At 38.1% G+C, this 118,048-nt stretch overlaps 7 protein-coding genes across 11 annotated transcripts; 4 read left to right on the top strand and 3 right to left on the bottom strand.

The window, feature by feature from the left end:
• Window positions 1-1,441: 1,441 nt before the first annotated feature.
• Window positions 1,442-21,530, bottom strand: LOC139974119 (uncharacterized). The gene is made up of 6 exons (XM_071981047.1): window positions 20,739-21,530; window positions 11,145-11,441; window positions 9,930-10,594; window positions 6,433-6,661; window positions 5,752-5,895; window positions 1,442-5,025 (listed from the first exon to the last, which is right to left on the bottom strand). The coding sequence occupies exons 1-6, from the start codon at window positions 20,914-20,916 to the stop codon at window positions 4,754-4,756; spliced, it is 1,785 nt and encodes a 594-aa protein (XP_071837148.1). The 5' UTR covers window positions 20,917-21,530; the 3' UTR covers window positions 1,442-4,753.
• A 10,945-nt stretch (window positions 21,531-32,475) lies between these two features.
• On the bottom strand, window positions 32,476-44,880 carry LOC139974118 (voltage-gated purine nucleotide uniporter SLC17A9-like). Of its 4 annotated transcripts, none has more exons than XM_071981044.1 (9): window positions 44,726-44,880; window positions 43,296-43,477; window positions 42,763-42,889; window positions 41,524-41,743; window positions 39,740-39,839; window positions 38,930-39,257; window positions 38,257-38,379; window positions 35,385-35,556; window positions 32,476-34,208 (listed from the first exon to the last, which is right to left on the bottom strand). In XM_071981044.1, exons 2-9 carry the CDS (start codon window positions 43,388-43,390, stop codon window positions 34,036-34,038), a joined length of 1,338 nt encoding a protein of 445 aa, XP_071837145.1. In that variant the 5' UTR covers window positions 43,391-43,477; window positions 44,726-44,880; the 3' UTR covers window positions 32,476-34,035. The 4 variants fall into 4 exon arrangements, with proteins under 4 accessions (XP_071837145.1, XP_071837146.1, XP_071837144.1 ...); XM_071981045.1 differs by having other exon boundaries at window positions 44,643-44,863; XM_071981043.1 differs by having other exon boundaries at window positions 44,660-44,863.
• Window positions 44,881-48,490: 3,610 nt separating this feature from the next.
• Window positions 48,491-61,445, top strand: LOC139974117 (protein LTV1 homolog). Its single transcript, XM_071981042.1, has 10 exons — window positions 48,491-48,653; window positions 49,426-49,572; window positions 50,631-50,840; window positions 52,226-52,310; window positions 53,524-53,662; window positions 54,500-54,671; window positions 55,602-55,729; window positions 56,901-57,123; window positions 57,897-58,097; window positions 59,063-61,445. Exons 1-10 carry the CDS (start codon window positions 48,651-48,653, stop codon window positions 59,174-59,176), a joined length of 1,422 nt encoding a protein of 473 aa, XP_071837143.1. The 5' UTR covers window positions 48,491-48,650; the 3' UTR covers window positions 59,177-61,445.
• Window positions 61,446-65,195: 3,750 nt separating this feature from the next.
• On the bottom strand, window positions 65,196-79,320 carry LOC139974116 (stromal membrane-associated protein 1-like). 2 transcript variants are annotated; one of them, XM_071981040.1, is made up of 10 exons: window positions 79,118-79,320; window positions 78,021-78,154; window positions 76,959-77,044; window positions 76,012-76,090; window positions 75,463-75,555; window positions 73,933-74,098; window positions 73,416-73,712; window positions 72,513-72,730; window positions 70,126-70,497; window positions 65,196-66,510 (listed from the first exon to the last, which is right to left on the bottom strand). In XM_071981040.1, exons 1-10 carry the CDS (start codon window positions 79,233-79,235, stop codon window positions 66,259-66,261), a joined length of 1,815 nt encoding a protein of 604 aa, XP_071837141.1. In that variant the 5' UTR covers window positions 79,236-79,320; the 3' UTR covers window positions 65,196-66,258. The 2 variants fall into 2 exon arrangements, with proteins under 2 accessions (XP_071837141.1, XP_071837142.1); XM_071981041.1 differs by lacking the exon at window positions 70,126-70,497 and having other exon boundaries at window positions 79,118-79,317.
• Window positions 79,321-81,746: 2,426 nt separating this feature from the next.
• LOC139973498 (eukaryotic translation initiation factor 3 subunit I-like) lies at window positions 81,747-93,496 on the top strand. Its single transcript, XM_071980230.1, has 9 exons — window positions 81,747-81,904; window positions 82,850-83,030; window positions 83,612-83,677; window positions 85,078-85,227; window positions 86,558-86,685; window positions 88,187-88,297; window positions 89,012-89,101; window positions 89,860-90,026; window positions 90,919-93,496. Exons 1-9 carry the CDS (start codon window positions 81,902-81,904, stop codon window positions 90,998-91,000), a joined length of 978 nt encoding a protein of 325 aa, XP_071836331.1. The 5' UTR covers window positions 81,747-81,901; the 3' UTR covers window positions 91,001-93,496.
• A 3,149-nt stretch (window positions 93,497-96,645) lies between these two features.
• On the top strand, window positions 96,646-103,149 carry LOC139974156 (2-hydroxyacylsphingosine 1-beta-galactosyltransferase-like). Its single transcript, XM_071981100.1, has 4 exons — window positions 96,646-97,879; window positions 99,129-99,348; window positions 99,767-99,986; window positions 100,538-103,149. The coding sequence occupies exons 1-4, from the start codon at window positions 97,001-97,003 to the stop codon at window positions 100,770-100,772; spliced, it is 1,554 nt and encodes a 517-aa protein (XP_071837201.1). The 5' UTR covers window positions 96,646-97,000; the 3' UTR covers window positions 100,773-103,149.
• A 4,041-nt stretch (window positions 103,150-107,190) lies between these two features.
• On the top strand, window positions 107,191-114,102 carry LOC139974136 (UDP-glucuronosyltransferase 1-2-like). The gene is made up of 4 exons (XM_071981072.1): window positions 107,191-108,608; window positions 109,584-109,803; window positions 110,752-110,971; window positions 113,258-114,102. The coding sequence occupies exons 1-4, from the start codon at window positions 107,745-107,747 to the stop codon at window positions 113,532-113,534; spliced, it is 1,581 nt and encodes a 526-aa protein (XP_071837173.1). The 5' UTR covers window positions 107,191-107,744; the 3' UTR covers window positions 113,535-114,102.
• Window positions 114,103-118,048: the final 3,946 nt, after the last annotated feature.

The raw sequence follows: 118,048 nt of genomic DNA, 5'->3' as shown, positions 1-118,048 counted from the left end.
CCTAAATTGATATTAAACGGTTCCAACGACTCCACGGCAGCTATTCCCTCTATTATGAAAGCTTGGTTTACGTTTAGTGAAGTATGGGGCCTTTTTTAGTTTATTATCTTTATTTGTTAGCACAATCTTCCTTTCAGAGCTGCTGCATAGACCTACATTATATATGGTAATTATGCCTTAAGAATGAACCTTTTTTTTCTCGGGTTGGAAGGGGGAACACACTACTACATGGCCTTCCCACAGACTCAAGTGATAACCTCAATCAGTAAAGGGTATGTTTGAGTTTATTATTACTATTCATTACCAAAGTCATCCGTTTATAGTGCTACTTTTATTGCCCTTTAAAGTATGGTCTTTGAGGCAGAATGAACCATTTTGTCGTCTAGGCTTTACGAAAGAAATTTGGATGAGGACCTCGAATATATCAAGTGACATTTTTCGTTTTAATTACTTGTTCGCTTTCAACCTACATATTGCTCCAGTTTACATTACAGTAACATAAAGGTGTGGATTCTTTCAATAGCTGTTTGTCTCTGTAATAGGATTCCTAATAAACGAATCATTTTCACAGGAAATTGGTTTCGTTGCTCTTGGAATTGTTGGCTACCTGTGATCCTTCATTGAATCTCAAAATAAGAATAATGGAAGAATGTCAACATATCAGTATAGCCCCATCACTTCAAGTAGGTTAAGACCGTGTTTACGAAATTTAAATTGATCGCCCTCTATTTACCCCTACTATTCTGCCCAACACGATATACCCTATTAAATGTATTATGACGTATGTAATGTGATATGTATGTATGTAATGTAAGTATGCGTGTATGTATGTATGTATGTATGCGTGTGTGCGTGTATGTATGTATGTATGTATGTATGTATGTTTGTAATGTAATATGACGTATATTATGACGTATGTAACACTTATTAAGAACCAACAGACGGAAGCGCCAGTGAAGGATTAAAAAATGGGTTTTGAGGGTTTGGGGAAGGCGGGAACGGGAGGGGATGGTGGGATGGAAATTCTAAATTTCACCGACTGATATAACCATAGTGGCAAGGAACCTTTATCGAAGGGCGTCCTGTGCCCGAACTGACATATTTAATGCAACAAATGCCCCTACAGGACGTTTTACTCCCGGCTGACAATGTATATGGCGAGCATGCGCACGGGTGGGCTGGAGCAGTGTTTTGTTCTGGTGTGTTTTATGTTAACCTTCTTATGGGTATCCGTGGACAAGTCCAATTTTATCTGCCGATACGACTGAATATACGTGTGATCACGAACGCGACTATCCACCATACCCCTGCACTACGTTCTCCCTTCCTCTCTACCCCCTCCACCAACCCATCACGGTCACACCCCACCTCACCCAACGTGGTTTGTGTATAATACTTTGAGATTGCAACGAGAAATTAATGAGACGTATAACTTTGAATATAAATATTGCCTTTTTTATTTTATTTTACTCTTGAAATTCGAAATATAAACAGTTTATAACTATATACTGGTCTTACTTGTAAATTATATCAAAACAGCAAAATGCGTCAATAACATGTAACACAGTCAACCCCAAATCTTTCAAATTGGTGTAATATATTCTCCTGCTATGATGATGCAGATGGCGTAAAACATAACAACGTTCGATTTTACATTATTATATGACATTGCGTCATCGTCATTCTTAAACATAAATGACGTTGACGCAAAACGACGTTATTTATTTTTTGCGTACCTGAAACGTGTTAACAACTAAATGTACGCACCTACCATCACTTATTCTAAAATCCGATGAAAAAAAAATCTTTCAAATTTCAGGTAATGCGATTTTGTTTTACATGTTATCATCAAGAAATATATATTTTCTCACTGTTTGTTTCTTTTTTTGGTCAGGAGGAGTTAATAATATTTATATGACCTTTATAACATATCTATTATAGCACGTAACGTTTACCATATTCATCCACTAGCATGTTATAATATTTATCAATATTTGACTGTGACAGCTGAGAATTGAAAAAGAAAAATCGAACTTTCAAACATAACGACGGTAAACAACAGAGTCAACAACAAAGTAAAAACGAAAACTGAAAAACTACATATAATTAAGCAAGACAATACAAAGATGTTTGTTCAAAGAGAAGCCAAAAAAAAAACAGAAACAGAGAAAAGACTATAATGCCGTTCGATGGCTACTCAAAATAAACTTGCATCATTCGCATGACGTCATACAATACCTAATGACGTGGTGTCTTTTAGATGAAGGGGAAATATATCTTATAAATGTACACGTAAAATATGCGATATACCCAACCGATTTTTTGACGATTTATACTGAGGCTAAAAAAAAATTCAACGGTAAATATTTTCCAGAAGGAAGAGAAAATATAATTACAACCACTGGTTCTACTTCCTCCCCTTCCGCTCCACCCCTGGCCTGAATAACTCTTTCCCACATTTCTGACAATTATGTGCATAAAGACCTTTTTATGATATCACTACATCGTTGGATATCGATAAGACTAGATGACGTCATCAGGTGTGAACTATTCATTCCTCAACTTTTGACACCATCAACTTCAAGGTATATACCAACATTCTTCTTCTTCTTCGTTGAAAATAAGTTTCGTCAGATTTCTAACCAAACAAGATAAAAAATATTTCTCAGGCAAATATTGAAAATAAGCAAAACTATTAATACTGTCCAGGTGTTCATCAAATTTCGAAAATGATTAAAATATATATAAAAAAATGTAACTACTATCTTTCTATAGTAACTGAGAAAGTGTCAAAATCAGTTTCTTACAAGAATAGCCTATCACTTAGGCTGAAGTTGATTGCTTAGCAAAACTGCTAGACATTTTTACCATGTCACCATGGATACAGAGCTGAAAATCTGTTCATGTTTTATCTTTCAAATCATTTTCATTAGAAGAAACTAATTAAAAGAAAATTACAAAGAAAAGTTGCGTTTTGATGAAATTCTAAATTAAGAGAAAAACAAGGAATGCTAAGCATTTCTAGGTATCAATCGAATTATAATAGGCAAGTAAAGCTATTGAAGAATATATATATATATATATATATATAGGCCTATATATATATATATATATAGGCCTATATATATATATGATGACGTCATATACCAACTACTATAATCCATTTTTATCAAGTTTAGAAACAACGCAGCAACACGACAATTTGATAATGAATGAACGTTAGCTTAATTCGGCAACTTGACACAAATATACACATTTGTTGTGATATCGTGTTATATATAATTATATATATATATATATATATATATATATATATATATATATATATATATATATATATATATATATTAAACACGGCAAGACTACCGCTGTGTTTTTACCCTTGCGGACCAGCATATATACTTGTGTCATTTGTTAGCTGCATGACAACTATAGTCTTTAGATATCTGGTTCATAATCTATCAAAGATAATGCTATAGGCCATCGGTATATATAGGTGACTGGTCTACTCTATAGTTTAGAATAAATAAAGAAAACAACGCAATTAGTATTGAATTTGTTTACTCTATCTTAGTAATGGATGTTTACAAATAAGTTGTATTAATCAAGACAACAACAAGTAAACAGCAATTAGAACCGTCGCTACATATAATTAATTGGTTTCAACTTATACACGTGAACTTTGGAAGTCTGTCCCGCGAAATTGATAGGATTAATTGGTTGGTCAATGTTTCATCTTATCTGAAAGAGCTCGACACGTTATCAAAGACGAATATAATATCTTTAATCACGCACGTACACACGACACGGCAAACAAGAGCTGCTATGCAGTACCCTTATGCACTCTGTATATGGTAGTGGAATAATCAACCTGAAACCAAACAGTAGTGTCTATATGTTAATATCATGTCATGTTTAAGAATGGTTTCACTCAATGTTTAAGAATGGTTTCACTCAGTGACACAATTTTGTTCTTGGCCATGTCTAAGCCAGTTAGCGGTTGATTGCAAATATGTTGAAACACCATTTTGTTTAATAACGAACGTTTCCTATTTTAACTTTAGCATTGATGCATTCTGTCAGAAGTATAGCTCGTATAGATTTAATATGTTTGGCTGTCATTCTTTTAGTATGACATATACAATGTAAACAAATAAACCAATCACTTTATGGTTAGAAAAAAAAAGAGTTCTGGTGTGGCAGTTTGGCAGATTTTTCAAGCTAAAGGAATTGTGAGCTATGGCTATTTCATTACCGAGCATGCATACTCTTCATACACTCTTATTTCCTTTTGTTCAAGTAAACTTTCTGTGAAGCTTGCTTAGTGTCATACCATCATACAAAGTATGCGACGGGGGGGGGGGGGGGTGTCGGGTGAGAGGGAGTCAAGACAGAGGATAATGTCTTTAGATTTTGAGCAGCCCGTCAAGAAATCTTACATATTTGCTTATTACATGAACTCCGCCACACACAATTCCCTCCCCCCCCCCCCCAACCCATTCCCAATGTTCTAATAAACCATGAGTAACATCCATAAGCCCTAACTGGGTTGTAAATCGTCCTGATTTCGACCCTGCCTCGCGGGACTGGACAAACTACAAAGTTGTCTTGCGTCAATTGAAGGAACGACTCGTCAAAATCATTCTCTACCAATGATGTCAAAAACAGAAAACATGAATTTCTTTCATGCGTTTCATTCCAATGGAATGTTAGTACTGTTGACGAGAAAAGAAATCAATTTTCCTGCTCAGTGTTAGACGCAACTTTCTCTTTCGACGCGAGTTTCGTTTGTCAGCGGGGAAGGTGAGAAACTTTCTCTTCGGTCAATGTTAGGGTGTGGTCCACCAACACCCCACTCATCAGCGAGCGTTATCTTCCTCTTCTTTTCTTTGGCCATGATGAATCGTTTGGTGAAACATTTCTGGTAGAAGGGTACGAGAAGGTACAACACAAAGGCCACACAGTAGATGAGTATACTCAAATAGAGGGCGTCGTCGTAGGAACCGGTTTTGTCAACACTCTCACCTGTTCAAAGAAAAGGAAGAAAGGTTTTAACTAACACATACACAATATCTGGTCTACGCAACTTTGAGCAAACTTCCATCAATTAGAAACATATTATTTGAGTTGTTTCCTCCTAGCGTATCTTACATTGTCAGTCTTTGAAATATAATGAACTTAAATGGAGATTATACTTATAGCTCGGCTTTTAGCTCCATATTTTGCAGTAACAATTAACAATTAATGTCGTAACAAATTCTCCGTAACAATTTTGTTCAATACATTAAAAGTGGATATTTTTTGAGAACCAAGGATAAGCAGCTCTCTTCCAACAGTCTATAAAACATGTAGTTTGTCCTACCGATACTTGATAAAAAATCACGAAAATATAAACTAGAAATGACTTTTTCCCCTGTGCATCAGTAGAAAAACAGAATAGCCCTTGAAGCACTTTATATTTTACTATCTCACGCCAAAATGTCGACATATTTTTACCGAGAATTAAACGTAAAATGACTTTCGCGTTCAAACGAATTCGGTTTTATCCTCATCTCATGTTAACATCGACCCTTTACATCTTTCACATCAATATATTTCAAATAAGAAATTCAAATAATGATCAGTCGTACTTAAATTTCTCAGAAGACGTGTTTCTGTCTACTTCAAAAACGTTAGCGTGCACTGGCATTTGTTGCTGCATATATATACTAATGACCGTTTAAACGGTATAAGTGGAAACGTCATACTCACCAAACAGTGATCCCAATATAAGTCCTATGCCATTCGCGCATAAGATTACAGTCCAGGCTTCCACACGCCTCTTCTTACCGAATACTTGGTTACAAATAGAGTATGGTAAAGCGTCAAATACAGTCATGACGATGCAACCGGTCACTGAAAGTACAAAAGAAGTAGAAATGACACATTAAATGGGTACCGATTAATATCTTGATATACTTAATGACATGTTTCATATTTAAATACCTTTAAACGTTTATCCGGGACTTAAACTAATTTCTTATGCTCTAAATTTTATTTCATTGACTGTTCCATGTTACATTTTATGCCGTTGTCAATATTAAATGTATTTGTTCCCTTTTCCATTGCCATCTTATTATTCACGTTTGAATTCTTATTGTTCTTATTATATTTTTATTCCACTTGATTCTGTACGCGTTCAATCGAGTTTGAAGACATAATAATAACGTTATGTACTCTCGATAATCTTTACCAGATTCATCAATTGGAATATACGCATATAAATATTCCTGTATTTACCATAACTAAAAGCAACAACAATCATTTATGTATCGACAGTAAACAATAAACATTATGTAAGATTAGATATAGGCCTACGTGCAAATGTCGACAATTGATCAAATATTGATCTAAAGAACATTTCTTGAAAAACTAATCAATCAATATATTTACCGATGGATAATAAAATCATAGATGGGAAATCTCTGACCAAGAACAGAAGACTCAGCATAATTCCGATTCCTAAGACGCTGGAGATCACGAAGAGATAGATTTTACCGAACGGAAGATGATCACCGAATAAGGACAAGAGAATTTTACCAATGATCTCCGAGACTGCAATGATACTGATAGTTAGAGATCTCTGGGTACCCGTGAAACCTAGGATCTTCATAAAATTACCCTGAAACATGAGGAGAAAAGAAAGGTATATACATTATTAAAGAGATCCATGCGGCAAGGTACCGTCATGAGTAATGAAGGTGGTAAATTGTATGTTGTGGGAGGGGGGGGGGGATAATCCCTTGACATGTAGAATATATATATATATATATATATGTGTGTGTGTGTATATATTTATACGTTGGTGAAGTTAAACTGAAGCTGTATGACCAGTTGCAGCATTGCCTACTTGTCAACGTTCTCAAAGCTAAGTTTCTATGGTAACCACATTATATATCCCATATACCATTTTTTTCATAGGCCTACTTTCGATGGCGCGTTGTTGGATTTTCAACGACACGTTATCGATGTTTCGTCGCATCACGTGAGTGAAAACGCTGAACTGATTGGTTATGTCGAGAACGCGTAGTAGATATCTGATATTGCTCCTTTGACATGTCTCACACGCTTTACCTACACGATATCTGTCATAAAATGCGTCTATTTACACACTCCTTCAATGATGGTAATTAAAATTAAAACAATCGTTCGTTATATCGTTTAGGTCACGTGCTAGGATTGTCTATAAACCCTTTACTTTATTAGGAAAACCATAGAAATGAATACATATTGTCTTTACACAAGCGATAAGCGTGCATCATACTCTGTTGTTATCGTTCGTGACTTTTCGTTTCCCAAAATAACTTTACTATTGTCTGTCAGCTCTTGAAATTGACTTTACCTATACACTAAACTGTATGTCACTGGCTCGTAATTTACCGAAACTATACAACTTGTGATATCTGAACAAGTACCAAACAATGAAGTCGTTATTGTTAAGCAAATAAGCGTATCCTATTATGTCAACACAGCAGATAATAACAGCCTAGCGTTATCTGTTGATACGTATCATCATTCTCAAAGTTACGTTAAGGTTGAAAAGAACGTTATTGTCCAACATCATTGTGTTAATGATATCTGAATTTTTGACAGTTCAACTGTAATAATAAAACTACCTTTTGTATCATTTACCAGGGACAACGACACAGGTAATAATTGACGTAAACAACGCCATAAAATGGCCTGGTGTGCATATACATATAACAAACTGTAAACATTGTTCTCTTGCAGTAAAATATGAACCTTATTTATTTATTCAGTGCAATGCGGTTCCATGGTATACCAGGTACACGAGCTACCTGGATTTCAAACTGCAACGCAGCAAGGAGGCGGAGGGCAAGATCGGAAACGGAGCAAATAACCATAGCAAAACTGTTATATCATATATATTTACATATAGTGATGAGAAGGTTACTGTATGGAACAACTCTGTACGTTGTATATTCTTTCGAATTTGGGGGGAAAACAGGAGTAATCAAGGGATGCACGCATGCATAAATATGACACTTTGCTCCACTTTCTTAAGAAAGAAGTGTACAGGGTAGCAATGAGTCTCTTCAAATTATCGACTTTCATTCATAGTTTGTGGTATCACTTATATATAGACGCGTTAAAAAGAGCATGGCCGCATGGTTTTCTCTAGTGGGTAATCACGTACGATCTTATGCTGTTCTTGTAGGCCTATGCACGATTTTAATTGTAGCCTGCTCACGATACAAGTTGCCAGTGTGTCCATTCACATACAACAGGAGATACATAGTAACTATAAGATCATTGCATCCATGCATGTGTAGACACATGTGTAACACTCATCGACCTTTATTAACATGTGAAGTATAGCTATTTCCCTAATACTCAACTTGACGGGACATACGTTTACAATCGTAATATAACTGGACTGAGATCGAGAGGAGTGGATCAATTTGTTTTCGTACCCACGCCGCTCTCTCTTCACTGGCTTTTCTTTCTTTCTTCCTTATATAGAACATGCATGGAAGTCATAGTTATACATCTCCCAAGCTCAGAATCTACGTTTTATAGTAACTAATGTTTCTAATTATTGGCATGGCTTTGTGGTTATCATTCATACTTTTGATCCAGGGAGCTGCTATCGAATCCCTCATTGTTCATAATGTACAAAGAACTAAGGATAGCGCCACTTTGACCTTCATTCTCTCGCCCTTGTACACAATACCTATTTAATCATTAATCGACAGCTGCGTGTACCTATTTTCTTGACAAGATGTTAATTCCTGTCATTGTACGGGTCTGTTACGTAATATAGCAAACAATGGTATCTAGATCTTATTAGCGTGGTTAGTAGTTATCGCTGTACGTTGGTTGAAAGTCCATAGAATGTAATAAGGGTATGCCTATTTCAGTACAGCTATATGCATAAGGTGATCACAGAAACACCCCAACCGTTATTTTGCGGTGGTTAATTTTGTTAAGGTTTGTACAATCTTTCGCTGATGTTTTAGTATCAATTAATTCATTGATGTGCTGTATTTATATACAGATGTCTTAAGACTATTAATCCCTTACTTTTCAATGAATGCTAATTGTGGAGACTTTTAGGATATATGGCTATATATGCCGTGACAGCATGACCAATCTTCATTTAACTGAAAAATTACGAAATAGGTTGTTGCTGTCAGGCGTAACATTTCTGGATTTACGGTGTCTTCATTAAATCAAGCTTATAGCTCACTGGATGCTGACCGTTCATTAATCGTTGTACGTTCAGTACGAATATTTCTTCGGCATTTGCTATATTTGTTTACTCGAAGCACACCTGTTTACATTCAAAATAACAACGCTTAATAAAGCCACACAAAAAAAGGCATATATATTGGATAAGATCAAACGAATAATAGGCTTTCGACACTTTTACAATATAATCTGGAAACTGCACTAAACAAAGAGGTGTTAGAGGGGCTCACCGTCATATTAACACTGTCACAGTAAAGTGTGATATATATATATCTGTAACCAACATGGAGTTGATTAGCATCATGTTTGATCTCTAGAGTAAGGCAAAATATGTCACCAAAAACAGAACTAGTATTGTTCGATACAGGTGACAGACGCCTACAGTGGAATTACGACCTTCCTAACCGGTTTCGAACCTCTGGACGTACAATCAGCGTCCATAGCCTAGTGGTTAGGGTGTCCGCGTACAAAGCGGGAGGCCCGGGTTCGAATCCCAGTGGAGGCTGGAAGTTTTTTCACTGTTCTTGATTTTCCAACTCATTTCGATTTCTTTTATATATATATATATATATATATACAGAGGATTAATGAAATCTTGAACCTGACATAATTATCAACAATCCCCGTGAAAACGAAGGAACACAAAGCGACTTGATCAAGTATGCAAATCAACTCACCAGACTGACGTAATAGAAGCTCATGGTCATCGCACATCCCATCAAAGCAATTGATATAAACCACAGTTCCGGTAGCTTCATGACCATCAAGATCTTCCAGATCAGAGTTCCTTTTAATTTGAAATATAATGGTTTCTTTTCTCTTAATTGCAGATCATTCATCGCGGCCTCGGTTTCCTCTTGTGACATCATAACTTCGTCATCATCTTCGTCATCATCTTCTTCATCACCTTCCTCGGGAATGGTGACGCTTTGTTGTCGTAGTAACCTTTTAGCCTCCTCGCCTGTTGTCTGCGCATTATCGGCAAAGCTGACCCGTCTCGAAGAAGTCACGCTCGTATTGGCTTGATTCTCTTTAGAATGTTCACCAGTCGTTTTGTTTAGTTCTTCTGCTTCTTCTTTTTCAGCCTCCTTGTTAATTTCGTTTGCTCTGATTACGCGTTCCTTCATTGCATTCTCTCTTTCAGATGCAGCAGAAATCATCGGTCTTCCGCCTTCGTCGAATCCTACGACCTGAGGAGTCGGTTCTTTTGCAGGCGGTTGTGAATACATACTGCATGATGGGACACCTAGTAACAAGATGGCGGCTCCCATAACTCTGAACATGTTTCTCCATCCGTAAGAGTCTATCATCATTTGAATCAATGGACTCATAATCAACATCCCTGAATTCAAATATGAAAAATAAAACGAAGAGATTTCAGTGAGTATGTCATTCTGATAATAATTTTCTTTCAATTAAAACAATGTGTGTCCGTTTATTTAAGAGATTTCAGAGTATTTTGAATATTTCATCGTAAACATATAACATTGAAAAGGCCGCACAGAAATACGACGGGCGCGTAGGAATTCCTCGTGTCCAATGTAGGTTAAAATTCGGACACAAGTTTTTTTTTTTTTTTTATCATTTTGGCTATTTTGGAATTCAGTTGATCAACAGGGATCTTGCACTAAACGTAGGCCTATAACAAGTATGAACAACCCGAAGGCAGAGGCGGCTCCAAGATTTAATAAAAAAGGAGAAGTGTGAGTTATTTGGTAATTTGTTAATACGTGAAGCGTAAGCAGAGAACCCCGGGAAACGATACATCTGACGTCATACTTCGGTGTGACGTAATAACTTTAAGTGATTAACGATCTGGTCAAAAATTGATACATTGCATGTATAGTAAATATATGTATTAAACATGTAAGAGACTGTGCAGTACTACGTACCCGCAGTGGTGCCAACCAGTGCCACGCTGGTCGCTCTGGAACAGTTTACTCCTGGAAAATATTTCAGAATTAGGTTCATAGAGGATATCAGGACGAAGTTGATGCCGAAACCATAGAGAAGGCTGAAGGTGACGAAGAGGGGTGTGATGGTGGGCATCATGGATGAGATGATAGTAGAGAAGAAGCACATAAAGAGGCCGAGGAACGCCACAGGCCTGTTGGAGAACTTGCTGATTAACGGATTTGATACGAAACTGCCTAACGTGTGTAGACCAATGGCAATGGAGCCTACCCATGCTGTGGAAGAGAACAATTGTACATAAAATCAGTCAATGATACAAATGGTATAAACAGACTTATCATATTAAAAAAAGGGAGGGATTTTAAACAGATATGATATTAGTTTATTATATTTTGTTGGTTGAGTTGAGCTTGATGGTTCTATAACAGTAGGTAAAGTACCATAGTTTTCAAGAATTATAGTCAGAGCGGGAGCTTAGGTGTATAACCAACTACTTTGTCAATAGTCACACTTGGAAGGAGAGAGGTCTGTAGCTATACCGGTAACAATTTTTTGCTAGTTGTAAATCTATTTCATTTATCACGCAAGAAAACGTAAGCTTTCATTTACGACATGACTTGAGTTCTTTTTACCCCTTGTTTAACACAGAGTTTCTCATGAAACCCTCGAACCACGCCTATAAATGGACGTATTCTATAAACTATGGTATACCCCTCCCTCACCCCCCCTTTCTCCCCTAACAACAACAACACCCCCACTGCCACCAATACACACCCACTCTAACCCATTTCTGTGACTCCAATTCCTAACTTTTAATAGAGAAAACAACAAAAGTTTGCACCAAAAAAAAAACAGTTGTCACGGAAAAAATATCTTTACAGTTCTCATGTTGTATTATTCTTGGCATATACTGGAGTTCAAAGAGACTCAATAATATTATTTTTTCATTTTTTTGTTAATACTTTTTTCTCGGAATAGTCACGCGACATGGATTTGTAATGAAATCACTGTTAAACTAAGGTCACCATTTAACAGACGATGAGGACATATTCGTCAAGGTTTGGCAACTTAAATCTTTTGTTTGTGTGTGTTAGAAGAAAAATTAAATTTGAAATATTTCCTTTTATCTTGTCTTTTCTATTCAAGTTGTGAATACCAAAGATGAATAATGATCGTGATCTATTAATCTAATCCGTTTTAGTCATTGCAATGTTGAACTGAATTGCACTTTATGGCTTAATCCATGTTTTCTCGATCATCTGAAAGGAGAAAAACATGTTTTTTTTTTCTCTCAAAGACGATGAACTTGGCAACCAAAATGCTTGGAATCGGAAATTCCACAGGAAGACAAAGATCGGAAAAACACAGAATGATCGATCTGTTTCGCAAACAATAATGGCGTGATGAGGGTCACTGTCAGGATATGTTGACATTTAGAACAATAGAGAGAAGGGAGGTCAACTAATTACAGTAGATGTTGTCAGATATTCACCCACCGATTGTTAGTAAACTCTTACAAAAGATAATAGGGCCTAAGTATAATTTTGAAACATTTCTCCACACGCGTTTCTGAGCTTTGATTGGACCAGCGGCCAGTTAGCACACTTTCCCAATACTGATACACCAGCCTGTATTATCATGTGATATCATAGTACATCAAATGCCGTACGGTATTGACAGATTGAACCATTTGCTAACATTTATCTGATGGAAACAGGATATTCTATACAGCTCATATACCGTTAAGTAAGAGTGTTTTATAACGAGACACTAATTTGAAGTACAGGGTATTATACAAATTGTCCCAACAGCGTGCGTGTCAATAGTAGACAAACATATTGGCAAGAGTGGAACGGTATAGCCATACTATTATGGACATTGGTGTTCGAGGGGCGGGGTTGGGGGTGGGAGCGGTGGGAGCGGTGGGAGCGGTGGGGCAGGGAGCAGGGCTTATAACTGTGTAGAATAAAAACTCACATACTGTACTATTTATTTCAAAGAGTACTGTATTTAACTTTATTTCATTGTTCGAGCAAGGGTGGGAATAGAGAAAAAGTGAAAGAGTCCAGTCAATTCCTGTTAATTCTGCTTATTATTATTCCTGGAAAGAGAAAACAAATGTATGGCCAGAACAGGATTTGAATCATGTGACGTCTGGGTTGTAACCCATGCACGTACAAGAAGTCACTATAGTTAAAATACCGTTCTAACCATATGTTTATTTTAGCTCTTACCCATTGTCTAAAGCTATCGTTATCAGTGTTACATTATTTCATTTACATATTTATATATTTATTCCCAGCATTTATAGTATTCGGCCAGTTTATTGGTTTAGACCAAGAACAAACCTAAATGTCAATCTGGTAGAGAATGACCGGACGTGAATCACAACGTGCCGGGAAATATAACAAGGACAACAAGCAAACAGCAACAATGGTTGATGTTGTCATGGATACTAGCAAGGTTTGGACGGTAAGTTTGGGAGCGCTTCCAAGAAAAACCTTCCCTATACACATTCAGTGTACCAAAATGCAAACTTAATTTTTCACCTCTGTGCTTGGTGATAATATTTTGACTGGGTTAAAGGCGATCTTGCTCATGCACTAGGAAGAGGGTGGGCTATATGGGTGGGGATTAGGCGGGTAAAGTGACTTAAGAAGGAACCAGAAACGACATTTCATGAAAATTTAAGATAATTTAAGATAGGTATAAACACAGCAAGAAAGGAGTGAATGTATCACGTTTTCCAGGGTGGATCCAGGATTTTATAAAAAAATAATAATAAAATTTTTTTCGAGCACTGGGATCATTAAAGACAACTCTCCTCGTAAAAAAAGTCAGTTGGACGTGAAACAGTGCATTCTGGGAATTTATAGTCTATTAATTAGGTATGTAATAAGACCTACAAGCAAGATTGTGCTAATTATTACCGATGGTACTTTCATTATTTGTGTGGTTCTAAGAGAAGGCGGGGTGGGGGAAGTGGGAGGGGGATATGTACCTTTTACTACCGTTGGTACTTTCATTATTTGTGTGGGGTTCTAAGAGAAGGCGGGGGGGGAGGATTGTGTGGGGTTCTAAGAGAAGGTGGGGGGAGGAGAGGGAGGGGGTATATACCCTACACCTCCTGGATCAGTGCCTGTTTCCCTCTCTCATGCATAATTCACAGGACAGACAAGTTGAAAGAAAGACATCTCTATTTTTATCCCATAGGGCAGCTTAGCTGTTTGATCCGAAATTGACGAGACAAAAACATTTTGCTAACGAAACGGATTGTATGTCGGTCCGCCTTACAAATTGAGTTACGATTTTCTCTGTAAGGGATAAACAGTTGGGTATCATTGTAAATACTGTTATGTAAACTAAATGTAATTATATCATGTCTCCTTTATATTACGAACTGAATTAAGCCCGTGTTACGGGTAAGCATATGCCATATATTATTAACTCGATATTCTGACATAATTTTGGAAATTAGCAAAATTTTTCTTCTATCTTCTATTGGTACTGAATTTTTGTTAACGTCTCTTTTTTAAGTTTCACCATGGGATTGGTATTTGAGCAGCATCTTGCTGTTTTTCAGTCTAACATTTTGACATCGCACCACGTGATATGAAGATACGACAGGTGTATTACGATATCACAGACAATGGTTTGGGTGTAGCTAGACTATTGTGGTTAAGGTAGAGTTCACAAAAACTGATGTGATATCAATTTAAGTAGGCTCACGTAGACGGTACATGACCGGATAAAATAACCTTATTTAATGTACAATCGTCTCAAAATTTAAGATTAGGATATTTCAAGCCAAGCTGTTGTAAATATTTTTAGATAAACGGTCACTTTGGATGATTATATTAGTATAATATATTTGAGGTATTTTGTTTTTGTAATTTATTGTGATCAATGTATAGGCCTATATCTGTAAAGCTAATTCGACATTTAGTTCACAAGTTGATTGCAATTCTGACTTAAATTTTTAGATAAGCTGCTGGCTTGTCTCATTCAAGACACAATCGTTTTCAGTGTTTCAGTGGTCATAAACAATATAGGGAAAGGGAAGGGGACGTCGATAGGGGTGTGGGGGGGGGGTGACGGATTGGGGACGGGGAGGAGACGAGAAGTTGAAGTGTAAGCTTAAGGGGATTTTAATTAAGATGAGATGAGGTACTGGGAACTAAGTATATATACATCGCCGCCGTTAAGGGTGATAGTGCTGCCAGAGTGGGGTGGGGTGGTGGTGTGGGTGTAAGGTACAAGTGTAATTGATCCATAATGATATAATAGTGCCCCTGCCTAATGCGTGTGCCATTCTTCATGACTACATATGCTGGGAGCTCAACCCCCCCCCCATTCCATATTTAACGCACTATCCCATGACGGCTGATTTAAGCCTATCTGTGTACGTTTTGACATTCGCCTCATTCACAGTATCATCAAGTTTGGACAATTTCGAAACAATGTCAGTCATTTTTCACTTTCGGCTGCCTTAAATAACGATTTTGTTTGGTTTTCAAACAATGAACAAGATTGCTCCAATGTGGGTACCGTGAATACCCCGGGGTAATCTGATCTACTGTTATAGGAAGCAAAAAGCACAAGAAATCTAATTTGTTTCTTTACTCCACCACAACCGCATCAGGAACAAATATATCAGGTTTAAAAAAAAAACACATCAAATGTTTAATAAAACATAAAATATAAGAGGAATTATGTGTGCGACATTTCAACCAACTTGCCTGTAAACGCTATTAAACAAGCACCGTGTTTATGACTCAGGTGTACAGGAATAGTCAAAATATATTATCAACACATACCTGTACCTGTTAGTTAGAATTTGAGAGGGGGGAGGGGTATAGGCCCATTCTGTTTTTCAAAGAGACCCAAATTTAGATCCCAGTGCAAAGTGCCGATGGAAAAAAACTGCACCGTCCACCGACACAGGTTTCAGATTAAGGGGTTTTGAAGGACTAGTGACACCTCACCCGCATAAAAAAAAATAATCATAAAAGTATTGTAGCCTAAGCCAATGTCGTTCTCCCACCCCCCCCCCAACCCCCTCCCGGGACCCTGTCAGACTGCTCAGCAAGTTTAAAGCGATTAACTGCTGTGATATATTAATGATTTCTGTGGCGGAAAAATGGGAAACCCCCGCCCCCCTCCGACCTCCCACCCTCTACATTTTTAAGCTCAGCTGTGTTAAACTAAACACAATAATCGGTTATTGTTCCTAATACGATTACAAAGTTAGTGTATAGCCGTGGTTTTCAACCTTGGGCTCGCGGGCCCATTTGGGCCCGCGAGGCCGATTTTGTGGGCTCGCGAGCATTGCCCCAGTAATGATTAAAAGATTAACCGTTAATTGTATTGGAAACAGAAGGATCCTACTACAGCCCTTTCCTTCGAATTATCGCAATTTTTACAAGTGTAGACAAATATGATCCACTTTTTTTCTTCGGATCTTTGACCTATTCTGCCTCGAATATGAGCAATAATTGGAATAACTTATACAGCGTGATATCTATACAGTCCGACACTTCTATCAGTTCTCCCGTTCGATTGTCAATACAAAGTATTCTTACGTTCTCTCTATTTGTTAATTTGTTTTCAATAAATAGAAATTCCCTCACCGATTCGAAATATATCTCCTTTAATACTACTGGGCCTCATATGCACACGTCAAACGGTTTTGCTGCTTTTTTATTGCATTGTTCATCTCCATCTTTCTGCATTATTCTGATAGTGATAACGGTCACACATTTCTTATGAAACCAGTGTACCATTGAGGGTTGCAAGAAATCTTTGAGATAGGCTCTAATTGGGAAGTACCTGTCATCTGATCACGGAGGAACATTCATAGCTCTGATTGAGTCCCCGGGTCACTTGTGTCAAGAATACACTAATAAACGCTGTGAAATTGATTTTATGAAGTTGATAACTTTGCAGGGTAAGGTATGGGCTCGCGAGGACGGCTCGGAGGACGAATTGGGCTCGTGATCGAAAAAAGGTTGAAAACCAAGGGTGTATAGTAACAATGCGACTGGAATTTTGTTAATTTGCATACCTGTTATAATGTGGCACAGTTTTTATCTATGACAACGACGTGCTCAATTGACCGATCCCCACCCCCCCCCCCCCGGGAAGAACACATAGAATTCTCACATGTTACGCTGTTGACTCTACGTGTTGCCATTACTGTCGCAGTGAAAAATGTTATTCTGCATAAGCTGTTGTCGAATTAAATTTAATTGCGACAAAAATGTTTGATGGCGGTGGGGAGGGGTGGGTCGTACGTGACTTGGTTAACAATATAACATTTGAAAGAGTTCTACAATGCTATTGTGTGACAAACATTTAGGATCCAGTCAAAGTTGAAAGACACATTAAACTTTTTCAAACATTCCCGGGTGAAGAAATATTGAATGTCGTATGAAAAACAGAAATGAATGAATCAGCTGATATTTTAGTCAGGGAAGCATAAATTATGCTGACGATCAGTACATTCTGCGCTTGCTCCTCCTTGTGTCGTGTACTAACAAACTATACAAGCTACACCATGATTCCAATTGGTCCAAATTTTGTGCGTGTCGGGGATTGTGGGTTGGAGGGGTGGGGTTAGAGGGAATGGGGAGAAGAGGAACGGGAAGGGAAGGGAGACAGAGGGGGGGGGTGTGGAGTATAGCAAGGGAGAGAGTGACACCCACACAAGCATAGACAAAGGCTTATAAAACGATAGTGAATCTTCATGAGTTCCAAACATGCATGGTTTACCTCATATTCTGCTGAGGTAAGATAGGGGGATTCAAAGTCACGTGTATAGGTCACGCGTATAGGTCACGTGTGTATGAAACCAAAAGAAATGTCTGCTGATACGACATTTTTCTAGTTTCCTTTTTATTATTAGTTTTTAACCTTTTTTTCAACTTTTCCATCGTTTATAATCACCACGCTGATCACGTATTTAGACATCCAATCTATACCATATATGCAGGTGAAGAACGATACGGAAGCGATTAACATAATTTTGAAAACAATATAGCTTCCTTCAGTTCATCAAAGTTCTTGAAGAAACTTAACAATAAATCAAACCTGGGAGAAGTATCGATGTGATAATAATGTCATCATGCTAAAAAAAATCCAATGCAGAAAGGGTATGGCTTTTGTTCAGTCTAGTGCGACTTCATATTATATAGCTGGGGCCTATACCTTGACAGCAGGGTACCCACATGTTTTCATGTTCCAAGGGAGTATAGGTACCATTGCAAATATATTGTCAAAGGCTTTCAAAGTAATGTCATAAGTGTTTATGTACGATTTAGTAACGCCACCGACGATCAGGACCATAATCGGAGTTTATTATTATTTTAGGGGTGCGGGTGGGTGTTATTTTAGGGGTGCGGGTGGGTATTATTTTAGGGGTGTGGGTGGGTATTTTTTTAGGGGTGTGGGTGGGAGGGGTTGTGATGAACAAATGATATGCTAGTTTCCGTCTTGAAGAGGATTTTTTAGAAGAGGGGTACCCCACACACTACCACCCGAGAGAAATAGTTCTTTAAGTAGAAGGGCTTACATGCACAATAGTGCGATTATTTCCATCATTTTAACTACATTTGTGTAGTACGAGCTTTTCTTTTTAGTACAGCCTATAGCCTCATTTAACTATACTATACTCTCCTCTGCTCGTAATTATGAGTAGCCGACAATGCTGTTTCGGGATACAAGAGACTCTTTCTATAATTCGAATTTTATCATTACACCTTTTTGCCTATTCATAATACTTTCGGATGTTCTACTTTTTTTCGCCCTCTTGAATTTTTTATATATTTCAACAGTAAGATTTAAAACTCTAAATTTTCAATTTGAGACATCACGCGATCAGACAGGGCATTATGCTGTAATATGCATATCTCGCGATTTCTTTTTGTTGAAATGATGTGTTTTCTGGTTATGGTTAATTGCACCATTATATGATTATCATTGTAATAAGGTATAAAAAACAGTCCAAACGATGTGGCGACATAACGGAATATTGTTTAACATTTCTTCAGTGTTGCTTTAATTAAATATTCTTTTGCCGAAAGTAATTAAGCTATAGTTTAACATAAGCATGACGTAATCAGTAACATTCTCAGTCACATTCATCTACCTTGTCGTGTGTGTCCTTAGTCCTTGAACCACGAGCGTTTCTGTAGCTTTGAACAGCTGATCACTTGTAAGGCTAAATATACGATTTGCATGAATTCTACCTCCAGAAAATGTCTCTAATTCCTCCTTCACAGTATACTATAGTTAATAAGTTATTCAGATATATTGCAAGTGAAACAAAAGAATTCGGTTCTTGGTGATAATGTAATTCGGGAAAGAAAAACTACCTCAATCAGCTTGTCTCAATATAGCAACGTAGGTTGTTTTTTTTTTCAACTCAATTGCGCTATGAGTATATATACCATTGAAGTTGCGCATGGATGTATTCAAAACGTGATGAAATTTTACACTGATATATATGGCCCTTATAGCATATGCCGGTTATTTCTGTATAGGTTGAAGAGGCAAGTACCATGGTCCCGGGGCCCGAAGTTCAAGGGCCTTACCGGTTATGAGCCTCTGTGAATAATTCCAGACAAGTCTGGAAAACTCTCTTTTTCGGGTTTCCGCCTTTAAAACAATGGGAAGGGTGTGGCAGACGGGAGCTAATAGGAACTGCGGGTAATGTAAACCAAATGTTGCTGGAGGTCGCGTACTCTAACCTTGCTCGTTTGTCTAACTTTTTTCATCTGTATATGACCCTTGCGAGCGCGTGCAGCAGGCAATGACATTATTTGGCAGATTTAAACATTTCCATAGAAAATCTATGATCAGAGACGATCTAACATTATACTTTGCAAGTTGGTTTTCTTATCTTTTAATAGACTTATTATTGTATACAACGATGTATGTTCATGACTAAATCAATATTAAGGTAAACGTGTATGTTAGCAAGAACTTACAGATTGAAATAAGGACATTAATTTGATAACATAAATTTAATTGCGTACTAAGTTAAATTTGGCAGAATTTATTACAATTTGACCAAATTATATACATGAGGGTATGGCGAGACTTCTGGTTGTTGGAGAGCCCAATACTTTTCTAGGCGGAGAGGGGGAGGGGGGAGGTCACAATCATGACGAAAACTTTAAACTTCTTGAGTGGGCTCGACAAAGTGGAATTAGACCCAGTCTCCTGTCATTTAAACATTAAATTGTGCTTGGATTTGCCGTTGTGGTACCGAACTCGATTCAAGGCTTACCTCAGGACCGGAGTAATAAGCATCCTCAAAGCTACATATCACATACCCAATTCCCCTGCCCCTCCCACGTACCCACCCCTTCCTAGCTCTCATCTATCCACCCCATCCCCCCACCCCCACCCGTCTTTCTTCTATACTCGAATAAATGCGAATATGTAACTTGGGAGAAATAATTTCAAATTGAACATTAGGTTATATACGAATGAGTATACACAAGTTTTGCTTCAGTACATTACATTATTAAGCTTAAATTTGTTACCAAATACATATAATTTGTACTTACATGTTAGTGTGGTACTGCTGTTAAAGTCAGCCTGTAGAGCAACGAAGATGAGACCATATGAATACAAAAGACCAAAAGTTGTGACGAAATTCCAAAAGGAACAAAAGACGACGACCCAGCCCCAGTTCTGGTGGAGAAAATTCTTAATCGATTCCATCTTGAAGATAGAAGGCGCCATAACGGTCAAATATTATCGCTTCAAATTTTGCGAATTTTCTCTCTTATTTATTGTATGTCGTCAGTGCCTCTGTTCTTCTATCTGTTAATCTGTCTGTCTGTCTCAGACTAAAACAGACTAAGAAAATATTTTATTTTCCTCTCGGGGGTTCACTAATGCTTGCAACTGTACTGCACCACGAAGATGTTTTCCTTTCTAGAGGCGACTGGAATCTTTCGGCTGAAAACCTAATTCGTCGTTTGATATTTCTATCATGTTCTTCTTCTTCTTCAAAAGTGAGGCATTTTTTGTTTCAATCCTCGAAGAGAAATGCGAACATTTCTGTTACCTCTCGGTCCATCGACAGCGACAACGTCGCTCAAATTCAGCCGCAAAAGCGCGTGCTTTGCTGTCAAGTTGATGTCTAAAATGCATTTCCAGTAGGCCTTAACTCTTCCGAACGAGTCGATTTCTTCTAACAAACTAGCCTGAACTCCACATCTATAATTTTACTTTTGTGTATAGGTCGACGATAGGTCGTAGCTCTTTGTCACTCAACTGACTTAAGGAGTCTCTATTAAGAACCTAAACTATCCCGGCATAGTAACATATAAAAGGCCGTCAAACTAACAAGTTTCAACAAAGCCCGGTCTGTGTGATTGCGCAATATCGACCAGCTGATTCGCAGCTGATCTTCAACAATGCTGTGACGTCACTTGTTAGCAAGGGGCGTGTATCGTGTTTTCTCTCGGTAGAGACAGCCGCTTTGTTAAAACATAACATGTATGGTGCTGTTTCATACCACCAAAATTCGTTTAAAATGCTAAACACGCGCTATTCAATTAATGTTATATACTACAAGTTGCTTAAAACGGTTTTTGGTGCATTTATTCGGCAAATATGAAGCTCAAAAGTCTGCAACTAAAGGGTTTATTGTACACCGTAGACATTGTTTGTCCGTACGTAAAGTTCCCATTGTAAACAAATGAGCACGACGTGGGGTTTAAATATGGGCGTGGCTTAAAGAAGCGAATAACACGGTAGTCACGAGATCATCCAATCAAAGCAATCTAGCTCGTTGACCTAGCAACGCATCTTGACTGGCATTGTTGACTCAAGCTTTAATAAAATAATATCGAAGTTTACTTTGTGATCTCCTATCCTGTCATCGTAAGCTATGTGGTATATGGTTCGTTTTTGTTGCCTAAGCAAGTACAAGGTCATATACTGGCGTGCACAAAGAAGGAGGGTCTGTCAATACTTGGTTATAAATTCATAGAACTTGCGCTCGTTATCTACATTTTTAAAACCTGGGTAGGACAATTCCTCAAGAAGGAAATAAAGTAAGCTAGTTCAATCTGGTCTACATAATGATGAATCATAGGTGAAAATGAAACCGCAAATGATTGCACAACCCATTGTATCTCCATGCGCAATCGTAGTAAACAGTGTATTTGCACGTGAGGTGATTTTAGCAACGACATTCAACATTGTGAAATAGGAGAATAAACAGGATCCTCGTGGGTGTAACAGCATTGTGAACGACCCTGAGCAATGTAGATACGAAGCCATGGACATTTTCGCGGAGGGTACGCTATATTGTGTGTGCGCGTATGTATGTGTGTCTGTGTGTGTGTGTGGAAATTGGTTGGGGTCGATGCAATTACAGGCGGGGTGGGGATGACAGGTGGGTGGATGGGCGGGTCAATGAGGAGTGTACATATACATGGTGGAATGCATTATGTGTACCGGCCTCCGTAGAAAGTTCTTGGACACGAATCATAGTTTAAATGGTACTAGGCTTACGCTGTGGTAGAGATTACCTTGTACCTATGGTGTGACTTATTTGGCCTCATGCTACTGTTTCTCGTAATTAGTTGAGACAAACGTTACTGGAACAAGAGCACCCCCCCCCCCCCCCTCTGAGCGTACCATCCCAAGATTGGACAACATGATAAAAGTGTTTAGATATGCCTATGCCCATGGAGGTACCTTCATGCTATGCCACACCTATATAGCCTATGTTCGAAATATACTAAATAAACAAAATCCAGCTACATATGTCTATAGGCCTATAGTGAGGTATGATTTAATTATTCACAAAGGCCGTTGTATGTATGTGGGACATGCGCTTGAAATATAATTTCCTATATGTACCTTAAGGCTTAAGTGTATTTTTCAAGTTTTAAATGGAGGAATAATATTGGGGATGTACACCTCCATATTATACCAGGGATCGAGGTATATGTCAAAGATAGCTATAGGCTCACTGCGGTTATACACTATCGTTATACACTATGAACGATGGATGACACCATGCTTGTAAGAAACAAGGCGCTGTAACTTATTATGTAAAACGATTGTTTTATAAGTTATAATAAGGTATAATGAGACCCTATATGATGTTAGCTTTATATTCATATTATACTATCTAAACTTTTAACTTCAATTAGGCTATATGAGACATTTGAAGTCCATTGTAAATAAATAACTTGACCCCATTAACCTGTATATGGTTCTTTAATGATTTGATTTGGCTTCTAATGGACCATTGTAGTGAGTGTGTACGTGTAGACTTAAGTAGTCCAGTCGCATTGTAACTTTAGATCGACGAAGGGGCTTCTAATATTTGGTGGGATTGTTCTTTCTTCTTTTTTTTTCATTGTTGTTGTTGTTGTTGTTGCATGAATCTATTTGTTTTGGCTATTGTGATCTAAACTAAGTTCAGTGCTTTATGACATGAGGCAGCATAGTGTAAGAGAATGACTATAGGCTGTGTTTTAAGTTTAGTTTTTAAGGATCGAATGACCCTATAAGCAACTGAGGTTTACCAAGTAAAGTGACTGAACTATATACATGTAGTAGCCGTCCAACACACTGATCATTACGTCAGTTCCTCACATGCAACAAAACTAAAGGTACAATTTGATAAAACATAAGACATTTAGTGCTGTTTTTCAAGAACAGTGCACAATGCAACAATGCTCTGTTATTAAAAATGAAATTAAAAGAAAAGTTATGAGTTATTAGAATTGATAATACAATGTAGACCATGTTATTTTTGGCCGTAAACTTAGTGTTGTTTTCCCATTGAGCTTTGTGTTGCATCTGAGAAACTGACCCAAAGGGCTGTGTGGTGTCAGAGTAAGTAATCCAGTCACCTACATTTATGAATTTCAGATTTTTTAAAGGATTAATTTCTCAAAAACTATAAGTGGTATTGAATTACAACCTGGACTGGTAGCAGTGTATTTAATGGTCTCCAACATGTCAAAATTAATTTTGTGGTTTAAGTCCTTTAACAAATGTGTGTATATAATACGGCCAGCTTGTAGGCAAAGGCAATCCTAGAGACAACAATATTTTCCGGCAAATACGCAGTATTGTAGTGTGCGTCGAGTGCTTGCAGTATTAGGGAGAACTTTTCGGTTGTTCATGGCGTAATTTTTTGGGCGGACAGCACACCAGAGAGTATAGTAATGTAGGTACCTACAAAGTGAGGGCGCTCACATGAGGCTCAGAATAATTTACCTACGCAGCTAGCCTCTGAAACTGCAAAAGTACAGGGACTATATGAAACTTTAAGTTTCAACGACCAGTCATGGAGGTATCGTTCAGTTGGCATGTGATGCCTTGACTACTGTAGCGCGCATGCGCACTACACTAACAACAGCCCTCTGTTCGTGTTGTTTGTATTGGGGTTACCCTTGGGTAGTAATGGTGGTCACACTGAAGATCTACACGTGCAGAGTTGATCACTCATATACCCGTCATTTGAACCACACTGATAGGAACGTGATATGTATATCTCACGGACGATTCAAAGGCCAGTTTGGGTTGTTTATACTCATTTATTCCCTTACTACGTTATCATTATTTTTGTTTATGCTGTTTAGTATTTACGCCTTTTCTTATCTGTTATTCAACAATTGACCTTAGAAGTTAAATGTTTACAAACTGTACTATCTCTGTCTCGGTAGGTCAGTCTATAAACTAGATTTCATTAAAGAGGCTGTTCAATTTTTCATTGGAATCATTGATGGTGTTTCATCGTCTCAAAAAGTCCCGTTTCACCAATAGCCTATGTGTCCTATGGTCAGTACAAGATCCCCTAACATATACATGCGTGGTGTCAAAGGTCATTGCAATACGCACGTTCGTTTAATTCCATGGTACATATCATGGGCTTCCGTGTTCCTTGACTTCAATAATATACGGTAGGCTACCTGTATTGTATACGTGATGCCAAAGGTCACTGCTTGAGCACATTCGCCTACTTATCTAGGTACACTGAGTTCCACAGTGCCTTTACTAAGATACTCCATACTTATCTACGTGTTGTCAAAGGTTTCTGTTTGAGAAAATTTGTGTTCGCCCCTATAGTGGATTTTGAGCAAAATGCCTCCCTACATAATGCGTCAAAGGTCAAAGCTTGAGGACATACGTGTGCGTGTCAAATTAATTCGAATTATTTCGAAATTTTTACCAATCAGAGCCTGCGAGAGTACGAGAAACCAACATATGCCAATTTATGTCGATTTCAAGACTTATGGCACTCTATGGGCGTCGATTTCATCCAATCAGAGCACGAGAAACTGATATATGTCAATTTGTAAGTATGTATTTTAGATCCTCCTGCATGCAAGCAGGAACTCGCGAAGAAGCCTCATTGGCTTAACAAAGTCGCAAGATGACCAAAGTCAGTCTCTTACATTCATATTTAACGTCCATGATTATGAATTGTCAATTGTCAACAACTCTGTAACTGGACGATATACATTAATCTTGGAGTGACTCGAACCGGGGACCTTATGATTGGAAGGCACCGGCGTTAACCACTGAGCTTTTAGTTCGACAAATGTTGATTTCATTACTTATGGCACACTAGGCGCATATCCGTGTCTTGCATATATTGAGCTTCGCAGTACCTTCACTTTACAAGATATCCCGTTATTTACACGTGTTGACAAAGGTCGCTGTTGAAGAACATCTGATCGTGTGCAACCTTCATTGATTTTGTCCTTATCATTGGCGTCACTATACACAATAACCATAACACACTATTCAAAGGGTATATATACCTACCCTCATTCCATTATTTTCTTGGAAGAATTACTCTCCCGACAAAAGTAAAGGTTTTGAAGAAATTATGCTAATTCCAGATGGAACCACGAGTACCTCTTTATATACGGTACTAGATACAGCCATGGCATATTATACGGTGTTAATACCGGTAGCAGGGCGGATCGAGGACTTTAAAAAAATGAGTGAGGCTTTTGGTCCTGGGGTCGTTGAAGACGACTCCTGTGCAATTGGATGGGGTACAACCACTCCCCCCCCTCCCCTTCCCTTTCCCCTTCCCAAATAGAACATTTCTGACACGAAATACGGTAGTGCATTATGAGGCTTATTTTAGCCATACATCAGGTATTATTGGCTAGGTTTACACCTATAAGGTTGTGCTAATAACTTCACTACTTTGTGTGTGCGTGTGTGTGTAGTATATATTGCGTTTAAAACAAAAGGAGGGGTGGACGTATGCACACCCGACATGTCTGATATGCGTTTCTTTGGTAGTATTTATGTGTCATAACTCCGCAACATCAATGGCAGACTAGTCGGGTAAGCTTAGAACGTCAGTCTAATATATTAGACTGACGGTTATAACCTGAGGTTGAGTTTTCTACGGAACAACTAACTCTCATCAAACAAGATAATTGCAGTTATTTTCTTTTTCTTTTCTTTTTTTGCAGTGCCCGAAACAATATCAGCATGTTGCCCGAATTTTCACGGAAATATCATGTTAGGGGTGGGGGGGGGGGAGGGAGGGAGGTGCAGCCCCACTCGTCCCCGACGCCTACGCCTATGATTAATACTACAATAGAAAAATGACCTGGACGCCAACATTTGATCTTGTATCGGCTAAACTAATACTTGGTGGTTTTTAATAACGTTCATAGAACGTTTGGCATCAATGCACAAGAATATGCTGTCGTAATATTACTGCTATTCCGTATGCAAAATGATACGACGAGCAATCAACTGGCTGTTAAACTTATCCCTAAGTTGATGGACCAACTCCCGTTCGTGGCCATCCACAGGGGGAGGGGGGTGGGGGGGGCAAGGGAGCCACTTGCCCCTCCTCTTCCTGGAATATCAGAGTAGTCGCAAAAAAAGAAGAAGATATATCTTCTCTCTTTAAAAGCATCCAACAGTGGCGCAGCCAGGATTTTTTTCAGTGGGGGGCGCTGGGGGGCTTGACCATTTCCTGGGAGGGCGTCTTGTTACTATCTAAGCGGAGCGCCACCATGGTTTGGCGGCGTACCAAATTTTTTAGCTAAAAGGCCTCCTAGATTGTCGGAAATGACACTTCCCAAGCCTTGTAAGCAGGGGCGTCAATCCGATTTGAAACGTGTGGGGGGGGGGGGGGACGTAATCGATTCGAGTATTCCGGCCGCAAGTACTATCTAAGCGGAGCGCCACCATCGGTTGGCGCGCAGCGTATACCAAGAAAATTTCAAATTTCAATACCTGCCAGATCGCTGGAGTTGGCACTTGCCAGCTGCAGGCTGGATAGCAGCCATCAAGTTGCGTGATTTCGGGAGAAAATTACAAATTCGTCACTCAGGAAATCTGCAATAAAAATCATGCGGCCTTAATTTTTGGTGGATTATTTCTGTTATTAGTGATTCCAATTGACATCAACATTAGAACCCAGTGCAAGTTGACAAATGATGCGGCGAACTGGAAACCCCAGCCCCATTTTGCTCTATATTTCAGGTTAGAATACCCCTCATTTGTTCAAACCCATGGCAACTAACAATCTGTGAATACATTTACTTCGAAATGGGCACATTATATTGCACCAAGTCAGTCAAGGAATGACCCCAGGGCCTCAGATATAGGCCTGTAGGAAAGATGCCCCAAAATGTCCCCGGACATACTATAGGCGAATGAAGCTATCCGCCGCGTCGGACTGCATGTAAGTTGCTCGACTTGCCGTCCTGGGAGTCATACCACAAAATTGTGAGTTTGACACCGGCATTGACATTTTTCGACAAATCTGCAAATTGTGCGTGGAAAATGAGGAAAGATTGACTGGGCTTTCAGCCAAGTACATCAATTACATCAATTCCATCTAACTACACAACCATATATACATGATATATATATATATATTACTTCTTCACATCTTACATAATATGTATACACCATATGTCACAACATTGCAAGATTTCGTTGGATAAATGCTAACCTGTCTCTGAGAAGAGTCCTGACAGAATAACAAAAATTTCGAGGGAAAACAAGGAAAAAACTAAACCTTAAATATTCCAATTCCAGCTCTCCTTCCTGCCATCTGGATAAGATTAGCATTCCTGAGCTATTACAGGAAGGTTTCGTTGTCATTCAAACAATGATAAACTAACGTATTTAAGTATTCTAACTAAACAAACACAACAATCATGTATTGAGTCGACATACGAATATTTGTAGATGCATTGTGACGTTAAACTATAACACCCATCTGGAATAAACTAAAAATATTTTGATGTGCCCAGCTTGATTAAAACAAAGTTGATTTCGAAGGTTTTAAGATTTAACATAAGTCACCAGGGTCATTTCGTGCAAGAATTGCGCTATAATTAGCTATGCCCAGCATGATGGCAAGGTTGATGTGAGGGCATGTCACTTCACCCCATGCATGTCCAACTTGACCGAATATCATCCAATATATATATATATATATATTAATATATATAAATATATATATATATATTATCATATTATATAACATATAAGAAACGGTACCATGAACTGTTGCGAAGTACAAATGCGGTTTGACCTAATATTTAACATCAGAAAACGAGGAGCTAACGTACGCGTGTTCGTGTGCGCTTTGATAGGGACGAGGTTTTTACACGGTCGCAGCATAGACCAGGTAGATTTGCTGGAGTTGGGACGGGTTGTAAAGGGATAAAGTCTTTTTTTTTGTAAAAAGCTGCTGACCGGACGATGGGCTAAGAGGATGGTATCCCAGCCAATCGACTCATCACTGACGTGCACATGATGTCAAATCCCTCCCCCACCCCATCCCCCCCCCCCCTCCGACTACGTTAGATAGGGACACACCATCCTGATAGCGATACAGTAAAGCAAACAACACATTGGAATATTTGTATACACCTAGTGGGTCCGTGGGGGTGAGGGATATCCCCCGGAAACTGAAACATTTTCAATTAGTGAGACAACTCCCCTGTGGTCGCCAGTGGATATTTGACTGCATGGGATTTGATATGTAGGACTATTTGCTATAGGTTCTGTCAGTGCAGTGTAACACAGCTCGTTCTATATGAAGATTTATAAGTAGCTATTGTTAAAGATCCCGCAGTTATCACTAGGCTATATCATTCAACCATTGGTGCACTCAAGACTGCGGTGTGAATATGCCAATCAGTTGCGAACCGCAGATAACATTTAAGTTAAAATCAAACAATATGACATACGACGGACAGGAACAAACAAAAGGCTTCTGATAACAACTGTCATTGTTTTATCCGTAGTTGGTGATAATGATTCATTTTATTAAGCTCTGTGTATTTGCATTCAGAACTGTTCATTGTTTCACGATTCCGAGGTGGCAGAGCCTTAAATCAAGTCAAACACTTCGGCGAGGCTTAGCTGCAAAATATTTATTTTGGACAATTGCTACAGCAAGTACGGGTACGTCTGACATATGACATGGCCGAAATTCAGTAGATAGCTAACTTCGACAAAATTGGATGTCAACATTAAACGTAAACACGTTGAACATAGCCGTTTAGTACGTAGTAGGCCTACATCGAAATATTACAATCTGCTTTTGGTTACGTATTTATAAACGGGAGCCTGCATATCTTAGCAAAGTACTACATAGGATATAGCCTAGCAACCAGATTTACAATGCCCGCCAACGGAAGTCTGTCTCACCCCACCCCTCCCCACCCCACTTCCCCTCCTCCTATATCCTTCTCTACTAAGCAGCTAGTTGGAAAAAGAACCTGCTTTTAACATGTCAATAATAGATTTACCTCTCTGAACCATACTTTAACTGAAACAGTCTGAAAATTTTCATACAATTGACTAAGGCCATGTCATATCACTTACCACCATTATTGCTAACGTAAACTCAGGTGATACCCACACGTTCACATCAATTTGCTTTTTAAATCACGTGTTGCTATAGTCAGCAATATACGATTATCTACATAAAGTAGGATTGGAAGAAGTAAGTACTTTGATGAAAACCAGTAGGGTCGACTATGGAGAGGGGTGAAAAGTCTGATATAATCAAATCTACTGAAGAATTGGGACCGCAGCCACCCCTGGACAGAGACCATTCTGGATAAAGCAGGGTTCACAGTTTCCTGGTGGGCTGTCAATGGAACCTTATACGCACATGGGAGCTCCTTGGCTACCGTACATCAAGGTATGCACTAACAACTCCATGATCTAACCTCTGTACTATTGACGCACCAGCTGTTGTTATTGAAGGACAACGAAATAAATTATAAAAATAAAATAAAAAAGGAACATCATTGCTGGAGTTTTGAGTTTATTGGTAGCTTATGCGGATTAGTTATAAATTGCAAGTATAGCAAAATTATGCCAATTGTCTGCATCTCAACATAATCACTACAACAACAATTTAAATTAGGCTGTGACCGGATGAAATATTCACATACAGGCTTATAGGCAGGTTATTTTTTAGAGGGGACATAACTGTTGGATGACTTACGCCCCTGGAGAGGGGTGTGATATTGTTGTTTGGATAAGGGTGCATGGATGCAATATGGTGCTGTCATTGCATTTGTTTATCACACAGTTATGTTTTTAATTAGTTGTTAATTGCACACCACTGGGCCAAAAAGGGGCTTATTTCTTCTCCTTTTTTTTGGGGGGGGGGGGGGTGAACGTACCCAATTCCCACTTGAGAGATAAATAATTTACAGTTTTTGCATGCTTATTGTATCAGGCCACATACAATGATCGACTAATACTTAACCATTACTTCCAACATTTCCCAATATTCATTCATAAACTACAATAAAATAATTACACAAATAGAAAAAGATGACTTAAGAAATGAGAGTACAAAGTATTTGTTGACATTTTAATATATTTAAAAGATATTCATTTAAAAGATATTATCAGGTAGCTTAGCACTTTGTTACTATGGAGGAAGAGGAAGCTTTTAAAATATAGTGAAAGTTGTCACTAAAGGTGTGTCAATAAAAAGCCTCTTATTACATTAGCACATTTTGAGTGCTCTTTTGTGCTCACGATATCAATCAGCATAAGACAACAGTTTTTAGATGGTGGGAGGGGGATGGGGTGGGGCTGGCTGGGGGTTGTGGTAGAGTACTGGTTCTTTTGAGTGGATATGACCAAGTAGGTTGGGGCCTCCTTCCATCAGCATGTCTCATGCCAGGGACTCTACCAGCAAACACAAAAACGTTTTTAAAGTGTTATTAAAACGTTTCATCTTTTGTTTTGATGACGTTAATTGTGGTGTAATAAATATGTCACGAAAACGTTTTCAGGCTATTATTTCAAAACATTTTATTGTTAAAACATGAATATAACATTAATATCTCATAATAACCTTACGCCGACGTTTTTATAACACCACATTTAACGATATAAAAACATATTTTAGAGGCTCTTTAAAAAATGTTATGATAACGTTTTGTGTTGGCTGGATATATAATTCGATAATACTTCTGAGCCTCTGTAAAAAAACAGTATTCAATCAGATCTTACATTAATGGTTTAATAAAGTTTAAGTTAAAATGGGCAAAATAAGCAGAGAATGTGTGAAAAGTTCATAATTGACCTCAAGATGGATTAAAATAAATTACCATATGTGAGCAGGCGAAAGCATATGAAATCTGCAATTTCTTGCAGACAATATCCCACTGTCTGTTGACAATAAACTTGGAGGTCTGTGTCACTGAACAATGAACCCTGGATTCAAGAAACAACTTTAAACTATCCCTGTCAAGGATTTGGTTCTTTCTTACTGGTTTTGACATATTTTAATACAGGCATGTGACCTAGCAAGATTGGATAAAAGCAAGTAAAAAGAATAAGTCATATTTTTTTATAATGGACATAACTTAATAAAATATGTAGATTTAATTTAGAAGTAGAAATTAAAAACTTGAAAAAGCCTTCATCTAAACCTTCATCGACTGAGGATAAGATATTTTCTGGAGTGAAGTAATTTCACGACAGAGTAAGCACCTATCAGATTTGTCACCTAAAAATGCACTTCAATATATATATATATATATATATATATATATATATATATATATATATATATATATATATATATATATATATATATATATATATATATATATATATAGCAAGGAGAACTTCAACCTGAAGTGTCAATCTTCTTTTCATACTTTTCAACACAAAATCCTGAAATAGTTAGACCTCGGTTAAAAACTCACAAAACAACTAGTGTATGAAAAATGAAACTAGATGTTCACAGTTAAAATGAGACCTTCTAATCTCAGCTGCTTTTTTAAAAAAAAAAAACAATTTTAAACTTATTATTAGCTTAAAAAACATTGGTCGTTTATATCAACTTTCATTTATATTTTCAGTTTCGTGCTTTTTAAAATTAGAAGTTGATATTTCAAGAAAAAAGAAAAAAAGGAAGCTCACTGAGAAATTATCAAACCACTATTAAAAAGAGGAAAGAAATTTGATTATTGTTCTTTTAAAAGATTTCAAAACAAAATTACTGGCATATTAAAATATGAAATGCAGCAAAGCTGCTTTGTGTATACTAAGAGGGGATGGTTGCCATTCATTTGTATGAAAGGAAATTGAGTCCATCTACCCTTATCTACCATCTCTGGTAGTCATTGGCCAAGTGGTCATTGACAATGACAACTTAGCGGGACTATACAAAAATGACCCCCAGAAGTGCTAGATTTGCTATTACTGGCCACCGCAGAGCTTTGTAAATAACAACGCACTGAACGCACTTCTCTGACACTCTTGAAATGCTTCCTTCCACGATGGATGTGTAGCTATGGCTGAACCTCATGTTCTAAATCTTGTTAAAGCATCACAAACTAAACAAGGCTCTGGCAGTCTTACAAGGAATATTGGTACCAGGAAAAGATTAAAGTACCTGTAATGCCACATTTCTATGCAGAATTTAGTCTAGTAAGGGTTTTTGTACCATAAATCTACTAAGTACATTTTTATAGGCTAAGACCAAGCCCTCTTGTATCCTTTGAAAAGTCACAACTTTTTCTCAAGGTATTGCAAAAGAACAGACAAGATTTATTTAAAAGAAAAAATTCTGTCATACTCAAGTTTAACTTGTACTAGCAACGAACAAGAATATTTTTTTCAAAAAAGAAATTTTAGCCACCAAGAACGAAAAGGTGGTCGGATGCTCCGGCAGCAATATGCTTTCAGTCACAATGGACACCCTCCCAATCCACTCCTAACGACTTCCAGTTTAAATTTAATTGCTTCCTTTATCTCTCTCTTGTTTTGCTGGAATTTAGAACAGCTGTTATCAAACTTACAGTTTCAATCATAACAACCAAGAATCATTCCACTATTAAATTCGAATTTCAGACATTTTGACAATTACAGATTATTTTTGAAGCAGCTTTTCTCTGTACCTTTTATTGTTAAATAAAAAGTTACCTTTCAGTGTGAAGTGAAAGGTAGAGGGGTACACTACCTGCTCAGGCTTTCGACAACAGTTTCTTTCTCTTTTTAATTAATGTATCAACAATGACCATGCAAGTTGTTAAATTAACTTTTTATGCCTTTTTCTCTAAATTTGATATAAAATCTGTGTCAATTTCCTCCACCAGTACCAACAATGTACTATTATCTGGGTTTGATATAACTCTATGACAACCACCAAATTGAAAGAAACTTCATTAACATTCTTCTTCTTCATCACTGTGAGAAAACTGACCAATTTTGGAAAAATTACCACGCTGGATATATTTTCCTTCCTTTCCAATAGCAATCGACAATTTTTAGTTTTGTCTCTTCCACTCTTTGTGTATCTCAACTTCTTGACTGCCCGCTACACCATGTCTGGTTCCTCCATCAATCAATGATAGAGGTACCCTGCCCATATATAACAAACACCAGCCAGGACAGTAATGTTACCCCACCGGCCATGCTGAAGACTCTGGACCAGCTTTCTGTCATGTGTAAGATGTAACCAGCCAGGTAGGTGCCTGTAAAACCCTGCACTGCGGCAACTGTATTGATGATGCCTTTGAATAATGGAAACAATTATAGTGTTATACAACGGTAGGCAGTTTAGCCTAACCCAATCCAGAAAGCAAAAAAAAAGTTTATGTTGAACTCTGTGTAATTTCAGTCAGTACTCTCTGTCACATCCCTACAGTAATAGTTACTATATTAGAAATGGTGCATTGTTTGAAAAATGGAATTTTTGTTACAACTTATTGAATAAATTAATCATGCTTTGGCAAATTTAACCTCATTTTGTAAACCACATGTGATATGACATACAAACTGATGTTAAAGCATGTTTTAGGGGGGAAAAAAATTTGCATTTTTTTAGACCATTAAAAACCACAGCTATCAGTGCAGGTTGTATTTTTATAACACTTTGGAACTTAAGCATTTTAAGAAACGCCCAAGGTGCATCAACATAAGGGGACTGGACTTTATAGTTTCAATATACAGACAAGCAGGTCAGTTCCTCAGATGCAACACAAAGCAAGATGAGAAAAATATAAAACTTTTATATGGCCTCAAATGAAATGTTCAAATTTATCAAGGGCAATTGGTGTTGAATGCCATCCAAGGGTGCTCTGTTGGTAAGTTGAAACAACAAGTTTTAGGGCCTGCACCAAGAAGATGATGTCATCATCAATTAAGTCTTAAAGAGCGTGGTGGCCAATTAATTGGCTAAGGCGTCGGACTCGTGATCCAAGGATTGCTGGTTCGATTCCAGCCTAATTCATTACGTTGTGTCCTTGGGCAAGATGCTTTATCTCACTTGCCTCTCTCCACCCAAGGGTTAAATGGGTACCTGTGAGGTAGCTTGTCATTGGGCGCAGTATATAACTGCTGCCGACTGGAAGGATTGTCTCTGGGACAGGTTATCATTGACCAGGGGTAATATAACGTCTGTAAAGCGCTTTGAGACCTATCGCTGGTGTAAAGCACTATATAAAAATCAAATATGTTATTAATATTAAAGGAGTATTCCAAAGATATAGCATTTTTTAATAGTTGAATATCTTCGAAGGGCAATTTATCGTTCTGCAGGGGAACATAATCAAATTAATAAAGCTCATATTATTTTTTGGGGATGACCATGCAGATTTGCTCTCCTAGAAAATATTTTATAAAACAAATATATACACATAGAGGGTGTCAATGTATGTTCCAGCGCAGTCCTATTAAATTAGACTCACCAAAGACCATGCCTGCATGGGATGGCGCTATATCGTTAGGGTTGACGGGGGTACCTCCGTTGCTCAAAGCCTGACCGAAGAGAGCGATCGCTGCTAAGATGAGACTAAAGGTGAAGCTTCTTGAGTATCCGATAAGAAAAAGAGGAAAAGCTAGTCCTAAACAACTTAATGTCTGGAAAAGAATTTAAAAAAAAGAAAAGAGAATTAAAAGATCTATTATTTTAATTAGTATTCTTTGCTCTTTGCTACTTAGTAGGGATTAAGTATAAACATTAGCTTACCTATCATATAACCTTCAAATAGGTAAAACTACAATATGTGCATAATTAACACAGCTCAAGAACAACAAGTCAAGTCTGTTACCTAATAACTCATGTAAAACAGCACTGCACAACAAATATCACCAACAGGGTCATATTTCTAATGGTCATCCAGTTATCTGGGATGAGCGACTTTCTGTTCGGACGACCAAAACCAGCTTTGGAGGTCATCTGGCAGTCGGTCACCTAGTTCTTTAATTTCTTCAAATTTTGGATGGCCTTGTAACCCCCCAAATAGGTAAAATGATAAAATTGGTTTCACCCTCCATTACTTTGGAGATACTGGGAGGAACAAAATAGTGGTTGGCATAAATTTGGAGATACCGGGGTGGTAGTGGTTGGCCCATGATCCACCATAATGGTCTTCCAGTTATCTGGGATGAGCGACTTTCTGTTCGGACGACCAAAACCAGCTTTGGAGGTCATCTGGCAGTCGGTCACCTAGTTCTTTAATTTCTTCAAATTTTGGATGGCCTTGTAACCCCCCAAATAGGTAAAATGATAAAATTGGTTTCACCCTCCATTACTTTGGAGATACTGGGAGGAACAAAATAGTGGTTGGCATAAATTTGGAGATACCGGGGTGGTAGTGGTTGGCCCATGATCCACCATAATGGTCTTCCAGTTATCTGGGATGAGCGACTTTCTGTTCGGACGACCAAAACCAGCTTTGGAGGTCATCTGGCAGTCGGTCACCTAGTTCTTTAATTTCTTCAAATTTTGGATGGCCTTGTAACCCCCCAAATAGGTAAAATGATAAAATTGGTTTCACCCTCCATTACTTTGGAGATACTGGGAGGAACAAAATAGTGGTTGGCATAAATTTGGAGATACCGGGGTGGTAGTGGTTGGCCCATGATCCACCATAATGGTCTTCCAGTTATCTGGGATGAGCGACTTTCTGTTCGGACGACCAAAACCAGCTTTGGAGGTCATCTGGCAGTCGGTCACCTAGTTCTTTAATTTCTTCAAATTTTGGATGGCCTTGTAACCCCCCAAATAGGTAAAATGATAAAATTGGTTTCACCCTCCATTACTTTGGAGATACTGGGAGGAACAAAATAGTGGTTGGCATAAATTTGGAGATACCGGGGTGGTAGTGGTTGGCCCATGATCCACCATAATGGTCTTCCAGTTATCTGGGATGAGCGACTTTCTGTTCGGACGACCAAAACCAGCTTTGGAGGTCATCTGGCGGTCGGTCACCTAGTTCTTTAATTTCTTCAAATTTTGGATGGCCTTGTAACCCCCCAAATAGGTAAAATGATAAAATTGGTTTCACCCTCCATTTACTTTGGAGATACTGGGAGGAACAAAATAGTGGTTGGCATAAATTTGGAGATACCGGGGTGGTAGTGGTTGGCCCATGATCCACCATAATGGTCTTCCAGTTATCTGGGATGAGCAACTTTCTGTTCGGACGACCAAAACCAGCTTTGGAGGTCATCTGGCAGTCGGTCACCTAGTTCTTTAATTTCTTCAAATTTTGGATGGCCTTGTAACCCCCCAAATAGGTAAAATGATAAAATTGGTTTCACCCTCCATTACTTTGGAGATACTGGGAGGAACAAAATAGTGGTTGGCATAAATTTGGAGATACCGGGGTGGTAGTGGTTGGCCCATGATCCACCATAATGGTCTTCCAGTTATCTGGGATGAGCGACTTTCTGTTCGGACGACCAAAACCAGCTTTGGAGGTCATCTGGCAGTCGGTCACCTAGTTCTTTAATTTCTTCAAATTTTGGATGGCCTTGTAACCCCCCAAATAGGTAAAATGATAAAATTGGTTTCACCCTCCATTACTTTGGAGATACTGGGAGGAACAAAATAGTGGTTGGCATAAATTTGGAGATACCGGGGTGGTAGTGGTTGGCCCATGATCCACCATAATGGTCTTCCAGTTATCTGGGATGAGCAACTTTCTGTTCGGACGACCAAAACCAGCTTTGGAGGTCATCTGGCAGTCGGTCACCTAGTTCTTTAATTTCTTCAAATTTTGGATGGCCTTGTAACCCCCCAAATAGGTAAAATGATAAAATTGGTTTCACCCTCCATTACTTTGGAGATACTGGGAGGAACAAAATAGTGGTTGGCATAAATTTGGAGATACCGGGGTGGTAGTGGTTGGCCCATGATCCACCATAAGGTAGATTTTTACTGGCTGGTGTTCTAGTCACCAAACCTACTTCTCTTTCCTACAGTGTACTGAATGGTCGTTCTGCTTCATTTCTCAGACAACCAAAGTAAATAGCAGTTCTAACATTGAACCAAATTATTAGAGTTTTCTGGTTGTCCAAGGGACGACCAGAAAACATCGTTAATAATTTTGACCGGATCACTCGCATGTTTAAGCTTTGCTGGTCTGAAACACATGAAAAATGAAGAAGATAAATGTTAACTTTCAAAACAGATTCCAAATAGTCTCATTTGAAAAGCAACATTAGGGTAAAGTCTCTTTGAAACTGTACATATTCCCTGTTGATGTTGCCACACAATGAAGTTAGTGCAATGGAAAGGTACAGTATAGTGCCTGGATATTGAAACACACTTACATGAATAAATTTTCTAGATGTGGCCACGGAATATTTGCGTCCTATGAGTGAATCGGCCAACCAGCCAGCTCCTATAGAACCAGGAAGAGCGACTATCCATGGAATGACGTTAAATATCCAGGACTGAATGGATAAAAACAAAGAAGTTCATTCAAAATATAATCAAAATAAAATAAAACTGTTAGCAAACTGCTTATCCACTAGAGAGCCTGTGTAAGAGAATGTGTAAAAGTAAGTTGGCCTGACGTTTCGATCCTAGCAGGATCTTCTTCAAAGGCTCAATGACAAGTAACAGAAACAGAAGGGACCAAACACGCACAGGAAAAAAGGTTACTGAGCATGGCGAACACATACCAAACATAAGGCACATGGTATGCTAGGGTCATTGTGTGATAAGTGAGTTTATGATAATCATGTTACCAGAGAGAATGCACACCCACACACAAGTGGTAGTGACCTAGCCAAGTCAGGACTGGGGAAAGTTGTGTCACCAGGGTCCTTTTTGAAGTCATATATATTTAGTTAAGTTTAATCTGAAACTGAAAATACATTATTCTATCCCATCTCTCCTCAGCCTCCTTAACGACCCCGGGCTATACCTCTCTGACTCCCCCTACCCCTCCCATCACGCCTGGCTCCACCATGTCTCCATTCCGGTATTTGTAAACCTGACCTTTGCATCTGGAAAAGACTCCGTGAAATAAGTCGGAAACCAGTTGACGAGTATGAAGAAGACAAAGACCCCGCTGCTGTGTGATACTAACAGTGCCCAGAATGCACGATGCCTCAAAAGCTGCTTCAGAGCATCTTTGCTCTGTACTTTTGATTTTTCTCTCCTGTTGCTGGAAAGTTCTCGAACATTTAATCGTTTGGTTTGCCTCTTTGCAAAATATCTTAGGATGACTGCTTGTACTATCCCCAAGCCTCCGATTGTGTAAAAGACGATACGCCAATTATATCTCTCTAATAGTATGGATCCGACGCTACCAGTAAATAAAGTTCTGTGGAAATGAAAAGATGACGACAAAAATTACTGACAAATACTTGTGGTAAAAACTTGATTTGTAGTGATCAAAATATAATCGAGGAATAAATCATGTACATCAACATAGTATTCAGTAAAGTATAGCTTACATTGTTCCGATCTTTCTTTGAGATGCTAAGCAAAATGCCATTTAACTCTTCTTCTTTTTAAGAACCTCATGTGCCCTTGAGAAGCTAGTTTCTTTTCTTTTTTCTTTCATAGACTTATTTGATCTAAAAATATGGTTCATTAACCGTTCAAGTTTCACTTGAAATATTTGATTTTATTCTCTTTCTTTACATCCCCAACCCCTTTTCCAGGATGTAGCCTGGGCTTCCATTAAAAAAAGGGTCTGCAAAAAGGAGACAGTTTTGAAAAGAAGGTAATGATTTCTAATCTGCCTAAGGTGGGAAATGGGTCTAGGGTGGTGAGATGTGGTATTTGTGCATTCAAACTTACCCACATGAGCTGGCTGAAAAAACAATGCCCACTGTAGTAGCTTTGTGACTTATCGTAACCCTCTGGCCTATGAGACTGCTAACAGATGGATAATGAACACCTGATTAGAGAAACAAAATATAATTTGAATCTTAATTTGAGTAAAACATAGTTCTGAGTTGACCTAATCAAGCAGTTGTACGTAAAGAAGCATCTTCTTCCTTGCACCAGGCAACAACAATCACAGTGAGAAAATCATAGCATAATTCACCTCAAAATGTCAAGTTTGGATAAAATATTTTTTCTAGAAATGTCACTCAAGATTGAACCTGGCTATTTACACCATGAAACTTGAACAGCTCTTAACCCTAGTCACCTATGTTCTATCTAAATTAATTAGATCAAAACCTGATACAGTAGAGTACATGTGTATGTCAAACTTGTAGTAGACGAGGACACCAGCATGAGTACCAGTACAGCAGCATGACTACCAGTACAACAGCATGGGTATGAGTACAACAGCATGGGTACCAGTACAACAGCATGAGTACGGTTACAACAGCATGAGTACGAGTACAACAGCATGAGTACGAATACAACAGCATGAGTACCAGTACAACAGCATAAGTATGAGTAAAACAGCATGAGTACGAGTACAACAGCATGAGTACCAGTACAACAGCATAAGTATGAGTAAAACAGCATGAGTACGAGTACAACAGCATGAGTACGAGTACAACAGCATGAATACCAGTACAACAGCATGACTACCAGTACAACAGCATGAGTACCAGTACAACAGCATGACTACCAGTACAACAGCATGGGTATGAGTACAACAGCATGGGTACCAGTACAACAGCATGAGTATGGTTACAACAGCATGAGTACGAGTACAACAGCATGAGTACGAATACAACAGCATGAGTACCAGTACAACAGCATAAGTATGAGTAAAACAGCATGAGTACGAGTACAACAGCATGAGTACCAGTACAACAGCATAAGTATGAGTAAAACAGCATGAGTACGAGTACAACAGCATGAGTACCAGTACAACAGCATAAGTATGAGTACGACAGCATGGGTACCAGTACAACAGCATGACAAAGAGTACACCAGCATGAGTACGAGTACAACAGCAGCATGAGTACGAGTACAACAACATGGGTACGAGTACAACAGAATGAGTAAGAGTACAACAGCATGAGTACGAGTACTCAAGCATGGGTAATAGTACAACAGCATGAGCATGAGTTCACCAGCATGAGTACCAGTACAATAGCATGTGAACGATTACACCAGCAAGAGTACGAGTACAACAGTATGAGTACGAGTACAACAGCATGAGTACGAGTACAACAGCATGAGTACGAGTACAACAGCATGAGTGCAAGTACAACAGCATGAGTACTAGTACAAGTAGAATTCACCTTAGTATGAGTAGGAGAGAACAAGGCTCCACGCCAGAGCATGCGCATTTGATGTTGCACTAGTATCTATATGTTGGTTTCCAATATGAGTGTAAGAATGACTACAAATTCATGAGGGAGAACTACAAGTACAGGGAATTTTGCTAGAATATGAGTACTCAATATATCTGGTGGTTGCTAAGTACTGTAAGCCTTGTATCTACGTAACAAAAATGTATTGAATACTAAATTACTGTACTTAATACTAATAACTTAATACTTCTTTTTTAGTTATCAATATCACCTGAGGCTAAAGCAAATTTTTAACATTGCAGACTTATTTCCTTTAACCAAAAGAAATAAAAAGAGAGACATAAAAAAAAGAAACCATACCCTGTGTTAAACCCATGAGAAACCTCATGAAAGCCATGGCTGATATTGTGCCTCTCTTGGTATGGTAGTAGTAAGGTACTTGTGGTGTAATGATGGCTATTACAGACCAGATCAGTGTAGCTCTGTACAGGACATAATCACCACCGATGCGGTCACTTACTATGCCACCGATGATTTGAAAGAACGGATAACCCCAGAAGAAAGCACCCAGCACAATGCCCTGAAATGGTGGAGAGAAAGTTTTGTGCAATATTTTGAAATGAAAACCGTAGCAAACCATGTTCTCAGACGCGAAAGTTTGTGTTGTGTAGTTACATGACACATGTCATCAATGCTAATTTAAAGACATTTGGAAAGGAACCGAAGTCATGAAGCACTTTTCAGTCTACATTGAGAACCACTCTTGGGATATTTTTAACATTCACAGAGATTCAAGGTTATGGATTTTTTTTGTTTTTATAAAATAATGATATTAAAAAAAAAAAAACTGCAACACATCTTTACAGGCAACTTGTCTGTTCCTTGTGACAGCATACAATGTGATAACAAATAATCTTCTTTCCTTAAATTATTTGTTTTTCTTCAAAATATCAACCAAAGCCCTTTAGATGTGAAACAAAGGATAATACCTTCTAATGACTACATTAAACCGAGACGTTTCCCTCTAGAGGTACAGTACGTGTTCCCATATCTACTGATAGCTGACTGCCCTCTTACCAATTTCCTCTCCCCCCCCCTTCCCCTTCCTCCTTTTCCACCCTCCATCCCTACACCTTTAAGAATTTCTGGACTGTACCACTGTAAGGTAAAGTGTACCACTGATATCGGTGATAAGCACTAAAATTACACTTCTAAATCAACAAACATTTCCTGCATGGATCTATTTCAGTTCCGGGTTTTTTGATGCATTGCAACCTATAGCTAATGGACACTTTCGCGGCATGTAGTGCTGTCTAAGAGCTACCCCTGATACCATGTTCTTTCTGGCCCTGACAACCAAGTCCCCAACTGCAACACAGAACTACTGACTGTACATAGCGTTCTTTCCATTTAAATAATATTGAATAATGTTTAAATCATTTTTCTGAAATGATACTACCTTACTTATTTCTCAGTGCAAGTTGAGAAACTGAGAGGTATAGTATGTAAACCTTTTTTCTTTTTCCACATCAAACTTAAAATTTTATTGGTCCTACATTAAAAATCTTACGAGAAAAAACGAAAAAACTTTTTTCAAACCGATTGTTCTTTGTTCCAACCGAATTCGTCTCCGACTTTTACAGCGACCAATGGCATGATGGTTCTCCCGGCAAAGGTTAGAGTGGTTGCTATGAACAACAAACCTGTCCACAACTTTCTGTCTGATCTGATTGCATACAGGTAGATGGAAAGAAAGGTACACAAGATAATTTGAGGTCAAACAAAGCAAAACTGCATGGTCCACCCACCCCCTCCGATCCCCCATTGACTACATTGGAATGGCAATTTGCAGACTGCTTTATTTGAGTACACAGCAGACACTGAGCTATATTTAGCATTGAACATGAATGATCTTATCTACTTCTAAGAACAACCGAATAACAATTCTTTAACTAGCTAATAATTCATTTCAAACAATTATGAAATTCTTCTTTGCACTTGAATAAGTGTTCATGTATGGATGTGAGAAATGTACTGTATGTGTCACAAACCACATGGAAAACTCTGATCGCTATAACAGTGAGGCTTCAAATCAATGCCTTGATTAATCAAATGAAAACTTCAAGACTTACTTGTTCCATTTTGAGCTGGTGTCTTCAGTTGGTGTGGTGACTGTTATCTGAAGATCCCGTACCATCAACGGTTCTTCCATACTGTATGAATGCATTATAGACAGCTAGCTGAATCACTGATTGGCAATGTTAACAATGACTGCTCAGCATGGTTATATCTGATACACATTTCTTTCCATGTCCTGGAAATGAGAAGGAACAGAAAAGAAAATTGCAAAATACATTTTCATTCTTTCAACCGGATGTTATCATCGTAAAATATATTTAATAAGTCAATGCATCTGTCAATTTCCATATTTTCACAACATCCATTGAGAGGAGCTGTATCGGGTGGTTACCTGGGGAAACCGTTCAATGCCTGGAACAGTCATAAACATAATATTTTGGTTAGGAAGGTCAAAATGTGCCCCATGTAGAATTTTGTTCAAAATTGTTGACTGTGGATCTATGGCTTAAGAAGAAAAGTTTCTTGAGAGTAGTCTTAGCATAATTGAGTATTAACACATCTTTTCAAAACCTGGATCTTTTTTTGCTGGAGTCTGAGTCCGAGTGGGGAAATCATTCTTTATCTTAATTATAAATGCTTTTGAAGGAGACACATAGCCTATCCATAAGGCTTAACAAGGTGCTTTTCGCAGTGGAGAAGTGGAACAATTTGACTGTGACTCAACCAGAAATATCCTTCTAAAAGATGGAGTATGCTGTACTTGTACCAGGAATGATCTCCAGCTGTACCTGAAATTATCAATATGAACTAACATTAGAATACAAAGGCCTTATTGTGCTCAATTGCTGAATACCCTGCAACTCTTGAGGCTATGAGTAGACCTACTGTAGGCATATAAACAATGTACTATTGTCATTCTCAAATGCCCTATGTATGAGTTGCTGGGTATTCTACAGTTGCTTCACTTATTGTTAGGAATGGTTGTAAACCTGAGTCTTCATCCATCTGGCCAGTTGCATTTTATGGGACTTAGGCTAAATAATTAGCATCCATACTGTACGCTAGGTCGAGACCTAGAAGAACGTTAGGGACCTAGCCTGGGCCTTCTCTACTTAGTAAGTTAGACTAAGTATACAATGTAACTAAGCCTAGGACTGAGGAGACAGGACTTCTGACCAGGTACAGCTTTACACACAGCTATATCTAAAGGAGAAAAGCCCGTTAAGTTAGGCCTTAACTTAAGTTACTCTTCTGTCAGCCAGCGTTTGATTCGCCTGCAAATAGCTGGACGTCTGAATAGCTAAGTTTATGAAAGTAATTATTATTATTATTATAAAGTTATCATAATCAAATATAAGCATATGCCTAGGCCCCTAGTGATAGTATATTTGTTGCATTACTTTTAGTCAGCCCTTACCGCCTATTTTCAGTTGATGGGTTCTACTAATACGGTAAATTTTGTCACAATTTTGATAATATTCACCAGTTACCGGTAACCTCGGTTGTTGGTTGTGTTATTGTTGACCTGTACAGTTAGGGTAAGGTAGGATTAGTACGTACTTGAAGCCTAGGTGAATATCATCGTGTACATAACAGAACATTTCCAGTGGTAAATATCACTCGTAAAGTCTCCCATTCAGTGACGTATACCGTTGCAGTTCACTAAGCTACAAAGTGGGAAAAGTTGTACGTCAGTGCGTCCTCCGTTTAGTACAGTCTCTCCGAAGTAATTGCGCGAAGCCAGTAGCTATACAAGCCAGTTGGGAAAATTTCCTAGTGCTAACACCACTCTATACTGTCCTCATATATTATGCTTTAAAGCACTAGTATTGGCAGTTCAAACAGTTCCTGCCTTTATCTGATAGAAACATGATATTCATACTGCTCGTACTGACACTACGAGTGCTCTGAAGCGGGACATGACAGTACGAGATAGAAAAATTGTCCGAACTGGGTGGGCCAAACTAATTTTCAATTCATGCTCCTTTTTTCGAAATATTGTTTTAAAAAAAAGGGTCGAAATAAAATATCTGCTCAAGTGGTTCAATGGTGAGATAAGTCATGCCATTGAACATGAGGTAATTCGTCAAAATTAAATGATCCAAATACATATATCGAGAAACAAAGTTGTAATTATTCGAATGATCAAACAAAGCTCTTAGGGATTCTATCAAGGGCGTAGGAACCGGGGGGGGCTGGGGGCGCCAGCCCCCAGTGAAAAATGTGGAGGGGCGGAAGTATCATTCCGCCCCCCCCCCCGGTTCGCAAGTCAGAAAACCCCTTTTTCATTTCCAAATGAGAAAAAAAAAAATTTCATTTGGAGCACCAAATTGCATCTAAGGCCAGGTGAAAATACAAAATTAAGTTCACAAAATGGAGAGGGTGTTGAAGTGTGCTATATTGCACCAAATTGCATCTGAGGCCACCTGGAAATGCAAAAAAATCCAAAGGGGAGGGGGACCCCCTCCCCTTAGACCCCTCCCCCAGGCCGGCCATCAGTCTTCAGCCCCCCCCACTCAAAAGTACCTTCCTATGCCACTGAATTCTATTCTATTCTATGCTATGCTATGCTATGCTATTCTATTCTGTTCTGTTCTATTCTATTCTGTTCTATTCTATTCTATTCTGTTCTGTTCTATTCTGTTCTATTCTATTCTTTTCTATTCTATTGATCATTGTTGCTATAGTTGTCGACTATGCCGGACCGTGCTTACAAAATAACATGTGTAGAATTTCCGTTAGTTATTTCTATTATTTTCATTATCTTTGTTTGTTCGCTCATCATGCAAGAATGACAGACGTATAAACGGAGATATGTGACGACATCACCTACTGAGGAAAGCGAACCGACCTTATCACTACACCAATTAATAATGATTTTTATTTTCAATTGATATCACGTCGTCGATAAACAGCATACACTTTACATTGACATAACATTGCGTGATTTCATAATCAAACTGGTTATTTCGCCTCTTAGACATGTTTTTTTATCTGTCGTATTAAATTTGTGTTTACATTGTTTATATGCTGCCCTCGCAGACGCGTCTAGATATGCGACACTAGACAGCTAGCTAACCAGCGAAATGACGAGAAAAAGACAGGAGTACGTTTCTGTAAACTGTATTGAGATTCCTCACTCATGTTATCGCGGTAAAACTGAAATAAAAGGATATGATAAACTTGAATAATAATGATGCTAAATACAACACTATGAATGTTTTAAATGAAAGATTATAACGGTGAACTTCGAACTTGCCATAGGCCAAAATGAAGCTCACCACAGTACAATAATTTACACTGAATAACTATAATGTGTGTCAAAAAGGATGAGAGTCGAATAACTCTGGGGTTCAATTAATTCTCTTAACTTGTCTTAAGAAGAATGAATAACAAAGTTTACTCAAGAACAAACAGAGTATCAAATGAGCAAAAACTATTAAGATTAATTAGTAACAACAATCCATCTCAACAAACGGCAATTACGTAACGTAGTAATACGCAACTCTGATAGGAACATGAATATGTAAGCAAAAACATAGTAGAACAGGGGTTAAGGTAATTAAAACACAAGTGTAACTAAATTAATATTAGCTTATTCAAGTCACAAGTAAATATATATAGTTATGGAGTCGCCCATATTTAATAAACAACAAAATATGTGCAAACCTGCAATCAAGGTAAATACTTCTTAATTGGAAAACAAATAGATTAATTATGTCTAATTAACAATCTCAATTAACTGACATGTGCATGGTAAGCAAGGTTGTACAATAATTAACCTAACAAATAAGACAAAGAGAAAAACTTACAGATTATAATTGAGCCAGGTCGAAAACGTTAGCTAATGAAACTGTGTACGGTATGTAAGGCGTATGCGGTGTTGCCTACTACAATGCTGAAAACAGAATGATGTCTATACTGAAAAACAACACAGGTCTCTGAGAAAAGAAATAAGTGTGAATCTCCCATTACCATGAGACCCTCCACATGTGTGGTCAAGGAGAAAAGTTTATCAACAACTCTTCCATCCTGACTTGCCCCCTGCTGACCTTTCAAAACAGAGCTGCTATGAAGTTACAGTAAGCTCAAACTGATCTGACCAAAAAGCAGGCAGCAGAGAGAAAGATAAGAAGAGTCAAAGGTGGCTTGCTTAATGAAGTATAAACAATAACATGTGTAGTAAGGTAAAAACTGAATCCCTGTGAAAATGAATAAGTACTGAAAACAGGACTACCCGCCCGATAGGCGATAAAAAAAAACATTTACTTGAATGGCAGAACAGTTTAATTTAAGACGATCTCGTAGAAAATAAGTTAAATTGAACGGACCTATTTCTTTGCTGTATGCTCGTTCCGTTTTTTCAACGTTTCAATTTCAAAAGATGATGTACTAGATATGGCATTAATTTCCCTCTGAATTTCCCAGTGTATCGTGGTATCGTTCAAACGGTCAGCATATCTATATACTGGTACAACACGACCGTTTCAATAGTATAACGGATCTAATATTTGAAATTACACCAAACGTAATATTCAAGATTTTTTTTAATTGAGCAAGAAACATTAATTTTAATGTTCCTGGCAGAGCAGCAACTGCACTTTAGGGTAAGGTTAAATAGCCTGGATAATTATGATTAGCATATCAGGTAGTCAATCATGTATATCTCGCAGTTAGATTGTGGGATATTTCAACAGTACGGAATTATAGTTGTTACAATATAGCGTACTAAAACTGCAGAGATTTTTCGGTCATGTAGCAAGACTCCAAGAGGACGCTCCAGCAAAGGTTGCTTTAAGAGAAGCACTGAGACATACTGCTAAACCAGTTGGAAGGCCCGTGACTACATTGCTTGGAAAAATAAAATCGCAATTCAAGGACATTAATATTAACAATTTCGAAGAAGCAATAAACATTGCGCAAGATCGTGATACGTGGCGGAGGTTAATCACTGAGCATGTCGGATAGACGAGACTCAACTTACTACTCAACTTACTAAAAAGAAAACTCATAAAGTCTTATCAGGTTTTTATAGGTTGTTGGAACAGTTCCATAGTTTTGAGCCTCCCGATCGGTCGTTTTACAAGTACTCTTTCCCTCGAGCTCCAATGAGAGGACGATTAATGTACAAATGCTAATTTTACTAGACACAATTATTAATTATGTCGATTTCAGGACTCGCAACATAGGAAGGCTGCAATCTATTTGGCGTTCCATACAAAAGACCATGGTCGCCGACCCTCTTTTGGACACCCTCTATGCCTTTCCGAACTATCACATGTAGGCTATAGGCTATATCTATATTACGTGGGTAACAGAGCAGTAGCACACGTGAAACCCCATATTTCGCATCAAACCAGTTTAATCCGTCAACTGTTTCTTTTTGAAGATTGGGTGATAAAAAGCCAATGGTATGTCAAGACATGTGTGTATAGGAAAGACTTAAGGCTTTGGCCTAACTATTGTTAGTGTTGACCGTAGCCTAACCTTGGGATTACGAAGGCACCTACAGTAACTCGTACTGACACTACTAGTAGTAACACTAACACTGGTAGTACAAATGATACAGTGGCAAACCTAAGTTAAACCTACCGTTACCCATATTCTAACTTACGTAATTGTCCTACTGTATCAAATGTCGTACGTAGGCAGCTCACACACATTTTCTTTCCTTTGTCATTCATTTCATGGTCTGTACAAAATACAATGGAGTAACTGCAGAATACAGGGACACTTAACGCAGGCCTATTCTTAACATGGGTCTATTCAGTTCTATTTACCTGTCTGGGCTATGTAATGTTATTGATCCATCTAAATGTAGCCGAGAATCAAAACGTGAAAGGCTGCAACACATTTTGTATGAGATATCAGTCAAGGTTTATGTAGTTATGATGTTGTCTCTAGAGGAAGAGTAACACTGCAGAGGCAGATGCCACATATATGTACAACAGGTAGGCCTAGGGGCCAAAGTGTCATATTACAGAGAAGCATGATGGACTCATAATTGACATACTTAAGGATTTTTTAATGCAATATTCTTATGTTTGGATTAAATGTGACTTCGAAAATTTTGTGCAGAATGTGGTCTTTATTAGGCCTAACTTGTAGGCAACTACTATCTACTGTACAGTGGCTTACCACATATAACCTCACATATATTTGCCTTCTTACATTTCATTCCAGGGTCGTCACAAGAGACAACAGTTTATCGACAAGAAAAATGCTGTGACATTTCACTTGGTACATCGTAGTCAGAGAGATCCTCTACAAGCAGATGAAGAGAGTTCCAAGTTTGTCCTCCAAGAGGCTGTCAATCTCAATGAAGAAAAGGTTTATTTCCATTTCAAGCAGTTTTTTATGTTTATAAAGCCTACTTCAATTTTACCCATAAGTACTGTTGGCACTGTAAGGACAGGATTCCGGGCTTGGTTGAGTCAAGTGCACAGTCACTGGCAATTTAAAGGCTTACTGGCCTCCACATTTGAGTAGTCAGATGTAAATATTAAAACATTTCATTGATATAAAAATCGACATATCTTTTGAGAGCTCCAGTACTTAGTCAAAATGATTTATGCAATGAAGATGTTCAATGCTTGAAAGAAGTGCACTGGTAAGTAGGCCTACCAACACAGCTATATGATGACAGACAGTACATGAACAGGTGACCTAGGACTGAACTCCCAGTCACCGCTCAAGAGAAATCCAAATGTAAAATCACATAATTGGTTACAAAAAAATCAGGCATGGAGTATGAGCTCTAATTGGCTAGGATTCAGTAAAGGGAGCACTTTGATTTGTATGTCACAGAACATTAAAGTGGCGATTGGTCAGAATATTGTCTGACCACTAACCTGACCACGAAGACTACGAAACAAATCTAAAGCCATACAATACTGTACTTCAAACCGGTTAGAAATTGATCGATGGTACGACAAAGTACCTGGAACGATTTATATGCTTATTAATACCTGGGACTTAGATTGCAGACGTATGACATTTGGGAGAACTTGAACTACGGATGTGAACTATAAAATATAAAAACAAAAAAGAATACAATCAAAGAATTCAGATTGACCATTTAAAAAACAAACAGAGAGATGTCCTGAAGTTTGATGCATCATCGCAGTTCTAGGCCAGGGTTTATTGCAGAGAGTTGCTTGTTATAAAAGCAATCGACAGTGACAGTACATTGTCTGCAAACACTCTGTCATATTCTACTTACTTGTTCTATCAGTTTTACATACTCTAGTTTTATATTTTGTTCTTGATTTAGCATTTAATACTCAAGATTTGGAACACACTTAATTAGATGAGATTTATGTTTGTTGCCCTCAAACATGTAGAGTAAATATGTTTCTTCATCTCATTCCGTTCTTTTTTTCCTTTAGAAAACAAATGATGAGGAACGTAAAGAGGAACGCAAAGAGCAACAGAGGAAGTACGGTGTTTTCTTTGAGGATGACTACGACTATACGCAGCATCTGCGAGAAGCACAAAGTGAAAATGTAGTTTGGCAGGCCGATGCTCCTGCTGGCGATGGAGCAAGGGGGCCTAAACAAGATGTTAAAGTACAGTTTCTGGATGAGGACAGGTCAAAGGTCAGTCTGCAGTGGCGGAGCGTCCATACAGTCTGGGGGGCGGATGCCCCCCTGACAGACTCAAATGGGCTGCTGGTGGGCGCCCTTTTCAGCTTTTTACCACCTTTTACTTATTCGCGAATATTGACTTTTTTATTGCGCTCTCATCTACCTATCGACATTTGTCATATTTTGTTGGTGTAATTTTCTGACAAATTGCTCTAACGGCGGTCTTTAATTTAATGGCGATGACAAATGGCGATGACACCTATTAATTCTTCGTTCATCTACAAATTAGCAAGGCCCGGAATGGGTCATTTCCGGCGATCTAGGGAGTATCTTTACTCAAAAAATTTCTGTACGCTCCGCGCCAACTTGTGGTGGCGCTCCGCTTAGATAGTGTCGAAAGCGCCCCTACAGACCATTCTCGCACCCCCTGACCAATACCCCTAGCTCCACCACTGTCAGTCTGGCAAATATATATGCCTAATCTTATGATTTTTAAGTTTTAGAAATAACAGGTTTACATATCAACTCATACTCACACATCTACAAATCATTTTGCAAAGTCATAAACTGGTAAATTTATGTTATAAAGTAAAGCAAATTTACACAGTGTTGTGGATGTTTTTTCCTTGTTAGAACGTTACAACGGTTGAGTTTTATTTTTTTGAGAAATGTTTTGCCAAAGGGTCAGGTTTCGGGTACCCACGGCCAGGTACTTTCCAGGGTGGGGTAGAGGAAGGGGGAGGAGGATTGACTAGATCTGCTGGCAATGAATTGGTAGCATCAGAAGTAGTTTCATCTCTTTCCCATTATGAACAACAACTAATTTATTGGGAGGGGACAAAATGTTTTCAGATTTACCCTTGCCATAAATTTAGTAACTTATCATTCTTTGCAAAGGAAAACCAAAAGAAAATCACATTGTCTTCTTTGTTTTGTATGAAAAATGGGGTTTCTTAGGAACTAGTGGGATAACGAAAATTATTGTGCATAGTGTCGGAGTGGGAGATAAAATTTGGGAGATAAAAAATCTGGGAGATAAAATCTGGGATAAAATCTGGGAAAAAATCTGGGAGATAGAATTTGAATAATGAGGAAAATATTGCAATTACTGTAAGTGATTCAATACCAAATGCTGATTATTTACAGAATAAGATTCTACTTACAGGGAATAAGTTAGATTTTAAATTTCATTTAACAGTTTTGAATGCCCTGACCTTTGTCTCTAATGATATGTTATGGTTCCTGTGTCTACATAGTAAAAACTGCTATGCATCTTTGCATTTGGATAGCAAGTTGCCGATTTGTTTGGATAGTTTGTTGAGAAGAGAAACTGGATAAATTGTTCCCGGAATCGTTAAGTGTCATAAACCACAAGGTTTTTCTTACCCACCTTTTAGGCCAAGATTCAGCTGCCAGCAAATATATTTGCATCTTCAAGAGAGGAAGACATTGGACTTTTGAACAGAGCTGCACCAATCAGCGGTGAGTAAATTTGTTGCCCAAAAGCTGAAAGATTCTGGTGTGTGTGATGTTGTGCCGTAGCTGTGCCACAGAATTGTTGGTTTGATTGTTTAAGCCAGCTCTCATATTGGAGAAAGGGGGGGGGGGGACTGGGGTTCCTCCTAGTGAAAACAAATAAAAATTAAGATGTGAAATTGTGTATTTTGAGACATATTGTTAAAGGCTACACACAAGGCTATACTCAAAATTAGCAAGTACTTTAAGTGTTTTTGAGAAATTGAAAAGGGAGTGGGTGTTTGCAACCCTACATGTCCCCATGCCTGAATATTCAGGAGTATTTGTGAAGAGACTGTTTGTGTATATGTGGCTGTTTAACAGTTCTGACGGTCTCATTGTAATACTAGTCCAATTCCTTTTCCTTGATTTGTTTTCTACAGTAGATAGTTAGTGTTTGTTAACATGATCCTTACAATCACATTGAAGAGCTTTCTTCTTGTTAAAGTTTTTGAATATTTAGTAGTTGTTTTGTCACTTCAGTATATGTTGCTGTTTCATCAGTTCTGATGATCAGATGTGTTCATGCCATAGACTATATACAGAGTCTGATGTTCTCACAACCGAACTGTCAATTTTTCCCTCAAGTACTTTCCTTTCTAAGTAGATTATGAACTTTTTTCTTTGTGGAGTCTATGCCGGGTCTAAGATATAGGCCAGGGGTAGGCTGGAAGTCCAGCTTGCGGCCCACGGTGAAATTTGTATCCGATAATTACAGAAATGGAATTACAGTTTATGATAACTAAATGATAAAAACGTTTTACAAAGCAAATGTCCATCTGTTATGTTTCGACATTCATAGATCACAAGTAACCCAATGTAGACCCTATTGACAAAATTCAAAACTGTTCAGTTTTATTCTGTCGGTCATTCAGTGTTTCCATTGTATTAGTTGATCTTTGGTAGGACAAATACTTTAGTCTAAAAGATGGTTTTTGCAGGGTGACATTAGCAGGGTTTTGAAATCCTCATGTCATTCACATAATGGCCACATGCAGCACTTTGTCCACCTGTGATAAAGACCCCTAAAATAACATTAATGTCTCTTGATTACCGCAATCATACTTGTGATAGTGTGATTTCTTTTCTGAAAGGTTGTTGGGGTTCGGTCAGTTGGAAAATAACCCGGGCTGGTACTTTTGGAATCAAGTCTGATGTATGACTTTTTTTTCTACTTCAGGTCCTAGATTAGATCTAGATCCAGATATCGTTGCTGCGTTGGACGAAGATTTTGATATGGACGATCCGGAGAACCTTCTCGATGATGATTTCGTAGTGATGGCTCAAGGCGGGACACCAGGGGTGGACGGAGAAGATGGGTTTGTTTTTAGTTACCTTCCTTCTCTTTTGCACCTGATAAGAAGTAACATGATGTCAGATTTCAATCAAGAATTTCCTCAAAATGATGACTTGAATTTGCATGTTTTACAGAATCTTCCTTATCAGTACAGAGATCATTTATACACTACTTAAACTATTTAGAACTGAACAGCTCATATAAGGGGTTTATTCACGAAAATGGCTGGATTAGCAGAAGGTCAGCTCCTCAAATAGCCAAACAGAAATAACATAAAATGACAGATAGACTGAGATGGCCTGAAATGTGTCAATGTTTACACTACACTATTACAATTACATTTGATAATGAGAGATGGTGTGTTGTTTTAATTATTCATTGAGGTTGACAGATTTAAAAATGTGTAATATGTAAGTTGGTCTGACATTTCCATCCTAGCAGGATCTTCTTCAGAGGCTTAGTGACAAGTAACAGTAACAGAAGGGACAAAAACACACACAGAATACAGACAGGTTAATGAGCATGTTGAACACAAAGAGATATATGTAAGGGGATTAGTAGACACTATTCTGTGTGTATTTTTGTCCCTTCTGTTACTGTTACTTGTCATTTAGCCTCTGAAGAAGATCCTGCTAGGATCGAAACGTCAGGCCAACTTACTTTAACACATTCTCTCACAGGCTCTCTAGTGGATAAGCAGTTTGCTAACAGTTTTACTTTAATTCGATATAAAAATGAACGGTTCCTTTAAGACTGGTAGATGATCAGCGCTGCAGCAAAAGCTACAGTTAAAGTAACTTTTCTCATGATCAATTACAATATACATGATAAAGTGAGGTGGTCGCTTTTAACTTTATAGAATGGACAGCGATGCTGACCGCAGCGAGGACGAATTCAGCTCGGGAGGAGAATGTGAGGACTTTGATGACGAGGAGGAGGAAACTAAGACCAGGTTTACAAATTATTCACTCAGCTCGTCCGTCATCAGAAGAACGGACGGTCTAACGCTCTTGGACGACAGATTCGAAAAGGTAAAACAGACAACTTGTAAATATTATCCAACAGTTTGCAGTAAAGATGGTGATGTTTACAAGAGGTTCTTTTTTACGTGGGGGGAGGGGGAGGTAGGGGAGAAGTATTGTTTTTGGAGAAGTTGTTAATCATTCATTTGTTTGGAAGTCTGTTTGAACTCTTTAAAGTAATTATCGGTGGTGTTTTTGCCGTTGTGGGAGAGAATGGTAGTAATGGGAACGTTTCGGTAGTGAAGGGAGTATTAAATGACAGCGGGGGACTGGCTATGCCATTGATTTAATAATACCTTCAATGAAGACAACAAGTCCTACTATGACTACTAGTAACTTTATTTCGTCTTGTATAACTGAGTTTGCTGTTCGGTTAACCCTTGAAAGATAGTCAAGCTTGTGCTACCAGCAAAGTTTCTGAAAATCTACTTGTTGTTAACGTGCATACAGTGCTCTTGGCTAAATTTGCAAAAGGAACGCAAGTCATTTGGCTTTACACTGGCTGGTCAATAAAATACTTGATAGCATGGAATAAGTCACTTGAGATGAAGGTTATTGTGGATCTGACAAGGAATTGATATACGTGATGTACCAAAAAATAGCAAAGAGATGCTGAAATAATGGAACTTGTTGAAAGACAAGCTTGGAACAGGTACACCAAATTGGGGGGGGGGGTGGGGTTTAACAAGCAGGCAGGTACCCTAGGCTGGTCTCTGCAAGGTCACCAAATTACTTTCAGGTCCTTTGTCTTGTTTTTTGTTTGACCAAATGTTTTGTGAAATAAAATGAAATCCACCGATGTTGTTGTTTTATTTTTGGTGTAGTTTTCAATTAATCTCTGGCAGGATTACTTCATTTCTGAATTCCGCATATGTAAAGGCTGCCTTTCACATGCAGTTGTTCTTGTTTTTCCTTCTAATGTCCGATCCCTTGCTGTAGATATTTGAAGAGTATGATGACATGGAGATGGGGGCGCTAGACCACGATGACATAGAAGGGTTCGTTCCCGATGACAGTGAAATACTGAAGCAAGTCATGAGTGAATTTGAAGATTCACGGAAGAGATTGTAAGTTCTCGGGGGATTGAAAGAGAAGATGAAATAATGATGTGGCTTCACCAGGTAGCCTACTGATCCGTTTGTGAAGTTCTTCAATAATGGGTATATAAGAATAGGCCTTGTTTAGTTTGCCAGTATGAAAAGAAGGGCACTGGCTAGCAATCTTCTGCCAGTCGACGATAAGCATTTTAAACACAAGGTAATTCAGTTAACAGTCGTCGCTCAAAGAATCTACATGGTTTCCACACATAAGTCTTGTATTGATAATACTGCTCATGATCAGCAGATATTATTGGCCTGCTCTCAATAGCCTGTACACTAACCGATGTGCATTGTAATTCAGAGGAGGGCCACTGAGAACTTGATGTTAGCCAGTAGATATTTTTAAACACTTGGATGGCCAAGTGGCTAAAACTTGTGAAATTCTAGTAATTCAAATAATGAATTGAAAAGTCATAAATAAAGAAAACCCACGAAAAGCGTTGCTCATTAGCATATCCATTCAACGTTCATTTCTAATGAAAGATGATAAAAGATGAAAGATGATAAAATATTCAGAAACTTTGAGGATTGCCATTGATACATTTTTTCATGTGTTTGATGATTATATGAAAATGTGCCTGGGCAATGAGAATTTTGTTATAGAATGGACCAAGTATGTTATACACCAAGGGCGTAGGAACCGGGGGGCTGGGGGGCGCCAGCCCCCCAGTGAAAAATATAGGGGGGGCGGAAGTATCATTCCGTCCCCCACTTCGCAAGTCAGAAAACCCCTTTTTCATTTCTCAATAAATGATAAAGTGTGAAGTGTGCTATATTGCACCAAATTGCATCTGAGGCCACCTGGTAACTACAGTTAGACCCCTCCCCCAGGCCGGCCATCAGTCTTCAGCCTCCCCACTCAAAAGTACCTTCCTACGCCACTGTTATACACTAATGAAATTTTCATTCAGAGAAAATTGTGTTTTATATAGAAATGATCTTAGTGTTTGTAAATTTTGAAACAAAGAATGTGATTGGAGGAAAGTTAGTTTATCTCTCAACCAAACACACAAGTGTTGATGCCACATCCCATTTCTCCTTTAAAAGTTTAAAATGTTATACAGAGTTGCTTCTCTTCTCAGGAATTTTTAAAACTTTTTCCCTTAAATTTTCTGTGTTTTGATATATTCTCATTCAGAGTCTTAGAGAAAGCTGAAGCGGATGAGGTTAATCGAAAGGACAGACAATCTGAAGATGGAGACGATTCCAGCGACGATTTGGAGAAAGATCGAATCGAAATTGAAGAAAGCAGGAAGGAAAAATGGGACTGCGAGTCGATCCTCAGCACGTATTCTAACTTGTACAATCACCCCAAGATCATAGACGACGGGCCCAGAAAGAAGAAACCCGACAAAGTGCAGGTGAGCCCTCTATGAAGAATCTGATGTAAATCGTAAAATTGTAGCTAGTCGTGAACTCTTGAGAACAGTGCAATTAACCCCACCCCCAGCCTCTTCTCTCTGGCTCATCTGTCTTCTCATTACTATTTCACTTTCTCATCACATTTTTTTTGGGGGGGGGGTAGGATTTCATGGTGTTAGTAGTTAGATATGTACATATTCCTGTACTGAGATTTAGCGTACATACAGTGCAGTACACATGGTCAACCATTGTGACCAATACACACTGTGTGGTGCTGCACTAAAGAGGCCAGTTTTATTCTTTATGAAAGATTACAAAAATCAACAAAAGTTTATAATATCAGGCTTGTTGTTGGCAAGTGTTGTAACTGCAGTATTGGTACAAGTTACAGGTAGTACTAGAAATTTTTGCGGGAAATTCCCCCCAAGAGAAAGTACATTTGCGGGATCCGCTAGATAAATTGCAGGAATCCCGCAATCGCACATCCTAATGCCAACACTGGTTCAGATAACTAAGGTTTCATGCAGGGCAACCCCTTGACTTGATTTTTTAGATTTTTGTAATGCCTTGGTGATACTTCAGTCCAATTTCAATTTAAGACATTTGTCCAGAGTAGGTAACTTTTATACCAAATAATGAAGTAAAATCTGCAACTTTTGATATACTCCGGTTGGCACTGTATGCAGTAACAATTATACAAGAGAAAGTGTCCGGTGTTTGCCGGTTAACTTAGAAGTTGTTACTGAGTTTTAGGCAATTCTTTTCATACTAGGATGGTACCATCAGGTTATCATCAAAGACCGGTATGCCATTAGGGGTGTTACCTGCTCCAGGGCCTACCAAGAAACAGTTAGAGAGGCAGGAACTCGAGGAGTACAGGCTACCTCTGGTGTTACCTCATAGGAAGAAAGGACAAAAGGAGAGTGTCGAGGAGAGGAAGGACAGAAAACAAGCAATCAAAATCGAGAGGAAGGTAGGAAGAAATCACTAGTTAGGATGATGAAAGAAATGAATCTGTTAATAGTTCTAGACTGTTAGGTTTACTGCCAGGTTCTAAAGCAGTCTTTGAGTTAATTTTGAAGGGGAAAAAATTGTGCTTGGTAGAGACACTTAAATCATTCACTTGTCACCATTTCATTTATGGTTTAGTATTGGGTGTTTATTACTATCTGTTTTAGGCTTTTACAATAATTGTCTTACTGTACTATAGTTTCTCATACTTATTTATATTTAAACATTGACTACGATTTAATCTATTTTACTATTTACTTACTTCTGAATTTGTTTTGGACTATAGGGTTTTGGGCTTTTTTTTTGATATAATTTTAATTTTTTAGTATCGTTTAGCACGGGTGACTTTTATATTGTTGCTTTTGGCTTTTACAGTTTTTGCCTTATTGGTTCTATATATTTAATATTTTGGTTTTTGTTACTATTTGTTTTTAGGTTTTATATTTGTAAAGCGCTTTGAGCAGCTTTGCTGATTATGCGCTATATAAATATTACTTATTATTATGATTATTATTATTTTGTGACTAAATAAATACAACTCAGAGGGTTTGTGTTGTGATGTCTCAGGCTGTTGTCATGTCATGGTTGGCTGGTAACTTCTTTTTTAAATGTTCAGATATGATTATGTCACATCCAAGATCCTTTGAAGTTGTTGGTGGTATATGTGGATTTTTAATTTGGTCTGAGATGGGAACATGGACAGGGAATTTTAAGTTTTTTTCTTAACTAAAATCCCCTTTGCGGTATGCATTTATCTTTCTTTGAGGTCATAAGTTTATGTAGGTTACTGACCAGCTAGTTGATTTCCTTACATTAGCAGCACTGCTGTATGTATGGCATTCTTGGTGAGAACGTCGTTAGTCGTACTAGCCGCAGCGAGTAATTTCGTCACATGACAACTTCATGAACTGCCTTTCTTATCCATAGATGAGGCGGATAGAGAAGAAAGCGAATAAGGAGGCGTTCAAAGAGGAAGAAAAGACACAGAAGAAAATCATGATGAACCGGATAACTCAGATGCAGGGTGTGAAAGTAACATGACCTCTGACCCTCGTCCCAGCTATGGTCTTCCATTGCCAAACTTTAATGACATAGGGAGTCAGTTCCAACGGGAAGTAAAACTGTCGTCAAAGGACATTTAGTGGTCCTAGAATGAATAGTGGTGATCTCTCACAAGTGCCGAATTATTCTGCGAGGAAGGCAATGTCACCTCTCGGAAGAGAAGGTATCATCAGTTGATGAAAAAACTGTTTCAGAAGTTAAGGATAATTTCTGTTGAGAGGCAGGGGTGGATAAAACGGTAGCATTGCATCAGAATGGCCAATCACATCAGCAGAGGGGTTCGGAGGAGCAGAGTAAAGAGTTTAGTCAGAGCTTTGTATGTCATCTTTGTTTATCTTTCTGTAAGTGGTACTGAGCACTGTAACATGTCATTTAGGTCAGGTGATTTGTCGTCAGCTGATTCGACCAATGGGGAGGCTGTATTGAAACTCATATTCTAGCATAGTTGCCTGATGTACTTGAACTCGTGCTGATGGATTTGTACTCAGTCCCTTCATTAGGGGCATTTTGGATATCTAGGGTGGATTCTAGTCCAAGGTTGAGTACTCGTGGTTAAGGTCTTGTACCACGTGCAGTGACTTCTATTCGAATACTCATACTGCTGTTCTCAATTGTTTGTTTGCTGGTTATAAAATAGTTTGTTGTATCAAAGCGATTGGGGGAGGGGGTATCTACCTATGTAGGCAGATGCAAGCAGCTCATACATAGATAATGGATCGTAATTTCTGTGGATTCTAAAGCTTTGTATGAGACATTATCATCCTCTTAGGAAGATTGTCATATCCTCAGGGCTTTATAATCATGAAAGCATCAATTGATGAGCAGAGAATGAGTTGTGGGAAAAGAGGGGGGAGAGTTTGGGAAATGAATCCCTCATTTGCTAAAGAGAACCACTGCTCAAACTGACTGACCAAGATTTGTTTTGCAAATATGTTGTCATGTGGTGGAAGAATGAACATAAGAAGGAGGGGAGGGGGGCGGTAGAGGGAGGACTCGATTGACTTGACATGGGAGGTTTCATATATGGTGTACCACAACCTTTATGGTCAGGTTTTTCAAAGAAATTCCAGTAACTGTATGCACATTTTCATATGGTGTATTTTGGTTCTGTAGTATGTGATGCTTGATAGGGTATCAAAGCCGCCGCCCACCCCCCCCCCTTCCCCCAAAAAAGTCCAAATATCTCAATCAATGGGACAGACGTCTTAGTGATGCATGGAATTGCCAAAGGAGTCTGGAATATCTCGGTTTGAGATTTTAATATTCTTGTTGTAATGCAAGTGAAAGATCTGGTGTCCATACGATAACAACTAAATGATAACTTTTCCAAGTCATGTTGAGTTTGCAAATCCCAGTATTACCCAAATACCTGCAGAATTGTGAAGCTGGCACATTTTGATGCCCCCCCCCCCCCCATTAGAATGATTTACTATGACAATAGTCTTGACAAAATGGTATAAATAATCAAGAGTTAAATATCATGGAAATATGAAAAGAAAAGATTATAAGATTATTATTTTTTGTCTTCTTTGTCTTTATTTCCCAATTATTTGTTAACATAAATATATTTGGCCTTGTCAATCTTACTTATATCTTCAGATCACAAAGAAAAGAAAAAAATCATAGAATAAGACTAATAAAAAAAGAGACCACCAGAAGAAGAATAATGATCTTACAGGAAGTCTGTATATACTGAAACAAATTTATGAATGAGCGGCCATAAAATTAAAACATTAAATATTAACAATTCTTACAAGTCTTGAACATCGACAGTGTTAAGAGGAAATTTAATGTGACAAGAAACGAAAAGAAAGGTGGTAAAAAGAAAGAAACTTAATGCAATTGAAATTAATAATCTCTCATCCTAAGACATATCTATATCTCCAATAAACATCTTAAATAGTATGTCTAAGACTCCCTGGAATGCGTAACACACAAAGACTAGTGATGGCGGCTAGCTGGTTTTCAAATGTAACTTATAATTGTAAATCATGATATGTATGGATTAAAGTAAAAGCATGCTGTATTGTGATCCGCAACCATTGAATTTCTGATATAATCACCATTTTGATCGATAGCTAGATGACAGTTTGCAGGGTTGATTTTAATGCACGTAGGTTAATACAGTTGATACCCGGTAAGACTCTACCAGATGGTAGAGTTCTAAGCAATGGCATACCATCATCTCGGAGGTGGTGACAAGGGAACAAAATGAGGTGGGATTGTGATGTCATAATAGTCGTAACAGCAAGAAAGGACCATCAGAGAAAAACAAAGTATTTAATTTGGTTGCATTCTTAAAATGAGAGAGGATTGGGGGGGGGGGGGGGGGTTAGGGTATTTTGGAAGATGGTTTCCAGCACTCCACCTCTATAGTGTTCACCCATCATAATCCCACAAACTAAATCGTCACCTTGTGCAATTGTACGAATGGCCGAGTCATCGTTTTTAGCACCCATTCTAACACTGTCAAAATAGTGAATGAAATTATAAATCAAATACTGGACTGACCTAGGTCAGTCCAGTATTTGATTTATAATTTCATTCATTATACTACAACTGGATGAATCATAACATACATCAACACTGTCTAAATAGGTTATTTTTTAATCACAACACGAGATGCAAAAAGTGGCTTCTAGTTTGATAATTTGGTATGAGATATTACAGATAAAAACATTAATTTCTTTGCTGGTTATTTATAAAAGCCTGCTGTAGGCCATATGATTTATTATGATACAATTGGACTTGGACAGATGTTTTTTGCTACCTGCTGTCAAACGATGCTGCATTGCTTGAATTTTTGTTACTTGTTATACACCGACTTGAAGCACTGAGTTTTTACAAAGGAATACGTAAATATCTGGACAGAAGCAAAGGATGAGAAAGATGTTAGTAAATACTTATGACTGTACTTATCTCATGGTTTTAACTTTCCTATAGAGAAGATAAAATCAATCTTTCCTTCACGATGACCATCTCTGACTATCTTGGTACATACTTTAGAGGTAAATACATCAAACCTTATAGTTACCATTCCCCCCGCTGTGAAAGAAGTGAAACCTCAAATTATTTTACCTCTCATCTCAACTTGAGGCAAATAATTGTCACAGGTATGACAAATTAACAAACAAATTATTGAGCAAATTATTCTATGTGACTTCCCACCTAATTTTTTTTTGTTTTTTGTTTATTTAGAATAAATGTAAGCATTAGCTTCTTAATGATACATATTGGTAATAATAATACTAGCTATCTATGAATCCATTAATGGGAGCGACATCAAATTGTTGTCCGAACTACTGCCGTCTTTGGTCACACATGGAGTGGACCGCGCCATAACAAATGGTTTGATCTTGGTACGATAAGGGTGAACTCTGCTGGTCAGGTTTCATGAAAACCTTGGGATCTGATGAAAAGTTGTCTCTTTTCCTTAAATATGCACAAACAAACACGCCCATACGAAAAAAGGAAAATACCAAACCAGAATCACTTATGATGGCACTTTTCACTCTTGCTTCCATCATAGCATTTTACCTCAATGAGAACAAAACTTCATTAGATATGGTCAAACTTAAAAACTTCTGTTAAGGTGCCTCCTTCAGAAAATTGTACTTGATCACTAAATTCAACCCTCCTAAAGCATTTGGAAGGGTAACTAGAACCTCGGGACAAACTTGACAGTGTTTGAAACATAACTTCCAAGGTTACTATTTAGGTTAACTACTGATAATCTTTAATATAGAGTTTCAATTGTTCATTCTGGTAACTAGCAACAGTCATTGTTAATAGTACAGTCTGCATGATATGAACAGTCCACTACAGTAGATTGGATATTATTCAATCTCAAAGGGTCGCAACTTTCAAGAAAATTATTTGTGAATATGTAGCTTATTCGCTCGATTATAAACAAAAGCTTGCTTTGCGGATAAGATTTGCTTACTTATTGTAAGACTGTCATAACCTATAGTATCCAGTGTTTGCAACAGTATAACACGATTGAAAAAACAAATAAATTAAATTGAAAAAAAAAGATACATGACAATTAATACTTTAATTTGCCACTACATACATGTTGGTATATTGTACAGTTTCCAACAACAATTTGAAACTGAAAAGAAAATGCTGGACTTTGGACCAAAGAGACAGCCCCTTCACCCCCCCCCTCGTTTTAGGCCAGTCCAATAAGAACTCATATTATCCACCAAAGTCACTTATTCGAATCAAGTGAAGTTTGTAAAAGTTTCCAATCCTTGAACAAACATCTTTGGACTATATAAAGAGCAGACAGTTTAACACTTAAAAAGTGAGGGCATCTTGATACAAGGAGGACACACATGATATGATCAAAGTGGATTGTGAAATTTTACAACAAAGATAATCCTTAACTTTTGGAAAAATATCAAACTCTTTAACTTTTGGTTGTTCTGTTAAAGATACAACTTAAAACTAATTCAATCTACAGTCAAATTTAAATCAAATACAACTATATATACAGGGAAATGTTTGTTTGTCCATCAAAAATACTGTATGGTAATTTCTCAGACAATCCCTTTGGTCAGATAAAGAGAACATTAGATTCAAACTAAACCAAAAACAAATAAATCAACAAAATAATAATGGTTACCTCATTATTTTTGTGGTTCCTGTTTGACTTATCAAATCATACTGTCAGTGGCAATATCTACTTACGGAGCCACTGACAAAAGAATTTCTTGAAAGTGGGTGCCAGGGAGACAAGTTTTTGTAGATATTATTGAAAAATCAGTGCATACGAGCACTTCACAATCTAATCTAATCAGATCAGATCTATAATCTAATCTAATCAGATCAGATCTATAATCTAATCAGATCAGATCTATAATCTAATCTAATCAGATCAGAATAATATAATCTAATCTAATCAGATCTTTGATAATCATTCAAAGCAGTGAATATCATATCATAGACTACACAGTGTGTATTAACACCACTAAAGACAGAAATGGCTTGGCATATATATATATATATATATATATATATATATATATATATATATAGGCCTATGGGTTATATCGTTGTTAGGATAAACTGATATTTATAGTGTGCAAATGTGTGCACAAAACCTGGGGTTATTATTCAAAACTAATAGGTAGTAACAATCAAAATTATTGATAGGATGACACGGTGTTGGTTTATATCACCACGGTAACGAGCTAACTAGTGGCATAGTGCTACCTACACCAGTGACATCACATCTACTTGATAATTTACATGAAAATTGTGACAACTTTCTTAGACTACTCAACTCTGTTATCTTAAGTCTATTGATCAGACCATGACAGGTACTTCTTGCACAACAGATCGGTATCTCAAATAAAGTTTAACAATATCATTGTGTATTCCTTTGGTTAGATATTGTAACACTATTTTCCCCTCAGTTTTTGTAGACAGATTGTACTCTTTGGAAATTAAAGATTTTAAGATGTCCATTGAATGAAAGACGAAAAAATACCCTAGTTTTCGAATCGAGTGAGATTAACCAAAGATATCTATTCTATTCTAATTTTTTCCTTTTTTTTTTGTCTTTAAACTGTCACTTAAATTAATAAACTTTACAATAACTAAATAACTAGTTACACAACAATGTTCTATACATTCTGCCATTGTTATGATCATTTTTTTACACACCACGGACACTCTGAGAATTAGGACATGAAATTACGAGATGGTTGATTCAAGAAATCATAATAATGCAACCAAAAGACAGGCCAGAAAAAGTTGCAGAACTTCCTAAGTTCACTATAAAAAAAAAAAACCTGCTAATGCATTGGGTTGCATACACCCTCCTCCCCCATTTTCCTCACCTTCCCCTTCCCCTCCCCCACCCCCAAAAAAGAAGGAGCAAAACATGAAAAGCTGAGATAGTATACCAAGCAGCAACAACATTTCTGGAAACAGCTGATTAAATGTTCTAATGGTTGACATCATTTTTCCATATCTAGACTGCTTCCCTATCGATTCCCATCCTCTTTCACCTTTTTTCTCATTCCCATCACTTGACTGCATTGATCAGAATAAATCCTCTGCTTAACAAAAGAGGCTCAAACAGCTTGTATAATTAACCTTCTCACTTTTCATGAAAACTATTTACATCTTCTATCTCATGTTACTGCCTATGTGGAAATGATGCTACAACTGGACAGTGTACATCTTACTCTGGACAGGTCTTTGCCCTTGACCGTCAGGCTGCAGGGTTATGACGAGACAGATATTTATCGGACGAGGTCATATGGCTTTCTGAAGTTTGCCATAAATATATGTAGTGACAATAATACAACCAATATACTCTTCAATTCCAGTCTTAAATGAAGTGGATAATGTTTACTTTGCAATGCACCAACAGCTGCTTACAGTAATTGAGCAGAAATCGGACTATAAACCCTGTAACATCGATTCCTGAATATACTAGTTTCACTCCCTCTTCAGGTTATATTATGTGCTTCCCAAATATGTAAGAAATTGACAGCATGTTCATGAAAACTTGGTAAATTCTCTAAATCTAAATTTCTCAAAATTAACTTGTTATCAGCTCCATTAAGACCAGATTATTTGAACTGTTGATTTAAAACAAAAAATCAAAAAATTGTGACCTCATTTGAAATCCATTGCCCCAACCCCCCCCCCCAAAAAAAAAAAATAGAGAATCACAAAATTTCGAAATTTTCCCCACATTTCCCACTATGATTAGAATTCATGCTGAAATAAATTATATAAGTATTTTCCCCCTAATACAGACATTTAAACGTTTCTTGCACCAAGCAGTGCACATCAATAGCAAAAGGGCATATGATACATAGTTTGGAAGTTATATATATGTAACATCCTCATTTTTCACAGCTTCGCACTTTCATTATTTCGCTAGCTGCTTAAGAATGGTAAGGATTTCCACAAAGGGCTTCCACACAAGAAAAAAAGAAACGATGGGGAGGTCAAAGGTCAACCTCTCTGATAAGGGGTGGGATTATGGGAAGCAGCCTAAAATATTACATAGACGTTTTAACTGTTTAATAGACTCGTCATCATTTCCACAACTGTGTACTGAGAGTCTGTCCAGCCATATTGCCATTCCACCCCATGTTGCCTTGCACCGGTACCCCTTGGGCCTGTTGCATTGTGGGATACATCCCACTATTCCACGCAGCTTGTGCAGGTTGTTGTTGCTGTTGTTGAGGAGGCTGCTGCATTTGCTGAGGATTCTGTCCGTTCATAGTCATTTGAGCAGTCATGCCTGGATTGCCACCTATCCTCATATTCTGCATTTGAGCTTGAACCTACGTCGGAGGATGAGAAATGTGAGAAAGAGATTAAATCAATGAATGATAATGTAACCATGAACAGGGTATATCAACTGTAATATAGCTCACATTATTATGAACATTAACCATATATAGAACTCTATGACCTACCATTTCAATGAAAGACCTGAGACAGTATCCCTCAAATTCAACATTATTTTTAAATCCGACTTTCTAACACCATTTCCTCCCCCTGTCACACCCCCACCCCTTCCCTTATTCCAGAAGAGATGAATATTAATACAAATTTGCTGACCCCAAAGTAAAAAAAGTTAACATGCTATTAGGCACTGAAAGCTGCTTATCGCCATTGTGACCAGCATATAGTAAAATACACATTTAAAGAACTGTAAACTTAGTATATGAAACATGTATCGTTAAACATCGTCCCTCCCACCTCCCTCCCTCCGAGTCCCCCCCCCCCTCCCATAGTCATCTAGAACACTTTGCACATCACAAGGTACCTACCAGTACTTAAACACCATGTTATCAAAGCTAGCTACAATATGATACTGCATATATCAAGCAAGAGTTGATCCTAATATGAAATTTTAGAGCTCTTTAAAAATATCATCTGTTGAATGAGATGATCTTATGAAACAGAGGGGAAAGTTTAAGCAGAGCATATATGAAAACCAGTCACCAGTTTTAAAAAAGAGAGAGAGCATGATAAAGAAATATTTTAGTAGAATCAGAACAAATCAGAGAATGAAAGAACCCAATTTGAAAGGTGACAGAAGTACATATATTCAGAGCTCTAAATATTATAAATGTAGAGATACATGTGAGCCAAGATTATAGGAAAATGTCTCCAAATATCTTCGTCAACCAAAGAGAATCTTGCCGGAATTGAACAGCTTGAAGCTTGTATGCATTACATGCAAACTGAAGCCATGCTGAAGAACTTTCAATCCATATTTTTTGGTCTTAACGTAATTCGGAGGTCAAGAAACATTTCGATAGATGCAAGGCAAGATGACCTGCCATTTCCATTGGTCAATAGCATAGTCAGTGAATACAATAGTCTTGACTATTGAAAAATATGTTGGCAATGGATGTCACCATTTCTGCTATCAAAATTTGTTAAAGACAGTTGCTGTAATGGTTATGTTCCTGGTAACTGCAGGCCATAACGCATTTCAAGGTTAAAGGTCATCATATAGGCTCAAAATATGCTGGAATGTCAATATTGATCACTCTTGATATAACTTCAGCAAGCATTTTAGCATACCCTTGAGTGCCCTACACTGTGACAGTTAATACTCTAATATGAACATATATGAACATTTCTCAATATAATTCAGAACTACACAGGAAATGTATCTTTGAAAGCTTTCAGAAATTTTTTCAGTATGCTCAAATTTGTCGCTAATACTGATATACCTTCAGTGAGTAAATGATGGATGCAACGAAAGTATCAAGCAATTAAATAAATTGATTCATCAGGATATTGGATAAACCTGTAGGAAACCTCCACCATAGGTACAGTACATCAAACAAGATACGTTTTACAGCTGTCCATTATGCAGTGTTCTGACTTCCAACTTCTAAGCAATTATGTATGTCCAATAAGGCTCTCCAGACACCCCCCCCCCCCCTCCCCAAACAACAGAAGGTGCTGCCACCTCGGTCCTATCTAGTTCCACAAAACTGTGACAAGTTGCATTCTCTGACACAATTTTGTTTGTAGTTACAGAGGAAGAGATTTTTTGAAACACTTTTGGAAGCTTCAAGTCAAACTAATTGTTCAAATCACCTTAACTTGCGTTTACTAAATCACAATTTTTCGCAAGTTCACCAGGCGTGTTCACATGCTAGTGAGCGTTTACATATTATCTATTTAATACTGTGATACAGAGATCAGTGAACAGTAAAAACCATGCGCATTAGGACTGATATAACAGCGCCCTCTTTGAAGTGCTGGAGAGCCCAATTGACCAAACCTTCCACTTTGAACAATTGCTGTATACATGCCCCAACCCCAACCCCCCCATAAAAATAAAAATTTGATAACCTTCCATAAAACATTATGATCTCCCTTACTTCAATATTCACAAGTGTATTGATTACATGTTACAGTGGCTCAGCAGCCCCTATGTTCTGGTCAGTACAGCAAATGGAAACGTATTTAACTACTTAAGTGACTGAATTAATATTGCTTAAACCCCGAGCCCTCCAAAACATACAAATACTGATTATCATCAGTATGTAATCAAACTATATCATGTACAGTACTAAACACACAGACCTCTATTGTACTAAGATCAAAGAGTGTGAACAGGTCTGAAGTTCATGTATCAAACATATTATCAAGTTGGACTTGAAGCACAGGTTACATACCAAACACTTGACTAGCATACATCTGGATATATATATATATATATATATATATATTTATACATATTTGATCTCTAGAGTAAGGCAAATATGTCACCAAAACAGAACTAATATTGTTAGACACGGGTGACAAATGCCTACAGTGGAATTACGACATTCCTTACTGGTTTCGAACATCAGTTCAGTTGCAAAGCAGCATTTTTTGCTACAGTATGCAATGACAAATTTAACTGATCCTCTGGCTTTAGCATTGTGTGTGCCTGTGTTAAATCCATTCAGTGCACAGTCATAGTGGACTTTCAATGATTTATTAACGTACAGAAGTCTGTATTGCTTTATCTCCTTCTGTATGTACTTTGAGATTGTCAATGTAGAATAACATGTTAACAACTTCATATACAATCTACATGGTAATCAACTTGTTGCTTTATCTCAAGGATATCTGGCTACTGTACTATGTAATATTTTCACATTTGTCAAAGTCTGTGCTATTGCTACAGTAGTTGTGTTGATAAATTAACACACAGAGATGTTTCATGTCTAAATACTACACACATGACGCTGTATACCTGCAGTATGATCAAGGAGTCTCCCCTTACCTACTCTATTTACATAAACCGTAACATGAGTCACATGACACTTCCTTCCCTCTTCTCAATCACGTTTGCAATTTATTACAGCAAAAAATTTACAAATTAGTTGGCTTCTCACTAGAAACCAAAACTAGAAAAACAATCTTCACAAAGATTGTAAATGTTACGTGAAGCAATTCTTGCCATTGAAGGACATTTAATCCCAGTGACTAGTAATTTAACGGTTTATGAAAGTGACGCATTATGTTCTGATATTTCCATACATATACTGTACGCAATGTCAAGTGGTATGTAAGTTTATATGACACTGTTGGTACTGGTTTTGAAAAGTAACCAAACTTATTTCAGTAATGAAACATCTGTTGGGGGGGGGGGGGCTAATGCAATTTGTCACTACATTCTGTAGGATGGGTATTACAGTATTAGATAGGTGGTTAACGTTATATTGCAATTACAAACAGCTGCATTCACAATACGTGCATGATATATATATATATCACCAACTATGATGTCATAAGAAATATGATCAAGCAAGCCAAGAGAACCAATGTGACAATTTGTAGAAGATCATGCAGAAGTATTGGGAGATGCAGAAATAGAAGAAGAAGATGAAAGATGGCTAGAAGAAGGAAGAAATCAAAGACAAGTGGGAGGGGCAAACCTGATTAATATCAGGTTGCTGCTGCATATGCATGTATTGTGACTCCGCCCTGCCTGAGCCTGCCTGGTTAGTGGAGAACTGTGACATGTTCATCGATGGAGAGAATGTTGCCGTGGCAGCAGAATGCGAGTGGGGCGTATACATATTCTGAGACTGCATGGGCTGGCGAGACTGACCATGCTGTGGCTGTTGCCAAAACACGTCAGTCTCTGCTGAGGGCTGTTGCATATGCATGTATGACTGTTGCATATGCATGTTGTTAGTTGGCTGTTGAGTAGCAGGCATGTTGGTTACAGGCGACTGCCTTTGGTTAGAATCAAGCAGGGGCTGTCGGTTGAAGTGACTGGAGCCCTGAAACTGCTCAGTCTGAAACTATTAGTAAAGCGAAACAGATTAACTAAGCACATAAACCACAACTAGACAAATACATAACAGTTAATATCAACAAAGTCACACACTACACAAGTAGGTAAGGTAAGAGGATATTGCATGTGTTACACTACTACTGCTCAGTCTGAAACTATTAGTAAAGGGAAACAGATTAACTAAACACATAAACCACAACTGGACAAATACATAACAGTTGATATCAACAAAGTCACACACAACACAAGTAGGTAAGGTAGGAGAATATTGCATGTGTTACACTACTACTGCTCAGTCTGAAACTATTTAGCAAAGCAGATTAACTAAACACGGAAACCACAACTACATAACAGTTGATGTGTTGTATCTGTTCTCTTTCAAGTATCCATTGATATTCAATACCATCTAGACCACATAATTACATTTGTGATGTAAGGGACTAGGGCTGCCAGTGTTTTAATATAATGAGCAATATGGCCTTTCATGTCCAGAAGCAATCTTTGGTAACCTTCTCTAAAAGTCAAAGACAAATGACAATAGTAAAGAGCACAGTTTCTGTATGTTAGTTTTGCATGGGATGGGTTATAGAACAAACAGGACCATAAATGTGTATAAACTACCAAGCAAGCAGACTTTGTGAAGCAATTCCAATCCCCCTTCGACCGCCCCCCAGAGCACTTTATTTCTGATAGAAATACAAAATGTTAGTTTTATTAAAACACTCAAGAACTGAAACAGTTCTGTGGCATTGATATAAACTTCTCTGTTTCCATTACAGAGAATATGGAGTTTATATTGGATTAGAAAATCCAGCAACAAAAAATGAACCGAGCTTGAAACTGTTTAAGTTTCAAGGAAAAGTGAAAAAGACAATATGGTTAGATCAGCATCAAATTCATTTACTTAAAACAAATTTTTGCACAAGTAAAGAATGTTACAAAATCATATGGGTTCATCACTAAATGATGTTAGACCAATGCAACAACCTCTCTCTTCGGCACATAGATTCATACTGCATAATCCCTGTAAGAACACATGATACTTAAAAAAATACAAAATGTCCCATTGTGCACCAACATGGCTATTCTTTTACCCTGTAATTTGTACCTTATTTAATGTAAGGAATGAAAGTTTGTGTATAGACTTTAAAAATAATATTTCTTGCACATTTTTATCACTTCTGAAATCTGCTATTAATTATTTGACATCGATTATTTATGGGAATGAAGACAATGGAACACTGAGTGAGTGTATTGCTTTCTGAAGCAACTGACAGGTGAACATCTAAATTAATTTGACCAAAGGCTCATTTCGGCATGAGATTGTAAAATAATGACAGATTGTTTGAATATCTTAAAATTTTGCAGAAATTCTAAATCATTACTAGACATAAATCTGTTTCTCTTTTGATAACAAAGAGTGACTCAAAGAATGAGAATACTTATAATCTGAGTAGATGATAACCTGGGTATCAAATTATAATATCCTTTTCCATTGATTGGAGTGTTGTGTGTTGGTTATTTTGTCCAGCCATGATTTAAAGAAGTCCCACGCAGCAACAATTGCTGATATCAATGACCTTCTGTTCTCTCTCCTAGGTCAGCTGGCGGGACTTCCGTCCATATCCAGACATATCCCACAAATGTGGGACCCCGAGTCCAAGACCGACCATCCCGTGTCACTTTGCTAGTATATCTCTGCATGACATACGTGTCGTTTGCACAAAAGTTTTAATTTGCGGGGAAAATGACCATATTGCATGCAGGCACTTGCAATATTGACTGTGTTCTCATTAATATTCATGATACGAGCACAATAGGGTTTATCAATTCATTATGGACCACCCACCCACCAAGTATGGCATTGATGACTCATTCCCTTGTTGAGTCATCATGCATACAAACTTAAGTTTCACACACATACACTGACCTGACTACAAAGGTTCCTTTGCTATCAGCAAGGAACCAAAACTGGATTTCTCAAATAGAACAAGTTGGCCCAAAGTAAGTGATAAAACTTACCTGTTGTAGATATGCTTGTTGTTGCTGCATGGGGTTGTAACCCATATTAACTCCCATCATGCCCGGCTGCCCTGCAGGCATTCCCATCATGCCTTGCTGGTAGCCAGGCTGTTGTTGTGGCTGCTGTTGTTGTTGTTGATTCATCATCATTTGTGGTTGGCCAAAGCTGTTCCCCAATGCAGCGTGGTTCTGTTGCTGTGATGGAATGTACATACCACCTAAAAGAAGATAAATTGATGCAATTATGCATTATGACTAGAGTATCATCGATACAAACTCTCCCGGCCATCTGAATTCATACGAATGCTTCTATTGACAAGAAGAACTTTGAATAATACTGACAGCATTTACAGCCAGAAAGATCACAATAACTCAACTGTTTGACAAATTTTATGGTTAAAATATCGGCCAGAAGTTGCTGTCTTACTCGAACATCTGACTCTGATACAGCGGGCCTGGGACTGGGACTTGACACTCTGTTACAAGCTGTGGAACGGTACAGTTGTGTCCACCTCCCATCTCAATGACTGAGTCACTGCTGTCTTTAATGGTTTAACAATTGTCTTTTACTTGCAACTGTGACAACCAAACGTCCAGTTACAACCATCTACTTGTCTCTTATAATATACTATAGTTTCTATGTACAAACACTGAGACACACCTTTGCAATTGTAAAGCAATTTATCCACTTTGACTGACATTTTGGGATGCGATTACAAGGTAAATTGTTGTTCTTATTCCCTTACATATTAGTTTTCATACATCTCTGCATATCATAGGGGGCAAAAAAATTAATAGAGCTTGTGCAAAACAGTATTCAGGATATAAACTTGAGAGAGACTGGTAAGAATATTGTAGAAGATGTGACTGCAAAATCACATTCAATTAATTTCAGATGAATACCTGGAACATTGTACATCTGTTGCTGTTGACTAGGTTGATTTCCGAAGAGAGCTAAAATGGATTCTTTGGAGGTCTTCCCTGAGGTACTGCTGCTGCTGCTGGAGGTCTCCTGACCGAAGAGATCTACATCGTTTGCGATTCCGTTCGTAGCGGGCGGCTGGGACGGTGACGACAGAGAAGGTGCCGAAGAAGAAGCGACCATCTGGGGCGCCGAAATAGTTTGAGCAGCCACAGATGGAGTCTGCTGGGGTATCGGCATTGCAAATAGATCGTTATTGTTAGTTACTTTCGGCGTATCTGTGGAACAAAGAGAAATGAATCATAACCTTGTTATTAAGGATACAGTTCTCATTCTGAACTGTTTACAATTAAGTTTGTTGGTATTTTGTACTATTAAAATGATCGAGATTACACAAGAAGGGTAACAATAACCTTCTTATTTGAATTTATAACTTCTCAACCCTTTACATATATTCCACTTAAGGGATCACTTTTTTGGGAGGGGGTTTTGGCTTACCTAATCCTAGAAGATCATCCATAGAACTATTGGTTTTGGGTGGAGTGGCTGGAGCCGAGTTCACCACCCCTGGTTGAGATGGCTTAGCCCGCTGGAATGAACTGGCATTGAGAGGGGCAAGCTGCACCTTGGTAGGGGATGATCTACTCTTGGCAGTACCGGGTGCCTGGGTAAGAAGATGAAGAAGTACGAGCATCACAAAAACATGTTTCTGTTGATCACGGCCATGACAGCCCACAGACAATTCTTTTCACCTGCAGATATGTAATCTGGTCATGCAGGTTAGACATGAAGGTTTAAGAAACTCCTCGTTGAATGATGACCGCTGATAGCCAGTGCCACTACGAGTCATCGTTTAAATCTTTTTTTGGAAATTATGAAGTCCTTATGATGTTTTAGATGTGTTATGAGGTTTTAGAAATTATTCCAGCAAGGTTTTCTTGTTTTCATTTCCCCTTTGCTTGTTGAGGATAATACTGTGATTTGAGTCAGCAAAACGACAGGCAATGACTTGACAAGACCTTTACATAAGTTGACTTATTACGAGACTTGCGATCATTCCATCAAATATCCTCTCCTTGTTCAATGCAGCTACCTGGATGTTACTGAAACTATTTAAACATGACTACTATGAATTGACAGATAATTGGGGAGAAACCAAAAATACAAAGCCTTCCTTCCTCTTTGAATGCTTTGGTACCATTTTCTTTTCTATCAAATGTGTTTGACAGCCTTCAAGCTAGAATCTGCAATTGTGTTGTAAATTTGCTTCATGTTTCAGTCCAGGATATTAACAGACTATGTTCTCGGGTAAACTATTTACATTTCTGCTGTTCAGTAATCTGCCACCAGGTTAAGGCAAAGTCTATGCAAAAATGCCATTTTCACTAACAAAGAGGCTGCATAAGTGTTTAACAACAAAGGAACACAATGGTGTTTGGGCCTGTGAACATGGATAGATTTTCATATCTGCAAGCTTGATCAGAGGAATGGCGACAGTAAGTACGTTTACTGTAGCCTAAATAGCATCCCTTGGGAACCTCTAAAGTCCCACAGGATACTGTTATGTCTCATCTTATGGACGCAGGAAAACTCCTCAAGAAATAAGTTAGCATTCAAAGTTTGCACAGCATGTTCTATGTGATAAATTTTTACTTTTCACAAACTACCGCAATATTACTAGTATATAGTATGTATGTATGTATTGTTTGTACGTACTTTAGATCCCCCTGCAAGCAGGAACTTGCGAAGAAGCCATCATTGGCTTATCAAAGCCGCAAGCTGACCGAAGTCAGTCTCTTAGATTCATATTTAACGTCCATGATTATGAATTGTCAACTGTCAACAACTCTGTAACTGGACGACATACATTTAATCTAAGAGTGACTCAAACTCGGGACCTTATGATTGAAAGGCACCGGAGTTAACCACGGAGCTAACAGTCCTAAATTAATGCTTCAGTGCTTCAGTATGCTTCAGTGTGTCAAATTTTTGCTTTTGCCTTACCGGATAAATGATTCATCTACTCACTTTAGCTAATTTCTGTAGAGTGACAGGCTTTTGGTCCTGAGTATTTTTCTTCTTTTTCTCTGGTTCACTCTTGGGTGTCTCCTGTCTTTTCAACTTGATGAAGTAAAAACAATAAAACACCATTATAGGTAATTAATTTAATTGAGTTTTGTTTAATGAGAGAGCATGGAAGAGTCAGGTTAAAACAATGCATAGCAAGCAAGAACTCTAAATGATCATTTTAAACATTTCTCAACTGTAATTATCATCTAGACTAATGTTATGTGCCCTACCAAGTTAGTGTATATTGTACATCTCTGCATACTGTAGAGTATCTACAGTAAGGGCATGTTGTCTACAACTGAACGGTTGTATTGTCACTGATTCACTCGAATTATTTCTCAATATTCCTCTATGAACAATATTTTGAACTGGCCTACCGAGATCCAATAAAGACGACTAATGTTGCCTGATATAATGTATTATTTCACAGAAACTTAACAGTCACATCGAAACATGACCAAAAGTACCATGAAACGTCATACAGATATTATAAATTATGTGACTTACTGTGAGAAGCTGTTTCTCCAATTCTCTGTCGACATACTTCTTATGCTCGTACTTTGCCCGTATGAAATGCTCCAATGCTCTGTTGTTATCGTTAAGGAAATTGGGCGTTGGAATTCAAGCAAGTTAACACCACACTGACCAGAACAAATGTATTCTTGATTCAACAAAGGTACTTCAGGATGTATCATCAATTTATATTTCTCAATTTTAGACCTGTTTTGAATTCTCTGCATTTTAGCTTGCAATCCATGGGGTCAACAACGTAACATTCTTCCCTGAGAAAACGTTCAAAGGTTTACACCCAGGGGATAGGCGCATATGAAGTCAGATGTATCTATTTAACCTGTGATAAGTCACAAATGTTTGTATGTTTCTCACTCTACTTGTGGAATATTGGTTTTAGAGCCTATAATTTAATCTTATCTTTTAGGAGTTTTGCCAATCAATCACTTACAGAGAAACTTGCTTTTTATTTGCTTTGGTTGTGCAAATAGCAAAATTAGTGTTTTGCAATATTTAATGATATCAAATATCAAATTGCTCAGATGGTTTACATAAGACATACAGACACCGGAGAAGGGACAGACTACCAACCCCACCTCTCACCTCCCCCCCCCCCCATCCCAAGAAAAACTACTGTAGAGCACCAATGGTGCAGTAGCTCAAACCTTTCAATTCTGTGTTAATGAAAATATTGTTCCAGCAAGGATGTGTACACTCTAACATTGAATTAGTGCATGCCACATACCCCTATTAATGGTAGTTAACAATTTTGTTCATTTATTTTCTCACTCCACTCCTAGTTTGTTGCTGGATATATATATTGTACCGTTGCAGAACAGGAGCACCTGGGGGGGGGGGGGGAATAGCACATTTGCGTACTGGAATAGACACTCACACAAATCACAGATCTATATGATACTGTACATAACTCTGCAAAAGGATACGAGTCCGTCTGTGGTCGTCTGAAGGATGACGGCAGGTCAGCTTCGTACACTCTCCTACAGCTTCTATTGCCTAAACTTTCGATACTCTGAAACGACAAAGAGACATGATAGCTGACATTTGAACTCAACGATAGTTGATACTATAATGAATAGGGTGCGAAAGGACCCGCATACTGTTGATACTTTGCAACAGATAGTGTACCGGGCAAACTCAATTATGAGTGACGTTACTTAACCACAGTATGGTAGGAGAAGAGTTAACACGGGTGACAACTTCAAATGGGATCAAATATCAATCAGGATACACCAAAGAAAGTGGGAGATGTCCCAGAACAAGGTGTCAGGGATGCAGGGATATATACAGTAAGGTTTCATGTGACAGTAGGATACATACAGTTCATACAGTAGAATATGTTGCAACTTTATAGGGAAATTAAGTAAACAAAAATTTAAGCAAGAAGCTTTGGCCGGAATGAGATTGGCTCTAGTGAGTGTGGTGACATACTGTACCAAACTGAGTTTGTGTACTGTATCCAGCACTTATCTAGCCTAGATGTCTTTGCAGGATAAATCAGAGTCAAGATTCCATCAAGTTTGTTAACTTTGAATGAAATACATTTTTACTAGGATTCTTGGTAAACTCAAACAAGTTAAGTTTAATTTATTCTCAAAGTAAAATGACAAAAAGAATGGGTAACAGTGATACAGGGTAACAGTAATTAGGCAATTGACTGTCTGAGATCTGACATCACTGGAAACCAAGCAGACATGTCTATTATATATCATACATTGTCAGGGAAAATCCCAACATCTGGATCTCATTTTTGACTCTGAGGGCAAGTGAAGGGAATTGCAATTGATGAAAAGGTTCCAGGATCGATAAAACCTGTCGAGCTGCTTTTAAGAGCCCATTATTATATTACTTCAAATATGCTGGAAAGTGAGATAATAATTACTCCCCCATGTTCAAACTTTAAGACGCATTTTACCGACATGAGTCACTCAAAACATTTTTCCAAACTGTACAAGTACATTATAATCCTTATGTACTAATGACATTACCAGGGTTTGCTTTTCTGTCCAAGTGTCAAGGTTGACCGATTTTACTTTAGATATGTGGACTCCCAAGTTTCTGTGAATACCAGCACATCGAATGCAAAGAAAAACACCTATGTTCCATGAGGCCCATCTTGGTCCTGTGCGATAGATTATAAACAAGAGAGCATTTAATGCAATGTAATAAGTTAACTTACTCTTAACCAAGTCGCTTTACGTATATTACAACATAGTTTAAACTATTCTACTTGTACCGGGAAACTTCTAACTTTGTCACTGAAAATAAACAGTTCTAAGCCTTCCCTTATAGGTGACACTGATGACAAACCTATAGGAAGACGATCACAAGTGCTGAAACATTTCTTATGGGCGACAAATTTTCACATTTCTATTTCTTCAACTGCAAGTCATGTTTGACTCAATCATGAAGTATACTCTCTAGATATACAATGAGATATTTATTAAATTAACAAGTTAACAATATTTACATCTTTAATCTTTTCAATTTTCCAAAAATAATGTGGATATAGGCCTAGGTCTAGATAATATGAAGATATTATTTAACACTGAGCCTGCCCTAAGTTAGGCATTAGCATTGCAACGAGATGACAGTCTGGAGTGGCAAGTTGTCAATACAAACACATCATACTGCAGTTCTCACAACATTTTGGACCTATTAACCGGGAATAGTTTGGTGTTTCTGTTTCATCTCAAAATGGTCAAACAGGGCTATAGCAAGTGCAAATATGAATAAGTTCTTAGGAGTTAGGCCTACTGTATAGACATATGCAGTTTTGTACACAAGGACCATTCAACTTGGTGTATGTCTAGGCAAATTTCAAAATAAGGCCCTTTAAAACTGCTGCACAAACTTTGAACACTAAATTGTACCCTTTACCAATCATGATCTTATTTTTTTACACATACTAGTCAACTTGAACAGACTTGTTGAGTTAGTCCTAAACCTAGGTTATAATATACACGTAAAACTGCTCGGCACCGAAACATAGACTGCATACATAAGGGATAGGCCTACTGTACATAACACACACAAGTGCAAGGAAGTAAATAGTGGTTTCGCGATAACAGTTTCAGAAAACTACCTTTGGCATCACAATCAGCGCAATATTTGTTATCTTCTTCGAGTAGAAGCCGTCTAAGGATTGCCTGAAATTCCTCCTGTTGTTTTTTCTCCTTATCACGTTGTATTCTTGTCGACATTTTGAAATATTTGTGATCCCCTACCGGCTAAATTTGTGAGCGCACCGCTACGTTGCTTACATGTATTGATATCATGACATAGCCAATTGACACGTAGTGACGTCACGTGACGTCAGAATGCTCAGAAAGGGGCGTTCGCTTGAAATTCAGAGAATCTATATACTCCCCATACTTACGATCTGCGCACTAATTGGACCCATTCCAGCTCAAAAGATAGAAAAAGCGGAACAAAGCAGTCCTTATATGTAAATGATAAAACAGTCGTTGGTTCCATTGCATTGAAAAATAATGTAATTGTGAGATTCAAAAAGAACACCTGTCACTGAACCTAGTGTCCAAAAATTGCTGTTAAATATTGTTGAATCTAAGGCTTCCGGGCCAGACAATATTCCTAACCGTCTACTGAAAGAGCTAACTGTTGAAAGTGCTCCAATTCTTGCTTCATTGATTGTCTGATGGTGCTGTACCATCTGATTGAAATAATGCTAATATAGCTCCAATTTTTAAGAAGGATGATAAGCATCTTGCATCCAATTACCGTCCAGTCTCTCTAGCGTGTGTCTGTTCGAAGTTGTTAGAACATAATATTGGTGAAACACATCATGGATCATTTGGACAATCATGCTATTTTAACAGACCTACAATGGTTTTAGAAGAAGTAGTTGGTGTACTACTTAGGTTCTCATGACTATTTCAGATTAAGATCACTATTATGATAAGATACCCAGGTTGATATCATCTTCTTGATTTTTCTAAGGCATTTGATGTAGTCTCTCATCGTAAATTGCTAGCAAAGATCGGCCATTATGGAATTCGGGGAGATCTCTCCTGTTGGATCAATAGTTTCTTCTCACACAGGACCAGGGGGTATGAGCCGGGGGGGGCGGTACTGGGGACACGTGCCTTCCCCCATTTTTTTCCAAAATAGCAAATGTACCCTATTGGCAAATAAAATGTGCCCCTTTGATGGAGAACTGTCCTTGGGGTATCTTAAGCCTTTGTTAATTTTAATATTTTATTTTAATTATTTATTTTTAGTCTGTACATGCTATTTTTAAAATGGCATCCCATATCTTTTCGTAGCACGGTTAACAATAAACAATCTCAATAGATAAAAAATCTGTGTTGCAGCGCCCCATAAAAGTATTGATAGCATATATACTGACAAATCATATATATTTAAGTGATATGGCCGGTATGATCGGTTTATAGCATAACGAGTGGTGGTTGTGGAAAGAGAACGCGCCACTCTGATGTTTTGCCCCCTCCCCACTTTTTGGAAGCTTCCCCCCCCCCCTGCACAGGACCCAAAGTGTGGTTATCGATGGAATATCATCAACATCCTCTCCTGTTCTCTCAGGTGTCCCACAAGGCACCTGTCTTGGCCCAGTTCTGTTCTTATGCTATATAAACGACCATTACTTATCACATTAAAACGCAACTTCGTTTATTTGCGGATGATGCTTTGCTGTATAGGCCTATTCATTTCATCCTCCAGAAAGATCAGAATGCTCTTGAATCCTTGGCTACGCTTTGGGACATGATATTCAATCCCTCTAAATGCTTCATGATGTCTGTAAAGCGTAGCAGGCAAAATCTGTAATTGTTTTACTCTATATATAATCAAATATTGGAGTGCGTCACTGCTCAACCTTATCTTGGTATCCTGTTTAGTGACAACTTATTTACTCTATATACACATATTGATAAGATATGCTATAGGACCAGCAGAACTCTTGGTTTCCTGTATAGGAATTTGCGCTCTTGCCCACCAGAATTACGTGAATTGGCCTATGTCTAAAAGTTCTTCCTAATTCTGCAAAGTACTCGGCGCGCACTATAATATATACTGCGTACAGTTTGCATGCAAATGTAATTCTATTTGTATACGGAATTACGATTGGAAGAACTGATGTCGCGGTAGCACTTCGATCAGTTGTCCCAACTATAATATCTGAACAAACAAAATGCAACTGGTGTCAAACTCAAACTCACTCCTCGATCCCCTTCACACACACGCAGATCGATTAATCAAACAAACAATCGATAAGCAATAAAACATTATTAAGATTTATTGCGATGGCTGGAAACAAGGATGAATAGCTGAGTGCAGCAAATTGATGGATGTTTCACAAGGAAATGAATTATTGATGTTAATGTAGAACGTATTCTGGGCATGCTGGTGCAATTTGCATTTCTTTGTATCGCTTTCGAGCTAACAATATTTGAAGTTGACTCTGATTTGTACCAAAATTGAAGCAAACGCCGAGTAGGTGCATGTGATGTCATAAATGCACACTGACATATGTCAAGCTGTTGTATGTCCTCTATTGAAAATCTTTTCAACTTGGGGCGCCCATGAATAACTGAGATACATACTGTCACGTAGCAGTACAGTCTTCATATCAAAACATGAAGTCTGATAGCAACAACCGGCTACAGTGAAATGTTCTCTGTTACGTACACCTCCCTCTGAACTCTGGTAGACTAGAATAGCAATTGGTTGCGAAATAAACTAGCATATTTTATACTTAGCTATTTGGTCTTACTACTAATTTTAGTGGCATGTGTACGAACAATTGTGAGACGATTTGGAAAGAACTAAAACGATAGTGAAGAAGAATTTTTTTGTATCTGAACTTTCAGGAGACGCTCTAAACATTAAAATGGTGTGGTTAATATTAATTTGTAAACGTTATATCCTAGTGATTAATTGATGAATATACCAGCAGATGTTATAGTAGCTTGACAGCCTAAGCAACTTTTGTCATATGTCTTGTATGGTAGGATACACACAACTGCATGTTTAGGCTACAACTAGGCTATAGAGAAATACAGTGCATAGCAAACAGCATCTTAAGTCCATGGATGCATACTTAGGCCTTCACTACAGTTAGCTTATCGACGAATGTGTCAATTTAGGGGTATGAAAGAACTTGACACGGCGGACATTTTGTGGTCAAATTCTGCCCAATTGTACATTGCGTCGGCACAGAACAATAAATATTTTGAGATTATTACATTTCTGAGGAACTACACATGAAAATCCCATACATTTGAGTGATTATTCTTACGACTAGTCGTAAGAATAGCCACTTTGTTTTTTCATTGATAGACATCGTTAATCAAATCCTTAAGTGCGTCAATTATGAGCCCGCCATGCTACTCATAACCTAAGTTGAGATTGGTTTCTCGTTTGTTGCTAGCATGTAAGTTAGTGACGTAAAAGTAACACCTATAGCCTAGGTTAGTATTAAATTTAATGACTTATAGTAGGCTAGGCCCTAGCCTTAAACTTTAAAGTAAATCAAGTAGGCTATCTGTTGTTACTTAGCCTAGAGTTTTTGATATCTTCCCCAAAGAATGTATAGGTTATGAATTGAAACAACATTTTTTTGTGTTTTTGTCATATGATTTTTGTTTTGTGCTATCAATGGTATGTTCAGGTCGGTTATTTTCTCTTGATCTCAAGAACATCAAGAAGGTTATAACACACTCAGACAATCATTAGTTTTACAAGATGTATTGAGCGTTGTAAGTATTACAAGTTATTTTTTGTTTCTAGTGACAAGCATTGGAACTTAACTTGCTTTCTATTTGCTTTGTCAAAACAGAAGCCAATCAGTTTACTGGGACATGAACGGTCCATTACCCAAATCAAGTATAACCGAGAGGGAGACCTACTGTTTTCTTCAGCGAAGGACACTTCACCGACAGTGTGGTACAGTATCAACGGCGAGAGATTGGGTACATTTGACGGCCATGGTGGTGCCGTCTGGTGCATCGATGTCAATTGTATCCTTAAATGGCAAATCACTTTATAGACATTATAGAGTCTTTGAAAAAAAATTCTACATTTTGGTTTACCGAAAGACTAATAAACCACCGCATTTTATCCCTATTTCACCAAAGCAGTAGTACTATTTTATTCGGTAAGGTACATCTTTAATGTCTTCTTTGTGATCATAGTTCACGATAATAGCAAATGCCATACTTCCTGCAACAGGGACAGCTTTGAGATTTGGACAGGGGAATGGGGGATAGGGGAGGTTTTGGTAGTGTCATTGGCCCGATTACTAGGCCACAGCACTCATGAATTTACTGATAAAAGACAGTCCAAAAAACACTTTACAAAGAGTTCATATAAGTTTGAAGAAGTGATATATTTAGTTATGGACCTAACTTTTTCGCAGGATATCGTGGGGTGAGTTTGTGCAGCATAAGGTAGGAATGGAGAAGGGATGGCGTAATCGGCAAAGTAGGGATGAAAAATTGCACATGTTTGGAAAGTTAGGGTGCTTCATCTATGCTCGATTGGCACTGCACACATTTAGGGACACCGCATAGCATTGGTACGTCCTTGACTCATTTAACAGGGGATTCTACAAAGGTCCTGACTGGTGCTGCAGATAGTTTGTGTAAGCTCTGGGATACCCAAACAGGTGAGTCATATGGTACAGACAAGAGCTTGATGAATATATATTTAATAATTAATATAATATCAATGGTTATTTGAGACATTTGCAGATTCAGCCAGTCTTTGATAGTTTGCATGGCAGTCTCTTCATGATTTTACATCTTGACATCATTCTCATAAGGAAAGGCAGTTCCTCTGACCTAATGGTTTTGTGCAGAGCAAAACCAAATGAACATATAAGCTTGTTCTGTCTGTTACTGTGCTGTGGTTTTTCCCCAGTGTTTTTTTCTCACAAAATTGCTTGTAAACTTAAATAAAATAAAATAAAAAAAGTAAAGGAGCCTAACGGTACATATTGAAATTATCAAAGTGCACTGAAGTTACACGTTTGTGTTTATCGTTCACAACGTGTTGCAAAAAGGCCAAAAACAATGCAGAAAATTCTTCAAACCTCAGGTTAGAGTTACTGTAATTACATTCAAGGCAAATGTTAAACGCTAGTGGGATTGTCCGAGACAACCAGATTTCAGACAAATCAACATCGGGTTTGGTGGCCGTCTGGCAGGCAACTAGTTTTTAACAATAATAATAATAATAATGATAATAGTAATAATATAATAACAATAATAATAATAAAAATAATCAGCAGTTATTTTTACGACACCTTAGCGACCACAAATGTGGGAGAAGCCCGCAAAGGCTTTTGGATTACAACTTACAGGTCGGGTGGCTTCCAATTGAACATTTTAACTCTAGTTTGGAATCCTTTCAATTTAGAAGGTCATTTCAGATGCAAAACCGTAGATTGCTCTTGGATGAAAAACCCACCTTACAATGTGCGGGCCGGGAATGGAACCCCGATTGCTAAGCTTCATTGCTTCAAATGCCACCGCCTTTATCCACTCGGCCACAGCACCGGTCTTGGTAGTTTCAGTGGTCACGAGCAGTGGTAACAGATTGCATTGTATAATATAATATATATAATAATAAAATACTCCCAAATAGGGCAAATGATCAATCAATTGGTATCGTCCTCTGTTACCTTTGATATGCTGAAATAAAACAGGAAGAGGAGTTCAACTGACTCAAAGCTGGCAATCTATACACCAAACCTGATGTTCCCACATCGTTCATATCTTCACTAGTTTGTTACCTTTCTGTTATGTTTTGTTCAGACAACCAAAAAGTAAGACCTGACCAGAAAGAAAGTCCATAAAAACTTGCCTCGATGACACCTTTTGTTAAACTCAGTATGAGATTTCTTTCTTCAATATGGTAGACAACAGGCAATGCTGTACCTTATCTTGGTATACAGTATGATCAGAATTTAGTGCCACCCATTATTCGTTTCCTAGTAAGCTTTGACCTTTTTACACTATTTTGTTATAAACTATTTATATTTGTATCTATTTTTCATCATCGCAGGGAAAGAGTTGGCCAATTTTGAAAATGGCTCTGCAGTCAGGACTTGTGGGTTTAGTTTCAGTGGTCACGATGTCATGTACAGCACAGATAAGACAATGGGGAGGAGTTGTGAAGTGTTATTCTTCGACACTCGAGATCAGTCTCAACTTGGTGAGTGGTCTAGAGAAGAGATGTTTGTGATTAGAGTACGCTTAACATCAAGATGTCACATCGGTATAATGCAACCCTGCTTCTTGTGTTTTGTGTTTGCTTATGTGTTTGCTTTCTGTATGGATCACATGAATTTAGCTAGCATGCTTTAAAGCCTCATTATACATTCAATCTCAACCGTCTATATATTTATTTTTAGTTTGTAAATTTTTTTTATGTATGCTATTGTGTAGTAAGTAATCATGCAATGATGATGATTTACTATTTTGCCAAAATTCTGGCCCATTTGCAAAGTTTGAGGAAATGAAAAACTCAAACACTTTTGTTTATATCCAAACATTGTTGGAACATGTGCGCAGGCAGGTGTATCGATCTTTCAATTCATAATTGTAGTACAGTGGGCTGTATGTCGGACTGTGTTTAAAGTAATGCACAGTATGTATTACTGATAGCATCATGTAATGTCTGGCCTATTCCCCCCCTCTCTCAAAATAACGTTTCTGTACCAGTGCGAGCCGTTATAAGTCCACATTTAACAAAAATCCTTGAGTCATTAGTTCCACACTGCACTGAGCCTAGTGATCACATTGTTTTTTCTACGGTTTTGCGTATTGGACTGGTGGAATTTGTTGTGTTGCACCCACAAAATTGCAAGAAATGCTTTAGTACACTTGCATGACAAGAGCAATCTAATGGTTCCAATGGAAGTGCAAAATGGGTCAATGTTTCAAGGTCATTTAATGTGACTGTTAATCATGATAAGGTGGGTACCAAGGTTGTTAGAAGAAGGCCCAAGATTATTGCTTCTGAGAACTTCTGAGTGTTGACAAACCAAGCACCATGGATGTATACACATTGGTTATTTCTCCCAGGTACCAATTTCCCTCATCACCGTAGAATGATCCTGTATGTAGTCTGTCAGTTGCTGCCTAAGTATATTTGATCCTGTATGCAGTCTGTCCAATGCTGTATATTTATGTGATCCTGTTTGCAATCTGTCAGATGCTGTATATTATTTGATCCTGTATGCAATCTGTCAGATGCTGTATATTTATTTGATCCTGTTTGCAATCTGTCAGATGCTGTATATTTATGTGATCCTGTTTGCAATCTGTCAGATGCTGCCTATTTATTTGATCCTGTATGCAATCTGTCAGATGCTGTCTATTTATTTGATTCTATTCTGTAATATGCAGTCTGTCAGATGCTGTCTATTTATGTGATCCTGTTTGCAATCTGTCAGATGCTGTCTATTTATTTGATCCTGTATGCATTGTCAGTTACTGTCCAAAGATGTTCATATTCTGACTGATTTTTCTTAATTTGTCAGAAAACAATTCTCCCTACATGAAGATAACAGCACCAGATTCTAAAGTGACCTCAGCAACCTGGAGTAACTTGGATAAAGAACTCATTTCTGGACACGATAATGGAGCACTATGTCTCTGGGACCTGAAGGTAAAATGTGATGGTTTTACTGAATTAACTTGACTGTTCACTTTCCTGTCTCCTCATAGCAAGTGCACCCTCACTCTACAGCAGGGGTTTCCTAACTAGGGTGCATGAACCCCCAGGGGGGGCATGAGTCCACCCCAGGGGGTCGTGAGACGTTTTTGAAAGTCAAAACTAGCCTAGAGTACTTTTTGATTAACTAAAATCTGATATATCATATAATTTAGTAATGTACAAAAGTCGTACCTATCGACAAACTCTTCAATATTACACTGTGAATTTGATCTTTTACGAAGCACTGTTATGTATAGTATAAGAATGACTCAGTTCGTGTCTCAAAAAGTTGGGGGTTTGTGGACAACTCTGACATCCACAGGGAGTTTGTGGGGGGATAAAGTTAGAGAAACCTTGCTCTACAGTGTTTGGAGCACTTGGTTGCCTTGTTTACCACAGTTGGTAAATTCCATGTCAAACCATCTCACCTTACATAACCAATGAGGAGTCTTTGCTACTGACAAGTAGATTCTTATCATCTATTACTATTTGGGAGAAAAAAATATATATCTCAATGATGCCAAAGGTTTAGAATTCAGAAGAAGGGATTGACTTTATAATGGAATCTGTTTCAGGTTTTCAAAAGAGAGAGCTTTCCTGCAAGCAGGTTTTGTTAAATGATTTTAACCATACTAAGCTCTTAAACTTTTATGACAATGTAAGTCATCCTCTTCACTAGCTAACTTTGTTTTCGAATAATGCAGTGATAGTCAAGATGTTATTTAAAGATTCTCCAACTTGTGTGTCTGTACATGTGATGAGGTACTAAAATGAAAATATGGGCAACCAACTGTGAAGAATCTGATTAATTGCATTCTGTACTCCCTTGTCAACCTTTGTTTGGCAATAAAAAAAAAATGTTTGCGACAATGCTGACTATAATGCAAGCAATTAAGTTTGTTCTGATTTCTCGAAATTAAATAAGTTACGTGATTTATGCTACAGATTCCATCACATGTAATCTGGTTAGTAACATGATGATGCCAAAATTACATGAATTATATCTTGAAATAGTACTGTAGTGTTGTATTTTAAATTGTTATCAATTAGTTTTGGTGTTACTGTATTACTGTAAATCTGAAAAAAACTTAAAATATTAAAGTAATCAGGGAGCTTTTTAAACCTCATCATCAAACAGGTTTTTAAAGGCAGCATGGTGGTGATATTAGACCAATTCACTTTACATTTAGAGTAAACCCATCGTCTATGACCAAATACTGGTGTTGTTGTATGATGATGATGGTGATGGTGATGATTGTGGTAGGGTGATGATTATGGTAGTGGTGATGATTGTGGTGATGTTGGTGATGATTGTGGTGGTGATGATTGTGGTGATGGTGGTGGTTATGATGATGGTGGTGGTTATGATGATGATGGTGATGATGATGATGATGACAGGTAAATGTATTGATCAAATTCATGTTTATGATTATTATTGTTATGAATTTGATAGACTGGCAGTATGGTTGAGGAGATAATGGAGCACACAAAGGGAGTCAATGACATCCAGCTGAATAAGACGGGACAGCTCTTTGTGACAGCTTGTAAAGACAGTACTTCCAAGGTAAGTATCAAGATGATACTGCGAGTAGGTACAGTACCCCTAGATGTAGATAACTCAACAGATTCATGACGTCAATATTTTCTGCGATAAGAATTGTCCCACGGCAGTGTGCCTTATTGGGATATGCCTGCTCATGAGGCCTTTCTTCTTGAACACTCTACTATCATACCCTGCACATTGCTTGATATAGGTAAAGGGAGGGGAGATTTAGGGTCTCACCAGCCCTTTGCTCCAACCAATCTTTGATTCCACTGGCCTTGTAGAAAATTAATTCAGAATACCCTGACACAGGGGTTTGGTACCATATGTAAAACTGATATTTGTAAATAATGAAATCAGTACATACGTGCCTCAAGCAGTCAGTACATCAGTACTAAGTTAATTTTTATTCATTTTTAATATGTAATGATGAATGTTATATTCAGGACATGTAAGGGTGGTCTTGGTATCTTAAGACATGTGTGCAGTCTACTGTAAAAGGTTAACCTGTTGCTGCCATGCATTTATTATGTATACTCTGAGAGTGTGTGAAGTGTGGAAGGGGGGAGGGCATTGTAATAAACCATGACAGGTCTTGTCACAGCCTTGAAGCCAGAGACGATTAGTTCAAGGGATCAATCAAGTAACCGAAGGATAGAAAAAGTTTTCCAATCGGGACGACGAGGTGTGCATTGATCTAAATTTTTCGCCCTCCCATCTTTCATTTATGTACAGCTCTTCAACGCCACGACATTAGAACATTTAAAGACTTATAAAACAGACAGACCAGTGAATTCAGCCGCTATATCACCATTGTATGATCACGTAAGTGCTCTGTAATCTATATTATACCTACATGCATTGTTGGCTTTGTCCTAGAGCTCCACTTTGAATAAATTTGCTCAGATACATTGTGGTAAAATAGCTAACCACAAGAGGAATGATAAGCCAGATATTCAGTACATCTATTGTGTGTGTGATAATCTCATTCAAAATCTAATGAAAACTAGAATTAAGAAAAGAATTGTAAAAGGGTCAATCTTGGATGGACTTTGATGGGAGTTGCAGCTATTTTGATGATTTCTAATGCCAAGTAGAGTGATACGGACAATGTTGTTCATAGGTGTCCATAGCCTTTAAGATCATAGCATTGCAGCAGTTTTGAGGTTTGTGCATTTTGCATCTCAAAAAGTTAATGTTTACACGTTATGGTTCTGCACACAAAGACTGCTATACATCTCTGCATTTGTGTACCAATTGGTCCATTTTGCTGTCACAGTCAGACACTGCAACTTGTCAAGTAGAACTAGATATGACTGCTGCCCGGCGCCCTCTGTTGATTTTAGGTGTGACTAGAGAGCTCGATTCAGAATGCAGCTTGCATTTTGCATTGCCTTTGCCACACACTTGTGGTACCAGACTCAATTCTTGTAGCAATGACAAGGTACCTAACAACGATTGCCATTTACCTTCATCAAAGAGTGTGAGGCTTCGGCATGTTCTGTGTATGTCTTTGAGTTTATCATTTACACTCTGGATGTATTTATCACTCTGCGCTTTACGGTAACTGCATTTATTCTCAGGTCTGTCTCGGGGGAGGTCAGGAAGCCATGGATGTGACAACCACGTCTTCTAGGATCGGAAAGTTTGAGACAAAGTTCTTTCACATGATTTTTGAGGAGGAATTTGCCAGGTTCAAGGGTCATTTCGGTCCAATCAACAGCGTAGCTTTCCATCCTGATGGCAAGAGGTACGTGTCTGCTCCTTCTCGTTAGTCCTGTACTCATCTGTTTTGTCATTAAGGTTTCATTGTTTGGGCATCATCAGGTCACATCTGAAATCCCTGTATGTCTCCACAAGGATGGTTCTAATTCGTAGTCATACAAAGTTACTGCCAGGTAACTGCGATAAGAAAAAATATTAGAAGATCTCTTTATACCGCAAAACATAGAAAGATGCCGCTACAATCCTTTTTCTAGGCGGCTCAGAATTAAATATGACCAGATCAAAGCTTTGATACTGCCCAATGACTGTCATGTGCAAGTCTGATCAGCCTAGTGGTCTCTGGCATCAAGTATACCGCCATTAAACCTTTACTTACAGTCAAATTAATTGCAGTAAAATAATTCTTTACAAATAAAGTTAACTGTTTCAAAACAGTACGCTGTACATTTTCTCCACTAGTAGGGTGAAGAGCACTATGTCATGTTGATTACATCTTTTATCACAAAGATGGATATTGTGTAAAAGTAAGTTGGCCTGATGTTTCAATCCTAGCGGGATCTTCTTCAAAGACCTACCTCTTCTCTTCCCCTGTTGGTTTCTTTCTTTCTTCTCTCCATCCCTTGTCTACTAATCCCCTTACATCTATCTCTTTGTGTTCACCATGCTCATTAACCTGTCTGTATTCTGTGCGTGTTTTTGTCCCTTCTGTTACTTGTCATTTAGCCTTGAAGAAGATCCTGCTAGGATCGAAACGTCAGGCCAACTTACTTTTACACATTCTCTTACACAGGCTCTCTAGTGGATAAGCAGTTTGCTAACAGTTTTATTGTATTTTGACCATCTATGATTAGCAAGTTTACATTGACTTGTTTTTCTCTGTGTTATTTCCTTCTTTTTTCTTTCTCTCCATTTTTCAGCTGTAGCACTGGAGGTGAAGATGGCTTTGTCAAGATTAATTACTTTGATAGCCAGTACTTTGAGTTTGACTTTGAAGTCTGAGAGGCAGAAATCCCAATGGCGGCCGATTCGGACGGAAATGACGACCAGGACCACGGTGTGTCGCGACCAGGAACAAGAACAACGAGTACACGTAATGCTGTGACAAGTTAAAGAACCACCACACACTAGTGTAACTCAAGGTCACAGACCACTGCAATGTCACATGTGTTAGATAAGAGATAAGAGTTAATCATTGTTTGTTTCTTTAATTTCTTTTTGGAGGGGAGGCGGGGGGGGGGGGGGAGGGTTGTGTATGGACATGAAGAGGCCAAGGGAAAATGTGAATGTGTAGAGAAGAGGGTTTGTCTGCTATTTATCTGAATTGTCATTTCTGAATTGTCATTTAGCTTTTGAAGAAGATCCTGCTAGGATCGAAACGTCCGGCCAACTTACTTTTACACATTCTCTTACACAGGCTCTCTAGTGGATAAGCAGTTTGCTAACAGTTTTATTTCATTTTTACTTTTCTGAATTGTCATTAGGATAATGGTGTTTCATTAATAGGCTTAACGTGTCTTGTTATTGCTAGAGGTAGAGAGGGAGGTCAAATCTGAACAGTTAGAACAATGACAGGAAACACGAGAAAGTCAAAGATAAAGACAAAGAGGAATTAATGTTCTTTTAGCTTTCTTTTGTAGCAGATGTACTCCTATCGTCTTAAATAATGTGTTCATTCTGACCACAGGTTCTTGTTTGGGAGAGGTCAGTGGTTAGGATGAAGACAAATGTCTAACTTTGGTGGAGGTCAGGGGAGGGGAGATTGGGAAGGAGGAATTGGGAAGGAGGGGGAGATTGGGAAGGAGGGAAAGGGGGCAGATTGGGAAAGAGGGAGAGGGACATGATGGTGAGATTTGTAAAAGTGAGATGTGTGGCAGTAAAACATGATTTTGTTTAAGACTAGCAGTAAGTTTTGGGATGAGAGGGTGGGGATGTGGGAGGGGGGTGGTGAGTGGAGGAGAGAGACAGTGGATTGAATATTAAACATTTGTGAGTTTTCGTCTAATATATGAGGAATATCGTAAGTCTGTCACAGAGGAAGGAAGCCGCTGATGGAGACTGCTGTGGGCTTTACTGCGTAAAATGAAGAAATTCTGGAGTCTTGTTGACTCTAGGAGTAGATATGGCTATGTTGGAAATGCTTAAATCCTCAATAGATACCATTCATTCCTGGAATTGGTGAAGTGGTATCCCGGCGGCTGAAGGTGATTTGGTTTTACAAGTTGCTGAAAATGTTACTTCCGTTTTGGGTCCAGAATGAATCATCATAGTATTTTGTAAGGCAAACTTTAGTGGTATTTTTGCATCTGGCATCAGTAGGGAGAATGATGTCATCAGCTGAAAATGTTTTTGTTTTCCAATGTTAAACTTGCTTGTTCACAGAGGAAAAAACAAATATTTCTGCCCAAAAAAAGGTTGCATTTTGATAAAAGTCTATTAGGGAAAACATTGACTGCTAAGCGAACTTTCCAAAGGTATTACATATCAAGGATAAATCAACAAGGAGATTGTGTTATGGAAAGTAATGCTTTTTGAAATGATACATTTCCTGTGATGGCATAACAGACCACCTACTGTGATCCATTAGGTGGTAGAAGTGAGCGTTTAGCCAGGCAAAGAAGGTTCTTCAATCCAACATGTTTGGAGTTAGGAGCAAGATGTCCAGATGGGATTGTCACCCAACAGTGTTGGAATATTTTTATATTTAAGATTAGTTTGAAATTTTCTGCCACCAAAATATCCCTTTAAACAGAGAATAACTTGGCTCCTAGATAGATGTCAAATAGTAAAACCTGGGTCATCTTGATCATGCCTCCTCTCAACATTCATAATAGCTTGATACTACACATATACCATGCATGCTGTGGGTTGTTCTGTATATGTTTAGCACACAGTGACAGCAAAGCATGACACAGATTTCCATAGACAGTGAGAGTAGAAGAACTCTACTCTTCTGTTATAAAACACACTGTACACAGATCTGGTCATTCAGAGCTTTGGTCCAGACGTGTAGTAGAGTTTATCCATAACTCACCGTCATCACTTTGAAATCGGTTCGCCGATTTTCGAAATAGCATAAACCAAGGGCACTGCAGGGTTGAACGTTTATGTGATTGGAGTTTCCTGATGTGGATTATTGAAATTAATACGTTTAGTTTGGAGCAGAAATGTTTCCCCAGTTTGGTTGCCTTCTTTGTTGAAATGCGCTATATTTATATGTCGTAGGTCAACGAGATATCTACTTTGGCCGGTGAGGAATGAGAGGTTAAATGCTTTATTCGCCATGTTTCCTTTGATGATTCCATAGTTAATATTTAAACCTAAGCTTATATCCCGTTTATCTAAGATAAGTGATTTCGGGGAAGGATGTTCCAGCATATACAATTTCCTCTTGAAATCTAGAATTGAATTAGATTTATGCGGACGTATTCTGGTTATTTTCATCTTCTTCCCCCTTACGAAATTAGGAAAATACATTAAAATGAGGTAAAAAAAATATATTGACTTTTTTCTGTGTTCTCTTTTCTGTCTCATTTAACAATTTTGCTCTTGTATGATTTCTTGACCTCAAAAATTTACAAATCATTATTTTAAAGTAACTATTTGAGTGGTTCTTATCTTTATTTTTTTTTTTTTAGTGCTAGAATGTGCTTCATCACCTTCAATAATCCTTTGCATTGCTTATCTTGGAGGAAGAGAAAACACTTTCAGTATTTTGTATTTCTAATTTGCTCTTAACATGTGACTTATTACTAGAAGGAAAGTGTTGGTTGACGAAATGTTGCAAATAAAGATTTTTGAATAAAATATAACCGACTGAATGTTTTACCCTAGAGGAAAGGCCATAGTGGCGTAGCCAGGATTTTTTTTATCCTGGGGGGGGGGGGCGCTGGGGGTGCTTTACCATTTCCTGGGAGGGCGTCTTGTTACTATCTAAGCGGAGCGCCACCATGGGTTGGCGCGCAGCGTAGCAAAAATTTTTAGCTTAAAAGGCCTCCTAGATCGTCGGAAATGACACTTCTCAGACCTTGTAAGCAGGGGCGTCAATCCCATTTGAAACGTGGGGGGGGGGACGTAATCGCTTCGAGTATTCCGGCCGCAAGTACTATCTAGGCGGATCGCCACCATCGGTTGGCGCGCAGCCTACCAAGAAAATTTCAGATTTCAATACCTGCCAGATCGCTGGAGATGGTACTTGCAGGCTGGATAGCAGCCATCTATAGTTGCGTGATTTCGGGAGAAAATTACAAATTCGTCACTCAGGAAATCTGCAATAAAGTTCATGCGGCCTTAATTTTTGGTGGATTATTTCTGTTATTAGGGATTCCAATTAACATGAACATTAGAACCCAGTGAAAGTTGACAAATGATGCGGCAAACTGGTAACCCCAGCCCCATTTTGCTCTATATTTCAGGATAGAATACCCCTCATTTGTTCAAACCCATGACAACTAACAATCTGTGATAAATTTACTTCGAAATGGGCTCATTATATTGCACCAAGTCAGTCAAGGAATGACCCCAGGGCCTCAGATATAGGCCTATAGGAACGATGGCCCAAAATGTCCCCGGACATGCTATAGGCGAAGGAAGCTATCCGCCGCGACTGCATGTGAGTTTCTCGACTTGCCGTCCTGGGAGTCATACCACAAAATGGTGCATTTCCTCATACGCCATTATTAATAATTTAAATAAGTAACTAATTAGGAATAGTCCAGATCCGAGTTCGTATAGTGAGCTTAGCGCAAATTTGACCAAAGTCGTCATACGCCAGCATGTTAAACCACCAATGACCAATGACCACCAATGACCAATGGGACTGTGTCAATTTTAATGTTTTGCTAGGTCTACGAGAATACATTTCTATGAAATTTGAAACAAGAATGGCAAGACAAACCACTTTAATTATATTTTCAGGACCTCACACATGCGCATGTATTGTCAGACTTAGAATAGGTCCCATGTGAGTGGTGGCTAAAGTGATGAAGGCATCAAAATAATGCTAGGTGGATCTGCATCTGGTAGTCGGGTGAATTCTGGTCGGCCCGGAGCGTACTATGTAACCACCAGTGTACCCAGTGTTCTCACTGTGGGGTAAACTCCGGTATCACTCAACAACTAGGTAACATGGCATGCGCTGTCACGGAATATGCTCCCTATTTCATTTCCCAATATTAGGGAACGGGCACCGTCTTTGAAACACCATCTACAACTAAACAACAAATATGTACAGGCTTTGGCTCTAGCGATGAAGTGCCATGACTTCTTGAACTAGTTGTAGGCTCTGGCCGCACCGTTATACGCACACACTGCTTGTGGTTTCAATCTCAAGTTTCGCTCGTCGCGACAAACAAAGTTGCAGGTCATACCGATGTGAAAAATCTCGGTCACTTTTCATAGAACTGAATTTAGAGCCACGACACTAAAATGTGTGGGGTGGGGGGGGGGAATTTGATAGTGTTTCCCCCACCCATCGAAATGTGGGGGGACGTGTCCCCCCCAGGATTGACGCCCATGCTTGTAAGCTGCTCTAAAGTTTTCTCAACATCCTTTATTTTGAGATCCCATGTCTTGATATGGTCATCAAATAGTTTAGTGAAGTAGAAAAAAAAAACAGTCTGGTAAGTTACTTTTAAATATCATGACATATCTTTTGTGAGTTTGACACCGGCATTGGCATTTTTCGACAAATCTGCAATATGCGCGTGGAAAATAAGAAAAGATTGACTGGGCTTTCAGCCAAGTAACATATTGAATGACCGAACTATATGTCAAACTGACATCAAAGATTGCTTCTGAAACATTATTAGGGTGATATAGACTGATTCTCAGCGATAGTATTGTCTTCTTTCTTGAAAATTTGTTTTTTTAGCGGTTTTCTTTAAGAGCATCAGAGTATGCGTACGTCCCAGAAGTGAAAACCCGGCCTATGCGCTATGTCACGTCCGGTTTTTCAGCAACAATAGCCTACTGCCGGTCCGCGGTCGAAGGGTTGTTCATGAGTGGTCATCATGGAGATTCTAGACCATTCAGACCAATGATATATTTTTCGCACATGTATTTTTTTTTGACACCCAAAATCCCAGTGGGAGGGCGACTGGGGGGCTACAGCTTTTCATGGGGGCTGTCGCCCCCACGCCCCCCTTGGCTACGCCACTGAAAGGCCATGCCTCCTCTTTGCTTCGCCCCGTCACACTCTTAGCGTAGCAAAATAGCTGGAAATGAATGTACCGTAGCCTACGCCTCAACTTACAACGCTGGTAATAGGTGGAAGTAGTATTTGAGAATGACAATGTTATCGCAAATCAAAAGTTAGGCCTCTGTCTGAGCCAATTTTCACAGAAATATTAGCGCGGTTGTGTCATAGATGTGAGGGCGTTTGCTTTGCTGTTGTGGGATGCGAGGCAATTTTCTACTTTTCTAAAGATTAAAGTCCTTTTCACGTTTGCATCCGCAGTACCCGTTTATCTGCAAATACCGTCGGTGTTGCTCTTTAAGTTTTTAATACTGTCCATACCCGCACGTACTGGTCATATAATAGTAGATTGTCGGATTTTGGATACTCACAAAGTGGCGTACCCTCATGTTTTGTATAGTTGATTGTCTATCCAGCCGAGTTCCGGATGTTCTGAGGTGGCACTTAAGAATAATAAGATTACTAAATGAAATCTTTCTGGAGTACTCTTTACAGTAGTGTCGGATATAGAAAACTTGTTATCATGTTGTTGGTGACAATATCCTTGAGGAATACTTAACCAGTACGAGTTACAGAGTTCTTATTGGTCTCAAATGTCTACGGGACTACGTCGTATACACACTACGTCGATATCGAATTGAAATGTCTCTGACGAAAACTTGCCACACGGCTATGAATGATCGATTCTGCGCAGTTTAAACTTCGTTTTGCTAGGAGAACAAGAATATCGGAAAACGAGTAGCCGTTCCTCATCTAATTCTTTTTTGTGTTAATGTGCATGTGCAGTGTATGTTTGGAGCGTAAACATGGAATTTCGTATGTGGCAGTTGATATTTCTGCTGTTTGTATCATCAAATTCTCTTTGCTTTGCGTCAAACATTATGTTCGCATTAACAGGACCTAATAGCCACTACGAATGTGGAATTCGTGTCGCGACAGTCTTGAAGTCACGTGGTCATAACGTCACATTTCTCTTACCCAAGCACGAGAGTGAATCCCCGGCTGTTACCAGACACCATGGGTTATTCAACTTCGAATTTACGAACGAGCCGAAAGCCGATACACTAGAAGTTGGTATAAGTATATTTGAAAGATGCGCTAAAGCGAACCTTATCGGTAAATTCAGATTAACTTTAGAAATTTTAGATTCGGTTTCAAAATGGTGGCGTAACGAATTAGAAAAACTTATAAGTGACCCAGATCTTATGGATCGCATTTCGAATGCTCAATATGACATCAATGTAGTGGAAGGAAACTTTGTATGGTTGATACCTTTCGCTCAAAAAACTCAGAATAAGTTTATTACCATGACAACCCATGCAATCCACTCCGTTAACGCAGAATGGTTCAATTTGCCTACAGAGCTTTCATATATACCTTTCGATAATAGTGTGAATAAATTTGAGTACAATTTCAGAGGTAGTCGGCTGTCGTTCTTCCAAAGGGCATTGAACTTGGTCCAGTTATTTCAAAAATTCCATATCAATACGCTGTTGAGTCGGGAGATGGCGGTTGCGCAGCAGGATTACAATGTAGCACCTAATCGGTGGGGTCACGACAGTTTTGGACACTCCGAAGTTTGGCTGACCAACGCAGATTTTGCCACGGATTATCCGAGACCTTTTGCACCAAATATGGGCATGGTTGGAGGATTAACCGTACAGGGATCATCTCCATTGAATGGCGTAAGTATTGGATTCTTCGCAAATTAATCCGGTTATAATGTAGACTAATAGAGAATATCATTTAAAATTACATTGAAGTTAGTCAACACTCAGTGTAGCTCTTATTCTGAATAAAGATAGAGACCAGTTTCAGCCTTTCCCGAATAGTAAGTGAGTTGTAATCAACGGCAGTCAGTTTTGCTTAGGTCCTTCGTTTTATCCACCAAAACGTACAATTTAAAGTTTATGGGGCGGACTGGTCCACGTACCGTGAAACCGTGAAATTTTCCTGGGGCCCACCAATGTCGGGGGCCTCGGGGCTCCTTCGTATGTTATTACTATAATATTCCTACATCACAGATGAGATGTCACCCGGTCAATGCACACTAAGTTTACGGTCAATGTCAGATGAAATTGTGCATACACCGAAATAGAGGTCCGTTGCATGCAATACGACTATGTCTAGTATATGAAACCAATCATTGACAATTAGTGGCCCCAATATATAGGAGCCATTTTAATCATTTCTGGAAATAAGGTTAATTTTCGAAATACATGATAAACCGTACTACAACAGACAACATATTTGCCGTCCCATTTTCTCTATTTGGCCCTCATTTTTTCGGTGTATTGTGAGCCCCCTCATGATGAAAATTTCCCGGAGACAGTTTTTATTAGTTTAGTTTAGTTTAGTAATAAAATGGATCAGGAGGGACACTCAAGTCCCCATCAAGGACCCTATAGGAGAGAGAAAAAACTGAAGACACAAACACTCAGACCCAATTTCAATGCTTAAAGTGCTTGTCCAAAGCATTCTTAAACCATTGTCACTACTTGCAAGTACAACTTTCTCAGGCAAACCGTTCCACTCATTCACAACCCTTTTACTTAGAAAAAAAGTTATGCCGAAGTGAATAGAGTGTGATGCTTCAGTACAACAGTGAAAAGTGCAAGCTTTTGTTGGCAGGTTAAGAGAGTGAGAGGGGGCGGTGTTTGGGATAGATGGCCGTCAGTTTTCCGAACAGTATATACATTTCTGGAATTTCTGGAATAACACTCAGTTTCATGGTCGTCAAGTTTCCAGGTTGTTCTTTGCTTCATGATACAGGACATCAGTGAATACTGCTCTCTATACCCCCCCCCCCCCTGAACTGCACACCCCTCCTCAAACGAGGTACATCTAGTATAACCTCTGTAGCGACGCGGATTGTAATTGTGTATACAAATCACTGCTCACTTTAGATTCATTCCTTTTTGTCAAAATTCTTAGGAATTCTTAGAAATATATCAGACAGCGGGCGAAGCTGGTGTTCTCCTTGTTTCCATGGGAACAGTCATTAAGAGCCGTAGTCAGGATTTCGTCGACAGTATGGCGGCAGCATTTGCACTCCTTCCACAGACGGTTATTTGGAAGACAACCGAACCATTGCCCAGCAAGATCGGGAACAACACAATTCTAAAGGAGTGGATACCTCAAAACGATTTATTGGGTAAATTTGATGTAATTGTTATAAATTGATACTAATAAATCATAACAAATTCATTAAATGTTTCCAATTGATGAAGGTCTGAACCTTTATCCGGAAAAGCCAGAGGTGAATGAATGGTTTATAATGTAGGGTCACTGCCATTAAGCCGTCTCCTTTGTAAAGGGGGCTTGGGATCCTCCCCAGATAATTAAAAACAATAAATAAATAAAACAGAAAATTAAACACAAATTAACGTCAAATGGTGTATTCTGAGGCATATTGAGACGATGGCTTAGGTCTTTATAAGTAGTCGCAAACTCAAGGTATTGATTATAAATACTTTGTATGAAAATCATTTATTGATGTATATAAAAAGGAAACATATTTTGGACACTAATTACAACGGGTTTGATTTATTTCCATTTTTTTTCTGTTCCAGGGCATCCCAGCACACGTGCAATGGTTTATCACTGTGGTAACAATGGTGCGTTTGAGGCCCTCTATCATGGTGTACCCATTATTGGTATCCCTGTATTTGCCGATCAAACGGACGTAGCCTATCGAATCATGTCAAATGGTATCGGATTGGTCGTTGAAGTTCCACAACTGACCAATGAGTCTCTCTATCGAGCTATGTCAGAGGTCATCGAGAATCCAACGTACGTATATCTGTATGCCTACAAACAATTTTGTTTTAACAGAGAACGGTATGTTGAAAGGCAATTGAGGTAACACAAACAAATGAAAAAGTACTTAAAACAATTCCACTAAAAGTAAAAATGTATATTCAATGAGTCTTTTTGAGATGTATCGAAAACAACTTATGACATGATTCTTGATTTATCTATGCAAAGTATTACGTATATATATATATATATATATTCTATATAAATATATATATATATATATATATATATATATAATGAAATGTTAATTGCATTCCTTGCAAAAACATAATTAATATGTCATCTATTCATTATCCTAATCAATATATTCTACCTTTTGGATAAGATCACGTGTAAGATCACGTGTTTATATATATAATATATCTGCTCCCTTTTCCAGGGGTTCGTGATACTGCACCAACAGACACTAATGTCGTCATCATATGGTTACGTCACCAAGTGAATTTTTATAGACTGAGGCTTAGGGAGCTGGATTTACAAGCAGCTGATCCTTGTTACCATATTCTTTTCCCCAATCTTCACAGTTACAGAAAACGAGCCAAGGAGTTATCTGCCATATATAGGGATGGCTTCGAACCACCATCAGAGAGAGCTGCATTCTGGATAGAATACGTACTCAGACACAATGGAACTAGATTTCTAAAGAGCAAAGCTGTATACATGGGATTTGTGCAAGAGTACCTGCTGGACGTTTGGGCTTTCTTTCTTTCATGTGGTGTCATTTTCTTGTTTGTTATAAGACGTTTCTTGCTTTCTTAATGTACTTATCTGCTCCATATAGTGTACATATTAGTTAAACATGAGAGCAATTTTAAACTATATGTTCTCGTTTTCAAATAAGCTATGATATTTCCACATAAACTATGATAATTTCATATAAACAGGCCAATACAACGCGGGCTATGTGGGGGGCATAGAGGAGGGAGGACGAGACAATGAGATTGTTAAGGTAAGAGTGTTTGTATGGTAATACTGATTTTATATGTAACGGAGAAGCAATTTAATGACGATGTTACGTATTTTGAGGTAATAAATGCAGGACAATGTTATTTGATGATTTTCTTCTTTTATTTTCGGACTCCACAAAATGCCACTGCTTCCTTTCACAATCTCAAAACATCAAGCCTTCATAACAACCTCTGCTACATTGCAACACTATCACCGCTATCCTCTCAAACAACCCCGGCTTCTCCCTTTCCTTGTCTCTCCTTATTCCCTTCGCTCCTCACCTCACCAAAGCCACAGCCCAACTGCCCTAAACCCCTCTCCTCATCTCTAGCTCTATCCTTTAATCCTATTAGCAAGTCTTTACATGTCTAAGTAATCCCAGCTTTGTAATCCCCTTAAGCTATCCCTAGGACATAAGCAGCTTTCTTCTCCTTACTTGCAGACTTCATAACAGACGATTATGCTGTAAATAATGAATTTAATCAGTATTTTGCATCTGTCGCTTAGAAACTCTCTGAAGAACTTTCCACCCAGTCATTATATAATCCTCTTAAAGGGATTCGGTTCAATATTTATTCTTTTGTAATTTCGTAATTCCACCGACTTTGCTGAGCTTCTTAGTATATCATTAATTGTCATGAAACTGAGAAAAGTCGGCCTTACTTTGTTAACATTTCAAAATTAGATTCTGAAATATGTTGGTGATGCTGTTGCAGCTCCACTCTCGCATATCATTAATCTTTTATTTTCCAACGGCGTATTCCCCTCTGAAATTATAAATGCAATAAATAATCCACAGTTTTAAATATGGCGGCGACAAACAGCGGTTCTCTAACCAAAAGCCTATCTCTCTATTACCTTGTGCTTCGAAACTTTTCGAACGTTTAATGTACAACAGAATTTATAGTTTTGTCCATAAGTATATAATCGTATATTCATTACAGTATGGATTCCGTAAAAGTTACTCAACAGATATGACTGCAATATAATAAATCTAGTCGATAAAATTACAACAGCATTGTACAACAAACTTTCAGCAGTAAGGAAGCTTCATTGATCTGTCAAAGGTATTAGACCAGGCGCGTAGCCAAGGGGGGGGGGCGAAGGGGGGAGACCCCTCCCTCCTTGAGCATATTTTGTTTTATGTTTTTATGTTATCGCTAGTAATTTCAAGCTTAGATGCAACATACAAGGCATGGGAAGTACCATTTCCAGCGATCCGGGAAGCATTTACAGCCAAACTTTTCCTGTACGCGTGGTGCTCATGGTGGTGCTACGCTCAGTTAGATAGTTTTCATACCGAATCTACGTCTCTGTTGGTTTGCCTACAGGTTCGCCCCTCCCTTGGCAAATTCCTCGCTACGGGCCTGCATTTGACACCATTAACCCACCATTCTTTTAAATAAATTATATATGCTTATGGTTTCCGGGACGTTGTATATGACTGAATTGGAAGCTACTTGCGAAACAGAGTCCAGTATATGTACACTATAATGATAAATACTCTTCCAAATTAAACTTCCACGTATAGGGACATGTCCCTCAAGGATCAATCCTTGGACCATTATTATTCCTTCTGTATAATAACAACTTTCATTCATGACCCAAAAATGCAGATTTTATTCTTTTTGCTGATGAAACTACAATTATTTTCCAAAAGATAAGAGTTTACAGGATGTAATTTTACGTACAGAGGATGAATTTACAAACATTCTACAAATTTGGCTTAATGCAAACAAGTTGTCCCGAGTTAAATCATTCTTATTTTTATAGAATGTTCTTATTTTTGATAACAAACGATATGATGGCACTAACGTATTACCTCTGAAAGGCACGTCAATTGATGAGCCCTCACTGATCATCCACAACATTTCTGGGAATTTCAATTGATAACAAAATAAATTGGGAAAGAGCATATTTCACGTATTTTACAAAACAATTTGTTAATGTATTTGTTATTGAGTTAAAATCAGTACTATAATTTTCACTCCATAATGGGACCAGACTAGAAAAGTTTCTTTCAGCAAACTTCCTTCTGGTCCCTCTTCCTTTATTATTCTGCCATTGTTTTTGTAAAATGTTAGTAATTATCATACTCTGTATTCATTGTTATAATTGAATGTTTGTAAAAGCTACAATTAAAGGAAGAAATAAACGAATCGAAGCGACATTAAAGCTTATTACTTTGGGGAATGCTCAAAAGACTCTATTTAATTAATCTGCATCTCTTACAGAAAAAGAATAGACAGAAATATCCACGGTGATTCTCATAGCACTCTTCTGTTTAAAGACTCGAACATTTTAAATTTTTACGATCTCTATAGCTATCATGCAAGGTGGGATTTTCATGTACAAAATTCATCATGGACTTTTATACCAACAAAGCATTGACTCGTTTTTCACTTATAACTGCTACTTTCATAATTACCGGTACTCGCTCAAGAAACTCGATCTATGCATGTACTTTACTCAAGGACAAAACTAAACCTGCAATCACAAATTCGTAATCGTCGTGCCAACCTCTGGAATTCACTCTAAAGTAATTTGAAAAAGATATAAAATCCTTGAGTCATTTTTGAAATGTCATTGAAACTCCACATTGAAACTTCACCAGTCAACGACACGTATAATCTCATTATGTGCAGGCTATTCCTGCCGCCACCTCTTTTTCTTAAAGACAATTATTGACACACATATATAAGTGTATGTATATGTAACCCAGGTCAACCCCCCCCCCCAAGAGAATGATTCAGAAAGATTCACACGGGCTCAAAAATTTATGGTATGCTTTTGCTGTCTCCTTGTTTCCTTAATAAAACAAACAATGATACTTCGTGAGTTGTTCGGTGATAACCGAGCGATCAGGAAAAATAAAAAATCTGGTACAATTAAATTTAGAACTAAGCCTTAATTGGAAACGCCCCTTAACTAAACACCAAAATAACCAGGTCCCGTTTGTACGACGGTGTCGCTAAATTGCCGAGCACCAAAGTAGGCCGGAAAGGTTGTAGTAGTGTGTTGTAATTCTCTCCCTGACCAGTTCCCGACCTTGAAACACCGACTCCTACTGTAGCGGTTTCGCCATCGGCTGATACGCGCCATATTTTCCGGCCTAATCGTCGCGACAACGTTTCTCCGGAAGGAAGAATCGTAGAAGAAACGTTTTCCTTGGTTTATAAAGCGTGTCACATCGCAAGATACTAAATATTCATATATCGTAGCATCACTAACCCCCGACATAGCTCAGGAAGTTCGGGATCTGCTTTTAAATCCCCTCAAGCTGATTGATATAAAACTCTGAAGACACGTTAATAAAGCGTACCGCCGTCTAAGAGCAACAACGTCTACATCAACTCCTAAACGAAGTCACGCTAGGTGACAGAAAACCGTCCCAATTATTGCGACATATGCAACAATTATTAGGGGTTAGGAAGCTCGATGAATCGATCCTCAAACATCTATTTCTCAAGAGACTGCCTACAAATGTACAACTCGTCCTAGCTTCTAGCAGCGATGACGTTAACCTATAGAACAGCTCGCTGAGCTGGCCGACAAAATACTTGAAGTAGCCACATCTATACTGGTAACGCTGTAGCAACCACTACACCGGAAGTTTCTAACGTACAACGCTTAGAACAACAGGTTGAGCGTCTGTAGAAACAGCTAGATGACCTGTCAAGACCGCAAAGCCGAAGTCGATCTAGTTCTCGCAAGCGCGCGGATTCCCCCGCAGCCAGCGAAATATGCTGGTACCATCCCACGTATGGCGACAAAGCACAAAAATGCCGTGCTCGGAAAACACCGAAGCCAGCAACTAATCGCGGCGAGTTCAGCTGGCCCTAATACTAAAAGCCGTTTGTTTTATGTGTATTACAAGCAATCAAATCGATTTTTTTTTATCGACACCGGCGCGGAAGTTAGTGCCATTCTACCCAGTGTTGACGACCGTAGATCCGGCCCCAGTGGTTTCGAGTTACAGGCTATCAACAAGTTATTAAACATACGGTATGCGTTCTCTTATAGTTATATTAACTATCATATAGCCTAACAGTACCAAGAAACACATTTCTTTTCGAAAAATACAGCCTATACTTTGTGCCAGAGAACGGACTTTGGCTAGTCCAGATGAAAAAGGTCTTTTGGTGGATTAAAGAAGAATATATTAATTCTAAGCATCCTATCGAAATTTGCAATCAATTCCTATTTATCGTTTTCGAGATAAAATTTTTTGAAAGGTGACACGGTTTGTATCAAAAATGAACTGGAAGCAAACATGTGTGAATGCATAGATACACATTGTAAATGTTCGATTTTATGTTTGCCTTTTTAATGTTCATCCAAATTTCTTTTCTCAAATGTGCATTGACACATGAATCAGTACATTACAGTCAATGGGATATTGGTCACTTGATAACACATAAAGCACAGTTATAGAGCCTTGTCCAATCCATGGTCAAAACAAAACAGTAAAATGAAAACAAAAAGGAAAAAAAATGCATAAATCGTGCTGCCTTTTGGTAAAAACACACTGGAAACATTCTCAGTTAATTCAAAAATTCAAAGCTCAGCCCTACTTTATAAATAAGAAGAGACCCCTTTTTGTTATTGAAAATAATTCCTTTCTCGGGGGAGTATTTCAAGCTCTACTTATAGTTTAAGTGTTCTTTTGTTATTACAACGTGTTATTTTCTTGAATAGTTCAGAAAAAACGTACTAAAGATTGTAATTTATTTTAAACAACCCAAATACTGACGCAGATTGCACTTGTGTGATCTTGTGCATGGTTACCACTGTCTATATGTGTTATAAGTCACTGTCCCTCGAAGTTTATCAACCACCCAAACCACCACCAGATTTAATTAACCCGCCCATTAATTTCTGCCAAATCGGATGAAATTAATATGAATAAATATGAACTTATATATATTAGCTGAGGTCAAATGATTTCTAGCAATTGCAGTCGTTGATACATATCATAATCATATATCATATATCATTAACAATTCATAATCATGGACGTTAAATATGAATGTAAGAGACTGACTTCGGTCAGCTTGCGGCTTTGATAAGCCAACGAGGCTTCTTCGCGAGTTCCTGCTTGCAGGAGGATCTAATATGCATACATACATACACCCACGCACACATACACACATACATACATCATCACTAGTGTATTTATAGTAATGATATATGATTTAGTTTTATTCAGTTTTAAGTACAACGTACAAGGGCTATCAGCATGTTTGAATACTGACGTTATACCCTGTTATCACGGGATACAGATGACAGCCATAGAATAGGTATAATTATATTTCAAGAGGTCTTAAATCCCACTTGAAGAGAGACAATGCGTTATTCCCGGCGGTTTCTTGACCGGTAACTTTCAGGAGGGTATGCAGATATATAGGCTAAGGGCCGTTTTCGAGCAATCTTCAATGGGATAACAAAGGTCAAAGATTTAAAACTTGATATTTCCCTAGTATAATCCCTTCCTACAATTAAGTGTCCAAAACATAAATATAACAAATCTGACTACCCAATTTCAGGCGCGTAGCCAGGGGAGGGGGGGGGGGCGGGCGAAGGGGGAGACCGCCCCCTTGTGCATATTTTTTTTGTATGTTTTTATGATATCGCTAGTTATTTCAAGCTTAGATGCAACTTACAAGGCCTGGGAATTGCGGCATATCCAGCGACCTGGGAGGCATTTTCAGCCAAAAATGTTATTGTACGCGTAGCGCCAACATATGGTGGCGCTACGCTTAGATAGTTTTCAATGCAGAATCTACGGCTCTGATAGTTTGTTTACAGGTTCGCCCCTCCCTCGGCAAATTCATGGCTTCGCGCCTGCCCAGTTTTATAATGGAATTATCGATTTTTGCGCTCCCCCCTCTCTCTCTCTCTCTCTCTCTGTGGTATCAGCCAGTATAGTCTCTAAAGGTGCGGGAGGTTAATTAAAACCAATCATGAGTTTTATAATCTCGACAGTGATGAAGACTGCAATGTCCACATAAAAATACACGAAGATTATAAAAGACTGTAGTCAGAATGAAAAAGAAGATCTGAAAAGAAGAATTCTGAAAGATATACTGGTTTCTTTCTTTCTTCTCTCCATCCCTAGTCTACTAATCCCCTTACATCTATCTCTTTGTGCGGGTCACCATGCTCATTAACCTGTCTGTAATCTGTGTATTTGTCCCTTCTGTTACTGTTACATGTCATTAAGCCTCTGAAGAAGATCCTGCTATCATCGAAACGTCAGGCCAACTTACTTTTACACATTCTCTTACACAGGCTCTCTAGTGGATAAGCACTTTGCTAACAGGTTGATTTTATTTGGATATGTTACTGGTATACCATGCAATTGCTTACGTCGATAACGAGTAAACGATGTCTCCGAATGACCCCGTCCAAGAGGCTCGAGTGAGCATTATTACGACGTGTAGATTGCACAGATGAGGGACGACTTAACCACTACATCCGGGCATTTTTAGTAAATTTCTATAATGAGTTGTAAATAGATTCACTTGGGTAACCAACTTGAAGATCTTCACGTGGCAGCCTCGCTATATGGATAGGATTGTTAAGTTGGTTATTTTTCACTGTCAAGCAGTTTAAGTTTCAATGATTTTTGGGGCTCTGAATGCAAGGATATACCGAATTGAATCGGCTTTACATTACTAGTAAATGTTGAACTGATTTATTTATAGAGGATTTCGCGATACTATACTGTCACTAACCGTACGCAGTGTTGTACATATAAGGGGATCTTCGACTAATTTCACTATGGTGTCTTTGCATTTTCTGTTCTTTGTTTTTATTTTAAACAATATCGGAGGTGCAAGACCTGCCAAGATTTTGATGGTGTTTGACAAACCAGGAACAAGCCATTACAACGATGCTGTAGATATTGCCTTACAGTTATATGATCGCGGCCACAATATCACTTTCCTGGTACCGAGAGTACATCAAGATGACATTACCGTGAAGGAGCATTTAGACACCTTTTCCTTTATATTCACTCATTTCCAGAAAGAGGACGTTGACTTTTTCCAAGCATCGGACAAGACGATAACCAAATGGGAATCGCTTGAAATGTTTATGATGCCATATAGAGTAATACTATTCGTGGCTGAAATGTACAGCAATCTAACGGTGGATCTCTTGACCGATACTCGTATGTCTGACGAAATCGCGACGACACAATTTGATTTTGTCTTATTCGAAGGATCATTCGTTTGGTATCATTCTCTGATGCGTACATTAAAGATACCTTATGGAGTTCTAACGACGTCAGCCGATATTTCCACGTCGAATATCTGGTTTAATGCACCGTCGGATTGTGTGACTTTGCCGAATATACTTCTAGAGGTCGTAACGGTTGATTTAACTTCATTCGCTTGGAGAACTCGGAATTGTGTCGGAGCTGCGGTTGGTTACATGTTTTACCATGTCTTGGTTGAGAGTCATGTAGCCAGTGGTACAGCGGAATACTCTGAGGAAGTACGAGTTGGCCCGATTACGTCATTCGGACAAGCCGACGTATGGTTGGCCAATGTCGACTTTTCTACCGACATAACGAGGCCGTACTTACCAGCCACGTGTCTGGTCGGAGGGCTAAGTATAGAAGATACGAACACTCTCGACCAGGTAGGCCTAAAAGATAGAACTGAGACGTTAATACGTGACGTCTTATTTATTTATGGACAAATATGATAAATTTGATTGATTTGAGTATAAAATGCTTCTCATGTAGTTTTTTTTCTTGGGGGGGGGCGGGGGGGGGGGGCTTGGGCTTCAAAACTTTCCTAACCAAATCAATTAGTTCAGAATGAAATGTTGCTTCTGTGTCAACAAAAGTACAATAGGATATACTATAATTATTGTGAGATCAATGTGAATTGTGGCTGTCGTAAAGTAATGAACAGCCGCCTGTTAGGATGGTTTTCTACAACGGTTTACGCAATTACCCACATCGCCGGAAGCAATTATCCATAGAAAATGATCTTGTCTTTTGAAGGATGTATTTCACTCTTTTGTTCATGGTATGCATTCCCTGTCGCTTAGATTCGTACAATTAAAGCTTCATTGTAATAATAAGGTGGTCGGATGTGACAACTCATAAATGTTTATCCTCTAACTAAAGCCCTACAAAGTGGATTGGTTGTGCTTGAATAGATTGTAGACAATTGTCTGTCGGACGTCACAAGTAATTCATTTCACAAACCAGTGTTGAACGATGTCATAAATCGTTGTAATTGTATTGATTTTAATCAGTGGTTGATTCAGACTTTCTCGAGAACGGTGGGCCCGAGAGATAGGTACTGTTAAATACGGAAATTATTACAGTGATAGCGGTGTATAAGGAACATAAGTTAAAATGTTGCCCATGTGCGAAGCGTGCGAGTATAACTTTTCCATGATGTACCGTACCTCTTTTGGGAAAATTACGTTTGTAGCTAAATTTTGGCTGCCATACACACAGACGCAAACACCCACACACACACAAACAAATGTATCACGTAGCTAATATATGGTATACTATCACAATTAAAATTATATTTATTCCAACGAATATTTCTTTTCCAAAAGGGTCATTTTGTTTTGCATTTTCCGTCTCTGCAGGAATATCAACGAATTATAAATGAGTCTGGTGAGCATGGGATACTCGTTGTTACCATGGGAACAGTTGTCCAGGCAGTATCACAGGAGAAAACCGACAAGATGGCTGCGGCATTTGCTAGGCTCCCACAAACAGTCGTTTGGAAAGAAACGTCTCCTCGTCCAACAATAACGGCTAACAATATTATAATCAAGCCGTGGATACCACAGAAAGCTCTCTTTGGTAAGTCAAGTTGACGATGTACAGAACCTCTTTATTGAATTCATTCGAAATCACACTCGAAAGCAGTTTAGCGACGATTTGTTTTCAATTTATTAAAGCTATGCGACGATTCGGGAGATGGCAGTATAGAGGAGGGTGGGGTGGTGTGGGGTGGGGTGGGGGAATATACGAGGCTCGTCAATGGGACATGTGATATGATATGGCGGACAAGCCAAGATTCAAAATGAATATTCCGACCTACACAATCTAAAATTTGACTGTTTTCCTTTCATCCAAATGATGGCACTCTCATAATTACTGTACAAAGGTATTGCAACGGTAGACTTAGTGTGTTCGGTTTTAGAGCACTTGTTATTCCCAAAAATGGCCACTTGTGCCCCCCCCCCCCCCCCCCGCGGACGGTGCCACCGTCCCTGAAACTATCAGACAAACTTTAATCTCCCATGCACTGTATTGTGGCATTAACAGACATCAGAACTAAATTATGATAGATAAAAAAAGAGCTTTTGTTTGATTAATATGATCTCCATGAGTTCATGACCCTTAAATTCAACCATTTATTCTTTGGTTATACATATTAACTCTTTTAACAATAAATCAATTAATCTGTAAATAAATACTGTCTCAGATGGTTATACTAAAATGTTAAACAAATTGTCAGGTGGGCATTTATATATATTTTTTATAATAAGTTGTATCGTTTATGATATGTTCAAACATTTTAATTCATACGATATGCGGCAAATTTTCAGCTTTTTTTCAAATGGGCATCATGCAAGTTTCAAAAAGGCGCGGGGTATCTATTCCAAAATAAAAGAACCACATCCACAGATGAAAAAAGAAAACAGGCACCAATGACATGTAGACAATGATGGCAAACACTGATTGCGTATATTTGAATGTGTTAACTTCATTTTTTTTTTAATCTTCTGTTTATTTATTTCCCAGCAAATCCGAAAACTCGAGCTGTGTTATTCCATGGCGGTAATAATGGCGCCTTTGAAGCCTTGTATTGCGGTTTGCCAATAATCGCGGTACCTATCTACGCCGATCAATTCGATGTATCGTATAGAATTTCCTCCAGTGGCATGGGGCTGACACTAGATCATAATCAAATGACGGACGAGTCCTTGTATCAAACAATAACAGAAGTCATAAATAATCCCAGGTAAGTGGTTAATCTTTCATGCAGCCAGTACGGTTGGAAATAGATAGATCGATCGATATATAGATATCTATTCAGCCGATCATATAAAAATGCAATGGAAATTGGTTGATAACAAGAGCTAAAAACATTAAACATTGTAAACAACATAAAAGACGTATAACAATAGCCTTTACATAGATATGAAAATGTTCCTATAAAATATAAAGATGAACAAAATATAAAATGTACCTGCACAATATTAAAGCTGACAAAAATATATAATTGCCCTCATATCCAATATCAAGTCTACAAAGTATAAAATTGTTCAACGGTATTGGTGCGCATTAAATATCTTCCCAGCAGAAGGATAAAAACTGTCAGTAAATCCCTTAAAAGTATGCATTCTTTTGCCTGAAGGCAGGAACTTGAAATAATCAGTTGCTGGGTGGTAATCATCATTCAATATATTTTCAGCACGTATTAATGGTCGCTCCTGGTAGAGTGAGTGAAGGGTCGGTATAGGCCTGTGCCAATGAGGCGCTCCGCGTTTCTTATGACTGGGGATTGACATCCACATCTATATAGATAGATAGATATTCTGATGGGTTGGTCAGCGTCCGGAAACAAAAATGTTCGATATTTTACGGTAGACGAACATAGCAACATCGGGACAAAAATGACTTGATATGTAGATCAACAGGTTGATATAATGACGGAAATATTACTTGATATGTTTGGAAACTATAGAGAACAACACACATCTTTCCGGGTGATGTAGATGGGCATCTCGACAAATAGAGACATTATTCACGCGATAATTTATACTTGATATGTCATAGAGTAGGACAAAACACCGACATTTACATGGTAATGGGGAACGGGGAAAAAACTCAGCAAATAGGTCAATATCATGAATATACACTTGATATGTAGACGAATATATATAGGTGAATATACGGTAAAATGACTTCATACGGTCAGTAAAAGAATAGGTCAAACTCCGACAAATTCCTGGTAATTAATGTGCATGGACAAACTGACGGTCAACATCATGAGACAAATTACCTGATATGTAGACGAATAGGTCAACATCCCGAAACATGACTTGATATGCGGACTATCAGGTCAACATCATGAAACATATTGCTTGACATCTAGACGAATAGGTCAACATCCCGACACAGTACCGTACTTGTATGTAATCGAAAAGGTCAAGCAACCATTCGTAGTGTTGTGTAAGAAGTAGTAGAGGAGTCAGTCGACGTCTTACAAGACTGCTTGTACGAAATCGTTAAAATGTCAAACATTTGCGATCATGTAGACAACCTTTCGTGAACTTCCCGACACACTATGATATGTAGACGATACCATTCCACATCCTGCATAATGCAGACAGCCATTTTAGTAATGTTGTATGCAGTGAGACGAATTTTATTACGCTTCTTCAAAATTAATATCAGCTTTGTTAAACAGATGTATGGATTTCCTTTTGCTAACAGAGATTCTCATGTAATATACCATATGAAGTCGCATTTATTATTGATGGTGGTGCGCGTGCGCGCTACAATATTGGCATTATACTGGCCAAGTGAACGATACCTATACATGACTGAAACTTATAAGTTTCATATAGTCTCTTTACATTTACAGCTTCAGAGTCTAGCTGCGTAGCCAACTTATTCTGAACCTGTCACGGCGCTCACGAGCGCTCTCACTTTGTAGGTACCTACAATATGACTATATACTCTCTGGCGTGTTGTCCGCCCATAAAGTAACACCATTAACAACCGAAAAGTTCTGCCTAATACTGCAAGCACTAGACGCGCCCTACAATACTGAATATTGAATCTCATCACACTGGAGCTTAGGAGGTTACGTTGGGACTTGATTCAGGTTATCAAGATAGTGTATGGTTTTGATAATTTATCCTTTACCGACTTTTTCATGTTTGCTAATAGTAGTTGTACCAGAGGTCATTGTCTTAAACTCCAAAAGTCAAAAAGTAAGATTAATATTCGGCATAACTTTTTTCTAATAGGGTTGTGAATGATTGGAACGGTTTGCCTGAGAAAGTTGTACTTGCAAGTAGGGTGAATGGGTTTAAGAATGCTTTGGACAAGCACAAGCATTGTAATCAGGTCTGAGTGTTTGTGTCTTCAGTTTTTTTTCTTCTTTCTCCTGTAGGCTCCTTGATGAGGACTTGAGTATCCCTCTTGATCCCTTTTTTTCTTCTAAACTAAAACTAAACTAAACTGCGTATTTGCAGGTCAATGCAGTTCTAATTCTGTCCTGTGTATTTACTTTCAGATACAGAGAAAGAGCCCAGCACCTATCAGCTGTATACCGCCATAACCCTAGTCCTGCAAAAGAGAGGGCGGCATTTTGGATTGAGTATGTCTTGAGGCACGGTGGAAACAAACTTCGAAAGGCCAGAATCTCTCAGATGGGATTTATTGAGAAGAACATGATTGATGTCTATCTAACTCTTGCTTTTCTTCTTGTTGTTTTTCTTTATTTCATGAAAAAGATAATAGTTGGTTTATTAAGGACACTATTTAAAGTTGTCACTGAAACCAAAATGTAAAACATTTCTTCGTTGCACAACACATGCACAACATGTTTATGAGTAATTTATCTAATATTAATAATATTAATAATAATATTAATAATAATATTTTCATCGCCCATAAATACCGATGTCTTTTAACGTTCCATCGTCTGTTATGGTGTTAATTTCTGGGATAGCTTAAACCATACATTAGGAAATATTAAGTACCTTAATTCATTTTCTTTCAAGTTGAAAAATCATCTTTTATCCAAGTATCAACATCTATAGCTCTACATTTGTCTCAGACTTTTAGTAGGCTATTTCCCACATTATCACATTGCCTTTTTTGTTTAGTTTAGGGGTGGGGGGGGGTGTATAGGTCTTCTTGGTGAGGGGCTTTATTATCATGCCCGTATCCTTTATACTTGTTATCTTTATATTTGGTGGGCTTCTTGTACAAGCTACGGCTTCCAAGCCCTTCCACCATTTTCTCTCCTTAATTTCCATTTTTTTTTCTTTCATATGTTTTATTACTTATTATTTTCTTTTCATGGTATTGTCTTCACCGTCATATTATTATATAAACATTGTGAGGAAATGGAAAAATAAATGAAATGAAATATATAAATTAGATAAAATTGTCGAAATATTGTCCCTTCTGTAACTGTTACTTGTCATTTAGCCTTTGAAAGAGATCCTGCTAGGATCGAAACGTCAGGCCAACTTACTTTTTACACATATAAATTCGTTGTGTAACGTTGGACCGGCAATACATTGTAGTGTTTTTTTTCATTTCTTCAATCATATAAGTGCCAGATGCATTCGCGAGTTAATCATGACTTATTTAATTTAAATATTCATATCTTCAGGAAACATGATGACATGATGTGGTACCTACTTAAAGGCATTGAAGACTCGCCCCAAACCGCGTGCCGCACTGTAAAAAAAGTTAACTATCCGTTGCTTGCAAGTGAATTTTTTCTCTTGTCGCTACAAAATGCAGACAGTACAGTAATGAAACGTGATACCTTGTTATCTTTAGCTTGACATGAGATGTCCATCGCTGTACTGTGCTGTGGGTATAATGAGCGCAGCTGCAAGTACTGACTGTACTCTATGGTCTAACTACCAACGGTAGCAAGCTGTGTGTGTGTTTTCCGGGATCGATGGAGGTGTCTAAAACTTGTGCAATGATATAGAGTAGACATGTACATTCCCTTTTCTTAGATTAATAGGGCATTAGGCCTTCTGTGTTAACTTTCGTAAAATGTCGCCATCTAACAGCAAGGTTACACTAACATTAATAATGTTGTTCACTTCGACCAATCAGTGTCCAAGACTCTGTGTATTCTCTGTCACGTTCGAAAGAGGCGTGATCCGTAGCTGACAGCTTTATTATTATTACCTGGTTGTCCAACTTGTCCGGTTAATCTGTGGTGGTTTTAGTCATCATTTCTTCGTTTATATTGCAGACGCATGCTGGCTAGAGTACTGTTTGTAAACATTACGCAATACAGCCTATAGCTATGGTCATTTTGTAAGGGACTAATCGCCGTGCTGGCTTCTTCGTGGCCGAAATAACTTCAAAGACCCCTCAAATGAATATCGACAACTAACTTTCACCTTCGACGCACTTTAATGAAATGTATTTGTGTACAAATACAGTTGTTCTAGTCTTGATATTGTTTTATGGATTGAAAAAATGAGATAATGGTCACGAACAGCGCAACTAATCCTTTCCTTAAGCCGTCATGGATGTTATAGGATGAATTATGTCATATGTGAAAGTCGGGGTGTTTGCGAACACGGATAGGGCGTTGAGAGATTCGCGCAACTGCTCAAATACGATCGCATCAAAACTGTGTCGGGGCGGGGGAGATGGGGGATAGTTTTAGCATAGTTTAGCATAGTAGCATAGTTTCTTGCAATTAATTCTTCATGTTGCAAAAATTACCATGACTACGTTTGTAGTCTCTTTACTCTCTTTTGATATGCCTATAGGTAAGTAGCATACATACATGCATCTAATACACAGATGATGACGTCACATGCAGAATGTCTGTATGAGCTTAGTGAGTTACCGAAAAATATGACGCCATGCGAGCAGCCATTTCATATAACCACTCCAAATTATCCACAAAACTCAAGATGTTAACCACAGTATAAAGTACAACGTTTCCTGTACCGTTTTAATTGGCGGGAAATCGAGGAGAGATATATTTATATTCTTTATAGTCATTCATTCTATAGTATCCTTTACAATGCAAGGATCGCTAATTCTCGGCCTTTTGGCTAAGAGTATGTGTAGCATCTGTTCCCCTTCCAGAGGAATCGTGACACACACCTGACGATGATCACACAGTCACAGTCTCGATGCAAGGGGACTGTGTTGAGAGCGGATTAGTCGTTCGGTTGTTTTTTTTTTTTTTCTCGTGCCCATGGTTCTTTCCTGGGTGAGTTTTCTACAAAAAGTATTCTTCACAAAACAAGGTAACCTGTGACGTGACCAATCAGAATGTGGTGTCATTATTACAGAACGTCAAGCAGTAATATGTTGAGGAGGACAGGTAGTCGGAACTGAAAGAGAATTGGCAGGAAGAGGACAAAATAAAGTGTATCAATCTCCAACATGGTCTCTCACGAATAAACTGATATACCAAATTTATATATATATATATATATATATATATATATATATATATATATATATATATATATATATATATATATATATATATATGTATATATATATTCAACGAAAATATATTTTCAACAAAAATTTATTTTCAACGATGCTCATATTTTCAAAATGTGTACTTTTGTACTTTAGTACGTTAACAATGCACTGCCTCCTGTCTTTCAAAATTTTGAACACCCAAGATTTGGATCAGATATCCCGAACGTCACGAGAACAAATGTACTATTCTCTGTCACTAGACACCGCTCTAAACATGGAAAGTTTCTGCTAAACAATTACTGTTATAAAATATGGAATAATCTCCCAACTGGCATTAGACGTTTGAAATCATGTGCTTCATTTAAGTATAAGCTAAAGAGTTATCTAACTTCCAAGTACCGCGTGATTGATATTATTATCAATTTTGTTTTGTAAATTTTGTTTTTCTTTCTTACTTTGTTCTGATATTTTCTTTCTTTTTCTTTAGGATTACTAGCTTTGATAAACATTTTAATAAGAAAACACACAAACAGTACACCGAAGGTAATTTCCCGAGACAACTACAAAAACTTTCACTTAACTATGTGTACAAACATTTTATTCATTATTTACTGAAAATGTGTGCATTTCTACATTTTTCGAGATATTTATATGATGAAGTTACCACACATTTTATCAAATGTACACAGTCTACATATGAGATCTATAACTTTTAATAAGAAGACACACAAACAGTACACCGAAGCTAACTTCCCGACACAACTACAGAAACTTTCACTTAACTATGTGTACAACCATTTTATTCTTTATCTACTGATAAAGTGTGCATTTCTTCATTTTTTTCGCGATATTTATTAGATGAAGTTACCACACTTGTTATCAAATGTGAACTTTAAGGAATCCGATGTGGCGTCATTATTTTCACTCTGACAGCAAATATTTTTGCTTTCATTGTTCTGAAAGTTTACAAAGCATTAGCAAATGTGAACGTTTATTCAAGTCAGTATAGTTAAACGGATGTATTTTTATTATTATTTATACCAATTGAAATGGCACCAATGGTATTACAGCTTTAATGATTCAAGTTCAGTCTCCAACAAATCAAATTCAATGTTATAATCTAGAAAACTGCATTTCGGAACAGAGATCAATTCTCTCAACGATAATATGATTACTTATTACTCCACATACTGGTTTGCCATGCTCTATACAGTGACCGATATATTTAAATATAATTATTTAAATATCCACGTCGATATATGAATTGTCTTCATCTCGAATACTCTGTTGTACAATAGTGTATTATTTTATAATCATCACCTATAGCAGGGATTCCCTAACTGGGGTGCATGAACCCCAGGGGTGCGTGAGTCCATCCCAGGGGGTTCGTGAGACGTTTCTGAAAGTCAAACTAGAGTTCTGTACTTTTTGTTGAGCTAACAGCTGATATGTCGTATAATTTAGTAATGTACAAAAGTCGTACCTATCGTCAAGCTCTTTTCGTGTTCCATACGCGTATGTTGCAATAGTAGTACTGTACCATGCATGTGATACTTGATATTTTACGAAGCACTGTTATGGGTATTATAGTATATATAATAATGACTCAGATCGTGTCTCGAAAAGTTGGGGTTCGTGGACAACTCTGACATCCACAGGGGTTCGTGGGGCGGGGATAAAGTTAGGGAAACCCTGCTATAGAGGTTCTATATGTTTGCTATTTATTGTGGTAATACATTTTGTGTGGCAACAGAAAATCAACAAGTGGATTTATTAACAAGGAAGGAAGGCACTGAAATGAAAATTAGAGATACCGATGTTATAAGTTACTTATTTATTTTTTGGCATTATTAAGACTAATGTAGACGAAACC

The sequence above is a fragment of the Apostichopus japonicus genome, chromosome 9, assembly GCF_037975245.1.
Source record: "Apostichopus japonicus isolate 1M-3 chromosome 9, ASM3797524v1, whole genome shotgun sequence".
NCBI lineage: Eukaryota > Metazoa > Echinodermata > Holothuroidea > Aspidochirotida > Stichopodidae > Apostichopus > Apostichopus japonicus.
Note: the sequence above shows the minus strand (reverse complement) of the source record. Positions and strands in the feature narration are given on the sequence as shown.

Excerpts from the sequence above, each read along its gene's own strand:
- LOC139974116 (XM_071981040.1), bottom strand. The coding sequence starts at position 79,235 with ATGTCGACAAGAATACAACGTGATAAGGAGAAAAAACAACAGGAGGAA. Across the intron at positions 77,045-78,020 it reads GGACAGAAAAGCAAACCCTG|AGTATCGAAAGTTTAGGCAA; the intron begins GTAATGTCATTA and ends TTGTCGTTTCAG. Across the intron at positions 66,511-70,125 it reads AGCAACCTGATATTAATCAG|GTTCAAGCTCAAATGCAGAA; the intron begins GTTTGCCCCTCC and ends CCTCCGACGTAG.
- LOC139974156 (XM_071981100.1), top strand. The coding sequence starts at position 97,001 with ATGGAATTTCGTATGTGGCAGTTGATATTTCTGCTGTTTGTATCATCA. Across the intron at positions 99,349-99,766 it reads ACCTCAAAACGATTTATTGG|GGCATCCCAGCACACGTGCA; the intron begins GTAAATTTGATG and ends TTTCTGTTCCAG. Across the intron at positions 99,987-100,537 it reads GAGGTCATCGAGAATCCAAC|TTACAGAAAACGAGCCAAGG; the intron begins GTACGTATATCT and ends CAATCTTCACAG.
- LOC139974136 (XM_071981072.1), top strand. The coding sequence starts at position 107,745 with ATGGTGTCTTTGCATTTTCTGTTCTTTGTTTTTATTTTAAACAATATC. Across the intron at positions 108,609-109,583 it reads ATACGAACACTCTCGACCAG|GAATATCAACGAATTATAAA; the intron begins GTAGGCCTAAAA and ends CCGTCTCTGCAG. Across the intron at positions 110,972-113,257 it reads GAAGTCATAAATAATCCCAG|ATACAGAGAAAGAGCCCAGC; the intron begins GTAAGTGGTTAA and ends ATTTACTTTCAG.
- LOC139974117 (XM_071981042.1), top strand. Across the intron at positions 53,663-54,499 it reads GGGGTGGACGGAGAAGATGG|AATGGACAGCGATGCTGACC; the intron begins GTTTGTTTTTAG and ends TTAACTTTATAG. Across the intron at positions 54,672-55,601 it reads TGGACGACAGATTCGAAAAG|ATATTTGAAGAGTATGATGA; the intron begins GTAAAACAGACA and ends CCCTTGCTGTAG.
- LOC139973498 (XM_071980230.1), top strand. Across the intron at positions 83,031-83,611 it reads CTGGTGCATCGATGTCAATT|GGGATTCTACAAAGGTCCTG; the intron begins GTATCCTTAAAT and ends CTCATTTAACAG. Across the intron at positions 86,686-88,186 it reads TATGTCTCTGGGACCTGAAG|ACTGGCAGTATGGTTGAGGA; the intron begins GTAAAATGTGAT and ends TGAATTTGATAG.
- LOC139974118 (XM_071981044.1), bottom strand. The coding sequence starts at position 43,390 with ATGCATTCATACAGTATGGAAGAACCGTTGATGGTACGGGATCTTCAG. Across the intron at positions 42,890-43,295 it reads ACCAGCTCAAAATGGAACAA|ATCAGACAGAAAGTTGTGGA; the intron begins GTAAGTCTTGAA and ends GTATGCAATCAG. Across the intron at positions 39,840-41,523 it reads TCTCATGGGTTTAACACAGG|GTGTTCATTATCCATCTGTT; the intron begins GTATGGTTTCTT and ends TTCTCTAATCAG.
- LOC139974119 (XM_071981047.1), bottom strand. The coding sequence starts at position 20,916 with ATGGCGCCTTCTATCTTCAAGATGGAATCGATTAAGAATTTTCTCCAC. Across the intron at positions 6,662-9,929 it reads GCTTCTATTACGTCAGTCTG|GGTAATTTTATGAAGATCCT; the intron begins GTGAGTTGATTT and ends CTCATGTTTCAG. Across the intron at positions 5,896-6,432 it reads TATGATTTTATTATCCATCG|TGACCGGTTGCATCGTCATG; the intron begins GTAAATATATTG and ends TTGTACTTTCAG.